This window comes from Salvelinus fontinalis, chromosome 32 (assembly GCF_029448725.1).
Source record: "Salvelinus fontinalis isolate EN_2023a chromosome 32, ASM2944872v1, whole genome shotgun sequence".
Lineage (NCBI taxonomy): Eukaryota > Metazoa > Chordata > Actinopteri > Salmoniformes > Salmonidae > Salvelinus > Salvelinus fontinalis.
Window position 1 is genome coordinate 44,819,358 of NC_074696.1, and position 144,179 is coordinate 44,963,536.

A 144,179-nucleotide genomic window follows, 5' to 3' on the forward strand; every position below is an offset into this window, starting at 1 on the left:
TGTTTTTTTGCTAAAGTGATTAATTGTACAGGTCAAACTAACAAAACAATCAAAGAAATTGGAAATCATTGTGAAAGCGGTAGAAAGGATCTTGGATCTCCAGGATTTCACAGGATGCAACATTGCAGGGAATGCTGTCTGAAGATGCTTCCCCCTCTCAGGGGCAGAGCCTGTGTAGAGATCTGAGTAAGCTACATTTGACTAACACCAGGCCCAAACCGGACACGTCGAGTGCGCTGCAAAAATAAACGTACACATACATGTTATTCAATCATTGCACCCACACTGCTCACGGACGCCAATGAGCATCTGCGTTGCCGGTGCTAAAATATAAGTTGATTCTATTTGTTTCGCAGAACGCACTGCAAGTCGTCTCTCCCATCTTCATTGGTTTTTAGAAGCATATACCCACTTGCCATCTTCTCATTGGTTTTTAGGAACTTATACTCATCTGGTTGATTGAAAGATGAACTGAGGTCGGTTGTGGTAATGCACCTTATTATGAAAGTTGCCAATCACCATATAAAGTCCAAAGAAGACTGGAAGAATGAGAGATGACTAGAAACGATTCGGTTGACCGTTTTGTGTGTGGATTAATTGTCAGAGTAGAGGACCTTGTGCATTTCAGGTAAAATAACTCAATTATTTATATACCAGGAGAAATTAGCTAGCAACAGCAAGCTACCTAACAACATGTTAATATGTTAAATTAAATCTTTAATGCTTTTCGACCTGTCCCCAAATTAATATAATTGGTTCAGTGTTTTGATATTTTAACCTGCGTGTCGTGTTCGTGCTTGGTGTGGGGGGACAAAATACATTTATGCACGATGGCGCATGCGCGCAGCCGGTTTGGGTTCCTTGTTGGCTCGATTTTCAGTAAACTAGTCTGTACATTGTAGGTATTTCCTTATTTTATCTTTTCAATACTGGTGCCATTCGCACGTGACATACACTAGCACAATATCGCAGAGCCTAACCGAACAGCTGATTGCGAGGAAACGTCACAGAGAACAATAAGACATTTCAGAGGATGTATAAATGTGAAGCATCTGAATAGTGTTTCCACTCACTACTAAATATGGTAGTGAGAGGAAGCCCACTGGCCAGCAGTGGGAGAAGATGGAACGAGATGGATTTTGGCCAACATTGCAAATTTGAAACATTTGATCTCAATACAGTTCTGTTCCCAAAACTAGAATCTGTAATGAACAGAGTGGACAAAGTTTTGTAAACTTTACCCTTTGCTAAAGTTTTTTTTTAAAGTGCATTATTTAGTAGGAGTGCAAAGGCAAATTGAGTTAAAGCACACACGCAATTCATTGAGTAGGCGTTTCCTAACAGAAATATGCAGATGATGCTACAACAAGCCAATTGGCTCACGCTAGCTCGTGCTTGGCTCTGCCCATCTTGCTTGTTCTACCCACTATGACTAATTTGTTCCATTGGACCACAGTCAGTCGTTTCCATCTCTTTTGTTTAGATAGCATGTTTCCAAATATTTGTTCTTCGGTCGACTACCTTCGTTCGGCTATTGTTGACATATTGTGCATCACGTGCAATGCGTGAAAGAGATTGAAAATACAAGACAGAATTTACCGGTGCCGTAAAAGTTGGGTAAACAACCATTTCCTGTGGATTCCCGATCTCCACCTAGCAACCAAAAGGTACAACCGGTAAAGAAATTGTAAATATCATTTTATTCAACATTCTGGCATCTTAAGGTTTTATTGGTGACTACATCCAAAAAGGTGTATTGCCGCCACCTACTGGGTGGGGTAAAAACTGAGATTTTTTTTGTTAAACTAACAAGATACAAATGAAACACTCATATTCGCACGCGTGTACCATCGTGAGCAAATTGATTTTGTCCCCCCACACCAAACGCGATCACGACACACAGGTTGCAATATCAAAACAAACTCTGAACCAATTATTACATTTTGGAACAGGTCGAAAAGCATGAAACATTTATGGCAATTTAGCTGGCTAGCTGGTTGCTAGCACATTTTAATATTTAGCTAGCTTGCAGTTGCTATTTAATTTGTCCTGGGATATAAACATTGAGTTATTTTACCTGAAATGCACATGGTCCTCTACTTTGACAATTAATCCACACATAAAACAGTCAACCGAATCATTTCTAGTCATCTCTCATTCTTCCAGGCTTCTTTTTCTTCTCTTGACTTCATATTGCGATTGGCAGCTTTCATAAATTAGGTGCATTACCGCCACTGATCTCGTTTGTCTTCAGTCACCCACGTGGGTAAACCAATGAGGAGATGGCACGTGGGTACCTGCTTCTATAAACCAATGAGGAGATGGGTGAGGCAGGACCCGCAGCGCGATCTGAATCAGAAATAGAACTGACTTCTATTTTAGCCCTTGGCAACGCAGGCGCTCGTTGGTGCAATAATTGAATATAGATTTCTACATTTATTTTGCAACGCGACTCAAGTCAGCCTGTAATAACACTTCCCTGTGGATATTTGGTCTCATATTACCTCCTACATAAAGACAATCTGCAGACAACAGGTAAAGTACATTCAAATTAAGTTTATTCAGTCTGATTTGTGAAGGGGCTCCTGAGTGGCGCAGCAGTCAAAGGCACTGCATCTCAACGCTAGAGGCATCACTACAGACACTGGTTCAATTCCAGGCTGTATCACAAACGGCCATGTTTAGGGTTAGGTCGGGGTAGGCCGTCATTGTAAATAATAATTTGTTCTTAACTGACTTGCCTAGTTATATATTTATATATTTTTTTATTGTTAGTTTTCAAAGTTTAGATAGGACTCTTATTCTGAAGGATTCCAAAAACCGTGACCCGGAAAGTACTTAATTATTCTTGTCTGCTTCACAGCGGTAGTACCGAGAACGTACCGGGGTGTGAAACACAAATTTGCCGGCAGAACAACACCAAAAGAGCGGCAAAGTGTTCACGTTTATCGTTCAAAGAACGTCAAGTATTTGTTATTATCCTGGCAACTGATGACGAGGGAAAACTTCGAACGACTGAGGTAGCATTAAAGCCGTTCAGGAATAATCGCCGTCTGTCGAGTCTCCATGAAATATTTTCAGAGACTTGTCTTTGAAAATAAATAGATTTGTCTGCTGGAAACAATTAATACTCCAACGAACATAATGGGATACGTCGTTTAACTTGTGCGGGTTGACAACAACTGGGGCAATTTGGGAGGACCTCTGGGTAAGTGGACACCGCAAGCGGCCCGTGTCCACATCAGCGACAGAAGCCGGGGTGTCGACTTGAGAGTCTTCGGGTGGAAAATCTCCAACACTAGAGCTACAGCGCTGACTAAATAGCGTCGTACGAACAGGAGCTGCGCCGATATTTGACCATTGGGAGCCGGGGGTTATCCGGACAGAGACCTCATGAATGGAAATCGGAACTTCAGGTATATTCTTACACCGTCTGTCAAACCCCATATTAAATTGTTACAGTTGGTGTTGAAGTTTTGTAGGCTGACTAACGTTATCAGTTTAATTCCTTAAAGGATAGCATACGATCAAGCCTACTATACCAATCAGATGAAATGAAATAACTCATTCAGTCCTTTCACTGTACTGTCTGGGTTAGAAAACTAATTTGGGTGACTAGATATACTGTCGTTGGTAAGAGTGTTTGCTGGTTGGTAGCCTCTGCCGGGTCCCCTTCAACCGAGGGGGTCCAGCTGCGACATCATCTCAGAGCAGTCATCTCACATGGCCTCTATGCTGCCACCTACTGATATGTAAATCTCTCAGGAAAAGTGGGGGATTCGAAAGGAACCATAGAGGGTTTGCAGTTGCGTCACAAATCACCTAGCAACCCCACATTTTGTGTTGGAAGACCAAACTCACATGCTGACCAGACAGCTCGCTCGCCATTGCACGCATGTCGTTTTTGTCCACGCACACCAGACACGATCAGGACACGCAGGTTGAAATATCAAAACGAACTTTGAACCAAATATATTAATTTGGGGACCGGTCAAAAATACATTTATGGTAATTTAGCTAGCTGTTGCTAATAACAACCCAATGTTTATATCCCAGGACAAATTAGCTAGCTAGAGTTTGCTAGCTAATGTGCGCTGGGATAAACATTGGGTTGTTATTTTACCTGAAATGCACAAGGTCCTCTACTCCAACATGTAATCCACAACAATTAATCTGCAGATAAAAGGGTAACTTAAACCAAGTTTGTTTCTAGTAATCTCTCGTCCTTCAAGCTGCTTCGTCGGACTTTATATTGTGGTTGGCAACCAACTTTAAGGTGCATTACCACCACCGACTGGACTGAAGTGTGAACCTCAATTCATCTTTAAAATCACCCACGTGGGTATATGCGCCTAAAAACCAATGAGGAGATGGGAGAGGCAGCACGTCAAGCTTTACAAACAAAACCAATATCTATTTTAGTGCAAGCACTCGTTGACATGCGCAAGCAGTGGGTGAAACGATTGAATGACATGTATGTGTATGCGACGTGGGCAGCATGTCAGTCTGTTGAAAGTCCTCCAATTATCCAAATGGCTGGCTGTGTTTTGCAACCACAATGAACTTTGGGAAGATTGCCCATTATTTTGTTTTTCAAGGACCCAGAAAACAGAGGCGTTGTAGAACATATTCAAGTAAGTAAACATTTTTAAAATGATCAATGTATTATTAGCTAGCTACAGAAACTTAGTGTGCAGGCTAACTTAAGAGCTGCTTACGTAGTGTTCGCTAGCTAACTAACTTTACACACTAAAGCTAGCTACGTAAATTAAATGTCACCAGTTTACGAACATCATTTTAGTTAGCTATCTTTACGCATTTGTTGTAATGCCAAATGCATTTGTAGCTAGGTACTGTAGATAGCTAACTAACAGCCATTGAAGAGGGTGACAGGATTAGCTACCACTTCCAGTTGTCATAGAAGGGAGAGTAGGCTACTCTGGATATGGCAGGTACCTTTGTGGGAGGACACTATGAAACTTCTCCAGTCCCTAGTGAGGAAAAACTGAGGACATAATTTTCAGGGATGTCTAACTTTAGTAAAATGCAGCCTGTTTCTTTTGTTTTCTGTCTTCAGATTGAGAGCTGTCAAACCCTTGTCTGTAGATGAAGAGGTCCCAAGAGAATAAGGGTACATCCTTGTATACCATGGATTGTATGTTAGCAAATTTTGTCAACAATAATAGTTTAAAAGCCACACAACGTATAAACCTATTACAACTGGAGCAGGCCAACCCTGCTGGGTGTGCAGGCTTCTGTTCCAGCCCAGCACTAATTCTCCTTATTCAATGTATCAAACCTAATTAGTTAATCAAGTGAGCTACTGCTGGACTGGAGCAGACCTCTGCACACCCAGTAGACAGGGATCGGTGGAGCGAGGTTGGTATTGACATTTCCACCCCCACAAAATTGTTTTAGTAATAATAGCCTACTTGTTGCTAAAATGTCTACACGTTTACATATGAATTAGCTTACTTGTACACTTATAAATTATAGGAAAGTGTTGATTCTTTGAAGTGAAGTGTTTAAACTTGTTTTAATTGTTAAGTTAACTATTATTCAGGATGAACTAGCACCAATGTTGATTTAATCACAGATCACAATCCAGCAATAAAGAGGGGAAGGGAATCTCATTTGTCTGTTCCTGTGTTGTATTTTCAAATTAACATCACCTTTGTTTAGTCAAATTCTCCAATGAGTTTTATTTGATTGCCACAATGTTCAGAATATCAGCCATGTGAACCCATTTTTTAAATTTCATGCAATGCCAATGCAGCCAAAGGCTTACAGCAGTGGTTCCCAACTCTAGTCCTTGAGTACCCCCAATAGCAAGCACTTATTTTGTAGCCCCTGACAACATACTGATCTAACTCTGAGGGCCTTATGATTAGTTGACAAGTTGAATCAAGTGTGTTTGCTGCTACAGTAAAACTGTACTGTTGTGGGGTACTCGAGGACCAGAGTTGGGAACCACTGGCCTACAGTATGATGGCATTAAAGCAAATTTATGCATGATCTGAAAATGTGGTCGGAAGCACTTTTTGGATGATATGACGCAATGTGTAGCCTCCGGAGGTACGCAAAGGCCAACTTGAGCTCCGTACCGCATCGCCGTGCACCTCTCAAATTTTGTAACAATGTGGAGGGCTCTGTATAACTCTGCATTGACATGATTGGTTGATGGTAGGTGGGGGCGGGCGGGAAGTCCTGTATAAACAAACTCACTTCCTTCACAACAGCTCTGCTCCACATACCGCAAGTATGAATGTACTGATTACATTTGCTTAAAATCCAACCCTTGTAATCTAGGTGGTGAAACGTCTGAAAGCAGGAGATAAGATCCTTAGCTTAAAACACACAATTACTACCACCAAGTTCAATGCCAGATACTTTTCTCCAAGAAGATCTGAGTGGCACTTAAATTGCCACTGATAACACAATTACATTGTCAATGCTAAATGTGTTTTATGGGGCTAGGCAAAGCAGCGATGAATATGATTTTCACCCGTACAATAATATTCGCTATAATTAAACTACAGTATGTTTACAATATCATAAATATAGCCTTTTACATGTTCCAAATTATATTTCAGATATTCATACGGTTTAAGGGGGCACTTTTGTCCTGACGACAAGGTAAAGGTGCTCTACTCAAATGGCACAACCGACTCGTTCAGATTGACCACAGCATATAACGACCATCTCATAATTGGAGGGATGTCTCCTTTCATATCTAGAAAAGGACTAAGTAGTAGAAGTCGAGTCTGCTGCTGCTGTAGCACTGCACATCTTCAGTGGGAATCCAGTCAACATGGGTGTCTTGATAAAGGTTAGCTGAACCTACAGTAGTACATAATCAAATGAAAATCACATGGTACAAATGAATCAACTAGTTTTAGGTTCTGTTATCATGCAGTTTGCGGTAGCCACTCGGCTGTTAATACGCTGCTCTTCCTACATGGGTGTCTGGAGGCGTCGTACATCAACTACAAGCCCTCTAAGGAGAAGTGGGGGTTTCAAAAGTTGCCACTCGACGTTATTTGGGTTATCGGACGTTAGTCTGCAGAAATGACAGTGTGGACAGTCAGTTCAGTTATGCAACAAATTATGTATTCACTAACTGTGAGCTGTGTCTTTGAATGTTACCTGCCGGTAGCCATGGATGTAACTTTGTTTTTTCATAAATGAAAATGCTAACTAACGTTAGCTACCTTTTTATAAAAAAAAATCTTACATTTTACAATTTATGAATCAATATTTGAAATAATAATTGAAATATCAAGTCATGGCTGTTCTAGTAGTTATGGAATTCCAGCACTTCTAGTGATAAGACTCCTTGAAAAACCCCACTTCTCCTTATATGGTTCCTTTCACACCCCCACCTTTCCTGAGAGATGCACTGCACTAAGAGATTACATTACATTTACATTTAAGTCATTTAGCAGACGCTCTTATCCAGAGCGACTTACAAATTGGTGCATTCACCTTATGATATCCAGTGGAACAACCACTTTACAATAGTGCATCTAACTCTTTTAAGGGGGGGGGGGGGGGTTAGAAGGATTACTTTATCCTATCCTAGGTATTCCTTAAAGAGGTGGGGTTTCAGGTGTCTCCGGAAGGTGGTGATTGACTCCGCTGACCTGGCGTCGTGAGGGAGTTTGTTCCACTATTGGGGTGCCAGAGCAGCGTACAGTTTTGACTGGGCTGAGCGGGAACTGTACTTCCTCAGAGGTAGGGAGGCGAGCAGGCCAGAGGTGGATGAACGCAGTGCCCTTGTTTGGGTGTAGGGCCTGATCAGAGCCTGAAGGTACGGAGGTGCCGTTCCCCTCACAGCTCCGTAGGCAAGCACCATGGTCTTGTAGCGGATGCGAGCTTCAACTGGAAGCCACTGGAGAGAGCGGAGGAGCGGGGTGACGTGAGAGAACTTGGGAAAGTACATATCAGTAGGTGGCAGCATAGAGACCTGAGGGATGACTGCTCTGAGAGATTATGTTGCAGCTGGACCCTATTGCATCAACCGGATGTTCAGGTTCAGGGGAAATGGAAAGAGAGCCTGTGATGTTATATGTCCAAAAGCGGAAGTCACAAGACACTCCATCTTAACTCCTTCTCCAAATTTACTCAATTGGTTGAACAGTGTAGTAGAAAACCTCCTAAAACAGATTTTTTTTTAATGTCTCTTCTCGTCAAGCCCAGTACACTGAACATGCCCTCCAAGGACCACCCATGGCTGCACCCCTGCTCAGCCATGTAAAATCCAGGAATTTATTTAAATTGACTGATTTCCTTATGAATTGTAACTCAGTAAATGTGAAATTGTTATGTTTATTTTTGTTTAGTATAGTTTCAGGGTTTTCTACGCCTGCTATGTTAGCCGGTTGGTAAACAACATGTGCACGCACACCAGTCTCACTTGTTTTGCAGATGTCTGTCATAGGCAGGTAGAATGCCCATCAGGTGTGCCTCATCTGGAGCCCATGAGAGACTGTCTGTGTGTGTGGTTGGCTGTTTGAGGTTGCCTGCCTGCCTTTCACACCATCTGGTGTCAGAAGTTATTGAATGGTGCGCACTGTAGCCTCGCTCAATAATCAGATTAGCCACAGTCAGTTAACTATAACCCATGGGAAGCTGCTTTGAGTGTAATGGTTGTTGGCATACTTTTGAGCCGTTAACATTGAAACCAACCATGATTGGAGATGGATATGATTTCTGCCGTCTGCTTTCTTAGCACTCATTCGACAGTCTGGTGGATCGGCATGTTTTCCGAAGAACAGGATGACTGCTTACAAGACTATGGGAATCAAGAGACCATGTCATTAGGTTAATAGGGTCCACCTTATTCTATCAGTTTAACATCAAATCTAAAAGCTGCAACATTTTGGGCGACCTGACCAAATTCTCATTGAAATGAGTTACAGCGCCGTCTTTCTCATCGAAAGCAAGTCTAAGAAGCGGTAGATCTGTTCTGTGCGCTTTTTATACTTCCCGTTCTTAAGTTTCATTTTTACATCTTTATTGACACCTTCAAACAGCTGAAAATACAGTATTTTTGGTTATGGAAAATATATTTCACATGTATTTCTCTACACTATAATTGCTTGTCACAACTGAATTAGGCTATTAGAATTTTAGCAACCACAAAATGGTGGAGCGATTTCTGCATAGATCACCTTTAATCTGTATTTGGTGTCTTAATGAGGCCTGGTAAATAAATGATGAATAGATAAATAAAATTGCCTACTTCCTCCAAAGGACACTGCTGTGTTTTTAGGGGGGAAAAGGATACATTTTGCACACACCAAATGACACGTGTTTTAATGTGACTTGAGAGAGGAGCCAAAGGTAGGATACAGCTGCAGATTGCGCTTGATCATGACTCAGTTCCATTACACGTAAGAGCCATTGGACAAAGGCGTCTTCTGTACAAGGGAGTTTTGTTAAGAGGCCCGACGCTCGGTCTGAACATTAACACGCATTGCTTGTGGTACGGTTTTGGATGCATAAGGACCTTTTTATATCAGCAAGAATAAAATGGCATAAAGGTTAACTTGATATACACCTTTCTAGGGTTAGTGTTCCCACAGGGCCATATCGCCATGTTACAGCAAGGGTGTACGGAAGAACGAGGGACCACCTGTGCTAATTAGCATGCTCTGAACACCTGTGGCCGCCAGAAGGTGTCACTGAAAAATACTGTTGGCTGCAACTGTGATAAAGCTGCTTAAAAATGTGAAATTATTTTGATGTGATATGAAAGTAAAGGGCTTTAAGTTTCTAGAATCGTATTGCAATTGAGAATCGATCCACATGTGGATGGAATATTTGGCTGTTTTGGCTGCCAGAGCCAGTCTACCAAAGTATTCACACCCCTTTATTTTGTTACAGCCTGAATTTAAATAGATTAAAAATTGTCACTGGCCTATGCACAATAATGTCAAAGTGGAATTGTTTGTAGACATTTTTTACAAATGTAAAAATTAAAAGCTAAAATGTCTTAAGTCAATAAATATTCATCCACTTTGTTATAGAAAACCTAAAGAAGTTTAGGAGTAAACATTTGATTAACGAGTCTGTTACGAATCCCTTTGGCCCGGCAGCCTAGGGGGGGGTGGGAACGAGACCCGTAACATAACTCATGCAAAGTAAAGTAAAAACGTAAGTGAGAACGAAAACCACAGACAACTAAATTACCGTCAAACACTCAATTTATTTTTAAACACACGGTAAAGGGGGTCGGGAAAAAAACTAACCAAAAATACAGCAGGTGGGCCGCCCAGTTCTAACTAGGGTATTTAGACAAAATATTCCTACGGGTAATGTATGCCCATGAGCGACTTGGTAACCCCTTTTCCCACCATCAAACAGTCAAACACCATAACCAAAACAATACTCACATGTTAACAGACAAAGTGACATGTAGTTGCTAAACCAAACAAGAACGCTACAGAGAGATTGAGCTCCAGAGAACAACTGAGTGGGTTTTTAAACCAAGGGAAAGGGGTTGTGATTGGGTAATGGAAACAGGAGGAGGTGTGTCTTCTGATTGATGACTGATTGGGGAATGATGATTGCCACCTGTGAGGGGAGAAGGAGAGAAAATAAATACACACACAGGATACACACACACAGGATACCTGTATCCGTAACAGAGTCACATAATAAGTTGCATGGACTCACGCCGTGTGCAATAATAGTGTTTAACATGAAAATTATCTATAAGGTCCCTCAGTCGAGCAGTGAATTTGAAACACAGATTCAACCACACAGACCAGGGAGGTTTTCCAATGCCTCGCAAAGAAGGGCACCTTGGTAGATGGGTAAACATTTTTTAAAGCATACGTTGACTATCCCTTTGAGAATGGTGAAGTAATAAAGTATGCTTTTGGATGGTGCTGCAATACACCCAGCCACTACAAAGATACAGGAGTCCTTCTTAACTCAGTTGCCAGAAAGGACGGAAACCGCTCAGGGATATCAACATGAGGCCAAATGGTGACTTTAAAACAGGAACAGAGTTTAATGGCTATGATAGGAGAACTGAGGATGGATCAACAACATTGTAGTTGTTCCACAATACTAACCTAAATGACAGTGAAAAGAAGGAAGCCTGTACAGAAAAATTATATTCCAAAATATGCAACCTGTTTGCAATAAGGCACTAAAGTAAAACTGCAAATCCAACACATCACTGAGTACCACTCTTCATATTTTCAAGCATGGTGGTGGCTGCATCATGTTATGGGTATGCTTGTCATCGGCAACGACTAGGGAGTGTTTTAGGATAAAAAAAAACAGAATAGAGCTAAGTACAGGCAAAATCCTAGAGGAAAACCTGGTTGTCTGCTTTCCAACAGACACTGGGTGACAAATTCACCTTTTCAGCAGGACAATAACCTAAAACACAAAGCCAAATATACACTGGAGTTACTTACCAAGATGACATTGAATGTTCCTGGGTGGCCTAGTTAGTTTAGTTTTGGCTTAAATCTTCTTAAATCTATGGCAAGACTTGAAAATGGTTGTCTAGCATTGATAAACAATCAGCTTGACAGAGCTTGAAGATAAAAAAAAAAAAGAAGAAATTGCAAATATTATACAATCCAGGTGTGCAAAGCTCTTAGACTTACCCAGAAAGACTCACACCTGTAATTGTGATTCTAACATGTATTGTTTGACTCAGGGGTGTGAATACTTAAGTACATTTGTGTATTTCATTTTCAATAAATTTGAACACATTTCTAAAAACACCATGTTTTCACTTGTCATTATAGGGTATTGTGTGTAGATGGGTGAGGAAAAAAGTATATTAAATCTAATTTGAATTCAAGCTGTAACACAAAGTGGAATAAGTCAAGGGGCATGAATACTTTCTGAAGGCATTGTAAGGTCCTTGAAGCTAAAGTATTAACGGTAGGCTCCTTCAGAGTACATCTTGGGCAAAGCTGCCGAGTGCCTGTACCTGGCTGAAAACAACTGGCTGACTCACTATGACGAAAGCCTACAGCTTTCACATGGTGTTTATTGTGTGGGTTTTGTATGTGTAAGCCAACAGAGCCCAGGCTCTGTGTGGGTAGACGTGTAGCCTAACTATGAAGGGAAGGGGAGAAGAAAGAAGAGGCAGTTAGCCATCCACACCTCCATTGCTGCCCACTCTTGTACACTTCGTTGTTTCTTGGTAGGTTTAGGTTCAGTAGTTGTGCAGTCGGTGTATAAGTTAAGGTTTGAGCGTATAGGCTATTTCTGTTCCTGGCTGACACTATTAATTTTCCAACACACCATTAGACCATCTTCCTTTGATTTTTCCACAGGTAAGCTAAGATAGACCCTTGATGAGATCGGTGTGTGTTTTTGTCTGTTTTTCCTCTTGTCAGCATTTTTAACAACTTGTTTTATGGGAACACTTAAACAACACAATGTAACTCCAAGTCAATCACACTTCTGTGAAATCAAACTGTCCACTTAGGAAGCAACACTGATTGACAATAAATTTCACATGCTGTTGTGCAAATGGAATAGACAAAAGGGGGAAATTATAGGCAATTAGTAAGACACCCCCAATAAAGGAATGGTTCTGCAGGTGCTGACCACAGACCACTTCTCTGTTCCTATGCTTCCTGGCTGATGTTTTGGTCACTTTTGAATGCTGGCGGTGCTTTCACTCTAGTGGTAGCATGAGACGGAGTCTACAACCCACACAAGTGGCTCAGGTAGTGCAGTTCATCCAGGATGGCACATCAATGCGAGCTGTGGCAAAAAGGTTTGCTGTGTCTGTCAGCGTAGTGTCCAGAGCATGGAGGCGCTACCAGGAGACAGGCCAGTACATCAGGAGACATGGAGGAGGCCGTAGGAGGGCAACAACCCAGCAGCAGGACCGTTACCTCCGCCTTTGTGCAAGGATGTGCACTGCCAGAGCCCTGCAAAATGGCCTCCAGCAGGCCACAAATGTGCATGTGTCAGCATATGGTCTCACAAGGGGTCTGAGGATCTCATCTCGGTACCTAATGGCAGTCAGGCTACCTCTGGCGAGCACATGGAGGGCTGTGCGGCCCCACAAAGAAATGCCACCCCACACCATGACTGACCCACCACCAAACCGGTCATGCTGGAGGATGTTGCAGGCAGCAGAATGTTCTCCACGGCGTCTCCAGACTCTGTCACGTCTGTCACATGTGCTCATGTGCTCAGTGTGAACCTGCTTTCATCTGTGAAGAGCACGTGGCGCCAGTGGCGAATTTGCCAATCTTGGTGTTCTCTGGCAAATGCCAAACGTCCTGCACGGTGTTGGGCTGTAAGCACAACCCCCACCTGTGGACGTCGGGCCCTCATACCACCCTCATGGAGTCTGTTTCTGACCGTTTGAGCAGACACATGCACATTTGTGGCCTGCTGGAGGTCATTTTGCAGGGCTCTGGCAGTGCACCTCTTTGCACAAAGGCGGAGGTAACGGTCCTGCTGCTGGGTTGTTGCCCTCCTACGGCCTCCTCCACGTCTCCTGATGTACTGGCCTGTCTCCTGGTAGCGCCTGCATGCTCTAGACACTACGCTGACAGACACAGCAAACCTTTTTGCCACAGCTCGCATTGATGTGCCATCCTGGATGAACTGCACTACCTGAGCCATTTGTGTGAGTTGTAGACTCCATCTCATGCTACCACTAGAGTGAAAGCACCGCCAGCATTCAAAATTGACCAAAACATCAGCCAGGAAGCATAGGAACTGAAAAGTGGTCTGTGGTCACCACCTGCTGCACCATTCCTTTATTGGGGGTGTCTTGCTAATTGCCTATAATTTCCAACTTTTGTCTATTCCATTTGCACAGCAGCATGTGAAATTTATTGTCAATCAGTGTTGCTTCCTAAGTGGACAGTTTGATTTCACAGAAGTGTGATTGACTTGGAGTTACATTGTGTTGTTTAAGTGTTCCCTTTATTTTTTTGAGCAGTGTATAACATTTCAAATTACAATACAAATATAAGACATCACTACATGTATATTTTTTCTGAATAAACATAAAACAGCATTAAAAGTAAAAAAATGAATTGATTTTCGAAAGTTAAATTCCTTAAAGAAATTAACAAAAAAAATATGAAAAAAGCCAGGGGTTACAGTTGTATAAACTTATGAGTTGTAAGAATAGTGTTTCTTTTGTTATTGACTAATTCTAGAGATTTTATTAGATATTGAATTTCAAGTCAAAATCTATTGCATTCAGGGACAGATTTCAAATATTTGTTTTTGTGTATATACAATTTACCAGCGAGAATTAAGAAATGAACAACTAATTCAGTGGTTTTGTTTTCATTTGAATAATAACATTTTACATCGTTCATTGTAAATACATGGGTCTTATTGATGAAATAAAAATAGTAAATACTTGCTCCAAAATAACTTCAGAGTCACACACATAAAATGGGTATAATAGTTTCTCCTTTATCACAGAAAAAAAGGCTTATGTCCTCTAAATCCATGAATTTAGACAAGTTTGTGCAGGATTTTAAAGTGAATTTCTTTTTACTTTATTTGACATACAAAATGGGTGAGGGAGCAACCAAGCTTTCTTCCATTCAATTTCAGTAATATGTGCGTTCCAGAATAATTTCCCTCCAGGAGACCTTCTTGGAGTGAAAAAGTTATCTTATGAATGTATTACATTTCTTATCCAGCAGGGGGAAACCTTGTAACATAAGTTGTGCATCTATCATGACATGTTTGCCAAAACACAAATGAGTTTTCATTAATTAAGTCCTGAAGATATTGCTTTGCATATAGAATTAAATTCTTTATAATGTATTGGGAAGTTATGCTTCTATGAACTTTCTATAAGAGTATATTTCCTTATCAAATAGTTGTTCCACACAAGAGGCTTGTGTGGGGAGAAGTTGTGGACATAACATAATTTCCAGGCTAAACGGGCTTGTTCATGAAATTTGGACAGTTTGATGGGCAATTTTGCTGGAGAATAATTGCACTTCCACAAAAATTGAAGACCACCCAATTTCATAAAAATATGGCAGGGAATGAAGTACCATATAGATTCCGATCTAAGCATACATATTTTTATCCAGTTTACTTTAAAGGTATTGTTGATGTCAATGAAATCTAGTACTTCAAGCCCACCATCAGCTCTTTGGTTTGATATTACAGACTTCTTAAGTTTGTGTTCATTTTTCCATATAAAGTCTAGGAAAGTTTTTTGTTGTTGTTGATATCCTTGCTGGTTTGATCAGCTACAAATCGGGATAGCAGGGTAGACAAAACGTGACAGACCCTCTGCTTTGGACAATAAAAACCTTCCAATAATAGAGGTCACATTGGAGCCAGTTGTTGAAGATGGATTTTTGATTTCTTTAATCTCTGAGAGAAATTGAGATGTTGACGGACAATATGGTTTTTCACCATGTACACCCCTAAATATTTCACATTATCTCTCACTGCAATATTCTCAACAGATTGGTCATTTGAGTCATGCAGGGACAATATTTCGCATTATTTAAGATCCAGATCAGAAGCAGAAAATGATTTCATAATATTAAGTGCAATAGCAACTTGATCCTTGTCTTTTTGAAACAGAGCTGTATCATTTATCATGTATTAATTTATTTGCCAAATATTGAAATACCTTTTAATTCAGGGTTGTTTAAAATGTTAATAGATATAGTAATTCTACAACTAAAATAAATAAGTGCTGAAATAGGGCAACCCTGGCGTTCCCTATGGTGAATTTTTAGATGTGTTATGATTAATCATAATGGAACTATTAATATCTTTATAAAACATTGATAACAGAGACAAAGTTAGTCCCGAAACCAAGTGTACAACGAATGTATTAGGAATTTGTGTTCAAGTGTATCAAACTTTATAAAAGTCGTGGAATAAAATAACAGCCTCTGAATCAACGTAATCAATCAAGTCTAAAACGAACCTAATGTTACAGCTGATGTGGCGACCTTACATGAAACCAGTTTGGGTTTCATTAATAAGGTGGTTTAGGCCCATTTAAGTCTATAAGCATATGCTAACGTTATCCATTTCTAATCTGTATTTAATAATGTAATGGGTCTCCGATTACCTATGAAAAGGGGATCTTTATCAGGATTTGGTATTCGGGAAATAACCCCTAGTTTCATGGCAGTAATCATCTCACCCTTAGCCCGGCATTCTCGGAACATGTTGAATACTGGTCCCTCTAAATGTTCCCAAAAGTGTTTCTAATCTCTAATCTCTACAATCGAAACTCCTCTTCACATATGGACTTATGAACTCATCAGAAATCATTGGAACATGACCATGGACGTGTTTTATAAAATGTTAACATTCAGTCCCATTAAATTTGATTTATACAGATTTTCATAGAAAGAATACACAAAGTTAGAGATGATCTTTGGATTTTTACACAAGGTATTGCCAATACTTAAGAGGCGGGATGTAGCCTAGTGGTAAGAGCGTTGGACTTGTAACCGGAAGGTTGCAAGATCGAATCACCGAGCTGACAAGGTGAAGATTTGTCGTTCTGCCCCTGGACAAGGCAGTTAACCCACTGTTCCTAGGCCATCATTGAAAATGAGAATTTGACCTTAACTGACTTGCCTAGTTAAATAAAGGTAAAATAAAAATCATGGCAGAAAGAGATTCTCTTTATAGTTCCTTTTTTTTTCAGAGCAAAAAATTGCTTGTGTTTTTCTCACCCTCCTCAACCCATTTTGCTCTCGATCTAATAAAGGCCCGTTTAGCTAAATACATTTACATTTGATCTAGTTCTAATCGAGATGTATTCAAATCTGTTTCTTCTGCTGAAAGGGTGTCCTTTTCTAAGAGAACATTACATTTATTCATAAGTTCGTCTTTAAAACATTTTTGCTTCTTTAGTTCCTTACTGCGTGTAATGGCGATTTTAGATCTTACCTTGAATTTAAATATTTCCCAGTTACTTCCATGCTTTGGTTCTAAATCATTTGAGTTAAACAAGTCTATGGTCAAGTTACTTATGCTCTTGTTAAAGACTGGATCATTTAGGAGTGAATTATTAAGTTTCCAGTATCCTCGAATGCCACTGGATTTTTCAGAACATTCTAACTTCAATAATATCATTTTATGATCAGTCAAAGGAGCATGTTTATGATTTACTTCTTGTACATACTGTAAAAGTGGGGGAGAAATGAAAAACAGATCAATTCTGGATCTGATTCGTCATTGACCTATTACACCAGGTGTATTATTTAAGTTCGTATTAAAGAAGCGCCATGTATTGATCACTGTCAGTTTACTGCAAAATTAGTTGTCACTATGCTGATATCTTTCAGCTATTCTAGGTGGAAATCTATCTAAAGAGTATCAGGTGTTTCATTAAAGTCTCCAGCTATTATAAGCCATACATTTGTATTCTTGTTTTGCTGCTCAGTAAGCTTGTCAGCAAGATCCAAAAAGAAAGTCTTATTTGAGGAGGCAGAGTTTTACCCATATACAGTTGAAGTAAGAAGAATACATACACCTTAGCCAAATACATTTCAACTCAGTTTTTCACAATTCCTGACATTTTAATCCTAGTAAACATTCCCTGTCTTAGGTCAGTTAGGATCACCACTTTATTTTAAGAATGTGAAATGTCAGAACAATAGTAGAGAGAGTGACTTATTTCAGCTTTTATTTCTTTCATCACATTCCCAGTGGGTCAGAAGTTTACATACACTCAATTAGTATTTGGTAGCATAGCCTTTAAATTGTTTCACTTGGGTCAAACGTTTCGGGTAGCCTTCCACAAGCTTCCCACAATAAGTTGGGTGAATTTTGTCCCATTCCTCCTGACAGAGCTGGTGTAACTGAGTCAGGTTGGCAGGCCTCCTTGCTGGCACACGCTTTTTCAGTCCTGCCCACACATTTTCTATAGGATTGAGGTCAGGGCTTTGTGATGGCCACTCCAATACCTTGACTTTGTTGTCCTTAAGCCATTTTGCCACAACTTTGGAAGTATGCTTGGGGTCATTTTCCATTTGGAAGACTCATTTGCGACCAACCTTCAACTTCCCGACTGATGTCTTGAGATGTTGCTTCAATATATCCACATAATTTTCCTTCCTCATGATGCCATTTATTTTGAGAAGTGCACCACTCCCTCCTGCAGCAAAGCAATAAAACAAGCATTATCTAGTTTTGAAATCAATATAACCCATCTCCCATCTTTGGACATACAAGACACTGAAATATCACCTCTAAACTTATGAAGCAGTATCATAGTACCAGCTGAGTGGTTAGACCCGTGACTATAATAAACAGTATTTCCCCATTGTGATTTCCAAAAACTAGAATCTGAATCACAATTCTCCTGGAGTAGAATGAAATCTGCATTAGTGTTTACAAAATAAAAAGTGATTTTCTTTTAGTTATGTTTCATAAACCCCTGGCATTTAGAGAGACAATATTTAGAGCATTGGATTCAAAACGTTGCATAACCTGACAAAAAATAAAATAAGACAAATACAGTTTAGTGAAAAGAACAACTGGTTAACTAGTTGAACTAGTAAGCTAGGTAGCTAATAAGGAAACCTGAGCTTAGAGAAAGAACTGGACTACCCTAAACCGAGGTAGTTATGATCAATATGGTGAACCCGTATTCATTTACGAACCTGGTGATATGAAACGGGGTGAATGTAAACATGTCAATTGTATCGTGCAAAAGGATCCGTGAAAGATGCTCTCTAACCTTCTTCTCTAGCCTTTTTTTTACCATTGGCCAAAGTTTTTCCATCGCGACAGCATCTCCTGGAGTGAGAGCCTCTTGATGCGTAGTTTATTCTCCACAAGAAACCTGGACTCCTTGGCTTCTTTCCATACGACATCTCTGTAGATTCTCATTGGTTTATTATATTTACCTTTATTTAACTAGGCAAGTCAGTTAAGAACAATTCTTTTAAATGACGGCCTAGGAACAGTGGGTTATCTGCCTTGTTCATAGGAAGAACGACAGATTTTTACCTTGTCAGCTCGGGGATTCGATCTTGCAACCTTCCGGTAACTAGTCCAACGCTCTATCCATTAGGCTACCTGCCGCCCCACATTGTGAACCACATGGTGGTTGTCCACGGAGATCCCGTCATCTCTTTGCTTTCCCAGGCGGCGCACCACGTCGCTGACATCAAATCAAATTTTATTTGTCACATACACATGGTTAGCAGATGTTAATGCGAGTGTAGCGAAATGCTTGTGCTTCTAGTTCCGACAATGCAGTAATAACCAACGAGTAATCTAACCTGACAATTCCACAACTACTACCTTATACACACAAGTGTAAAGGGATAAAGAATATGTACATAAAGATACATGAATGAGTTATGGTACAGAACGGCATAGGCAAGATGCAGTAGATGGTATCGAGTACAGTATATACATATGAGATGAGTAATGTAGGGTATGTAAACAAAAGTGCATAGTTTAAAGTGGCTAGTGATACATGTATTACATAAAGATGGCAAGATGCAGTAGATGATATAGAATACAGTATATACATATACATTATATTAAGTGGCATTGTTTAAAGTGGCTAGTGATACATTTTTGATCAATTTCCATCAATTCCATTATTAAAGTGAGCTGGAGTTGAGTCAGTATGTTGGCAGCAGCCACTCGATGTTAGTGGTGGCTGTTTAACAGTCTGATGGCCTTGAGATAGAAGCTGTTTTTCAGTCTCTCAGTCCCTGCTTTGATGCACCTGTACTGACCTCGCCTGCTGGATGATAGCGGGGTGAACAGGCAGTGGCTCGGGTGGTGGTTGTCCTTGATGATCTTTATGGCCTTCCTGTGACATCGGGTGGTGTAGGTGTCCTGGAGGGCAGGTAGTTTGCCCCCAGTGATGCATTGTGCAGACCTCACTACCCTCTGGAGAGCCTTACGGTTGTGGGCGGAGCAGTAGCCATACCAGGCGGTGATACAGCCCGACAGGATGCTCTCGATTGTGCATCTGTAGAGGTTTGTGAGTGCTTTTGGTGACAAGCCGAATTTCTTCAGCCTCCTGAGGTTGAAGAGGCGCTGCTGCGCCTTCTTCACAACGCTGTCTGTGTGGGTGGACCAATTCAGTTTGTCCGTGATGTGTACACCGAGGAACTTAAAACTTACTACCCTCTCCACTACTGTCCCGTCGATGTGGATAAGGGGGTGCTCCCTCTGCTGTTTCCTGAAGTCCACAATCATCTCCTTTGTTTTGTTGACGTTGAGTGTGAGGTTATTTTCCTGACACCACACTCCGAGGGCCCTCACCTCCTCCCTGTAGGCCGTCTCGTCGTTGTTGGTAATAAAAGCCTACCACTGTAGTGACGTCCGCAAAATTGATGATTGAGTTGGAGGCGTGCATGGCCACGCAGTCGTGGGTGAACAGGGAGTACAGGAGAGGGCTCAGAACGCACCCTTGTGGGGCCCCAGTGTTGAGGATCAGCGGGGTGGAGATGTTGTTACTTACCCTCACCACCTGGGGGCGGCCCGTCAGGAAGTCCAGTACCCAGTTGCACAGGGCGGGGTCGAGACCCAGGGTCTCGAGCTTGATGACGAGTTTGGAGGGTACTATGGTGTTAAATGCTGAGCTGTAGTCGATGAACAGCATTCTCACATAGGTATTCCTCTTGTCCAGATGGGTTAGGGCAGTGTGCAGTGTGGTTGCGATTGCGTCGTCTGTGGATCTATTGGGGCGTGGATCATCCGGGAGCTTGTCTCGAATCCTGGGTGCTACTTTCCCGAGGATGTCAATGGTAACGCTCCGTATGCTCTCCCAGTCCTCTTCTCGCATCCCATGCAGTTTCAGGTTCCATCTCCGGCTGTGGCGCTGGACTTCGATGATAGGATATTCTGTTGCATTTGGAGATTCACCTGTTGCAGTTTCTGTATTTCAGCTTCCATGGTCAATATTTTTTTCGCTTTGGGTTGACACCTGGTTGAGAAGTTGCTGCACAGTGGCTGAGAGAGACTATTGATTTGGATGTAGTCTCTGTTGTTTTTTTCAATGATGGCCAGTTTCTCAAAGATGGCTTTGAGAATGTCAGGGTTGGTAGAACCATTTTTGACTGCTCTGTATTTGGTTGGAGGGCTCTTACCCGGCGTAGGTGGCAGTAGTGAGAATAATGAGTATTTTGCCTTGAGTTCTGGAATGTCTTCACGTGGGCTGCTAGCATCTGAGGTGATAAGCATCTATTCAGCCATGCCTTGCCCTTTTCGGTTTCTTCTGCCCATGTAGTCGTGTGATCACCGTGTTTTCCAATCACCTCCTGTTACTTCATATAGGCAAGGGTCAGTTTACCCCCCCCCCCCCAAAATATTAAATCCTCGAGTATTGATCATAATCTTCCTGGTTTATCGAGGCGTACGTTCAAATACACCCGCTCTTGGACTCCCTCTTGTTAGCATGGTTACCATGGAGAAGTGGCAACAACATAGGTGATGTTGGCATGGAAACGACACATAGGAGGAGCGAGTGATAAGACACTGGGGGACGCGCCATCACAGACGAGCCCACTCTACTACACCGTGTTTCTGGGAGTAGGGTGAAGTTGCCCCTAAATGCTGATCTTGGGTCATTTCCCCCATGAGGCCTAATGGTTAAGTTTAGTATTGGGGAAAGGCAAGCTTATCCTAGATCTGTACCTAGGGGAAACTTTATCCCGGAGCACTTTATTGCAGGGTCATTCTCTGACCCTGACACAGTACTATGAACCAGGACAGCCTCACCTTTTTATTTTCCCCTTTAGACCTAGTCATCTTTTTTTTTCAATTTGAGGTCATAGAGATCCTACAATAAATGTTCTGCATTTAGTTCTATGTTTAAGGTCTACAATATGTGAAGAACACATCCTATTTAACTCATAGGCAAATAATACTGTTTATTATATTCTTCTTTACACATGATTTTGATTTGATGTTTTCTGAGAGATGACTCGTGACACTATATATGAGTGGATGTCATGTCTTTTGTGTGAGTGTCAGAGTAGGTCGTTTACGGCTCATCTGAGTGTGGGTAGTGTGTGGTTTTGTGACATCATGATTACCGGAGTAGTTTCCGACGAGGCTGTCATGAAAGTGCTTTGGTAGAATTGGCGTAGTGTGGCTGACACACCCCTGCTCTACTCTCATCCAAAGCTTGTGTTTGTCAGTTAGGATAATTCAATGCCTTAACATGGTAAATGTCACTGCACAAACTCTGTAGCCTTTAGTGTCAATAGCTCTGGGGAGGGAAAAAAACTAGGCTACTCATGACTCCTATTTCATCACCTCCTTATGTGGGATCCCACAATACCCTCACAGCCTTTTTATATCCCCCTTGAGCCCCCTGCCTTTTGCCACATCATCTACTACTTCCTATCTACAGTTTGATTTTGCTCTTGTTCTCACTCCGTCACACTCACTCTCTCTTGATCCCTTTCTTTCCTTCTCCTCCCCCACAACCTCTTTTCATAAGTGTTTTTATATTGAGTACTGGCACCCTCTCTCTCCCTCTAGGAGATGTTGGGGCCCAGGCCCTGTTCTCAGTGCCGCGGAGGCCTGGCTTTGGCACCATGGGGAAGCCTATCAAGCTACTGGCCAACTGCTTCCAGGTGGATATCCCCAAGATGGACGTCTACCTCTACGAAGTCGACATCAAGCCCGAGAAGTGCCCGCGTCGCGTCAACAGGTAAACAGCTGCCCGACGCACTGGATCAAACCCACAAACCTATCACGTGTCAGCATCAATATTCCCAAACCAACACAAACTGGCTGCAGATCTTTCATGTGATCTCATGAACTGTACTCTGCATCACTTTACCCACTTAAAAGACCATGGTTATGGAGCAGTGTTGGAGAGTTGATATATTTGTCTCTCTGGTGCCCCTATAGGGAGGTGGTGGACTCCATGGTGAAGCACTTCAAGGTGACCATCTTTGGGGACCGAAGGCCAGTCTACGATGGGAAAAGGAGCCTCTACACAGCCAACCCCCTACCAGTCGCCACAGCGGGGGTGAGTTGCAAGCGCACACAAGATACACATGATAGCATTTCTAGTATAATTTACAATTTTGAATGTTAAATGGGTGTGCTAGTGATACATTGAGTTGCCGTAGCTTGAGCTCCCATATATATTCTCCTCAGGTGGATCTGGATGTCACCCTGCCAGGGGAGGGGGGTAAGGATCGCCCCTTCAAAGTGTCCATCAAGTTTGTGTCGCTAGTCAGCTGGCACCTGCTGCACGAGGTCCTGATGGGGCGCACCATGCCTGAGCCCTTGGAGCTGGACAAGCCCATCAGCACCAACCCTGTACACGCTGTAGATGTGGTGCTGCGACACCTGCCTTCCATGAAGTGGGTGACTGCTGCCGCCCTAGTGGACAGCGCCGGCATACAGATTTATCTATGGTCTGAGGGCCTAGGCGTGTCCACGTACTGTAGAACTGCTATAAAAAGCTTTATGCTGTGTTTTTTTTTTAGATGTGGAACAAGCTATTCTGTTTGGTGTGCAGTTTAAGAGTATATATGTATTTATATACTAGTAGTCTACAATTGATATAAATATAGTATAGATTATTTCAAAGAAGATATATAACCCAATGAAGCTAGATCTTGAATAAAACATGAGTAGTAGAATAATTCAATTCATTTTCTGTCTGTGAAAGGTGACCCTCTTTCTACACCCCAGGTACACCCCAGTGGGGCGCTCCTTCTTCTCCTCCCCAGAGGGTTACGACCACCCCCTGGGCGGGGGTAGGGAGGTGTGGTTCGGCTTCCACCAGTCGGTGCGGCCCGCCATGTGGAAGATGATGCTCAACATTGACGGTGAGGGCCTTTTCCCTTGACTGATAAGGAACATGGACAATGATAACAAAAATATATTCTTCACTGTTGGCAGGGACATGTTTCCTTCCATGTTGTCTGGCTGATGATGTAGTAGCTGTGTAGCGTCTCAGTCAGTCTGTGATGTCTCAATCAATCAAATGTATTTCTAAAGCCCTTTTTACATCAGCAGTTGTCACAAAGTGCTTATACAGAAACCAAATCTAAAACCCCAGAGAGCAAGCATTGCAGATGTAGAAGCACGGTGGCTAGGAAAAATACCCTAAAAGGGCAGGAACCTAGGAAGAAACCTAGAGAGGAACCAGGCTGTGAGGGGTGGAGATTATAGGAGTACATGGCCATTAAGTCCAGGTCGTTCTTCAAGATGTTCATAGATGGCTAGCAGGGTTAAATAATAATCACAGTGGTTGTAGAGGGTGCAACAGGTCAGAACCGCAGGAGTAAATGTCAGTTGGCTTTTCATAGCTGAACATTCAGAGGTTGCGACAGCAGGACAACAGGTCAGGGTTCCATAGCCGCAGGCAGAACAGCAGAAACTATTAGCAGTACGACCAGGTGGACTGGGGACGGCAACAGCCAGGAGTCATCAGGCCAGGTACTCCTGAGGCATGGTCCTAGGGCTCAGATCCTCCAGGAGGGGAGAGACACAGACACTGTCTTGATGGGGAAAACTGAGCTGACTACAATGACTGTGCTATGGGCAGACTCCACTAAGCTGGCAATGACTAGGGTTTTAAATTTGTCAGAGCTAATGGTGGGAGGCTTCAGACCCCGTAACGGGTGGAGGACAGACCTGAGAATGCTCGGGCTCTGACTCGCTGCTTAGTGGGGAAAACCGGTTGAAAGTCGCTGTTGGCTGAATGAGCGACACCGGTTAAGCATGCCGGCAGCATTTCTTTCCAGAAGCTGTGAATTTTTTTCCCTGCTGCGGGAACTGTGGGGGGGGATTTCACACTACTACCAGTACTTACTGGTGGCACAGAATTGCCCTTGCCTAACGATTGCGTCTTGCAACTTGGCTATCCTCACCATAAGGCGATAGTTCTCCTGCATATTATGAGTAGGTCTATAGCGACTGCAATTCGAAGTCATCATTTTACTCGGCTTTTTCGGCTGGTGGAGGTCCTACAGATCCATGTCCAGAAAGTGATCGGGGCGGAAAACTTGGATGAAAAAAAGTTGAGTAAGGACAAAACTAAGATGTTGGTAAATTTGTTAAATACAAAGTTGGATTTAATAGTTATTAAAAGTAAAATGTTTGGCTCCTGCCAAGTAGCATCAAACAGCACGGAGGCCGCGTGGAAGTGTCTGAGTTGCATCGTGTTTACTCAGTCATGTCTTTGATTAGTCCAATTGGTATAGAATTCAGCCTATCCCTCACATTTTTTCTTTGGTTATAAGCTATCAGAATTGGGTTCCTTATCTACATTGAAGTCCCTGATTTTCGAATTGACCTAATCTAACTCTTACTATTTGGATTTGGTTGTAGACTATCATAACTTGGATCCTTCCGCATTGAAGTAACTTATTTTAACTTGACCACTTCTCATCTGTAGTATCAGCCACGGCGTTCTACAAGGCCCAGCCGGTGATCCAGTTCATGTGCGAGGTCCTGGACATCCACAACATAGATGAGCAGCCCCGGCCCCTCACTGACTCCCACAGGGTCAAGTTCACCAAAGAGATCAAAGGTATGCAGAGTGACGTCAACACCACCCCAGGCTCAGGAATGCTAACACTGCTAGACTCCTTGCATCACTGTTGAACTCCAGGGCTAATGTTTTTGTCATTCTAACTTTGTTTTGGTTGTAGGGATATTGGTATTGCAACTCACTGCTATTTCTGTATTGCTGAATTGTTTTACTACCTACCAAATTGTACACACCACATGAAAATGTGTTTGCATTGGGCATTAGAAGCCCCTCAAACTATATAATTATAGTTGGATAGTTCTTCTCACACATATTCCCCCTCCTTCCTTTGTTTTGTCCAGGTCTGAAGGTGGAAGTGACCCACTGTGGGACGATGCGGAGGAAGTACAGAGTGTGTAACGTGACTCGCCGTCCTGCCAGCCACCAGACGTGAGTACCTACACAGAGAGACGGTGATATGTGTAGTTTAACTCTGACACATTCTCCATTGAGATTTAAGTTTATTCCGGGAATAAAAAGCAATCTGTTCAGGAAGCCACCCCAAAGAGTTAAACATGAGAACTAGATGAGCACAAAGTCACAAAAACATCAACTCCATGTTTCTCCTCCTCGAACCCCCAGGTTCCCCCTGCAGCTGGAGAATGGTCAGACAGTGGAGCGCACGGTGGCCCAGTACTTCAGAGAGAAGTACAGCCTGCAGCTGAAGTACCCCCACCTCCCCTGCCTACAGGTGGGCCAGGAGCAGAAACACACCTACCTGCCCCTGGAGGTGAGTACTACTGGCTCTTTGTACTTTTGACCAATTATCAACCTCTCTTTGATTATGTGCGTTATTGCTTTGTTTATGGGAGATCGCGCTCAGGAGCCGTGATCTTAGTCAGCATAAGTAGAACCTGAGTTACTGTCTTTTATGTGGTCAGGATCAACTCAGGGCCCTAAGCATAAAACTGTACCAGTTTTGCTCTCTCTACTGTATTAAATTACTTTAACTCACATTCCTATGTGTCTCCTTGCAGGTGTGCAACATAGTAGCTGGCCAGCGCTGTATAAAAAAACTGACTGATAACCAGACGTCCACCATGATCAAAGCCACGGCCCGCTCTGCCCCGGACAGACAGGAGGAGATCAGCAGGCTGGTGAGTACTATCTATAGCGCCCTCGAATGACTGCGAGGTGTTACGACTACTGAGTGACATGTCTTTATAATTAATCTTACTAATTGATATAGCACTTTTCCAGATACTCAAAGCACTTACATACTGTAGTAAGGGGGAAACTCGTCTCATCCACCACCAATGTGATGCACCTGCTTAAGTTATCTCCTCCAAACTAATAATTTCCTGTTTTGCTACTACCTCTCCCTCTGTCCTACCCCTCTATCCTCTTCTCTCATTCACTCATTCACCAACTCTGTATCCAGGTGCGGAGTGCGAACTATGAGGCGGACCCGTTCGTCCAGGAGTTTCAGTTCCGCGTGCGTGACGAGATGGCTCAGGTGACGGGCCGTGTGCTGCCGGCCCCCGGGCTGCAGTACGGCGGCAGGGCAAGCTTGGAACACTTCATGGTACCTACCCTTTAAATCATCTTTCATCCGCGTGTCTCTGTGATTTAGCTTCCCCGTCTCTCTCTTTCTTGCCCCTGGCTCTTTCATTTAGTCACTTTTGGCATTTACGTCATTTAGCAGACGCTCTTATCCAGAGCAATTTACAGGAGCAATTAGGGTTAAGTGTCTTGCTCAAGAGGACATAGAAAGATTTTTCACCTAGTCAGCTCGGGGAATCGAACCAGCAACCTTTCGGTTACTGGTCCAACGCTCTTAACTGCTAGGCTACCTGTCGCCAATTGTCAATCTCTACCACCCTCTCTCTTTCACCCACCTCTGTTTTTTGTCTCTGAAAATAATGATTACTACTTGTGTAAAGGCTATGACGAATGGCATGACAATATTTTTTAGATTCATTAAATGACCATTTCAAAGAAAATACAAACATTTTCTCAATCTTTTAGAACCAATTGGTCTCTCCACCTTTCTGTCTATGTCTGTACTGTCTGTATGTATGTATGTGTGTGTGGGTGGCAGTCCCCGCAGATGAACCCTGCGGTGTCATTGCAGAACCGCACGGTGGCCACGCCCAGCCACGGCGTGTGGGACATGAGGGGCAAACAGTTCCACACCGGGGTGGAGATCAAGATGTGGGCCATCGCTTGCTTTGCCACACAGAGGCAGTGTCGTGAGGAGATCCTCAAGTGAGTGGTGTCTGTCTTATACATACGTACATCATAAACACACACACGGGTCTCTTTTTCAACAGATAAATACTCAACCCAATGCAATAACATTATAATCAACTAAAAAATAGCATTATTAGCATATCTATTATGTTATATCACATTTCTTAGTTTCTTTTGGTTGGTTTCTGCAACACTAACAGTACCAGTCAAACGTTTGGACACACCTTCTCATTCAAAGGTTTTTCTTTATTTTTACTATTTTCTACATTGTAGAATAATAGAGTGAAGACAAACTATGAAATAACACATATGGAATCATGTAGTAACCAAAAAAGTGTTAAATAAAAATATATTTTAGATTCTTCAATGTAGCCACCCGTTGCCTTGATAACAGCTTTGCACACTCTTGGCATTCTCTCATCCAGCGTTGTGAGGAATGCTTTTCCAAAAGTCTTGAAGGAGTTCCCACATATAGGGTGGCAGGTAGCCTAGTGGTTAGAGCGTTGGACTAGTAACCGGAAGGTTGCAAGATCGAATCCCCGAGCTGACAAGGTAAAAATCTGTCGTTCTGCCCCTGAACAAGGCAGATAACCCACTGTTCCTAGGCCGTCATCGAAAATAAGAATGTTCTTAACTGACTTGCCTAGTTAAATAAAGGTAAAATAAAAAATATGCCGAGCTTGTTGGCTGCTTATCCTGCAGTCCAACTCATCCCAACTATCTCAATTTGGTTGAGGTTGGGTGATTGTGAAGGCCAGGTCATCTGATGCAGCTCTCCTTGGTCAAATAGCCCTTACACAGCCTGGAGGTGTGTTTTGGGTCATTGTCCTGTTGAAAAGCAAATGATAGTCCCACTAAGCGCGAACCAGATGGGATGGCATATCGCTGTGGTAGCCATGCTGGTTAACCTCTCTCGGGTACGTGAGACGTTAGCGTCCCACCTCTTTAACAGCCAGTGAAACTGCTGGGCGACAAATTCAAATACAGAAATACTCAATATAAAAATTCAGAAAACAAAACATATTTTACATAGGTTTAAAGATTAACTTCTTGTGAATCCAACCACGGTGTCAGATTTAAAAATGTTTTGCGGCGAAAGCATACCTTACGATTATTTGAGAACATAGCCCAGCAGACAAATCATTACAAACAGTAACCAGCCAAGTAGAAGAGTTACACAAGTCAGAAATAGAGATAAAATTAATCCCTTACCTTTGATGATCTTCATATGGTTGCACTCAGCAGACAATCATTTACTCAATAAATGTTCCTTTTGTTCGATAAAGTCCCTTTATATCCAAAAACCTCTGTTTTGTTTGCGCGTTTTCTTCAGTAATCCACAGGCTCAAACGCAGTCAAAACAGGCAGACAAAAAAATCCAAATTGTATCCGTAAAGTTCATAGAAACATGTCAAACGATGTTTATATTCAACCCTCAGGTTGTTTTTAGTCTAAATAATCGATAATATTTCAACCGGACAATAACGTCGTCAGTATAAAAGATAAACAAGAAACGCACTCTCTCGGTCACGCTCATGAAATAGCTCTGTGACACTTTAGGGTCCACTCATTCCGACTGCTCTTACTTCCTCATTTTTCAGAATACAAGCCTGAAACAAATTCTAAAGACTGTTGACATCTAGTGGAAGGCATAGGAACTGCAATTTGAGTCCTAAGTCAATGGATACTGTAATGGCATTGAATAGAAAACTATAAAACCACAAAACAAATACTTCCCGAATGGATATTTCTCAGGTTTTTGCCTGCCAAATCAGTTCTGTTATACTCACAGACACTATTTTAACAGTTTGGGAAACTTTAGAGTGTTTTCTATCCAAATATACTAGTTATATGCAAATCATATATTATGGGCCCGAGAAGCAGGCAGTTTAATTTGGGCATGCTTTTCATCCAAAATTCCGAATGCTGCCCCCTACCCTAGGGGGCACCCTACCCCTACCTTAAGTGTGCCTTGAATTCTAAATAAATCACTGACAGTGTCACCAGCAAAGCACCATCACACCACCTCCTCCATACTTCACGGTGGGAACCACACATACAGAGATCATCCGTTCACCCACTCTACATCTCACAAATACACGGCAGTTGGAACCAAAAATCAAAAATTTGGACTCATCAGACCAAAGGACAGATTTCCACCAGTCTAATGTCCTTTGCTTGTGTTTCTTGGCCCAAGCAAGTCTCTTCTTATTGGTGTCCGTTAGTAGTGGTTTCTTGGCAGAAATTTGACCATGAATGCCTGATTCACTCAGTTTTCTCTGAACAGTTGATGTTGAGATGTGTCTGTTACTTGAACTCTGAAACATTTATTTGGGCTGAAATCTGAGGTGCAGTTAACTCTAATGAACTTATCGTCTGCAGCAGAGGTAACTCTGGGTCTTTCATGTGGCGGTCCTCATGAGAGCCAGATTCATCATAGCGCTTGATGGTTTTTGCAACTGCACTTGAAGAAACTTTCAAAGTTCTTGAAATGTAAAGTAATGGACTGTCGTTTCTCTTTGCTTATTTGAGCTGTTCCAGCCTTAATAATAATACTTGGTATTTTACCTAATAGGGCTATCTTCTGTATACCCCCTTACCTTGTCACAGCACAACTTATTGGCTCAAAGCATTAAGAAGGAAAGAAATTCCACAAATTAACTTAAGGCACACCTGTTAATTGAAATGCATTCCAGGTGACTACCTCGTGAAGCTGGTTGAGAGAATGCCAAGAGTGTGCAAAGCTCTCATCAAGGCAAAGGGTGGCTACTTTGGATAATCTAAAATATAAATAGGTTTGGTTACTGCATGATTCCATGTGTAATTTCATAGTTTTGATGTCTTCACTATTATTCTATGTCAGAAATAGTAAAAATAAAGAAAAACCCTTGAACTAGTAGGTGTCTAAACTTTTGACTGGTACTGTACGTCTCTGTAACTGTCAATAACGTCTCTTTGGGTCTCCTCATCCTCCCCCCCTTTCTCATCCTCTTGCTCTCCTTCCCTCCGTCTCTACAGGGGTTTTACTGACCAGCTGCGTAAGATCTCTAAGGATGCTGGGATGCCCATCCAGGGCCAGCCATGTTTCTGTAAGTACGCTCAGGGATCAGACAGCGTAGAGCCCATGTTCAGGCACCTGAAGAACACCTACGCTGGCCTGCAGCTCATCATCGTCATCCTACCTGGGAAGACCCCAGTCTATGGTACAGAATCGACACTGTTTCATTTTGTTTTACATTTGATGAATGTTTTTTAAACTTTTATTTTCTAAAAACTCTTAATATACTATTTATTTGTATGTTATTTCCATAGCCTGAGTATATACAGTACCAGTCAAAATTGTGTACACACCAGGGTGTTTCTTTATTTTGACTATTTTCTACATTGTCGAATAATAGTGAAGACATGAAAACTATTTAATTAACAAATTAAATCATGTAGTAACCAAAAACGTGTTAAATATTTAATATTTTAGATTCTTCACCCTTTGCCTTGATGACAGCTTTGCACACTCTTGACATTCTCTCAACCAGCATCATGAGGTAGTCACCTGGAGTGCATTTCAATTAACAGGTGTGCCTTAAGTTAATTTGTGGAATTTCTTTCCTTAATGCATTTTCGCCAATCAGTTGTGTTGTGAAAAGGTAGGGGTGGTATATAGAAGATAGCCCTATTTGGTAAAAGACCAAGTCCATATTATGTCAAGAATAGCTCAAATAAGCAAAGAGAAACGACAGTCCATCATTACTTTAAGACATGAAGGATAGTCAATCTGGAAAATTTCAAGAACTTTGAAAGTTTCTTCAAGTGCAGTTGCAAAAACCATCAAGCTCTATGATGAATCTGGCTCTCATGAAGACCGCCACATGAAAGACCCAGAGTTACCTCTGCCGCAGAGGATAAATTCATTAGAATTTGAATCTGCACCTCAGATTACAGCTCAAATAATTGCTTCACAGAGTTCAAGTAACAGACACATCTCAACATCAACTGTTCAGAGGAAACTGTGTGAATCAGGCGTTCATTGTCAAATTGCTGCAAAGAAACCACTACTAACCTACACCGGTAAGAAGAAGACACTTGTTTGGGCCAAGAAACACGAGCAAAGGACATTAGACTGGTGGAAATCTGTCCTTTGGTCTGATGAGTCCATATTTGAGATTTTTGGTTACAAACACTGTGTCTTTGTGAGACGCAGAGTAGGTGAACGGATGATCTCTGTATGTGTGGTTCCCACCGTGAAGCATGGAGGAGGAGGTGTGATAGTGTGGGGGTGCTTTACTGGTGACACTGTCCTTGATTTATGTAGAATTCAAGGCACACTTAATCAGCATAGCTATCACAGCATTCGGCAGTGATACGCCATCCCATCTGGTTTGCGCTTAGTGGGAATGTAATTTGTTTTTCAACAGGACAATGACCTTAAACACACCTTCAGGCTGTGTAAGGACTATTTGACCAAGAATGAGAATGATGGAGTTCTGCATCAGATGACCTGACCTCCACAATCACCCGACCTCAACCCAATTGAGATGGTTTGGGATGAGTTGGACCGCAGAGTGAAGGAAAAGCAGCCAACAAGTCCTCAGCCGATGTGGGAACTCCTTCAAGACTGTTGGAAAAGCTGGTTGAGTTATCAAGGCAAAGGGTGGCTACTTTGAAGAATCTCAAATAAAAAATATGTTGATTTGTTTAACACTGTTTTATTTTGGTTACTACATGATTCCATATGTGTTATTTCATAGTTTTGACGTCTGCACTAGTATTCTACAATGTAGAAAATAGTACAAATAAAGAAAAACCCTTGAATGAGTATGTGTTTTCAAACTTTTGACTGGTACTGTCTGTACCATGTACAAGATGGTATCAGGTGTAAAATTGTTACCTGTGTCCTACAACATGACAACAGCTGTAAAATGGTTCCCTCTTTCCCACAGCTGAGGTGAAGCGGGTTGGAGACACCCTCCTGGGCATGGCCACTCAGTGTGTCCAGGTGAAGAACGTGGTGAAGACATCTCCTCAGACCCTCTCCAACCTCTGCCTCAAGATCAACGTCAAACTGGGGGGCATCAACAACATCCTGGTGCCACACCAACGGTAACGCACAGAGTGAAAGAGTGGGTTTCCACAGGCAGAAAACCCCTATTTGGGTGACTGAAAACACGTATGTGCTATTTAGCAGAGATACATACACTGAGTATACAAAACATTAAGGACACCTTCCTAATATTGAGTTTCACCCCCCCCCCCCCCCCCCCCCCCCCATTTTCTTTCAGAACAGCCTCAATTTTGGGGGGCATGGACTCTGACACCTACGTTTTACCTTGTTAAAGCATTCCACAGGGATGCTGGCCCATGTTGACTCAATGCTTCCCACAGTTGTCAAGTTGGCTGGATGTCCTTTGGGTGGTGAACCATTCTTGATACAAATAAAATAAAATGTCACATGCGCCAGATACAGCAGGTGTAAGCCTTTCAGTGAAATGTTTACTTAAGCCCTAAGCCAAAAAGTGTTAAAGTATTTACTAAAATAAACTGAAATAATATATATTTTTTAATTAAGGAGCAACAATAAAATAACAGTAGCTAGGCTATATACAGGGGGTACCGGTACGGGGGCACAGGTTAGTCGAGGTAGTTAAGGTAATAGTTGAAGTCGGAAGTTTACATACACTTAGGTTGGAGTCATTAAAACTCATTTTTCAACCACTCCACAAATTTCTTGTTAACAAACTATAGTTTTGGCAAGTCGGTTAGCACATCTACTTCATGCATGACATAAGTAATTTTTCCAACCATTGTTTACAGACAGATTATTTCACTTATAATTCCCTGTATCACAATTCCAATGGGTCAGAAGTTTACATACGCTAAGTTGACTGTGCCTTTAAATAGCTTGGAAAATTCCAGAAAATGTCATGGCTTTAGATGTTTCTGATTGACATAAATTTAGTCAATTGGAGGTGTACCTGTGGATGTATTTCAAGGCCTACCTTCAAACTCAGTGCCTCCTTGCTTGGCATCACTGGAAAATTAAAAGAAATCAGCCAAGACTTCAGAAAAAAAATGTAGACCTCCACAAGTCTGTTTCATCCTTGGGAGCCATTTCCAAACACCTGAAGGTACCACATTCATCTGTACAAACAATAGTATGCAGGTATAAACACCATGGGATCACGCAGCCGCCATACCGCTCAGGAATTAGACTCGTTCTGTCTCCTAGAGATGAACGTACTTTGGTGCCAAAAGTGCAAATCAATCCCAGAACAACAGCAAAGGACCTTGTGAAGATGCTGGAGGAAACTGGTACAAACGTATCTATATCCACAGTAAAACAAGTCCTATATCGACATAACCTGAATGGCCACTCAGCAAGGAGGAAGCCACTGCTCCAAAACCGCCATTAAAAAAAAAGCCAGACTACGGTTTGCAACTGTACATGGGGACAAAGATTGTACTTTTTGGAGAAATATCCTCTGGTCTGATGAAGCAAAAATATAACTATTTGTCCATAATGACCATCGTTATGTTTGGAGGAAAAAGGGGGAGGCTTGCAAGCCAAAGAACACCATCCCAAACGTGAAGCACGGGGGTGGCAGCATCATGTTGTGGGGGTGCTTTGCTGCAGGAGGGACTGGTGCACTTCACAAAATAGATGGCACCACGAGGAAGGAAAACTGTGGATGTATTAAAGCAGCATCTCAAGACATCAGTCAGGAAGTTAAAGCTTGGTCGCAAATGGGTCTTCCAAATGGACAATGACCCCAAGCATACTTCCAAAGTTGTGGTAAAATGGCTTAATGACAACAAAGTCAAGGTATTGGAGTGGCCATCACAAAGCCCTGACCTCAATCCTATAGAAACTTTGTGGGCAGAACTGAAAAAGTGTGTGTGAGAAAGGAGGCCTACCAACCTGACTCAGTTACACCAGCTCTGTCAGGAGGAATGGGACCAAATTCACCCAACTTATTATGGGAAGCTTGTGGAACGCTACCTGTAACTTTTGACCCTAGTTAAACAATTTAAAAGCAACCAAATACTAATTGAGTATATGTAAACTTCTGACCTACTGGGAATGTGATGAAAGAAAATAAAAGCTGAAATAAATAATTCTCTGTACTATTATTCTGACATTTCCCATTCTTAAAATAAAGTGGCGATCCTAACTGACCTAAGACAGGGAATTTTTACTAGGATTAAATGTCAGGAACTGTTAAACTGAGTTTAAATGTATTTGGCTAAGGTGTATGTAAACTTCCGACTTCAACTGTACATGTAGATAGAGGTAAAGTGACCATGCATGGATAATAAACAGAGTAGCAGCAGCATAAGTGGGGAGGGACCATGCAAATAGTCCGGGTAGCCATTTGATTAGCTGTTCAGGAGTCTTATATGGCTTGGGGGTAGAAGCTGTTAAGAAGCCTTTTAGACTTAGACTTGGCGCTCCGGTACCGCTTGCTGTGCTGTAGCAGAGAGAACAGTGACTAGGGTGGCTGAAGTCTTTGGCAAGTTTTTGGGCCTTCCTCTGACATCACCTGCTATAGACGTCCTGGATGGCAGAAAGCTTGGCCCCAGTGATGTACTGGGCCGTACGCACTACCCTCTGTAGCGCCTTGCAGTCTGAGGCAGAGCAGTTGCCATTCCAGGCGGTGATGCAACCAGTCAGGATGCTGTCGATGGTGCAGCTGTAGAACTTTTAGAAGATCTGAGGACCCATGCCAAATCTTTTCAGTCTCCTGAGGGGGAATAGGCATTGTCGTGCCCTCCTCATGACTGTCTTGGTGTGTTTGGACCATGATAGTTTGTTGGTGATGTGGACACCAAGGAACTTGACGCTCTCAACCTGATCCACTACTGCCCCGTCGATGAGAATGGGGGCATGCTCGGTCCTCCTTTTCCTGTGGTCCACAATCATCTCCTTTGTCTTGATCACGTTGAGGGAGAGGTTGTTATCCTGGCACCACACTGCCAGGTCTCTGACCTCCTGTCTATAGGCTGTCTCATCGTTGTCGTGATCAGGCCTACCACTGTTGTCTTCGGCAAACTTAATGATGGTGATGGAGTCAGGATATACTGTATGTGCCTTGTGTTTGTCTCTCTCTCCACCCAGTCCCTCCGTGTTCCAGCAGCCTGTTATCTTCCTGGGGGCCGACGTCACTCATCCTCCAGCCGGAGACGGAAAGAAGCCATCCATCGCAGCGGTCAGTTTCCTTCTGTCATTCTAGTTTCCATTGCCACTTTCCTCACAAACAATGCCTTGTCTGTCTATCTACTTGTCATGGGGTCTGAGGCATCTAGTACATTGGTAATCTACTAGGTTGTTTTGTTACCCAGACCCCTACAATAGCATTCTGAAACATGGTGTCAGAAGTCATGTTTCTGACCATCTCCCTCTCTCTGGCCCTATCCAGGTGGTGGGCAGTATGGACGCCCACCCCAGCAGGTACTGTGCCACAGTGAGGGTCCAGAGACCCAGACAGGAGGTGATCCAGGACCTGGCCTCCATGGTGCGGGAGCTCCTCATCCAGTTCTACAAGTCTACCCGCTACAAACCAACCAGAATCATATTTTATAGGGATGGTGTGTCAGAGGGACAATTCAGACAGGTTAGTTAAAATACTTATGTCCCCCTTCAATCTCTCATTTAAAGTTTACAGCTAAGCCAAATGATGTCCCCATGTCGAAATGCATTTATTACAAATAGCAATGTTCTTCATAGTTTATTAACCTTAAACTTGAGTCTTAAGCTTAAATCTTTAGCTATTGGCCATCAACCCTTCTTCACCGCTCGCCACTCTTTGCTGATGTGTTGACTTCTCTCTGTGTGGCAGGTGCTGTACTATGAGCTGCTGGCCATCAGAGAAGCCTGTATCATGTTGGAAAAAGAGTACCAGCCGGGCATCACCTACATTGTGGTGCAGAAGCGCCATCACACACGCCTTTTCTGTGCCGACCGCAACGAGCGGGTAAGGGGCGCTATGGATCTCTCCTTGTACATTAACGGTTTACTTTGCTAGGTGTAGATTGGTTGTTGAACTGTTTTTAAATGGAGTGTTTATTTGGCAGGTTGGACGGAGTGGTAACATTCCTGCAGGCACCACTGTGGACACAGATATAACCCACCCCTATGAGTTTGACTTTTACCTCTGCAGCCATGCAGGAATACAGGTGTGTGTCAAGACTCATACCAGGGTTGTGTTCAATAGGCATAAGATGGTAACATTTAATAAAACTAAGTCAGCATTCTTATTGGACAAGTTCAGGTAGTATCTCCTGCTTATTTCTCCCTAATGTTGACTCTTGCCGTCATATTTTCTCAGAGGTTTATCGGCTTCTATTAATTTCCACTGAACTTCATTGTCAGTGTTGAATCAATATTCTCTCCATGGAACCGGCATTGTCCCTGTGCTATTACTGACTTAGCCTACTCCCTCCAGGGTACAAGCAGACCTTCCCACTACCATGTTCTGTGGGATGACAACTGCTTCACGGCTGACGAGTTCCAGCTGCTCACCTACCAGCTGTGCCACACCTACGTCCGCTGCACCCGCTCAGTCTCCATCCCCGCGCCAGCCTACTACGCCCACCTGGTGGCCTTCCGCGCCCGCTACCACCTGGTGGACAAAGAACATGACAGGTGAGGGGCGGGGGGGGATTCATTTCATTGTGATCAGTATACTTTTCTGTAGGGCTAAAATCAATGTCTCTTGCTGTTTATCAGGTAAAAAGAAACTGGAGGTCGATATCATGTATTGATTTTAAAATGTTCATTCAAGATAAAGGTTCTCTCCCTCCCTTTCTGTCCTTTTCCCTTTCTCGTTTCCTCACTTCCTTCTCTTGAACACACGCAGTGCGGAGGGCAGCCATGTCTCGGGGCAGAGTAATGGCCGAGACCCCACAGCCCTCGCCAAGGCTGTTCAGATTCATCACGACACACTGAGGACCATGTACTTCGCCTGAGGATGGGGTGTTGGGAGGGGTATTCTGTCAGCCTTGTTGGTCTCACATTGGACCCTGGGCTGGCACAGCTCTGGTCCTGACAAGGGGATGCCAAGCTGCTAAAGACAACAACTACAACAACAACAGCCAGAGGGGAGTACAGAAACGTTATGCAATACGAAACCAGCCAATCCTCTCCCGGCCTGTTCTCTTCTGCTGTGTTTTTAATTCATTATGGATTGTCTCTGATATTGCTCCTTGAACTGTGCAAGTCATGTCCTCGCCTTACAGGTTTGACAGCAGCTCAACTTTTGCTTTGTGTTACTTTTAAAAGGCCAGAGTGTAGAAGACAAGACAGGGGAATTGATAAGGATGGTTTCAGGGTGTGGGGATATAGCAGGTCCAGTGATGATCAGTCTTGTTCCTCAACACGGTGATGAATGATATGCTGACTTGTCTATCCATGGGGTTCAATTGTATAAGTTGTCCTCTTTACATGTCTCCGTCAGCTTGTCGTTGTATGTGCGTCTTCTTATGTTCTGTAGAAGTCTGATTGCCATGATGATGCCTGTTAATCAAGAACGCCCGTGAATCACAGCTATGCCATTTTTCATACGGCAAGCTGCTAGCCCAGTTACTCTACTCTCTCTAAGCCAATGGTGACTTACTTGTAGTCATTGCGCCAGTCAAAGTTTAACACTGCATTCTCTATCAATATCAACAGAGTTTTTATTTTATTTTTTACATACAGCCACAGGCATTGTTTTAGGGATTACCTGTTAGGTACTGTTAGAATATCAATCCTAGCCACATCATGGACCTACTCAGAACCTTTACAGAGTTCACTGTGGTAGCTACAGATTTCACTTTTATTCCTGCTATTTTATGAGATTAGTCTTATTTAACATTAATTTTCAGCAATAGAACACTGTTAGTTTGTCTGTCAATGACCGAAGAGGTTTTTCACATTTTTAACTAAGGAACTGATGATGTCATGCAATCCTTAAGTGCAATAAGTCGTTAATGCAGAAAACAGGTCCTATGGTTAACATACCAATTTGATATTTTTGGGCCATTATGATCGGACATGGGCAAGTTGTAACGGATAAAGAATGTAAACTGGGCCAAGAATTGATGCCATAAAATTGTTATGTGGGGGTGACAAATGACAAAGTTATTTTGTAAATTGGGTGAATGACAAAGTGCCTGTTTTGGGTGTAAAGAAGAATTTGAAAGACAAAGGGTGTATTTCTTTTCGTTAGAGCTCCTGTGAGATTAGTTAGTTGGTTTAGTTATACAGTCAAATTATTTCATCCAAGCATTACTGTAAGCATGATATGTTGCCCAGGACTGTCTGGGGTTAGAGAGCAGAGCGGGTGTGGCTGCATTGATTCAGTTTCATGATTTAGTTTTTAATGTGAATTATTATTGAGTATGTAGACTGACCAATTGAAGGTGGGGACAGTTAGCTAACGGATCTGTCTCATTCATTTTAACACTGGTGGTAGAATTCATTTTGCACTGTTAAAAGTAAGCATTCATATTTCAGAGTTTTATCAAGCCATTTTGTCACATTTGTATTTGAAGGGCATTGTCTCTCCATTTGCCTTGCTGTGAAGTATCCTCCAGGTGAGGCTTTTGAGTTTCGTCTCGTTCCACTTGGACCAAACCAACGTGCCTGGGGTCATCTGCTTGGGGAATGGATGGTATGGGCCTTGTCTGACTGGGATACAGTTGATCCCTGCTCTCACTGCCTTTGCAAAAGAAGCAGCCGCGTTGTAGCATGGCCAACGTTTTGCCGCACTCATTGTCCTATAGCCACGTGTTACCAGAACAAAACTAGCTGCTATACTACATTTTTTTATTTTGTTCATATATATTTGTACAAAGAGACTATAAGAATGACAATTTACTGCACTTAAAGATGCATGTGTTTCAGGTGAGACACATGCCCTGGTGCTGAGAGATGCAGTTTGTTGTGTGGGGGGGGGGGGGGGGGGGTTTAGTAGACAGACCGCCTCTGTTGTAGTCAGAGATTGAGATTCATTGGGTGTTTTTCAAGGATCAGGAGTAACAATAGAGTACTCTCTCACTCTGATACAGGGGACATACTTTAATTCCCAGAGGGTACGATTGTTTAGTAACATGGTTTACACCGGTTTGTGGACATCAATACAGCTCCGCCCCTGGGGTTTGTGCGAAATGTCACAGCTAAAATTGTTACTTTCTTGCAAGATGTCAGACATTACCAGCATTTGATTTTACTTGAACAGCATAGGTAGGATCTGATTAACTGCAACTGTGGGCTAATGTGTAACTGCCCTGCTTGTGTGAATAATTTAAGTCTGTACAGCAGTAGTACAGGAAGGAATTCGCTCTACACTCACGTTGCCACGGAATCGACCTCTAGAGCCAGTGGGTCGGGTTTTGCATCTAGGAGGCAGAGCATTTTGAGCTTGTGCTGCGTTCGGAACCAAGTGGGAGGTGGGAATTTACCAGTTGTGAAGTTATAAATACCATTTGGAAGCATTCACACACTTTGAACTCATTGAGAAATGCCGATTTTTGTCTAATGTCCAACAAGCTGCGTAAACCATAAACTGAAAGTACAGCTACACTACATGACCAAAATTATGTGGACACCAGATCGTCAAACATCTCTTTCCAAAATCATGGGCATTAATATGAAGTTTGGCCTCCCTTTGCTGCCATAACAGCCTCCACTCTTCTGGGAAGGCTTTCCACCTAATGTTGGAACATTGCTGAGGGGACTTGCTTCCATTCAGCCACAAGCATTAGTGAAGTCTGCATTAGTGAAGTCGGGCACTGATGTTGGGCGATTAGGCCGATCGCGAAAAAACATTTCAGTATGGACCTCGCTTTGTGCACGGGGTCATTGTCATGCTGAAACAAAAGGGCCTTCCCTAAACTATTTCCATGAAGTTGGAAGCATAGAATCGACTAAAATATCATTGTATGCTGTAGCATTAAGATTTCCCTTCACTGGAACTAAGGGGCCTGGCCCGAACCAAGAAAAACAGCCCCAGGCCATTATTCCTCCTCCACCAAACTTTACAGTTGGCACTATGCATTCAGGCAGGTAGCATTCTCCTGGCATACGCCAAACCCAGATTCGTCCGTTGGACTGCTAGGTGGTGAAGCGCGATTCATCACTCCAGAGAACACGTTTCCACTGCTCCAGAGTCCAATGGCAGCGAGCTTTACACCACTCCAGCTGACGCTTGGCATTGAGCATGGTGATCTTAGGTTTGTGTGCGGCTGCTCGGCCATGGAAACCCATTTAATGAAGCTCCTGACGAACAGTTCTTGTGCTGACGTTGCTTCCAGAGGCAGTTTGGAACTCGGTAGTGAGTGTTGCAATTGAGGACAGACTATTTTTACACGCTACGCACTTCAGCGCACGGTTGTCCCGTTCTGTGAGCTTGTGTGGCCTACCACTTCGTGGCTGAGTCGTTGTTGCTCCTAGGCATTTCTACTTCACAATAATAGCACTTATAGTTCACCAGAGCAGCTCTAGCAGTGAAGAAATATTATGAACTGACTTGTTGGAAAGGTGGCATCCTATGACGGTGCCACATTGAAAGTCACTGAGCTTTTCAGTAAGGCCATTCTACTGCCAATGTTTGTCTATGGAGATTCCATGGCGGTGTGCATGATTTTATACACCTGTCAGCAATGGGTGTGGCTGAAATATCCAAATCCACTCATTTGAAGGGGTGGCCACATACCTTTTGTGTATATATAATGGATCATGTTTGCAAACAAATTATAGTGTTCAAAAACCATATTAATTGATTTTTTTTAAATTATCTTTTGTTGCATTTATCTACCAAAAAATGCTGTAATGAAGGTAATTTCCTTAGTAGGTGATGTCAGAGGTCACCATGTCGGAGATCGGGATGATAGATGAGTTTCACACTAGTAATTACTAGTTGGAGGGCCATTCCAGTGGACTTTTCCCAGTCGTATGTAGTAAATTCCCATTTGGTTACGAACGCAGCATCATTGAGGCAGGGGGGTAATACAGGGCTTCCGTTTCAAATGACACTCTATTCCCTATATAATGCACTACTTTTGACCAGGACCCATAGGCCTCTTGGCAAAAATAGTGCACTATAGGGAGTAGGGTTGCAGTTGAGGTTGAACCAGGCTCCTTCATGTGATGCCCTCCCCCCTCTAAAAGCTGAACATCAGATGCCTTCTTTCGTTATTCTAATGCATTTTTAATTCTGAAATGGAGATATATTTGTATATTTAAAATATGTAATAATATAATGAGCCACTTATTTTTGCTAATCAATTCTAGAAAAATAGAACAATAATGATGATAATAATGAAATAAAGACCATAGTGATATAGTCACTAATAATAATCCAAATGTAATAATTCAATAGACTGTTGTTTATTTCCTGGTTGCTAAAATTCTAGTAGTTCCTCTAATTTCAGTTTGTGACAAAACAAGCAAGAGAATCATTGTACCATCTAAACTGCTGTGAAATATCTTTTTAATAACCAAAAATAAAAATATTGTATTTTTGGCTTTTTTAAGCTGGTGTACAAAACCGAAAGTAAACCTGAAACTTAAGAACAGGAAGCCTAGAAAAGCGCACATAGAATAGATCAAACGCTTCTTAGACTTGCTTTCAATGAGAGTGACAGATCTATAACTCACATTTCTATGTGCATTTGGTCGGGTCGCCAATGAAGTTACATATTGCAGCTTTTAAAGCAAAGTGTGTCATATTGAAGCTACATCTGCTGCATTTAAATGACCTGTGTGGGGGGGGCTTGTTTTTTTGTGGCAGCTGTTGTCGTGTGACTGATTGGATGAACCTCCTGCTATTTCCCATCACCCTCTTCTCTGTTTATTGAACTAACAATCTCTGGAGAGTAGCCTAGCTTCTATTCAGTAGGTTCCATTCATCTCATAGAGCCTGGTCTTCTAGAACCTGTAGTGAATGTGACCTACATTTTGATTGTTGATTTCCTCCAAAACATTTGACTGTGTGCATCCCTCAAAGTTTTTCATGTGGAAGGGAGTGAAGGTTTTATCCTTGGACAGAATAGTCTGTAGACTGTGCCTTTTCCTGATGGTGCTGAAAACAAGTAAATCAAAGAGATCTTACTTTCAAAACATTGAGGGCAATATGCCTAAGTCTACATTGATACATATATATTGATACATGACAATTTTGTGTGTGTGTGTGGGGGGGGGGGGGGGGGGTCTGTTTGTGACATTGACATACAGTATAAGAACACAATAATATGCAGAACCAACCAGTTTTGAGGTGTCAGGACCAAAAATGCTTATGGGGATGGTAAGGTAGGCAGGCACTCGCATGGTACAACCAAAAAAGTTGCATTTAATAACTGGGCATGACACTATAGTGGATATTTTAGACTGCCACCCTCCTGTGGAATACAGTTTACTGTAATGCATGGGATTTCCACCCCTGGTTCCCTTTGTTTAAACCTTCAGTAGATAGATGTTCAGTGATGGTGTTCTACCCAAAGTGAACAGCAATAAACAAAGTGATCTTTAGGCTCTGAGCAACTAGCTGTTGGGGTTACGCCAGGGGGTTCTTCCCAAATGGCACCATATTCCTTATATAGGGCACTACTTTTGAACAGAGTACCTCTTCTTTTGAATTACTATCCTGTGAGAGCCACTTGCATACCATTTGCAACATGTTGATGCTAAATTCTTTCAAACACCTATGGTTATGTCCCAAGTAGCACCCTAATTCTCTTTTATAGTGCACTATAAAGTCTCTGATCAAAAGTAGTGCACTAGATGGATGGATGGATGGATGGATGGAATAGTGCCATTTGGGAAGTAACTGGTGAACCCAACCATTTATTCCAGGCCTAAACAAAAATGCATTATATTTGTTTAGAACCACTGCTCTTGCATGTATACATTTTTTTCTCAAGATCTTACAGCTAGAGGTTTACAGACAGAACAACATGCAGTTGTGCCACAAGAATGCCTGCTTGCCTACGAAAGGATTCCTCCGAAAATCTCCAAACCCTGCACCTCTTATTGTGGTTGGCTGCATATCATACTTATTAATAAGATGCAAATGACAAATTGCTTTGGTAACAATATGCAAAAAAAAAATGCAAATACCTTTTTTTGTCTTTGTCTGATCCTGTTTAGCCTTTTTATTTGGTTGTCATATGTAATAGTTTTAATTAAAACAATGTATGAAATCTGTTGGTGTATTCATTGAGCGAATGGATAAGTGATGCATGTTGACTCTTGCAGTTTTTTTCTGCTTCATTCCTAGCCAGACTGAGATACTGTAGCTACGGTATTCAACTGTGATGGGGAGTTACACTTAAGTGTAGGATTCTATTATGTATTTTTTCATTTAAATTACTTAGTTGTACTTCTAGAACTAGAGTAAGACCATAGATGGCTTCACAGAAAAGAAAAGCATATAGGGGAGCACTAGTAGCCCAGGATACAGCAGAAACATGTATTTCTCCAAATCGGAGACTAATCTGCCGCCAACTATTCTATTTGGGTACCTTTTTGCATCATCTGACAGTCATAGAGCTCCACATTATGATGTAGGCTACAATGTTGCGTCATCTGACTGTCAAAGATTGTCATTCGCTAAAGCCCTTCATAGGGCTATTTGTTTAACGTTGCCATGGCATTTGAATTATTTAGTAGTTGTGTTTGACTCGTTGCGTCTGTGCGTTACCTGGAGACAGTCTACAAGAGTTGGTGAGGGACAGGTTATGAAACACCGGTGCAGACACTCCAGGATTTCCGCAAATTCGAGAACTTTGGGTAAGTAAATATAGTTCGAAAGTTCCATTATCTAACAATTTAGCTTGTGCCATAATGCCAAAGCTATGTTGAATAATGGATAAAGGTTGTCTACTTATAGGTTTAATATCAAATTAACACCAATTTATTAGGCTAACTATCAAAACAGCCGTTTTTTCCCCCATTATTCAAACACCTGATGTTAATGACAGGAGCCTACCACAAACAAGTAGCATAGTCTGTGTGCTGAATTAAGCATAGACTACGGAGAAAACGTATCTTGGCTAGTTTCAATTTGATTAGGCCTAGTCTTTTTTCTGAGGAAAAGTTGCAGACATTGGGTGTTTCTCAAAATGCATACTGCCGTGCCGAACATGTGTATAACTAAACCAAGATAGGCCACAAAATGGGAACAAATTAGTAATAGTTGGTAGAACAAGCAAGGACCTGGGCAGAGCCAAGCATAGCATATACACTGTAGCATACGTTGTAGCATATACACTGCTCAAAAAAGTAAAGGGAACACTAAAATAACGCATCCTAGATCCGAATGAATGAAATATTCTTATTAAATACTTTTTTCTTTACATAGTTGAATGTGCTGACAACAAAATAACACAACAATTATCAATGGAAATCAAATTTATCAACCCATGGAGGTCTGGATTTGGAGTCGCACTCAAAATTAAAGTGGAAAACCACACTACAGGCTGATCCAACTTTGATGTAATGTCCTTAAAACAAGTCAAAATGAGGCTCAGTAGTGTGTGTGGCCTCCACGTGCCTGCATGACCTCCCTACAACGCCTGGGCATGCTCCTGAGGAGGTGGCGGATGGTCTCCTGATGGATCTCCTCCCAGACCTGGACTAAAGCATCCGTCAACTCCTGGACAGTCTGTGGTGCAACGTGATGGTGTTGGTGGATGGAGCGAGACATGATGTCCCAGATGTGCTCAATTGGATTCAGGTCTGGGGAACGGGCGGGCCAGTCCATAGCATCAATGCCTTCCTCTTGCAGGAACTGCTGACACACTTCAGCCACATGAGGTCTAGCATTGTCTTGCATTAGGAGGAACCCAGGGCCAATCGCACCAGCATATGGTCTCACAAGGGGTCTGAGGATCTCATCTCGGTACCTAATGGCAGTCAGGCTACCTCTGGCGAGCACATGGAGGGCTGTGCGGCCCCCCAAAGAAATGCCACCCCACACCATGACTGACCCACCGCCTAACCGGTCATGCTGGAGGATGTTGCAGGCAGCAGAACGTTCTCCACGGCGTCTCCAGACTCTGTCACGTCTGTCACGTGCTCAGTGTGAACCTGCTTTCATCTGTGAAGAGCACAGGGCGCCAGTGGCGAATTTGCCAATCTTGGTGTTCTCTGGCAAATGTCAAACGTCCTGCACGGTGTTGGGCTGTAAGCACAACCCCCACCTGTGGACGTCAGGCCCTCATACCAGTCTCGTGGAGTCTGTTTCTGACCGTTTGAGCAGACACATGCACATTTGTGGCCTGCTGGAGGTCATTTTGCAGGGCTCTGGCAGTGCTCCTCCTTGCACAAAGGCGGAGGTAGCGGTCCTGCTCCACCACGTCTCCTGATGTACTGGCCTGTCTCCTGGTAGCGCCTCCATGCTCTGGACACTACGCTGACAGACACAGCAAACCTTCTTGCCACAGCTCGCATTGATGTGCCATCCTGGATGAGCTGCACTACCTGAGCCACTTGTGTGGGTTGTAGACTCCGTCTCATGCTACCACTAGATTGAAAGCACCGCCAGCATTCAAAAGTGACCAAAACATCAGCCAGGAAGCATAGGAACTGAGAAGTGGTCTGTGGTCACCACCTGCAGAACCACTCCTTTATTGGGGGTGTCTGCCTATAATTTCCACCTGTTGTCTATCCCATTTGCACATCAGCATGTGAAATTTATTGTCAATCAGTGTTGCTTCCTAAGTGGACAGTTTGATTTCACAGAAGTGTGATTGACTTGGAGTTACATTGTGTTGTTTAAGTGTTCCCTTTATTTTTTGGAGCAGTGTATTTTCATATTTCTGTTAGGGAAAGCCGACTCAAAAGTGGCTAAATTCGCCTTTGCACTCCTAAACAATGCACTTTTTTCTTACTTTACTAAGGGGTAAAGCCTACAAAACTTAGTCCACGCTGTTCGTAACAGGGGATAGTTTTGGGAATGGAAAACTGTTATTGAGATCAAATGTTCCATCGATGAGAAAATGTGCAGCCAAAATCCATCTCGTTCCTGCTTCTCCAACTGCGGGACACTTGGCTTCCTGACTACGAATATAAACGCCAAGTGGATGCTTCACATTTATATATCCGGTGAAATGTCTGTCTCATTGTTCTCTCTGACCATGCCCCGAGCATTGCAAATTGGAGCACGGGAGAAACGGAGTATGAGTCCAAATCAAAGTATGCGAAACGAGCTGCACTTCTCGAATGCCTACTCCTTTTGTACATATTTTGAAGCATGGCTCGATGCAAGCTTCAACAGAAAGTATGCAAAGAAATTATGTAAACTTTCTTGAAATAAATGGCGAACATTATTTGGCCAGACAAATACACTCCGAATTTGGATTGAAATGTTGCCTATTAACATCTCATATGTTGCCTGGATACAATATTTAAACGTCATACGTTAATAAATACGTGCGGAGTTAATTTTGGCATGTTTACCTGCCTACGTACTGTATATACCGATCACATAAGTCAATAGGGCTAACTGGCTAGCGACCAATATTGTTAGCTAGCCAGATAGCCACGAATAATCATTAGCTAGCTACCCACGAAGAATTGACATCTATCTTACATAATATTAGTTTTAGGTCATTTTTTCATGTCTAACTAGCTAGATTAGTACAATCCACACATCTAGCTGATAATTATGGGTATATTATTATGGGTATATCTTGTTTTTTGTTTATTATTGCCATTGTCCTGGCTGGAAGGTTCAGTGAATGGGGGGTAAAGCATGAGGTGCTACAGTAGAGGAAGTGTGAGTGCTTCTCAAATGTGTTGTTTTATCCATTCTCCACAGTCTTGTCCTCACAAGAATGTACTCAAGAGAACGTGGTCAGAGAATGCACTCAGAGCATGAGAGTGTAGAGCACGGTAGTGCCAAGCCTGGGCTCAGGTACAGTGTGTCCGACTGGGACACCAATAACAAGCAGATATCTGACACAGCAGAACACAGGCGACACATGTCACACATGACAAGGCAGGAAGGGAGGGCCTTACGCAATGAGACAACCAGCAAGGTAAGATTTTGTGACTATGTAATGAAACAACCAATTCAGTAAAGGCTTGCTTGACTTTGTGACTAACATTGGCCTACAGGCAGAGCCTTATAAATTAGTTAACACATTCATTGTCATGGACTATTATTTATCACACTTATTCATGCCATCTCTCTATCCTCTCACTCTTCCTATTTCTCCCCCTCAATCTCTCCCTACCTCATCTCCCACAGACTAACTGGGATAAGAGTGACAGCTCTCGCAGGCTGAGTGATAGGATCTGGGATATCTCCCGCTGGAGAGAGACTTTGGAATCATGCATACAGGAAGTGGAGAAAGAGATGGATGCCTTAACCCTGGTGAGATTTCAGATTAGTATTAATCTGGCATGTCATTGTTTCAACGTAAAAACAAAGTTGGAAGTACCTGGTAAAAAAACAAACATTCTGGCAGCTTTCTACATTTATCAGACTTATCAGACATTTATCAGCAATAAACCAGGTTGTAGGTTGATGCATTGATGTGCTAGTACAGTGTAGGTGAGTTTGGCTGCTCTGTCTCTGTGTCTCAGGGGAAGGAGGAGACTGAGCGGGCTCTGACGGCCACCGCAGTGCCTCTAGAGGTCACGGTGGAGTGCCTGACCCTGAGGGAGGGTCGCCGCGGCAACGAGCTGGTCAGCGACCCAGTGGAGGCCCAGCTGAAGAAGGAAGTGGAGATGATCGACAGAGCACAGCGGATGCTCCAGCAGCGCATCGACAAGGCGTTCGAGCAGCTGTGGTAAGAAACCGTTTGACCAATGTGTGTCTCAAATAGCACCCTATTCCCTTTATAGTGTACTTTTTTTGCCCAGAGTCTTATGTGCCCTGGTCAAAAGCAGGGGTTGGAACAGGTTTAGGGGACAGAATCGAAAACCAGAAAACAACTATGTTTGAGGAACAGAACCGAGAACAAAAGTGATCTATACTGAACCCGGTTAATAATGTTCTTTTACGTTCCGGGCAAGGTTCATAGATGAGCAGCATCGTCAAATAATGATCAAAGTGGTTGTAAAGGGTGCAACAGCTTAGCACCTAAGGACTAAATGTCAGTTGGCTTTTCATAGCTGACCATTCAGAGGTTGAGACAACAAGTGTGGTAGAGAGAGTGGGTCGAAAACAGCAGGTCCGGGCCAAGGTAGCACATCCGGTGGACAAGTCAGGGTTCCATAGCCGCAGGCAGAACAGCAGAAACTTGATCAGCAGCACGACCAGGTGGACTGGGGAGAGGGACAGCCAGGAGGGACAGCCAGAGGGACAGCCCAGGTAGTCCCGAGGCATGGGTCCTCCGGGAAATCGGAGAGATGGGAGAATTAGAGGGAGCATACTTAAGATAACACAGGACACCAGATAAGACAGGAGAATTACACCAGATAGGACAGACTGACCCTAGCCCCCCGTCACATAGACTAATGCAGCATAGATACTGGAGACTGAGATGGGGGGGCGGGGGACACTGTGGCCCAGTCTGACAATACCCCCAGACAGGGCCAACCAGGCAGGATATAACCACACCCACTTTGCCAAAGTACAGCCCCCACACCACTAGAGGGATATCAACAGACCACCAACTTACTACCCTGAGACAAGGCTGTGTATAACCCATAAAGATCTTCCCACCGCATAAGCCCAAGTGGGCTCAAAACCGGACAGGAAGAACACGTCAGTGACTCAACCCACTCAAGTAGAGTATAGCGTGGGAGAGCACTAGTAAGCCAGTGACTCAGGGTCAGAGGGTAATAGGGTCAGAGGCAGAGAATCCCAGTGGAGAGAGGGGAGCCAGCCAGGCAGAGAGAGCAAGGGTGCTTTGTCACTCCAGTGCCATGCCGTTCATTTTTGCACCCATTGGCCAGACTACACACAGTCATAGGACATAGTGAAGAGATGGATCTTCAGTAAAGACTTAAAGGTTGAGACAGAGTCTGCGTCTCTCACATGGATAGAGAGACCATTCCATAAAAATGGGGCTTTATAGGAGACAGCCCTGCCTCCAGCTGTTTGCTTAGGAACAATAAGGAGGCCTGCATTTTGTGATTGTAGCGCACGTGTAGGTATGTACGGCAGGACCAAATCGGAGAGATAGGTAGGAGCAAGTCCATGTAGTAAACCTTGAAATCAGCCCTAGCCTTAACAGGAACCCAGTTTAGAGAGGCTAGCACTGGAGTAACATTTTTTGGTTCTAGTCAAGATTCTAGCAGCTGTATTTAGCACTAACTGAAGTGCTTTATCTGGGTAGCCAGAGTAGAGCGTAGTCTAATCTAAAAGTAACCCTATTCCAACTAAACTACTGAAAGAGCTACTTCCTGTGCTTGGCCCTCCTATGTTGAACAATAATAAATGGCTCCCTACATTCCAGATGTGTGCCAAACTCACTAAAAGTGGCAGTAATAAAGTCTCTCCTGAAAAAGCCAAACCTTGATTCAAATGTTTTGTACAACTATCAGCCTATATCGAATCTCCCATTCCTCTCAAACATTTTTGAAAAAGCTATTGCGCAGCAAATCACTGCCTTCCTGAAGACAAATAATGTATACGAAATGCTCTAATCTGGTTTTAGACCCCATCATAGTACTGAGACCGCACGTGAAGGTGCTAAATGACCTTTTTTTAATTTTATTTTTTTAATCCCCTTTTCTCCCCAATTTTTGTGGTATCCAATCGCTAGTAATTACTATCTTGTCTCATCTCTACAACTCCCGTACGGGCTCGGGAGAGACGAAGGTCGAAAGCTATGCGTCCTCCGAAGCACAACCCAACCAAGCCGCACTGCTTCTTTAACACAGCGCGCCTCCAACCCGGAAGCCAGCCGCACCAATGTGTCGGAGGAAACACCGTGCACCTGGCCCCCCTTGGTTAGCGCGCACTGCGCCCAGCCCGCCACAGGAGTCGCTGGAGCGCGATGAGACAAGGAAATCCCTACCGGCCAAACCCTCCCTAACCCGGACGACGCTGGCCCAATTGTGCGTCGCCCCACGGACCTCCCGGTCGCGGCCGGCTGCGACAGAGCCTGGGGGCGAACCCAGAGACTCTGGTGGCGCAGTTAGCACTGCGATGCAGTGCCCTAGACCACTGCGCCACCCGGGAGGCCCCTGTAATTAGATTTCTAACTATCATTATGTTTTTGTCAAAGTGAAGGCCATCCTCACTTGTGGATTGCTGCTTTTTAGTTAGTTTTGCCAGAGTATAAAAAAAAAATTTTGGATTGTTTTTATTCTCCTCAATCTTTAGGCTGATTGAGCAGCAGTGAGGGCTTTTCGATATTGCATGTTACTTCTCTTTCAAGCTAGTCGGAAGACTTCAAATTTGATGGATTGCCATTTCCGTACCAATTTTCTGGAAGCTTGCTTCAGTGCTCTGGTATTTTCTGTATACCAGGGAGACAGTTTCTTTTGACATGGTTTTTGTTTTTAGAGGTGTGACTACATCAAGGGTATTACGCAAGGTTAAGTTTAGATCCTCGGTTAGTTGGTTAACTGATTTTTGTACTCCAACTTCCTTGAGTAGGTGGATGGAGTCTGGAAGGGCATCTAGGAATCTTTGGGTTGTCTGAGAATTTATTGCGCAGCTCTTGAAAATCTTTGTTTGGGGGTCTAAGCAGATTATTTATCGCAATTGCAAACTTAATAAATAGTCCAGGATTATGATGAAAAACATTTAGATCCCCAATATTTAATCCATGGGACAAAACTAGATGATTGTGGCAGTGCGTAGGGCCCTAGACATGTTGGACAAAACCCACTGATTCGATGATGGCTCCAAAAGCCTTTTGGAGTAGGTGTGTGGACTTATCCATGTGAATATTGAAGTCACCAAAAAATTTGAATATTATCTGCCATGACTACAAGGTCCAATAGGATTTCGGGGAACTCCATGAGGAACGCTGTAAATGGCACAGGAGGCATGTAAACAGTAGCTATGAAAAGTGATTCAGTAGGCTGCATAGATTTCATGACTAGAAGCTCAAAAGAAGAAAACGCAGTCATTTTCTTTCTTCGTAAATTGATATTAGCTGTCGTAAATGTTAGCAACACCTCCACCTTTGCGGGAAGCGCAGGGGATATGGTCACTAGTGTAACCGGGACGAAAGGCCTCATTTAACAGAGTAAATTAATCAGGCTTGGGACATGTTTCAGTCAGGTCAATCACAAAGTTTATGATCAGGGATCTAACATTAAGTACTCCTATTTTTAGATGTGAGGTATTATCACAATCTCTTTCAATAATGACAGGAATGGAGGAGGTCTTTATTCCAGTGAGATTGCTAAAGCGAACACCGCCATGTTTATTTTTGCCGAGACCTAGATTGAGGCACAGACACTGTCTCAATGGGGAAAACTGAGCGGACTACACTGACTGTGCTAGGGGCAGACACCACTAAGCTGGCAGGGTGGCTAACAGCCTGCTGCCTGGCTTGCACCCTATCTCATTGTAGAGTTAGAACTCTGTCTTTGTTGATAGATAAGATGAGAGCACCCCTCCAGCTAGGATGGAGTCCGTCACTCCTCAGCAGGCCAGGCTTGGTCGTGTTTGTGCGGGAGTCCCAGAAAGAGGGCCATTTATCTACAAATGATATATTTTGGGAGGGGGAGAAAACAGTTTTCAACCAGCGGTTGATTTGTGCGAGTCTGCTGTAGAGTTCATCACTCCCCCTAACTGGGAGGGGACCAGATAAAATGACTTGATGAAAACACATCTTTCTAGCTAAGTTACAAACTGAAGTTATGTTCCACTTGGTGACCCTCTGACTGTTTAATCCTAACATCGTTGGTGTCGACCTGGATAACAATATCCCTCTATCATCTACACTCACCAGTTTTAGCCTCAGCCAGCACCATCTTCAGATTAGCCTTTACGTCGGTAGTCCTGCCCCCTGGTAACAATGTATGATGTCTGGATGATTTTTTAAAAGTGTAATATTGCGGGTAATGGGGTCGGCTTCGGCGGCTCCGACCCTGTAACAGGTGGTTGGACTTGTGAAGACTGGCTCTGACTCAGACTTGTTGCTTAGTGGGGAAAACTGTTAGAAACTTTCAATCGGCTGAATGAGCGACACCGGTTGAGCACACTGACAGCATTCCTTTCCAGAAGCCATGAGAAAATTGTCCGGCTGCAGCGAGTGTAGAGGGGGATTAACACTACTAAACTCAGCAAAAAACAAATGTCCTTTCACTGTCAACTGCGTTTATTTTCAGCAAACTTAACATGTGTAAATATTTGTATGAACATAACAAGATTCAACAACTGAGACATACACTGAACAAGTTCCACAGACATGTGACTAACATAAATGGAATAATGTGTCCCTGAACAAAGGGGGGGGTCAAAATCAAAAGTAAGAGTCAGTATCTGGTGTGGCCACCAGCTGCATTAAGTACTGCAGTGCATCTCCTCCTCGTGGACTGCACCAGATTTGCCAATTCTTGCTGTGAGATGTTACCACACTCTTCCACCAAGGCACCTGCAAGTTCCTGGACATTTCTGGGGGGGAATGGCCCTTGCCCTCACCATCTGATCCAACAGGTCCTAGATGTGCTCAATGGGATTGAGATCCGGGCTCTTCGCTGGCCATAGCAGACCACTGTCTTGCAGGAAATCACCACAGAACGAGCAGTATGGCTGGTGGCATTGTCATGCTGGAGGGTCATGTCAGGATGAGCCTGCAGGAAGGGTACCACATGAGGGAGGAGGATATCTTCCCTGTAACACACAGCGCTGAGATTGCCTGCAATAACAACAAGCTCAGTCCGATGATGCTGTGACACACCGCCCAGGACCATGACGGACCCTCCACTTCCAAATCGATCCCGCTCCAGAGTACAGGCCTCGGTGTAACGCTCATTCCTTCGACGATAAACGCGAATCCGACCATCACCCCTGGTGAGACAAAACCGTGACTCGTCAATGAAGAGCACTTTTTGCCAGTCCTTTCTGGTCCAGCAACGGTGGGTTTGTGCCCATAGGCGATGTTGTTGCTGGTGAGGACTTGCCTTACAACAGGCCTACAAGCCCTCAGTCCAGCCTCTCTCAGCCTATTGCAGACAGTCTGAGCACTGATGGAGGGATTGTGCGTTCCTGGTGTAACTCTGGCAGTTGTTGCCATCCTGTAACTGTCCCACAGGTGTGATGTTTGGGTGTACCGATCCTGCGCAGGTGGTGTTACACATGGTCTGCCACTGCGAGGACGATCAGCTGTCCGTCCTCTCTCCCTGTAGCGCTGTCTTAACTTTTCACGCCTCTCAACCCCGGATCCGGGAGCACCCCCCACCCCCCCACACTGATTAGCATCGCTAGCATAGCGTCACAATTAAATAGTAGCATCTAAATATCATTAAATCACAAGTCCAAGACACCTAATGAAAGATACAGATCTTGTGAATAAAGCCACCATTTCAGATTTTTAAAATGTTTTACAGGGAAGACAAAATATGTAAATCTATTAGCTAACCACGTTAGCAAAAGACACCATTTTTCTTTGTCCACCATTTTTTCTCAACACCAGTAGCTATCACCAATTCGGCCAAATAAAGATATTGATAGCCACTAACCAAGAAAAAACCTCATCAGATGACAGTCTGATAACATATTTATGGTATAGGATAGGTTTTGTTAGAAAAATGTGCATATTTCAGGTATAAATCATAGTTTACAATTGCACCCACCATCACAACTCGACTAGAAAAAATACAGAGAGCAACGTGTATTACCTAATTACTAATCATAAAACATTTCGTAAAAATACACAGCATACACTAATTGAAAGACACAGATCCTGTGAATCCAGACAATATTTCAGATTTTCTAAGTGTCTTACAGCGAAAACACAATAAATCGTTATATTACCATAGCACATGTGCAAACATTACCCCAGCATTGATTCACGGCAAAAAGAGCGATGGCATTATCACCACCAAAATGTATTAATTTTTTCACTAACCTTCTCAGAATTCTTCAGATGACACTCCTGTAACATCATATTACAACATACATATAGAGTTTGTTCGAAAATGTGCATATTTAGCCACCAAAATCATGGTTAGACAATGAGAAAAGTAGCCCAGCTGGTCAGAAAATGTTGTGCGCCATATTAGACAGTGATCTAGTCTTATACATAAATACTCATAAACTTGACTAAAAAATACAGGGTGGACAGCGATTGATAGACAATTTAATTCTTAATACAATCGCTGAATTACATTTTTTAAATTATCCTTACTTTTCAATACAGGTTGCGCCAAGCGAAGCTATACCAAACAAAATGCCGGCATAAGCGTTTAACATTTTTCGACAGAAACACGATTTATCATCATAAATTGTTCTTACTATGAGCTGTTCTTCCATCAGAATCTTGGGCAATGTATCCTTTCTTGGGTCTAATCTTCTTTTGGTCGAAAGATGTCCTCTTGTCTGTCGAAATGCCCACTAACGTTCGACCGGGACCCCGAAACGTGCCCGGCGCTTCAAAGTGCACCACAAAGCAATGCCTCAAAATCGCACTAAACGGATATAAATTGCTATAAAACGGTTCAAATTAACTACCTTATGATGTTGTTAACACCTATAACGAGTAAAAACATGAACGGAGAAATATTACTGGCTAAACAACAGGTTGGAAGGAGGCGAGTCCGACGTCCTTCGTGCGTCAGGCGCAGGCAGCAAAAGGAAGCTACTTCCGGTATTTGGTGTTTTATACAGGCCCTGATTGCGCAATCGACTCCATTCAAAGCGTCACCATGTACTGACATCCAAAGGAAGACGTAGGCAGTGTCTGTTTCTCCATAGCATTTACAGGGACCTTTAAACCGACCCCAGATCAGGGGCCAAGATGTCTGAAATCTGACTCCCTGTCATGAAAAGTGCTGTAGAAGGAGTTCTGTTTCACTCAGAGACAAAATTCCAACGGCTATAGAAACTAGAGTGTTTTCTATCCAATAATAATAATAATATGCATATTGTACGAGCAAGAATTGAGTACTAGGCAGTTTAATCTGTAGAGCAAATTATGCTAATGCGAAACAGCACCCCCTATATTGACAAGAAGTTAATTAAGTGTCTCATAGTACGGACATTGCAATTTATTGCCCTGGCCACATCTGCTGTCCTCATGACTCCTTGCAGCATGCCTAAGGCACGTTCACGCAGATGAGCAGGGACCCTGGGCATCTTTCTTTTGGTGTTTTTCAGAGTCAATAGAAAGGCTTCTTTAGTGTCCTAAGTTTTCATAACTGTGACCTTAATTGCCTACTATCTGTAAGCTGTTAGTGTCTTAACGACAGTTCCACAGATGCATGTTCATTAATTGTTTATGGTTCATTGAACAAGCATGGGAAACAGTGTTTAAACCCTTTACAATGAAGATCTGTGAAGGTATTTGGATTTTTACTAATTATCTTTGAAAGACAGGGTCCTGAAAAAGGGACGCTTCTTTTTTAGCTGAGTTTACTGGTGGCATCGATGCTGTATCATTCTTTTCTACACTTAAATTGTCCTTGCCTAACGATTGCGTCTGAAGCCGAGCTTGCAACTTGCCTATTCTCACTATATAAGGCGATATATTATGACTACAGAGACTGCATAATGTTACTTAGCTTTTTTGGCCGGAGGAGGTCCTGCAGATCCATGTGCAGATAAAGCGTCCGGGGTGAAAAAGTTGAATTAAAAGTGTTATGTGAGGACAAAACTAAGACGTTTGTAAACTTGTTAAATACAGAGTTTGATTAAATGGTTATTAGGAGTAAAAAGTGAGTTCGGTAAGTAGCCAAGTAGCGACAAACTGCACAGCAGCACGGAGACAACGCGGAAGTACATTGCGTCACCATGTTAATCATACTATATATATCATGTTTCACATTGAATTTATTAACTACAAAAAGGAAATACATGTTTTTATTTAAACTCTGGTGCCGCTCTATCACATATTTTGCGGTCTCAGTACTTGTCAATGGCTGTTCTCTCCAGTCTTCTTCAGGTGTCCCGGCAGCAGCTGACCCATGACCTTCAGAACAAGATTGAGGCCCAGGACATTGACCTCTCCTGCTTGGCTATCACTGTGACTTCACCTAAGATCTCCCTGAAGCCCAACCCCCTGCGCATACCCATAGGGTAAGCTGGAATGAGGGTGTACAGTACAATACAAAGAAATACTAGGCCTTCTGAAATTCGGAGCAGGATATCTAGATCAAACCTACTTACCTTGTGTTGTCAATGAGCACCTCGTACAATTGCAATTCTTACATGCATATGCATGTCTAACTAGCTACAATATTAATTTACCAGGCACTCAACTCATCCAATGATTTTCTGCAATGCCACCACTTGCCTTTCAAATGAATTGAATGTACATGTAGAGTTTTTTTACTCCAAGAGAGAGAAAGACAATAGTTGAACAGTTTAACAAATTAATTTCCTAAAATTAAGGAGAAGCGAGAGGAAGAAAGACCTGGCTATATTTGGTTGTCATTTTTTAAACTTTCACTTAGCTAGTGGATGCAGCAAGCTAGTAAAGTCTACTCAAACACCCAGCTCAAACTTACTCACTTACTGCCTTTATTGTCACCATGGGGATTTTCTTTTGGGAGTGTCATGTACACGTTTAAAGTGGCGTTTAAATACAGTAGAAAAAACGAATTGACAATACAACATTCATAACAGTTACATACCAATAAAAAGAGACTAGCCTGGTGGCCTTACTGGGTCGATGGGAACATTAGCCTGAGCTGTTTAGGAGGGATATCACACCTGGCACAAATTATTGTCTAGTTGTTTTTCCTGCCGGGGGGTGCCCTTTACCCGCACCCAGAGGGGAGTAGTTCAAAGTCCGGGTACAGGGGGTTACTTGGGTCTAAAATACTTTTGTGACTCTTGCTAAGGGCCCCGACCTTAAAGATCTCATCCAAGCCTGTCTGTTTGATTCCAAGTACCTTGCTTGCTGTGGTGATAATCCTTCTCGGCATATTTTTCTGGCTGACAGTGGCATTGCCAAAACAACAAACAGAGAGGGATGCTATGTTAGCTAGCTGGTTATGGCTATCCGACACTGGAACTTCCAAGTCAAGATAAGCTTTTGGTTTTAATTTATTGCCACTGGGGCTCGCCGGTGTAACTGCTTTCTGGCTGTACACTGTACTACATGATTGTAGCGGGTCTACTAGAGCGTTAGTTCTAGTAGCTATGTTGAATCAGATGTGACAACGATGTAGGCTGTGTGTAGCTGTCATGATATGAAGGTTTGGCTTGGATAGGTTTTCACCTGGTCAAAGACATCTGATGTGTTGTGTGCTGAAGTCCACATGCAAAGGGAAAAGTTGAGGAGGAGAGCACGTAGATAGTTGCAAGGAATTATATACAGTACCAGTCAAGTTTGGACACACTTACTCATTCAAAGGATTTTCATTATTTTTAATATTTTCTATATTGTAGAATAATAGTGAAGACATCAACACTATGAAGTAACACATATGGAATCATGTAGTTACCAAAAAGTGTTAAACAAATCAAAATATATTTTATGAGATTCTTCAAAATAGTGTTGTGGAAATTCTAATCAATAATGAGGAGAGACGAGGTCAATCAGGATATTACTTTATTCAAAACGTATTAATAAAATATGGACCTTCATGTCTTAAAGTAATGATGGACTGTCATTTCTCTTTGCTTATTTGAGCTGTTCTTGACATAATATGGAATTGGTATTTTACTAAATAGGGCTATCTTCTGTATACCACCCCTACCTTGTCACAACACAACTGATTGGCTGAAACGCATTAGGAAGGAAAGAAATTCCACAAATTAACAAGACACACCTGTTAATTGAAATGCACTGCAGGTGACTACCTCATGAAGCTGGTTGAGAGAATGCCAAGAGTGCCTTGATGACAGCTTTGCACTTCATACAGTGAATAATAAGTGAAATAATCGGTTTGTAAACAATTGTTGGAAAAATTACTTGTGTCATGCACAAAGTAGATTTCCTAACCGACTTGCCAAAACTATAGTTTGTTAACAAGAAACTTGTGGAGTGGTTGAAAAATTTGTTTTAATGACTTCAATCTTAGTGTATGTAAACTTCCGACTTCAACTGTATATGTATGTGTATACATACATACATACAGTGGGGCAAAAAAGTATTTAGTCAGCCACCAATTGTGCAAGTTCTCCCACTTAAAAAGATGAGGCCTGTAATTTTCATCATAGGTACACTTCAGCTATGACAGACAAAATGAGGGAAAAAAAATCCAGAAAATCACATTGTAGGATTTTTAATGAATTTATTTGCAAATTATGGTGGAAAATAAGTATTTGGTCACCTGCAGACAAGCAAGATTTCTGGCTCTCACAGACCTGTAACTTCTTCTGTAAGAGGCTCCTCTGTCCTCCACTCGTTACCGGTTATAATGGCACCTGTTTGAACTTGTTATCAGTATAAAAGACACCTGTCCACAACCTCAAACAGTCACACTCCAAACTCCACTATGGCCAAGACCAAAGAGCTGTCAAAGGACACCAGAAACAAAATTGTAGACCTGCACCAGGCTGGGAAGACTGAATCTGCAATAGGTAAGCTGCTTGGTTTGAAGAAATCAACTGTGGGAGCAATTATTAGGAAATAGAAGACATACAAGACCACTGATAATCTCCCTCGATCTGGGGCTCCACACAAGATCTCACCCCGTGGGGTCAAAATGATCACAAGAACGGTGAGCAAAAATCCCAGAACCACACGGGGGGACCTTGTGAATGACCTGCAGAGAGCTGGGACCAAAGTAACAAAGCCTACCATCAGTATCACATTACGCCACCAGGGACTCAAATCCTGCAGTGCCAGACGTGTCCCCCTGCTTAAGCCAGTACATGTCCAGGCCCGTCTGAAGTTTGCTAGAGAGCATTTGGATGATCCAGAAGAAGATTGGGAGAATGTCATATGGTGAGATGAAACCAAAATAGAACTTTTTGGTAAAAACTCAACTCGTCGTGTTTGGAGGACAAAGAATGCTGAGTTGCATCCAAAGAACACCATACCTACTGTGAAGCATGGGGGTGGAAACATCATGCTTTGGGGCTGTTTTTCTGCAAAGGGACCAGGACGACTGATCCGTGTAAAGCAGGGGTGTCAAAGTCAAATGGACGGAGGGCCAAATAAAAAATTTAGCTACAAGCCGAGGGCCGGACTGTTCGAATGTTCATTGAAAAAATTTTAAATGACGCATATAGTCTAGTGAACCTAATTGAACCTACTGAAAACCTAACAAATATATTCCAATATGATCAGATAAATAAAGCAAAATTTTCTTATGGCTCTGTCAGTAATCTTTAATTTTCAACAGACACAAAAGACAAATTTCCTTTATATAAAAATCCCCATAACATGAACATTAAATGAAAGAAACCGGTATTCAAGGCACCATCAGTAGCCTATATTTTCTATTTTAGCAAAAGTGGGCTAAATTTACTTCAAAGAAAAAAACAATAATAGCAATTTTCTATCATCCACTCAACTGAAATATTTTTAAAATATAATTGGATTGAAATACAATAAAATAAAGTGCAAAAATCTATTAATCAAAAACAACACTTTGTTTAAGGAGAAGTAACATGCAGTGAAAACAAATATTAAACTTTAACTTTTAAACTTGAACTGAGTAAAAACTCTAAATATGTGATTGCACAGTAATGTTCACTTGTTTGAGGTTGAGGGTGATACTTGGTGGTGTCCCATCTTTTCCACAAGTTCATCAATGTTCGGGGTAAGGCTCTGAGCTGAGGAAATCCTCAGAATTGAGTGGAGGTGTTCAGCAGTAAGTCGACTTCTGTGTGATGTTTTGTTCAGGTTCATCAAAGAAAACAGTTGTTCACACAGGTATGTGCTGCCAAACATAGACAACGTTTGAGCAGCCTGGATGCGCAGCTGGGGCATTGTGTCGGGGAGGAAACGGGCGAACTCCGCAGCACCCACTGCCGCATATTTTGCCCTCAGTGCATCATTGCATTGGAGGTCAATCAACTCCATTTGGAGGTTTGGTGGTGAGCTTTCCACGTCAACAGCAAATGGGTTACCGAGCAGTTCCAACCTGCTTTTTTGTGCTTCAAAGTCAGCAAATCGGCGTCGAAAGTCAGCGGCAAGCATACCTATTTTATCAGCCAACTGTGCGCTCGGGAACACACTGGTAGAGAGCTTCTCTTTCATGGTCTGGCAGCTGGGAAAGTGGCTCAAATTTTCTTTCCGCATCTGCGTCTCCCACAGAGTCAGTTTGGTTTTAAATGCCTTCACTGTACTGTACATATCAGAGATGACATGATCCCGACCCTGCAGCTGCAAGTTCATTGCATTCAGATGACTCGTAATGTCACACAGAAAAGCCATTTCACACAGAAACATTTCGTCTCGGAGTTGTGTTGTGTCTTTCCCTTTGCTGTCCAAGAACAGACAAATCTCCTCACGAAGCTCGAAACATCTTTGAAGCACCTTTCCCTGGCTTAGCCATCGCACCTCTGTGTGATAAGGCAAATCACCATGCTCCTTTTCTAACTCCGTCAGAAATGCCTTGAACTGGCGGTGATTCAAACCTTTGGCTCTGATAAAGTTAACTGTGCGCGTGATGATGCTCATTACATGCTCCATTTTCAAGGCTTTACCGCACAACGCTTCCTGGTGTATGATACAATGATAAGCTGTCAGCTCACCTGTCGCGTTTTCCTCTTGCATCTTTTCCCGTATCTTCGCCACCAGTCCGCTCCTGTGTCCACACATCGCAGGTGCTCCGTCGGTTGTCAAACCCACGAGTTTTTCCCAAGGCAGCTCCATCTCATTTACACATCTTGACACCTCTTCATACAAATCATGCCCCGTAGTTGTGCCATGCATAGGACGTAAAGCCAAAAACTCCTCTGTCACGCTTAGGCTGGAGTCCACTCCGCGGATGAAAATTGACAACTGGGCAATGTCAGAAATGTCGGTGCTCTCATCCACAGCCAAGGAATATGCAATGAAATCTTTTCCCTTTTTCACAAGCTGCTCTTTTAGATTGATGGACAACTGGTCTACTCTCTCGGCAATGGTGTTTCTGCTCAGACTCACATTTAAAAAGAGTTGCCTTTTTTCTGGGCAAACTTCGTCACAAACTTTAATCATGCAGTTTTTGATGAAATCCCCCTCCGTAAATGGCCGGGCTGATTTAGCGATCTCTTCTGCCAAAATAAAACTGGCCTTGACAGCAGCCTGGCCTTGTGATTTGGCTTTTTTGAACAGAGCCTGTCGAGATTTGAGGCCTCGTTTTAATTCCTCTGCCTTTTGTAGCCTTTGTTCCATGTCCATATTCTTGTTTTTGTCCGCGTGTTTCGTTTCATAATGTCGTCTCAGATTATACTCTTTCAGTACCGCCACACTTTCTCCACACAGAAGACACAGGTTTTCCAGCTACCTCCGTGAACATATACTCCGACTCCCACCTTGTTTGAAACCCCCGGTTCTCAGTGTCCACCTTCCGTTTTGCCATTTTTGATGGGTATCTGAAAGTTAATTTTACTGTGATGCTGACGACTGCTGTGCCAATAAATATTGAAATGAAGCAGCCTACTGCTCGGTGCGTCACCGTTGCATTGTGGGAAATGTAGTATTGGTGCGTGTAAAAGATCTGCGGGCTGCCGGCTTGCTGCGGTCTGCGGGCCGGTTCTAATAATAAATCAAGATCATCCCAGGGGCCGTAAAAAACCTTCTCGCGGGCCGGATGTGGCCCGCGGGCCTTGACTCTGACATATGTGGTGTAAAGGAAAGAATTAATGGGGCCATGTATCGTGAGATTTTTAGTGAAAACCTCCTTCCATCAGCAAGGACATTGAAGGTGAAACGTGGCTGGGTCTTTCAGCATGACAATGATCCCAAACACACCGCCTGGGCAACGAAGGAGTGGCTTCGTAAGAAGTATTTCAAGGTCCTGGAGTGGCCAAGCCAGTCTCCAGATCTCGAGCCCATAGAAAATCTTTGGAGGGAGTTGAAAGTCCGTGTTGCCCAGCAACAGCCCCAAAACATCACTGCTCTAGAGGAGATCTGCATGGGGGAATGGGCCAAAATACCAGCAACAGCGTGTGAAAACCTTGTGAAGACTTACAGAAAACATTTGACCTCTGTTATATACCCTTTGTTGGCAATGACAAAGTATTGAGAGAAACTTTTGTTATTGACCAAATACTTATTTTTCACCATAATTTGCAAATAAATTCATAAAAAATCCTACAATGTGATTTTCTGGAAAAAAAATTCTTCTCATTTTGTCTGTCATAGTTGAAGTGTACCTATGATGAAAATTACAGGCCTCTCTCATCTTTTTAAGTGGGAGAACTTGCACAATTGGTGGCTGACTAAATACTTTTTTGCCCCACTGTGCAGGCATACATACATACAAACATACATACATACATACATACATACATACAATGAGCAAAGTGATCGTGCTGTCTATGTGGCTGCTATGAAAGTGAAATGTGTTTGCGTGTGATCAGAGGTGTATTCATCCCGCTGTTTGTTGAAAAAAAAATCTTAAATGGAAGTAAACAAAGCAAGGATAAACATACCTGTAAATACTCACATTTGCAATTGTTTGACTAATGATTACACCGTTAATCAGCTAGATGCAGGCAATAGTGTGCAAGGCGGTATTGAACGTGTCAATGTCTGTCACCTTGATTATTGAAAATTCTCTTACCCTGTGCACCTACTTTGTAAACTTTCATTCATAGTTTGTAGCAACCTTGTGATGGGTACAGGGAAAATTTGAGTATCATTGTCACGAACCGGCTCAGAGCCCGTAACAAAAAGGGAGACCACGTGGAGATAAGGAGTAACCAAAATATATTTATTTAACTAACGAAACTAAGTATAATATACCATGGGATGTGTAATCAGTAATCAGTAGTGTAATTGAATGTTTTGCATGCATGAAGGTGATAGTGCAGGGTGTTGAAAGATGCTAAAACAAACAAACAAAAAACACCATGAAACATAACCGAATCTAACAAGGTGTCTACAAGGAGAGAGTCTCCCTGATGAATGGGGAAGTGGTGATTTTATCTTGGGAGAGTGGGCCCAGGTGTTCCCCATATAGCTGACGACCCTCCCAACTCCGCCCACCGGCATCCTAATAGGGAAACAAGAGCAAGGAGAGAGAGAAAACGGTAGACAGAGTGGGAGGGTCGTCACAATCATACAGTAGCCTAAACCTATCAATGTTAAATTGAGCTTGGTTAACTTACGGGTGAGATCCCGTTAACGGGATCGATATGACAAGAGCCATTGAAAGTGCAGGGCGCCAAATTCAAACAATAGAAATCTCATAATTCAAATTCCTCAACCATACAAGTATTTTTCACCATTTTAAAGATAAACTTGTTAATCCCACCACAGTGTCCGATTTTCAAAAAGGCTTTACGGCGAAAGCATACCATGCGATTATGTTAGGTCAGCACCTAGTCACAGAAAAACACAGCCATTTTTCCAGCCAGAGAGGAGTCACAAAAAGCAGAAAGAGAGAAAATGAATCACTAACCTTTGATGATCTTCATCAGATGACACTCATAGGACTTCATGTTACACAATACATGTATGTTTTGTTCGATAAAGTTCATATTTATATCCAAAAAAGTTTACATTGGTGCGTAATGTTTTGCTTCCAAAACATCCGGTGATTTTGCAGAGAGCCACATCAATTTACAGAAATACTCATAATAAACATTGATAAAAGATACAAGTGTTATGCATGGAACTTTAGATAAACTTCTCCTTAATGCAACCGCTGTGTCAGATTTCAAAAAAGCTTTACGGAAAAAGCACACCATGCAATAATCTGAGAAAAGCGCTCAGAGACCAAAACAAGCCATACCGATACCCGCCATGTTGTGGAGTCAACAAAGTCAGAAATAGTATTATAAATATTCACTTACCTTTGATGATCGTCATCAGAATGCACTCCCAGGAATCCCAGTTCCACAATAAATGTTTGTTTTGTTCGATAAAGTCCATAATTTATGTTCAAATACCTCCTTTTTGTTCGCACGTTTAGTTCACAAATCCAAATTCACGAGCCGCAGGCCAGACAAAGTAAAAAAAAATTCCATTACAGTTCGTAGAAACATGTCAAACGATGTATAGAATCAATCTTTAGGATGTTTTTAACATAAATCTTCAATGTTTCAACCGGAGAATTCCTTTGTCTTTAGAAAGGAAAAGGAACGCAGCTACCTCGCACGGGCGCACGCCTGACTGAGCTCATGGCATTCAGCCAGACCTCTTACTCAATCAGCTCTTATTCTCTCCTCCTTCACAGTAGGAGCCTGAAACAAGGTTCTAAAGACTGTTGACATCTATTGGAAGCCTTAGGAAGTCCAATATGACACCATAGACACTGTATATTAGATAGGAAAATACTTAAACCTTCAAACCTCAGATTTCCCACTTCCTGGTTGGATTTTTTTCTCAGGTTTTTGCCTGCCATATGAGTTCCTCTATACTCACAGACATCATTCAAAAAGTTTTAGAAACTTCAGTGTCTTCTATCCAAATCTACTACTAATATGCATATCTTAGCTTCTGGGCTTGAGTAGCAGGCAGTTTTCTCTGGGCACATTATTCATCCAAGCTACTCAATACTGCCCCAAGCCATAAGAATGTATTAATGGAATATGAATGACAGTCATCCAATATGCTGTAATAGAAATAAGGCCATGCTCATAAAAAAAAGAATCATCCTCCCTCATCTTAGACGGTACTGACCGCCACTGCTGTAAAATACCTGTACCTGAATGTGTAAAATGTGCTGTTGCAGTTCCACCACCCCCCAGCAGTGGGAGCAGTTCAGCCAGTACAACGTGGCCCGAGCTCAGGAGGAGATGCAGGCGTCACTGCAGCTGAGGGAGGACATGAGTGTCACCAGGGTACAGGTGTGAAATGGGGCCTGGGGTAGGGAGAGAGGAGTGTAGCGTTACCATATGGCCAGCCCTATACCAATAGCACTTTTCTGTATTGGCTCCTATCAAACAGCACTGTCTCTGTCTGCGTCCCAAAAGTCACCTTATTGCCTTACTTTTGACCAGGGCCCAAAGGGTCAAAAGTAGTGCACTACATAGGGAATAGGGTGCCATTTGGGATGCACTCTCTCACTGCTTTTACAGGGCTCTCTGTTGTTGTGTGTGGTATCTGATTGGGTCTGCTTCATAGATATTGCTAGAATGTGTCCGTGTAAGACTAGTGAGAGTTAGATGAAGATGTCTGTTATATCTGCGTTGTCATCCCACAGTTGCAGAATGAGCTGGATGCTCAGCGAATCGCCACAGTGTTTGCCATCCGTAAACGCACTCACCACCTGGAGCAGGCCCGCGATGAGGCGCAGTGGCAGATGAAGAGCGTGAGTCGTCAACCTTTTCCCCCTCTTTTTCCTCTTCATTGCCAAACTGATTTTTATCAATGTTGAAGACATGCAAGGCGTGAACTTGCAGAATTAGGCACAAAGCTTTAGGCTGCAGGTCAAAATTAACTGTGGCTTGGCCTAACCTGGCTTGACAGTGGGGTCAAATGTTTAGAAGAGTGGCCAGGATTATGGCTGTTACAGTGACCATATTACCGCTACTCCGGCGGTCACGAGAAATAATGTCAGTTAAATTCCATGTGACCATTTAGTCACGGTAATTAGGCTTCTTCAAGCTCTGATGCTGTTCATGGTCATTAGTAGCCTACCAAACTTGTTAATTGCCTGTTACTCAGCACTCTATTGTCCCTCTAATCACTCTGACATCAATGCAAATGGAATCAAAAATGGAATCAAACACTTCATGAGAGCTCATGTTGCGCAACATTTCTATAGGCTATGCAATTGCATGAGAAAACAGAGTGTTGGCCTCTATTAAAAAGAAGATCCCATCAGCTTTCTATAGGCTATGCCTACTATATTTATTTCTCAACTGTCCTAATATTACACACATTGCTTCTCTTTACAACAGGCTGGCATGAAAATGAACCACGGGAAAAGCGTCCTCCATTTTCCCCTGCTCCTGTTTCGAGACATAATGGTCCATTCTAAATCAAAACAAATTTCACACATATATTGTTTACTAAAATGTAAATCAATAATTAATCAATCAATCAATAATAGTCTGATTTATAAACAGCCTGCAGCATGCCTTTTTTTTGCAGCTTTTAAATCATAGTCGCACACCTCATGTAGCCTAGCCCATAGGCCTATATGTTTTGATAAGGTTTGTATCGAAACAAAAGTGACCAAATAACTTCTTAAAATGAAGCACATTAATTAGGACGGGCCACCCCTCTTCTGGCTGTACCGGGTGGAGATTATAACAGTACGTGGCCAAGATGTTCAAACGTTCATAGACACTGTGGCCCTGTCCGACGATACCCCATGACAGGGCCAACCAGGCAGGATGTGCGCACTCCCTCAAATGGTTTGGAGAAAATATCCTTTCTATTTTATTCAGCTATTGAATTCTTCATAATATGAAATAATGCCACTGAATTCTTTTTTTATTTCACCTTTATTTAACCAGGAACAAGTTCTCATTTGCAACTGCGACCTGGCCAAGATAAAGCATAGCAATTTGACACGTACAACAACAGAGTTACACATGGAATAAACAAAACACAGTAGAAAAAATAAAAAAGTCTATACAGTGAGTGCAAATGAGGTAAGATAAGGGAGATAAGGCAATAAATAGGCCATGGTGGCAAAGTAATTACAATATAGCAATTAACACTGGAATGGTAGATGTGCAGAAGATGAATGTGCAAGTAGAGATACTGGGGTGCAAAGGAGCAAGATAAAATAAATACAGTATGGGGATGCGGTAGATAGATGGGCTGTTTATAGATGGGCTAGGTACAGGTGCAGTGATCTGTGAGCTGCTCTGACAGCTGGTGCTTAAAGCTAGTGAGGGAGATATGAGTCTCCAGCTTCAGTGATTTTTGCAGTTCGTTCCAGTCATTGGCAGCAGAGAACTGGAAGGAAAGGCGACCAAAGGAGGATTTGGCTTTGGGGGTGACCAGTGAGATATACCTGCTGGAGCGCGTGCTACGAGTGGGTGCTGCTATGGTGACCAGTGTGCTGAGATAAGGCAGGGCTTTACCTAGCAGAGACTTGTAGATAACTTGTAGCAAGTGGGTTTGGTGACGAGTTTGAAGCGAGGGCCAACCAACGAGAGTGTACAGGTCGCAGTGGTGGGTAGTGTATGGGGCTTTGGTGACAAAACGAATGACACTGTGATAGACTGCATCCAATTTGTTGAGTAGAGTGTTGGAGGCTATTTTATAGATGACATCGCAGAAGTCGAGGATCGGTAGGATGGTCAGTTTTACGAGGGTATGTTTGGCAGCATGAGTGAAGGATGCTTTGTTGTGATATAGGAAGCCGATTCTAGATTTAATTTTGGATTGGAGATGCTTAATGTGAGTCTGGAAGGAGAGTTTAAAGTCTAACCAGACACCTAGGTAGTTGTCCACGTATTCTAAATCAGAACAGTCCAAAATAGTGATGCTGGACGGGCGGGCAGTGATCGATTGAATAGCATGCATTTAGTTTTACTTGCATTTAAGAGCAGTTGGAGGCCACGGAAGGAGAGTTGCATGGCATTGAAGCTCGTCTGGAGTTTAGTTAACACAGTGTCCAAAGAGGGGCCAGAAGTATACAGAATGGTGTTGTCTGCGTAGAGCAACATCATTGATGTATACAGAGAAGAGAGTCGGCCCGAGAATTGAACCCTGTGGCACACCCATAGAGACTGCCAGAGGTCCGGACAACAGGCCCTCCGATTTGACACACTGAACTCTATCAGAGAAGTAGTTTGTAAACCAGGCGAAGCAATTATTTGAGAAACCAAGGCTGTCGAGTCTGCCAATAAGAATGTGGTGATTGACAGAGTCAAAAGCCTTGGCCAGGTCGATGAATACGGCTGCACAGTAATGTCTCTTATCGATGGCGGTTATGATGTCGTTTAGGACCTTGAGCGTGGTTGAGGTGCACCCATGAGCAGCTCTGAAACCAGATTCTAAGCAAATCTTGTACGCTAAATGAACGTGTGTATCCCACAGCCATATGGCTTAGCCAGATCAGGGCTTAATATATATACAACTCAGAGTATGCTATTCGGTTCTTCTCAAATAGACTACATTTTCTTCATATCATATTTCTTTAGACCGGTCTAAAATAAATAATGGATTTATTGGGATGGTGTAGGCTATATTACATGGCTTTTAAAATGTAGATGTTCCAAAGGTCTGCATCAGTGGCGTGTAGGCTATCCGTGGAAGCCAGGAGATGCTAAATGTGTTTATGTTAATTAACGGTCAATTACGTGAGACCGGCAGTTATTTGCTTGACAATCACCGGCTGACAAAATGTCATGACCGCCACAGCCCTAACCGGGATCATATGGATGTCTGTTTTGTTTGTTAGTCCCAGGATGAGATCTCAGATATGGAGAGGGACATCCGTAGTCTAGAGGACGATCTCCAGGCTAAGATGGCCCCACTAAAGCTCGTCCACACCCGGCTGGAGAACAGGACCAAGAGGCCTGGAGTGGATCTCTGTAGGGACGAGGTAGGCTACACCTGGACGGGCACTGGCTCATTTACTGTCATTTTCAATAGGTTTTGTGGTCGTGAATTTTTTCTTTTCCTACTGTACTGTAAAACAATTGTAAGAATTAACAGGAATGTTGTATTGGAGAGGTCAACAGATTAGAACTGGACTTTATCAGCTTGTTGTGTTTGAACCAGGTTCAGTATGGGCTTGTGGATGAAGCCAATCAGCTGGAGGCCACCATTCTGGCTCTGAAACAGAAACTGGCCCAGGCTCAGTGAGTAATGTCTTTCTGAATTACATCTAATGTAGACAACTATTGATTCTTATGAACAAAATGAGAATTAACCATCCCATGCCAATAACATGTCCCATGTCTATCTTCCTCCTTTCTCCTCCTCTTTCCCCCAGGTACGCCCTCCAGGCCCTCCAGCTGCACCAGGCCCATATGGGGGAGGATCTGTCCCGTAAGAAGGACGCCCTCTCTCTAGAGCAGCGCAGCCTTGAGACACGCGGACGCCTCGCCTCCGCTCCCTTCACTGACGTGTCCTCTGGCGCCGTGGTACCCCTCACCAACTCCAGCGGGAGACACAACCTGGAGCTGGCCTAGGCTCACCAAATCATCTCATACACAACCTTAGGGTTCTCTGACCGTAACCTTATTTCCCTCAATTTATTAACCATACCATAAATATCCACATTCGCATCTCAATTGTGTCTTTGTGTCTATGTTTATCTTTTAGGCCCCTGTGTTTTCTGTGCGTTTTACAGCGCTCATAGTCTTACACCTATCTTCTGTAAGTTCCGTTATGTGTTATCAATTGAACATTGTGTATCAAAAAAGATCGGCATCATATTAAAACTGCAATATGTAACTTTTTGGGCGACCTGACCAGTTTCACGTAGAAATATGAGTTATAGATATGTCATTTTCTTTGAAAGCAAGTCTAAGAAGCAGTAGGTCTGTTCTATGTGCCTTATTTCTATGCTTCCCGTTCTAAAGTTTTGTTTTTGTGTCTTTTGGTTTTGTTTCAAAACAGCTGAAAATATAATATTATTGGTTATTGAAAATATATTAAAGTGGTTTAGATGGTACAATGATTCTCTACACTATACTTGCTTGATTTGTCACAAACTGAAGTTAGGCACACTATTCGAAGTTTAGCAACCAGGAAATGGTGGAGCAATTTCTGCACAGTGCATCTTTAAGTAACCTTTTCAATGTAAGTAATTATCCTAGGAGTTCATTCAGTTCAAAAGTATCATCAACATTTGTAAAGATATTGATATCAATAGAATGGGATGCTATTGACGTAAATTACATGATCATTTTTCTGAATAATCTGAAAGTAATTTTCCAATTGACAGGTTGGCCTATCTAGTTTCTCAGGGAGGCAGATTATCTCTGAACGTGATTTCATTCAAGAAACATGACTAATTTGCACATGTATTAAGAAATCAGCGAGCTTGCCTACTGCTTCACTTGCTAATTCTAGAAGTCCTAGGCCTAGCTAAATAGTCTGTTACTGTCACGGTCCTGACCTGTTTTCTGTTAGTTTGTGTATGTGTTAGCTGGTCAGGACGTGAGTTTGGGTGGGCAGTCTATGTTTTCTGTTTCTATGTTGGTTTAAGGGTGACCTGATATGGCTCTCAATTAGAGGCAGGTGGTTTTCATTTCCTCTGATTGAGAGCCATATTAAGGTAGGTGTTTTCACAATGTTTGTTTGTGGGTGGTTGTCTTCCGTGTCTGTATGTTATTTCGTACCACACGGGACTGTTTCGGTGTGTATGTAGTCTGTTCCTGTTCATGCGTTCTTCGTGTCTATGTAAGTTCTCATGTTTAGGTCAGTCTACGTCGTTTGTTATTTTGTATCATTTCAAGTGTAGTTCGTGTTCGTTTTTCGTCTTGTAAATAAATTTATTATGGCATCATACCTCGCTGCACATTGGTCTTCAGATCCCTCTCTCCTCTCCTCGTCTGAGGAGGAGGAAGATTTAGAGTTTCGTTACAGTTACCTGATTTATTGTGTGCATTTATGTGAGATGTCAGAGTATGCAGACTATGTTGTATGCATGTGCCCCAAGAGATGGCAACCTTACCAGTGTCCAGGGCCAGCTCTGTCTTGACCTTTGGTCAGCCAGCCCCAAAGCATTATTGTGTGTTCAGTTTATGGCGACTAAAATAAATATATGCAAAAAGTAAACGAAATGGCCATCAAACTCCAGCAGGCTCATGGCTCTGCAAGCAACCACACCCTCTAATTGCCACGTGTGCACAATCAAGACTTCCTGGCAGAGTACAGCAACTGACCGATTGCTGCCGCCACCTAGTGATGGAGTGTGGAAGTGGTAGGGTCTAATTGTGCGCCTAAAAACTAAACTACCTAACCTATTCCATAACACATGTTTAATGTAATCTATGTTCATTGAGCATTAGCATTAATGACCCTGTTTATCCTCCATCTATCTACACATTGTTTGGCCAAGACTTGATCCCAAATGGCATCCTATATAGTGCAAAACTTTTGATCAGATAATGAGCTCTGGTCAAAATTTGGGAAGAGTGCATTCGGAAAGTATAAAGACCCATTCCCTTTTTCCACATTTTGTTACATTACAGCCTTATTCTAAAATGTACACTGCTCAAAAAAATAAAGGGAATACTTAAACAACACAATGTAACTCCAAGTCAATCACACTTCTGTGAAATCAAACTGTCCACTTAGGAAGCAACACTGATTGACAATAAATTTCACATGCTGTTGTGCAAATGGAATAGACAAAAGGTGGAAATTATAGGCAATTAGCAAGAGACCCCCAATAAAGGAGTGATTCTGCAGGTGGTGACCACAGACCACTTCTCAGTTCCTATGCTTCCTGGCTGATGTTTTGGTCACTTTTGAATGCTGGCGGTGCTCTCACTCTAGTGGTAGCATGAGACGGAGTCTACAACCCACACAAGTGGCTCAGGTAGTGCAGCTCATCCAGGATGGCACATCAATGCGAGCTGTGGCAAGAAGGTTTGCTGTGTCTGTCAGCGTAGTGTCCAGAGCATGGAGGCGCTACCAGGAGACAGGCCAGTACATCAGGAGACGTGGAGGAGGCCGTAGGAGGGCAACAACCCAGCAGCAGAACCGCTACCTCCGCCTTTGTGCAAGGAGGAGCACTACCAGAGCCCTGCAAAATTACCTCCAGCAGGCCACAAATGTGCATTCAAAAGAACCCAGTGTATTAAATTGTATTTTTACCTCATTGATCTACAAACAATACCCCAAAAGGACAAAGTGAAAACAGGTTTTCTAATGTTTAGAACAAAAAAACAGATATCTTATTTACATAAGTATTCAGACCCTTTGCTTTGAGACTCGAAATTGAGCTCAGATGCATCCTGTTTCCATTGATCATCCTTGAGATGTTTATACAACTTGATTGGAGTCCACCTGTGGTAAATTCAATTGATTGGACATGATTTGGAAAGGCCCACACCTGTCTATATAAGGTCCCACAGTTGACAGTGCATGTCAGAGCAAAAACCAGGCCATGAGATCGAAGGAATTGTCCATAGAGCTCTGAGACAGGATTGTGTCGAGGCACAGATCTGGGGAAGGGTAGCAAAAATATTTTGCTGCATTGAAGGTCCCCAAGAACAAAGTGTCCCCCATAATTCTTAAATGGAAGAAGTTTGGAACCACCAAGACTCTTCCTAGAGCTGTCCACCTGGCCAAACTGAGCATTCAGGGGAGAAGGGCCTTGGTCAGGTAGGTGACCAAGAACCCGATGGTCACTCTGACAGAGCAAGAGTTCCTCTGTGGAGATGGGAGAACCTTCCAGAAGGACAACCATCTCTGCAGCACTCCATCAATCAGTCCTTTATGGTAGAGTGGCCAGATGGAAGCCACTCCTCAGCGGCAGGGACTGGGAGACTACTCAAGACCGAAGGAAATATGAACGGAGCAAAGTACAGAGAGATCCTTGATGAAAACCTGCTCCAGAGCATTCAGGACCTCAGACAGGACAACGACCCTAAGCACACAGCCAACATAACGCAGGAGTTGCTTCGGGACAAGTCTCTGAATGTCTTTGAGGGGCCCAGCCAGAGCACAGACTTGAACCTGATCGAACATCTCTGGCGTGACCTGAAAATAGCTGTGCAGCGAAGCTCCCCATCCAACCTGACAGAGCTTGAGAGGATCTGTAGAGAAGAATGAGAGAAATTCCCCAAACACAGTTGTGCCAAGCTTGTAGAATCATATCCAAGAAGACTTGAGGCTGTAATCGCTGTCAAAGATGTTTCAACAAAGTACTGAGTAAAGGGTCTGAATACATATGTAAATGTATGTCTTAGTGTTTTATTTTTTATAAATTAGCAGAATTGTCTAAAAACCTGTTTTTGCTTTGTCATTATGAGGTATTGTGTGTAGATGGATGTGGGAAATAAATTATTTAATTTTAAAATAAGGCTGTAGCGTAATAAAATGTTGAAAAAGTCAAGGGGTCTGAATACTTTCCGAATGCACTATAGGTATATAGGGCATAGGGTGCCATTTGGGATGTAGCCCAAAAGAGGTTGTTTTGATGCAGAGTCCTGGGCTTGGTGGTTATTAGGCTGTGACCTTTGTCTCATACCAGGAGGTAGCTTGATAAAAACAAGGTAAACACGCACAGGAAAGAGAATCATTGATAATAAGCCTCCCGAACTACCTGTCGTAATTTCTCCAAATGTGCTCCTGTCAGATAGTATATTTTAAAGAGGAGGAAGAAGACAGATATTTCTAAGAATATTTCTTTCATAATGTTAGTTTTTTCATACAGTTGAAGTCAGAAGTTTACGTACACTTAGGTTGGAGTCATTAAAACTCGTTTTTCAACCACTCCACAATTTTCTTGTTAACAAACTATAGTTTTGGCAAGTCGGTTAGGACATTACTTTGTGCATGACACAAGTCATTTTTCAAACAACTGTTTACAGACAGATTATTTCTCATGACTTCCACCGAAGTCGGTCCCTCTCCTTGTTCGGGCGGCGTTCGGCGGTCAACGTCACCAGCCTTCTAGCCATCGCCAATCTACTTTTAATTTTCCATTTGTTTTGTCTTTGTCTTACACACCTGGTTTCAATTCCCCAATTACTTGTTCATAATTTAAACCTCTGTTCCCCCATGTTTGTTTGTGAGTAACTGTTTATTGTAAGACGGTACGTATTTGTGGGCTCGAATATTTTGTATTGTGTTTTGAGTAAAATACATTGATTACTCATATCTGCTGTCCTGCGCCTGACTCTCTACACCAGCTACACACAGGATCTCATTACATTATTTCACTTATAATTCACTGTATCACAATTCCAGTGGGTCTGTTGTTTACATACACTAAGTTGACTGTGCCTATAAACAGCTTGGAAAAATCCATAAAATTATGGCATGGCTTTAGAAGCTTCTGATAGGCTAATTGACATAATTTGAGTCAATTGTAGGTGTGCCTGTGGATGTATTTCAAGGCCTACCTTCAAACTCAGTGCCTCTTTGCTTGACATCATGGGAAAATCAAAAGAAATCAAACAAGTCCTCAGAAAAAAAATGGTAGACCTCCAGAAGTCTGGTTCATCCTTGGGAGCAATTTCCAAACACCTGAAGGTACCACGTTCATCTGTACAAACAATAGTACGCAAGTATAAACACCATGGGACCATGCAGCCATCATACCGCTCAGGAAGGAGACGCGTTCTGTCTCCTAGAGATGAACGTACTTTGGTACGAAAAGTGCAAATCAATCCCAGAACAACAGCAAAGGACCTTGTGAAGATGCTGGAGGAAACAGGTACAAAAGTATCTATATCCACAGTAAAACAAGACATAACCTGAAAGGACGCTCAGCAAGGAAGAAGCCACTGCTCCAAAACCACCATTAAAAAAGCCAGACTACGGTTTAAAACTGCACATGGGAACAAAGATCGTACTTTTTGGAGAAATATCCTCTGGTCTGATGAAACAAAAACAGAACTGTTTGGCCATAATGACCATTGTTACGTTTGGAGGAAAAGGGGGATGCTTGCAAGCCGAAGAACACCATTCCAACCGTGAAGCACGGGGGTGGCAGCATCATGTTGTGGGGGTGCTTTGCTGCAGGAGGGACTGGTGAACTTCACAAAATAGATGGCATCATGAGAAGGGAAAATTATGTGGATATATTGAAGCAACATCTCAAGACATCAGTCAGGAAGTTAAAGATTGGTCACATATGGGTCTTCCAAATGAACAATGACCCCAAGCATACTTCCAAAGTTGTGGTAAAATGGCTTTAAGGACAACAAAGTCAAGGTATTGGAGTGGCCATGACAAAGCCCTGACCTCAATCCTATGGAAAATGAGTGGGCAGAACTGAAAAGCATGTGCAAGCAAGGAGGCCTACAAACCTGAGTCAGTTAGACCAGCTTTGTCAGGAGGAATGGGCCAAAATTCACCCAACTTATTGTGCGAAGCTTGTGGAAGGCTACCCAAAACGTTTGACCCAAGTGAAACAATGTAAAGGCAATGCTACCAAATACTAATTGAGTGTATGTAAACTTCTAACCCACTGGGAATGTGTTCCACAGATTCTCAATTGGATTGAGGTCTGGGCTTTGACTAGGCCATTCAAAGACATTTAAATGTTTCCCCTTAAATCACTCGAGTGTTGCTCTAGAAGTATGCGTAGGGTCATTGTCCTGCTGGAAGGTGAACCTCCGTGCCTGTCTCAAATCTCTGGAAGACTGAAACAGGTTTCCCTCAAGAATTTCCCTATATTTAGTGCCATCCATCATTCTTTAAATTCTGACCGTTTCCCAGTCCCTGCCGATGAAAAACATCACCACAGCATGATGCTGCTACTACCATACGTCACTGTGTTCTCAGGGTGATGAGAGGTGTTGGATTTGCGCCAGACATATTGTTTTCCTTGATGGCCAAAAAGCTAAATTTTAGTCTCATCTGACCAGAGTACCTTCTTCTATATGTTTGGGGAGTCTCTTGGCTAACACCAAACGTGTTTGCTTATTTTTTTCTTTAAGCAATGTTTTTTTTCTGGACACTCTTCCGTAAAGCCCAGCTCTGTGGAGTGTACGGCCTAAAGTGGTCCTATGGACAGATACTCCAATCTCAAACTTTTGCAAGACACTGTATGTAAAATGGCCCCGGAGCAGAAAATGGCGGCGGAGCATTTTTTTGTTTGTTTATCTGCATTGTTTGTAACTTCTTTTTTTTACTATTTTTGTACATAATGTTGCCGCTACCATCTCTTATGACCGAAAATAACTTCTCGACATCGGGACTGCGATTACTCACCACGGACTAGCAGAATCCTTTTTCTTCTTTCACGACTCTGACCAGCCTGAGGTGGAGGATATATGGCTCCCTCGGGAACAGGCTGCCTTCTGAGGAGTAGGAGGCGATCGAATAAACCCCCATACCCCTCAATTCTGCTTGCAAACATGCAATCTTTGGACAATAAAATGGACAAGTTATTGGGAAGATTAAACTACCAACGGGACATGTGTGGAGCAAAACTCATGACTATGATTACATTTCCATTATTAGCAGCATCTAGGCTTTCCACTTTGAAGAGCTGAGACAGAATGGCTATATAAGGAATGGAACATATAGGACCAGGGCCCCGCTACCAATATAACCTATACAGCTGTCAGATGTGGGCGTTAACATGCAAGCTCTGAGATGAAAAGAAAATAATGGAGAAAGGTCAAGGGAAGCTATTTTCATATAGAGGGAGGGGACTCTATACGTTATGCAAAGACAGAATTCTATAAAGGCAGGACTCTGTAATATAAGAATTGAGTCTCTTTCCATGGAGGAGCTCGGCTTTGTTACGTTTGTGATAGAGACCTTCCATGGAAGGGCTCAGCTTTGCTACTTTGTATTAAAGTCTATATTGAATTCACAAGTTCTTGTAAGAGTGTTATATTTCTGAGACAATTTTCCACAACAGACATTAAAAACTGTAACATCTGGGCCTCCCGGGTGGCGCAGTGGTCTAGGGCACTGCATCGCAGTGCTAACTGCGCCACCAGAGTCTCTGGGTTCGCGCCCAGGCTCTGTCGCAGCCGGCCGCGACCGGGAGGTCCGTGGGGCGACGCACAATTGGCATAGCGTCGTCCGGGTTAGGGAGGGTTTGGCCGGTAGGGATATCCTTGTCTCATCGCGCTCCAGCGACTCCTGTGGCGGGCCGGGCGCAGTGCGCGCTAACCAAGGGGGCCAGGTACACGGTGTTTCCTCCGACACATTGGTGCGGCTGGCTTCCGGGTTGGAAGCGCGCTGTGTTAAGAAGCAGTGCGGCTTGGTTGGGTTGTGCTTCGGAGGACGCATGGCTTTCGACCTTCGTCTCTCCCGAAGCCCGTACGGGAGTTGTAACGATGAGACATGATAGTAATTACTAGCGATTGGATACCACGAAAATTGGGGGGAAAATGGGATAAAATTTATTAAAAAAATAATAATAATAATTTTAAAAAAAATGTAACATCTTATGCTTCTTATCGTGGATGAACGACAACAATATCAATGTACAGGCAGGATAGAACAGCGGTGTCTGGTAAGACAAGTGGCGGCGGTCTATGTATTTTTGTCAACAACAGCTGGTGCACGATATCTAAGGAAGTTTCGAGCCATTGCTCGCCTGAGGTAGAGTTTCTCATGATAAGCTGCAGACCACATTACCTACCGAGAGAGATCTCATCTATATTCTTTGTAGCTGTTTACATACCACCACAGTCAGAGGCTGGCACCAAGATAGCATTGAATGAGCTGTATTCCACCATAAGCAAACAAGAAAACGCTCACCCAGAGGCGACACTCCTAGTGGCCGGGGACTTTAATGCAAGGAAACTTAAATCAGTTTTACCTCATTTGTATCAACATGTTAAATGTGCAAACAGAGGGAAAATAACTCTAGACCACCTATACTTCACACACAGAGATGCATACAAATCTCTCCCTCGCCCTCCATTTGGCAAATCTGACCATAATTCTATCCTCTTGATTCCTGCTTACAAGCAAAAATTAAAGCAGGAAGCACCAGTGACAAGATCAATAAAAAAAGTGGTCAGATGAAGCAGATGCTAAGCTACAGAACTGTTTTGCTAGCACAGACTGGAATATGTTCCGCGATTCCTCCAATGGCATTGAGGAGTACACCACATCTGTCATTGGGTTCATCAATAAGTGCATGGATGACGTCGTCCCCACAGTGACCTTAAGTACATACCCCAACCAGAAACCATGGATTACAGGCAGCATCCGCACTGAGGTAAAGACAAGAGCTGCCGTTTTCAAGGAGCGGGACTCTAACCCGGAAGCTTATAAGAAATCCCGCTATGCCTTCCGATGAACCATCAAACAGGCAAAGCATCAATACAGGACTAAGTTTGAGTCGTACTACACCAGCTTTGACGCTCGTCGGATGAGGCAGGGCCTGCAAACCATTACAGACTACAAAGGGAAGCACAGCCGAGAGCTGCCCAGTGACACGAGCCTACCGGACGAGCTAAACTACTTCTATGCCCGCTTCGAGGTAAATAACACTGAAACATGCATGAGAGCACCAGCTGTACCAGAAAACTGTGTGATTAAGCTCTCCACAGCCGATGTGAGTAAGACCTTTAGACAGGTCAACATTCACAAAGCCGCAGGGCCAGACGGATTACCAGGACGTGTACTGCGAGCATGCGCTGAACAACTAGCAAGTGTCTTCACTGACATTTTCAACCTCTCCCTGACGGAGTCTGTAGTACCAACATGTTTTAAGCAGACCACCATAGTGGCTGTGCCCAAGAACACTAAGGTAACCTGCCTAAATGACTACCGACCCGTAGCACTCACGTCTGTAGCCATGACGTGCTTTGAAAGGCTGTTCATGGCTCACATCAACATCCTCATCCCAGAAACCCTAGACCCACTCCAATTTGCATACCGCACCAACAGATCCACAGATGATGCATCTCTATTGCACTCCACACTGCCCGTCCCATCTGGACAAAAGGAACACCTATGTGAGAATGCTATTCATTGACTACAGCTCAGCGTTCAACACCATAGTGCCCTCAAAGCTCAACACTAAGCTAAGGACCCTGGGACTAAACACCTCACTCTTCAACTGGATCCTGGACTTCCTGATGGGCCGCCCCCAGGTGGTAAGGGTAGGTAACAACACATCCGCCACGCTGATCCTCAACACGGGGATCCCTCAGGGATGCGTGCTCAGCCCCCTCCTGTACTCCCTGTTCACTCATGACTGCATGGCCAGGCACAACTCCAACAACATCATTACATTTGCCGATGACAACAGTGGTAGGCCTGATCACCGACAACAACGAGACAGCCTATAGGGAGGAGGACAGAGACCTGGCTGTGTGGTGCCAGGACAACATCCTCTCCCTCAACGTGATAAAGACAAAGGAGATGATTGTGGACTACAGGAAAAAGGGGACCGAGCATGCCCACATTCTCATCGACGGGGCTGCAGTGGAGCAGGTTGAGAGCTTCACGTTCCTTGGTGTCCACACCACCAACAAACTAATATGGTTCAAGCACACCGTGACAGTTGTGAAGCGGGCACAACAAAACCTACAACCTTCCCCCTCGGGAGACTGAAAAGATTTGGCATGGGTCCTCAGATCCTCAAAGGTTATACAGCTGCACCAATGAGAGCATCCTGACTGGTTGCATCACTGCCTGGTATGGCAACTGCTCGGCCTCCGACCACAAGACACTACAGAGGGTAGTGCGAACGACCCAGTACATCACTGGGGCCAAGCTTCCTGCCATCCAGGACCTCTATACCAGGCAGTGTCAGAGGAAGGCCCTGAAAATTGTCATAGACTCCAGCCACCCTAGTCATAGACTATTCTTTCTGCTACGACACGGCAAGTGGTACTGGAGTGCCAAGTCTAGGTCCAAGAGGCTTCTCAACAGCTTCTACTCCCAAGCCATAAGACTCCTGAACATTTAGTCAAATGGCTACCCAGACTATTCACATTGTCCCCCCCCCCCCTCCCCTCTCCACACCACTGCCACTCTCTGTTGTCATCTACGCATAGTCACTTTAATTTACTCTACCTACATGTACATACAACCTCACTTAACCGGTGCCCCCGCACATTGACTCTGTACCGGCACCCCCCTGTATATATTGTTATTTTTTTACTGCTCCTCTTTAATTACTTGTTACCTTCATCACTTATTCTTATCTGTATTTTTTTTAACTGCACTGTTAGGGGCTCGTAACTAAGTATTTCACTGTAAGGTGAAGCAGGTCTCTGGAGCAGGATTTCATCAAGGATCTCTTTACTTTGCTCCGTTCATCTTTCCCTCGATCCTGACTAGTCTCCCAGTCCCTGCCACTGAAAAACAGCATGATTCTGCCACCACCATGCTTAACCGTAGGGATGGTGCCAGGTTTCATCCAGACGTGACATTTGGCATTCAAGCCAAAGAGTTTAATCTTGGTTTCATCAGACCAGAGAATGATGTTTCTCATGGTCTGAGAGTCTTTAGGTTCCTTTTGGAAAACTCCAAGAAGGTTGTCATGTGCCTTTTACTGAGGACTGACTTCCGTCTGGCCTCTCTACAATAAAGGCCTGATTGGTGAAGTGCTTCAGAGATGGTTGTCCTTCTGGAAGTTTCTCCCATCTCAACAGAGGAACTCTGGAGCTCTGTCAGAGTGACCATTGTGTTGTTGGTCACCTCCCTGACCAAGGCCTTGCTCAGTTTGGCAAGGCCGACAGCTCTAGGAAGAGTCTTGGTGGTTCCAAACTTCTTTCATTTAAGAATGATGGAGGCCACTATGTTCTTGGGGACCTTCAATGGTGCAGACCTTTTTTGGTATCCTTCCCCAGATCTGTGCCTCGACACAATCCTGTCTTGGAGCTCTACGGATAATTATTTCGACCTCATGGCCTGGTTTTTGCTCTGACATGCACCGTCAACTGTGGGACCTTGTATAGACTGGTGTGTGCCTTTCCAAATCATGTCAAATCCATTGAATTTACCACAGGTGGACTCCAATCAAGTTGCAGAAACATCTCAAGGATGCTTAATGGAAACCGGATGCATCTAAGCTCAATTTCGACAGTCATAGCAAAGGGTCTGAATACTTATTTAAATAAGGTATTTCTAAAAACCTGTTTGTCTTTGTATCAGTAAAAAATAGGGGTTATTCATAAAACTTCACCACAACAGACAATACACTGCTCTTTCCATGACATGGACTGACCAGGTGAATCCAGATGAAAGCTTTGATACTGATGTCACTTGTTAAATCCACTTCAATCACTGTAGATGAAGGGGAAGAGACAGGTTAAATAAGGATTTTTAAGCCTTGAGACAATTGAGACATGGATTGTGTGGGTAAGACAAAAGATGTAAGTGCCTTTGAACGGGTTATGGTAGTAGGTGCCAGGCAGACCGGTTTTAGTTTCTCAAGAACTACAACGCTGCTGGGTTTTTCATGCTCAACAGTTTCCTGTGTGTCTCAAGAATGGTCCACCACCCAATGGACATCCAGCCAACTTGACACAACTGTGGGAAGCACCGGAGTCAACATAGGCCAGCATCCCTGTGGAATACATTTGACACCTTGTAGAGTCCATGCCCCGACAAATTGAGGCTGTTCTGAGAGTAAAAGGGGTGCAACTCAATATTAGGTAGGTGTTCATAATGTTTTGTGCACTCAGTTTATTTATTTTATTTTGTATACTGTTAAAATTGAGTTAATTCTGAATTTATGCATCAATCCAATCTCTATTAATGATGTTACTTATTCAGAACACAGGTAATACATTTACATGAACTAAAATGTTATAAAAAGTCAAGTTGAGGCTTATATTTTTATACAGGTGAACAATCAAACACAAAATCAGACTAAAATATGGCTGACGAGTAGTGTTTCCTACTGAAATGCAGACAGATAATGTCTAAAAATTAGTATCTCATGGGACATCACATGGGATATTGTTATGGGACATCTTTTTGGTAACACATTGCTGCAACAGTCCCAAAAGAGATATTACACATTCCAACACACCCTTTTCTCTTTCCAGCTGTGTTGAGTCTCCAAGTGTCTATAACTGATGGAGTAGGCTAATTGCCATGCCAATCATTCATCTGTTGCTGTCTGTTTACATTGTCACCTTCCTGATTGGGGTACCTGCCAACATCCTGCCATTTTGCAACTTTTGCCAAAATGTGCACCGCAAACCTGCCCACATTGACATCCTGCTACACAACTTGACCATCTTTGACCTCATCTTCCTCAACTTCCTGCCCTTCAAGATGAAGGAAGCTGCTGATGATATGAACTGGAACCTCCCCTTCATCCTGTGTCGTCACTAGTTTCCTGTTCTACTCCACCATCTACAACAGCACCCTCCTCCAGACCGCGGTGAGTGTGGAGCGCTAGCTTGATGTGCCCTTCCCTATCAGATACGCATCGTATGTTGGGTGGTGTCTTCACTGAACCTCAGCATCATGGACATTGTGCTATGCTCCCAGTGGATATGCAATAATGGGACCGTAATGGATAATCCCCAGACAACGTGCTACCTGAACTTCACCCAAGACCAGCTCAGCATCCTTCTCCCAGTGCGTCTGGAGCTATTCCTGGTTCCTTTCCTGGTCTGCCTCTTCTGCTGTCAACTTCATCTGCATTTTGTCTCCGCTGCTCAACATCGAGCTGTTGGTGTTTGCCCTCTGGTTTGGGTCCTACAACATTCCCCATGTGGTGGGGTTCGTTCGGAAAGAGAGCGAGAGTTGGAGTGATGTAGCGTTGCTCTCCAGTACCATCAACGCCTGCCTGGACCTCATCATCTTCTACTTCTCTGCGTCTGTCAGAAGCATGCTCAGTCACAGCTGCAGGAGCTTCACTGCTGCCCCCCATTGGTAGCCTCCAAGACTGATAAATACAGAGAAACATGACCCCCTTGTTTTTCGTGCAATTATGTATTCTGTATTTTATATGTATTAGGTGTATTCTGTTATGTTATGTAACTGTTGGAAAAGTTTGCGAAGTTAATTCATGTTATCAAAGTTCCTACCTATGATTGATTACGTTCCCAAAAGGAGTGCCACAATTATGGTACAACCATTACTCACGCATCAACAAACCACTGTATGTACAGTTCGAATAAATCGATCACCCTTATTACTTAAATTGTGCTCTAACCAGTAGGCTACATCCAATAAAAAATATACTTGCTTTATGGGGCTTGGAACAAAAAATTTAACCAGAAGCTGTAAGAGCCCAGAAGTGGGTGTGAAAGATGTCTAATATTGAGTTAATTTCATATAACAAGCGTGTAAAGCAGGATGTGCAAACATGGGGAGATTATACAGCGGTGTCACAGTGTACCAGGCTCCTCTATCCGGTGATAGGAACTGTAAACAAGACAGGGGTTCAGTGATGCAGAAGAACTGATAAGGACCGTTTGACATCCATTCAGCAATCATGAGCTCCCTCTCCAAGCTGTAATCCAAGCAAATAGACACCTGCACTCCTATGTGCTGGTCTAGATAAATACAGATAAACGCTCTTTATGAGTCCTCTATATTCAGTGAACGATGTATGTTGGTTATTAGTTTACCAGTTGTACACTCTAACATTATAGATACAATGGGATTGAATTCAGTTGGTAGAGAAATTAGTGCCTTGTTTGACGCAGCAGATTGGCAATTAGGGCTGACCCCATTTAATCAGTCAACTGGTCAATTGTTTAGTCAATAGACTGTTGGTTGGCAGATCATTTTTCGGTTGAGCTGTCGCATATTAATATTTTCTTCACGGCACACAAGACACCTGTCTGATTCGTGCCTGTCTCAGTGGACCAATCCAGTGACGGAGTGTGCCATCTTAGTGTGATCTCAAAGTCCATACAGTGCCTTCAGAAAGTATTTACACCCCTTGACTTTTTCCACATGTTGTGACTGGCCTACATACAATACCCTATAATGTGAAAGTGAATGATGTTTTTCAAAATGTTTACATTAAAAGCTGAAATGCCTTGAGCCAATAAGTATTCAACCCCTTTTGTTATGGTAAACCTAAATAAGTTCAGGAGTAAAGATGTGTTTAACAAGTCACATAATAACTTGCAAGGATTCACTCTGTGCAATAGTGTTTAACATGATTTTTGAATGACGACCTGTGGATGGAATTTATAGGTTTAAATGAATGATTAGAATACTCCACCCTGAAACCATATAATTGTATGAAATTGATTAGAATCATAATTAATTAATGATGGTTTTAGTCAGCAGAATTATATATCCGTGAGTGTAGTTTTTAGTCAGAATTAGGGTATGACAATTTATCTGTACAATATGTCTATTATAGTATCTTAAAAACAGACTGTCTGAGCAAGGCTCGGTGCCGACCTTGGCTGGGGGCCACAGAGTACTTCCCAGGGTCTCCCTATCTTGAGGGAGGACGGGGAGTGATTCTCACGGTATCCCCTAATCTTTGTCGGTTGGGTAGCAGGACAGTGTGTGCGTAGGATACCTAATGTTTGTGTGCAAATGTATGTGCGTATGAATTCTGATTGTGTGCAAGAGTAGGTGCGTAAGGAGCTAGTATAAAATGAATGGGTTTGTACAACTAACCAGCGCTCTCGTAAAAAAACTTTCTGACTATCGTAGCTGGGCTTCCGTCTGTTTCATTTCAACCAGTATCTTACAAATTCTGGGTCGCAGACTGAGTAGTTAATTGAATGGGGTTTATGAACATTGAGAACATAATTCTCGTGACACTACCTCATCTCTGTACCCCACACATACAATTATCTGTAAGGTCCCTCAGTCGAGCAGTGAATTTCAAACACAAAAGGGAGGTTTCCAATGCGTCGCAAAGAAGGGCACTTATTGGTAGATGGGTAAAAATAATAAAAGCAGACATTGAATATCCCTTTGAGCATGGTGAAGTTATTAATTACACTTTAGATGGTGTATGAATACACCCAGTCACTACAAAGATATAGGCGTCCTTCCTAATTCAGTTGCCGGAGAGGAAGGAAACCACTCAGGGTTTTCACCATGAGGCCAATGGTGACTTTAAAACAGTTAGAGTTTAATGGCTGTAATAGGAGAAAACTGAGGATGGATCAACAACATTGTAGTAACTACACAATACTAACCTAATTGACAGAATGAAAAGAAGGAAGCCTGTACATAATACACATATTCCAAAATATGCATCCTGTTTGCAACAAGGCACTACAGTAATACTGCAAAAAATGTGGCAAAGTAATTCACTTTTTGTCAAGAATACAAAGCGTTATGCTTGGGGCAAATCCAATACAATACATTACTGAGTACCACTCTCCATATTTTCAAAAATAGTGGTGGCGAAATCATGTTATGTGCATGCTTGTAATCGTTAAGGACTGGTGAGTTTTTCAGGATAAAAAAAGAAACGGGGTGGAGCTAAGCACAGGACAAATTCTAGAGGAAAACCTGGTTCAGTCTGTTTTCCACCAGACGCTGGGAGATGTATTCATCTCTCAGCAGGACAATAACCTAAAACACAAGGCCAGATCTACACTGGAGATGCTTATCAAGAAGACAGTGAATGTTCCTGAGTGGACGAATTACAGTTGACTTAAATCTCCTTGAAAATCTATGGCAAATCCTGAAAATGGCAATGATCAAGAACCAATTTGACAAAGTATGAAGACATTTGAAAATATTTTGAAAAATTTTCACAATCCAGTTGTGGAAAGCACTTAGAGACTTACCCAGAAAGACACACAGCTGTAATCTCTGCCATAGGTGCTTCTACAAAGTATTGATATAGGGGTGTGAATACTTATGTCAATTAGATATTTCTGTATTTAATTGAATACATTTGCAAACATTTCTAAAATCATATTTTCACTTTTTCATTATGGGGTAGTGTGTAGATTGGTGAAAAAAAAGTAATACATTTTGAATTCAGTCTTTAACACCACAAAATGTATAATAAGTCAAGGGTTATGAATACTTCCTGAAGGCACTAATTGTGCTACTGAAATTGTATATGGTTAAGTTAAGAACAATGGTGTAACACTAATAAAAATATTTTATAACAAATGTGTTTTCCTGAATTGTATGGTGTATTACTAAATAACATATATGCCAAACATCCCCTTTCATTCAACTGTGTATCCGGCAGATTCTTTCCAGACGGCACACGCAAATGAGCCTAATCATAGCCTAAGATGTACCTATCGGTACATACAGTGGCTACTTGATACTCTAATTAGGCCTACTTAAGACCAACAAAAAGTAGAATGCAAACTGTGCAAACAGCGGTTTGCTCATAGTTCAACAACGAATATGACATACCACTTGAAAACAGTAAGTTAGCCTACTCCGTAGTTGAATTCTAAAACATTGACAGGTTTTATATGCTTGACAGCGGCCGCTGCAGTGGCACTCCCCAAGGTGCTTAACTGAATCTTCAGTGAGAGCTTTCTCCCGCGTTTTACTTGGCCTTCTCAAATATAGTTACAAGGCCTATTGTGTAGCCTATTACCGGCAACTTCAGGAGCGTAAAGGCAGAATCTGTAAAGGCCAGCAGCAGCGGGAGGAGAATCAGAACAATTTTTTCCCTTTTGGTTATCTTTATCTCTGGCTCCCTCTTGAGTCATTTGTGTCTTAAAGCATCAGACAAGCTCACTGTATATAGTATATTTTATTAAAACACATTGGGTGTGTCTATATATGGAAAAATACACGTTTAAAAATGTTTGACCAATCGATTGGTCGAAAGAACAGTGGACTCTTGGTGGACCAAGAGTTTTTTTTCAGTCGGGGACAGCTCTATTGGCAATACAAGACTAATTGACCTACAAGTTCAAAATTACATGGAAACTATATTCTCCCTGCTAGCTCATGCTAATGAAACTAAAGTCTGTTGTCCATATTTGTTTCAGTTATATAGTATATTGTTGTCCCTATCCGTCTCAAAGGACCACTCTTTTTCATGGTCCTTCGAGCCAGAAAGGGATAATTATAGCGAGTAGTAAACATTAGGTTAGCCACTCCCCTGGATAAGGTGTTTTAAACAGACAAGATGCCCCCACATTTTTTACAAGGGGGTAAAGGATTGCTTCACCATTTCTGAACAAATCTTTTTTTAATGTAAATAGTATGTTATATAAGTGTCCACTTTTTTAACGATTTCATTTGGTTCTGAGAAACTTAGACCACCCGCAATAGACTTTCTCATTGCTCGTTCTGCAGTATAGGAGCTACGGAAAAATACATCCTTTCAGAAATGGCCACACTCTCATTGTAGTGATGCAGGTCTTTAGATGTTGTACACTTCAGAATAACACAATTTCAACATTATATTCCATTTTATTAGACTCAAGCCATTTCCCCTACCAGCTGTGCTGAGCGGGCTACATGGAGAAGCAGCATACTGCAGAACGAGCAAGTCTATTGCGGGTGGTCCAAGTTTCTCAAAACCAAGTGAAATTGCTAGCGTGTCTGGACCCCTCTACAACATGCCCTTTACATCAAAACAGATTTGGTAAAGAAATTCTGAACCGATCCTTTAACACTGTAGCTCAATTTTCCAAACCCACCTCTATCTCCAGAACCAATCCAATGATTGTGTTAATGCTATAGTATGAACATTGAAATGTTATTGTACAATTGGAATAAATCTTGCCAGTGGTTAGAATGCCATGCTGTGATTGCTTTCAGTGGAGATAAAAACAAGAATGCTGACAACCTTCACTCACAAAGAATTCCTTTAAAGCACTGCTGACCTGGGATGTGCTACAATTATCCTTCATAGCACTGGTTCCCAAACTTTTAAATTACTGGAGGACATGGTGAAAATCCATAATATACAACTCTCCCTCAGATCCTCAATATTGAGTTGAGTTACCCAGTGTCCCAAATTTGAATTGAATGCCTGTAAAATGAGCATCCCCTGTCATAGAGACTCAGGGACAGTTATCATCTTATACATGGCAACGCTGACACATGCTCCAATTAATGTATTGAATACCGGTAAGTGACCTATCACAAGCAGATACATACCATGATTTAATGCCAAATATGCATGATTACCATATAGTGAAAATGATATTCAGGTTAAATGATTTATTGTGCACCAGATGGGACTACACAAGAGATAAGAGAAATTAAGCAAGGAAGAGGGGACTGAAATTAATTTGGGAACCAATATTATATATTGTCCTAATGACCTGAGCTATGCTATCACCTACTGCCCTGATAGTCTGCAATGTCAGGCCTAGTGTCAATACAACGACCATACCTTTACATCGCAGGCCTTTAAAACAGCTTAACCAGTATTCTCTTATCTACCTCCACTTGACAATGAAACAACCCTTTGAAATGGTGTGCATCAAAGGATGAAGGTGCCTGATTTGTCTACCATGGTTTGTAATCGCTAAGGGAAAATGGAACAGCAAAGTTCAGCCCTATATTTGCACTATGATCCCTACCGCCACTGTCTTTTCATTCTGTATACACATTCATTGTAAACTAATACATTAAATGACAAACAAAAGGATTCATTCATGTCAGACATGGTAGTATTACTCACTACAAATGCCCCAAAAAAGCCATGGAAAACTGCAGCAGGTTAAAACAGAATAAATGTGAATTGTCATTGTCCATAACAAAAACAGTTAGGTGAATGCACAACATTTGAAAAGTTGGCTATTCTTTGAGCAGAGGAGGGGAACTAATTTAGTTACAGAGTCATGAATTTCAGCTTTCAGCCTTGGAAGAGAGTGTGTGTGGGGGTTGGAGGGGGCTTGATCAGTCAGCAGTCCACTTCTTCCTCTCAAGCCCTCTGTTCTGTGTATGCGTGGCAATTTCTGATGATGCATGCACGTGAGCATGTGTACTTTCATGTATTCTATAAGTATTTGTATTTTACCAGTGTTCCAGTGAGTAAGTAAGAGTGTGTGTGTGTGTGTCCAGTAGATCACTGTGGTGTCGTATCTCCATTGATCTCTATGCCGTGCTGTTGTAGCTGAGCTCGAAGCAGTGCATTGTCATTCTTCATCTCCTCAATCTATAACATGATAGAACGTCGCAATTAAACAATGTTAACAACCAACTAAGACCTTCATACATAGGCATAAAACATTTCCAAACAAATGCAAACAGGCTGAAACAGGGAGGGACTAAAATAAACTTGTCCAATAAGCAATGATCTTTTTCGTTGCAAAATTGTTCTGTTGTAAAATGTTTTGCTACAATGTGAACCAATGAATACACCCGACGTGTTGTTGACACAGACAGCATAGTGGAATGTGCGAGTTACACATAAGTGTGTACCTGTTGTTTGAGTAGCTCGTTGTCTGCCTGAACTCTCAACACCTCTTTGAAGCTGTCCTGCAATCGTTGGTTATTCTGTCTCAGCTCCCGGATGTAGTCACACGCTTTCGACAGGATCCCTCCTTTACTCTGGAGAGAAGAGGTTGCACATTACTTCTATTATAAGAAATCGTGATTTCGAACAATCTGCCAGATTCTCAGACACAGATTAAGCCTAGTTTTGGACTAAAAACCTATTTCAATAGAGAGTTTCCATTGAGCATGTTTTCTAGTCCGGGACTAGGCTTAATCGGTGTCCTGATAAAGTTGGTTCTATGGGACTTAATCTCTATAGGCAAATTGACCACACTCACTGCTCCAGTCTTAGTACTGTCTATGTTGCAGTCTGGGATGATCTTTGAGAGGGTGACAATCCAGTTGTTGATCTTGTCTCTTCTCCGTCTTTCTACTGCAAACACAATAATCCCATATTTTAGTTGTCAAAGCTACAGCATGAGCCATACTCCTGTGGTGGTAGAATTTGGGGTGAGCTGTTGTAACTTCAAGGGATACAGTGCATTCGGAAAGTACTCAGACCCCTTGACTTTTTCCATATTTTGTCATGTTACAGGCTTATTCTAGACTCTTCCTAGAGCTGGCTGCCTGGCCAAACTGTGCAATCGGGGGAGAATGGCCTTGGTCAGGGAGGTGACCAAGAACTCGATGGTCATTCTGACAGAGCTCCAGAGTTCCTCTGTGGAGATGGGAGAACCTTCCGGAAGGACAACCATTTCTGCAGCACTCCACCATTCAGGCCTTTATGGTAGAGTGGACAGATGGAATCCACTCCTCAGTAAAAGGCACATGACAGCCTGCTCGGAGTTTGACAAAAGACACCTAAAGGACTCTCAGACCATGAGAAACAGTATTCTCGGGTCTGATGAAACCCACATTTAATTCTTTGGCCTGAATGCCAAGCGTCACGTCTGGAGGAAAAATGGCACTATCCCTGCGGTGAAGCATGGTGGTGGCAGCATCATGCTGTCGGGATGTTTTTCAGTGGCTAGGAGACTAGATGGACCTGCTCCAGAGCGCTCAGGACTTCAGACTGGGGCGAAGGTTCACCTTCCTACAGGACAACGGCCCTAAAGCACACAGCCAAGACAACGCAGGAGTGGCTTCGGGACAAGTCTCTGAATGTCCTTGAGTGGCCCAGCCAGAGCCTGGACACGATCAAATATTTCCGGAGAGATCTGAAAATAACTGTGCAGCAACACTCCCCACCCAACCTGACAGAGCTTGAAAGGATTTGCAGAGAAGAATGTGAGAAACTCCCCAAATACAGGTGTGCCAAGCTTGTACCCAAGAAGACTCGAGGCTGTAATCGCTGTCAAAAGGTGCTTCAAGAAAGTACTGAGTAAAGGGTCTGAAAACTTATGTAAAATGTGATATTTCCATTTTTGTATGGAAGACTGACGAGGGGGAAAATACTAATGTAATCCATTTAAGAAAGTGGCTGTAACATAACATAATTTGGAAAAAGTCAAGGGGTCTGAATAGTTCCCGAATGCACTGTAAGTCAGAAGGTTGAAGGCAATTACAGGAAGTTAACTAATTGTTTGATTGGTAATAAAGGGAAAAGTTAGTTGTGATACTGTATGTATTAGTAGGAATCGGATATACATAGTTTAGACTACTTTACAGCAGGAATCGGTTGGACTGCATTGAAGGTACGGTTAATGAAGGTTGGTAGAATTGTGTCGGTTGAGAGACGTAGTTGGATAAAGAGAGATGAAATTGTATGCGTGTATAATGCGGTTACTAGAGATTTTATAAAGTTTAAAAAAACAACAACAACAATATACACTTGTGACGTACGTAGGTGGTGTAAAAAGTATTCGGAGAAATGTTCAGTGGCCCCTTTACGGATCATTTGATAATGATAAGGTTAAAGCACTGCATGACAGTCTAAAGGGTCTGGGAAATAAAGTCTTCGACAAAGGTTGGCACATGTTCTATGCTTTTTAAACAGCTTCCAATGAAAAATATCATTGCCAAGTTAATCAGAGCCTTCGTAAAGAATGAAAGAAATACCACCCAATACATTCTGAAACAAAATCCATGCCCTGTTCAATAGGACCATTGAATGTTGAACATGATTTTCTGTATTCACCCACGCAACCTTTTAACTTGATAGGTAGACTTGTTAACTTATGGCTACAATTTATTGTACTCCCGATGGAGTTTTCGTTGATATCCCCAGCAATGAAGTTCTAAACCAATTTGTGAGTAGGCTAAATTGAACCACTCCACAAGACGGAGTGGGAAACTGGCTCTGTCTCTCAGTCGATTCTGTCTCACGTACCAGAAACCTTATGGACAGAGCACTTCTTTGACAGTGGACTGTTAGGCAGTGCTAGCCCAGTTATAATAAATGTTGATCCCAGAAAGAAACTCAAGTCTCAAGGGCTACCTTAAAAAATGTCTCTCCATTTCTGAATTGGCCGATGTATTTTATAATTTCGGTGATATTAAATCTCAAAATAATAGACATTTAATGAGTGTGAGGCAGAAACTGAATATCCAACGGAAATTGGTAATAAATATATATAGAGTAACATTGCTAAGGTAGACTAAAATGTAAAAGATGACATTGGCATCCCCCATCCATTAAACCTTACAATAGGGGTAAAAGCAAAACATTGTTTGAGAGTGATCCGTGTGTATTATCAGTAGTGATTGAGAGGGTTTTCCTATCGGGAAGAGTATAAGGATCCTAGTTGAAGGAAATAGATATGGAAACTCCCGAAACTAACAAAGACAGTGATAAAATGGAAAGATTTATGGTACTCATGGTTTATCAGTTGATGCTAAATGTAATGAGTGTTGACAGTATGTGAATGATATGTTATTAGTGGCTTTCAGATAGCACTCTAATAATGCCATATCTTAATAATTTGAAGGAGCTAAGGTTTCAATACAAGATCACATAAAGAAACAGAGGGATTAAGCCTCGGGTCAACACCATTTACACAATATACTCAACTGAACAAAAATATAAAAACACAACATGCAACAATTTCAAAGATTTTACTGAGTTACAGTTCATATAAGGAAATCAGTCAATTCAAATACATTCATTAGGCCCTAATATATGGATTTCACATGACTGGGAATACAGATATGCATCTGTTGGTCACAGATTCCCCCCCCCCCCCCAAAAGGAGGGGCATGGATCAGAAAACCAGTAAGAATCTGGTTTGACCACCATTGGCCTCATTCAGCGTGACATCTTCTTCACATAGAGTTGATCAGCCTGTTGATTGTGGCTTGTAAAATGTTGCCCCACTCCTTTTCAATGGCTGTGCGAAGTTGCTGGACATTAGCCGGAACTGGAACACGCCATTGTACAGGTCAATCCAGAGCATGCCAAACATGCTCAATGGGTGACATGTCTGGTGATTATGCAGGCCATGAAACAACTGGGACATTTTCAGCTTCCAGGAATTGTGTACAGATTCTTGTGACATGGGGCTGTGCATTATAATGCTGAAACATGAGGTGATGGCGGCATATGAATGGCACAACAATTGTCCTCAGGATCTCATCATGGTATCTCTCTGTGTATTAAAATTGCAATCGATAACATGCAATTGTGTTTGTTGTCCGTAGCTTATGCCTGCCCATACCATAACCGCACAGCCACCATGGGGCACTCTGTTCACAACGTTGATATCAGAAAACCGCTTGCCCACACGACGCCATACACGGGGTCTGCCATCTGCCCAGTACAGTTGAAACCCGGGATTAATCCGTGAAGAGCACACTTCTCTAGCTTGCCAGTGGCCATCGAAGGAGAGCATTTGCCCACTGAAGTCTGTTATGACGCTGAACTGCAGTCAGGTCAAGACCTTGGTGAAGATGACGAGCACGCAGATGAACTTTCCCGAGGCGGTTTCTGACAGTTTGTGCATAAATTCTTCAGAAACCCTCAGTTTCACCAGCTGTCCAGGTGGCTGGTCTCAGACAATCCTGCAGGTTAAGAAGCTGGCTGTAGAGGTCCTGAGTTGGCGTGGTTACACGTGGTCTACGGTTGTGAGGCCGGTTGAATGTAGTGATAAATTCTCTAAAATGATGTTGGAGGCGGCTTATTGTAGAAATTAACAATACATTTTCTGGCAACAGCTTTGGTGGACATTCCTGCAGGCATGCCAATTGCAAGCGCCCTCAAAACTTGAGCCATCTGTGGCATTTTTTTGTGAGAAAGCTGCACATTTTAGAGTGGCCTTTTATTGTACCCAGCACAAAGCGCACCTGTGTAATGATCATGCTGTTTAATCCGTTTCTTGATTAGCCACACAGGGATGTAAACGAATTTGTGCACATTTGAGAGAAATACGCTTTTTGTGCGCACGGAACATTTCTAGGGCCTTTTATTTCAGCTCGTGAAACATGGGACCAACACTTTACATGTTGCATTTATAATTTTGTTCAGTGTCATTTTTTTTTTATTATACAAAAAACATTTCTTAAGGCTCCTCCTTTTTCTCTCTATGCCCATGGTAAATCTGAACTTTTACTTTCAAGTTTCCATTTGCCAGATAAATACTTTCTATAATCAGTTTACCTTCATTGTGTTGTGCTCTCCTTCTCTCATCCCTAGGTGCCCGTGGACCATCCATCTTCCTGCAAAGAGAGACAAAGACAAATAAATGATCACATTTTATGTCACCGTTAAGCACTGTCAAACCCACACTCATAAAAACAAACAAATTGACTGTGTATTCATATACATTGCGCAAATGTAATAATTTAGTCAGTCATTTAGCAGACGCTCTTATCCAGAGTGCATACATTTTCATACTTTTTTGTACTGGCCCCCCATGGGAATTGAACCAACAACTCTGGCATTGCACGTGCCAGGCTCTAGCAACTGAGCCACATGGGACCTGCATGAATCCACCATACTATCAACAAATTATCTATTGATAAGCAACTGCTTGCTAATGTTTGGGCTATGGTTAAAGTAAGGCTTAAGCTAAGGGTTAGGATAAGGGATAGGGCTAGGGTTAGTAGATTGTCAGCTGAAATGTTACTGACTGTAGAGTATCTATGGATGGACTATCCAAATAAAGTATTCCCGATTTGTTTCCTCGCCCCCATTGAAGAGGACTCCTTCGGTGAACTTATAACCCAAAGCTATATACACACACACTATACATCACGTTCACCTGACAGGTACACTAAGACATATGATTCATCACGACTAGTGGATTCACCACACATCTGCCAAGGATGGGAGGAGAGGGGGTTAGTTTTAGAGGATGCGAGCGAAAGTAGTCCTCACCAGTTTGAACTGCCATGCTGTAGTATCTCATTTTCACCGTGGTCTCTGGGGATGGCAGGTAAGTGGGACAGTTTTTTGTTTTCTCACGTTTTGATTTCTTTTGAATGTTTTATCATGATACACACAATCACAAACCAAATCATGCCAAAATTGGCGGGTAAATACAAAGAGGTGATCATTTCCTGAAGGTTTAGCTAGGGAAAGTCCATTCCAATGTGGAGTTGGGAGGGAGAAGTGAGATGAACCACGTAGATGGGGGAGCATTGGGGTGTGATGAATGTGTATGGAACACTAAACTGTGTGGCAGGTGAAGCCGTACTCACGTGGTGTAGGTGTGTGTGCGAGGGGCAATGGTCCTTGGCGTGCCAGCTTGCAACCCATCAGGTGGGCTCATCATCACATAGAACTGACCTAGTGTCAGAGGTAGTACAAATTAGGGATTTATATGATTCCCAAGAAAGACTATTGTGACTTAACGTCTCTGGCCCTATTGAGATAAAGGCAATAGTCAAAACTATATTCAGTCAAATATATGTATTTTTACAGACAATTATTTACTGTGTTGCATGTGGGACATATTTTGGAGATGGACCATTGCAAGGCAACAGTTAGACACGCGAGAGAGTGAAGGGAGGACCACCCTGTGAACTCCGTGAGCTAGCAAGACTGCTATTTTATTGTTTTAGCTATTGCTTTAAAAAGCTGTTGTAATGCGGTCTGAGTAAACCAAAGTGATGAACTCTTAGCTAGTCCCGCATCCCAGACTACCGTGAGGACAGCATTGGATTTGTTTTTGGTTCAACTATCATTGGATGATTTCTGCTTTTTCTCTCTCCGCTCAGATGCTCGACAGACAGATGCTGTGAGAGACTGAGCTCTGGGTGATTTTAGTAACGTTAGCTACTGGTTGTGGTAAAACAAGCGATGAACTGTAGCTATATAATTAGCTACATTGGGACCAGTCTTGATTATTCGAAGAGTACTGTGTTTTTATCCTTCTCAGAAGAGGGACTTTTTTTCAACCGTGTTTGAATGGGACAGCCACTGGCCCGTTCGCTTCTCATCAGTCACGATCTGGATTTAGGTCCTTACCAATTAAGTATACATAGATGTAATTGAAATTATGTTGATAACTTTTGGTTAATAACTTGATTCAAGCTTGAGTTTTGGATTGAAACTGAATTGATACTGAATTAATTGTCTTGACTTTAATAATAAAGAATGACTGTACATCTTGTTTGTTGCGATCATTCTTTATCATAGTTCAAGGGGATATCTATTTGTGCCTTTTCTCCCTGTAAATACACTGCTCAAAAAAATAAAAGGAACACTTAAACAACACAATGTAACTCCAAGTCAATCACACTTCTGTGAAATCAAACTGTCCAATTAGGAAGCAACACTGATTGACAATAAATTTCACATGCTGTTGTGCAAATGGGATAGACAAAAGGTGGAAATTATAGGCAATTAGCAAGACAACCCCAATAAATGAGTGATTCTGCAGGTGGTGACCACAGACCACTTCTCAGTTCCTATGCTTCCTGGCTGATGTTTTGGTCACTTTTGAATGCTGGCGGTGCTCTCACTCTAGTGGTAGCATGAGACGGAGTCTACAACCCACACAAGTGGCTCAGGTAGTGCAGTTCATCCAGGATGGCACATCAATGCGAGCTGTGGCAAAAAGGTTTGCTGTGTCTGTCAGCGTAGTGTCCAGAGCATGGAGGCGCTACCAGGAGACAGGCCAGTACATCAGGAGACGTGGAGGAGGCCGTAGGAGGGCAACAACCCAGCAGCAGGACCGCTACCTCCGCCTTTGTGCAAGGCCTGCTGGAGGCCATTTTGCATGGCTCTGGCAGTGCACCTCCTTGCACAAAGGCGGAGGTAGCGGTCCTGCTGCTGGGTTGTTGCCCTCCTACGGCCTCCTCCACATCTCCTGATGTACTGGCCTGTCTCCTGGTAGCGCCTCCATGCTCTGGACACTACACTGACAGACACAGCAAACCTTTTTGCCACAGCTCGCATTGATGTGCCGTCCTGGATGAACTGCACTACCTGAGCCACTTGTGTGGGTTGTAGACTCCGTCTCATGCTACCACTAGAGTGAGAGCACCGCTAGCATTCAAAAGTGACCAAAACATCAGCCAGGAAGCATAGGAACTGAGAAGTGGTCTGTGGTCACCACCTGCAGAATCACTCCTTTTTTGGGGGTGTCTTGCTAATTGCCTATAATTTCCACCTTTTGTCTATTCCATTTGCACAACAGCATGTGAAATTTATTGTCAATCAGTGTTGCTTCCTAAGTGGACAGTTTGATTTCATAGAAGTGTGATTGACTTGGAGTTACATTGTGTTGTTTAAGTGTTCCCTTTATTTTTTTGAGCAGTGTATATATATATTTAGGGGTACATTACTTATTAGGTGGAGGCACTGCACTACATTATTTATGGTTACACACACATTAACCTTCACATTCTGACTACAGACCACATACTCCAACACCAAGATACTAGGTTAAAACTGATTGGAACTCAGAAGAGGGTTACAAATGAATTTGTAAAAAATATATATATATTTATACAGTATATCTTTGATCATAACATAATGCTATGTATGAGCTGCACTAGTGAATGGTTACACTATATGTGGGTTTCATACTAGGATTGGTGGCTACTCACCTCCGGCCTGTGTGAGTGTTGGGTCAGCCTGCACCGACACTGCTGTGGCTGCCCCATCACTGACACTGACTGTGGCAGCAGGGAAATAGGCAAAACGCGTTTCCCCTCCCACCGTCTCCCCCGCTGGACTACCCCCATTACTGAAGGGGTTCTGAATAACAGCCTAGCGAGAGAGAGAGAGAGAGAGAGAGAAAAGGCAAATTAGACAGCACTACTCCCCTAAGATGATAGGGTATGCCATGCCCACACACACCACACACCACACACACCACACACACCTGTGCCACTGCTTGCTGTACTCCAGTAAATGCAGCAGTGGAAACCACACTGACTGCCCCAGTCCCGTCGCCTGCTACCTCTAGCTGGTCATCTGTCACTTGGACCACACGATAGGTCACCTGGAGTGAAGAAAGTCAAGGGGAGAGGTCAGGACAGGAGTATGCCAAACATTTCAGATATAAAGTTTATTCTGATTCTTCGCCAAGTACATTTGACATATACCAGGAATTTGACCTGGAGAAATGGTGCCGACAACAATAAACAGAATATACAGACAAAATTATTTACACATAATCTACAGATTCTTCTTGTTATTTGTTCAGCCAGACAAGGGGGGTTTTGTGTTACTGTGGTAGTAAGAACTGTGTGTGTTCAAAATTGGCTAGGTCATTGATTGAGCTCACCTGTCCTCCACTGTTCTCTGTGCGGAACTGGTATTGAACATTATGATCCGCAAAAGCTGCAGCCTGCTGTACACTCTCTATGGTAACTGCAGTCTGCTCCTCTGTCCCCACACCTTTTGAGAAAAAAACACTAGCATGTTAGAACCCACACTTAAGCGCTCTCTCTCACACACACACACACACACATTCCATAATTACCCGTTTGAACTGAGTAAATTTCACACACCCCGATACCTACCTTCCAGTTGTAGAATCTCCTCTGTTTCCTGTTTCTCGTGACTGATGGAAAGAGAAGGGATTTTTTTTGTTATAAACACTCATATTCAATTGATCAGCTGTGTGCTATAGGCTAATTAATAATAGTCCAGCAGATAAGAACGTAATATACCAAGATCGTTCCACTTTATGATACAAGTATCGAACTTGATACACTAATACTAAATACCTTAAGGAACATTTTAAAGATTGGAGGCAGTCTGGGAAGCATGTCAGTCAACCAGGGCGGCCATTTTAATAAATGGCTGCCAATCGGATTTCCTGTTAAAAGAAAATAGGGTAAAATCACTCCAAACAATGTTTTTATCTGCCCACTATATAAACCCCACAGATAAGAAAGACAATAATTCTGATCATAAAATAGCTTTAAGACCTTCATAGGGGTCATATTGAGGTTATTTTGATCATAGTCCAATGTCGACGGGAAAAATTGTGGACTTTGTGATACAGCCACCAAATTTCACACACAGCTGGGGCATGTCTAAAGAAGTATTTTTGGCTAGAGTCATCATATATTTTGTCCATTACCCCCTGGCGACCAAAGGCCACCAGGACATAATACATTCCCATGGGATTTTACATAAAAAGTGAAGTGTACAGGGAAGGTTTGCTGTAATTTTTCTTAACATTTACACAAAACAGAATATTACATTACAGTGCCTTCAGAAAGTATTCATACCCCTTGACTTATTACAGATTTTATTGTTGCTCAACTCCATTCTGTTTATTTTTTATCCTGAAAAACTCCCCAGTCCTTAACGAATCCAAGCATACAAATTATGATTATAAATATGGAGTGGTAGTCACTAATGTGTTGTAGCCCTGACACAAACCTAATGCTTTCAATTGATGACAGAAAGTGAATGCTTTGCCACATTTTTTACAGTATTACTTTAGTGCCTTTTTGCAAACATGATGTATGTTTTGGAATATTTATTTTATTACTACACCACCGGTCAAAAGTTTTAGAACACCTACTCATTCAAAGGTTTTCTTTATTTTTACTATTTTCTACATTGTAGAATAATAGTGAAGACATCACAATTATGAAATAACACATATGGAATCATGTAGTAACCAAAAAAGTGTTAAACACATCAAAATATATTTTATATTTGAGATTCTTCAAAATAGCCACCCTTTGCCTCGATCAGCGAACACCCATATTACTTTTTAAAGTGTTTACATGTCAACTACTAGAACTAGCCATTTTTTTGCCCACATTTTCACCACTTTTCTACAAAAACATTTAAGGTTATGTATATATGGCATCTTATTTTGTTATCCAGGCCCCCCTCAAACATTTTCAACTATCATTGGGCTGTATGTACCAATTATTTAAGGAGATATGGCCATGTGAATCGTGCCCACAACGGCGCCCCCCCCGCCCCCCACAAAAAAAAATATGTTAGGAGCTTAAGTCATAACATTATGATGTCATGTAATTTCCTTGAGATACGGTGAATACGGAAAGTATTCAGACCCCTTGATTTTGTCAGGTTGGATGGGGAGCGTCGCTGCACAGCTATTTTCAGGTCTCTCCAGAGATGTTTGATCAGTTTCAAGTCCGGACTCTGGCTGGGACACTCAAGGACATTCAGAGACTTGTTCCAAAGCCACTCTACGTTGTCTTGGCTGTGTGCTTAGTGCATTGTCCTGCTGGAAGGTGAACCTTCACCCCCAGTCGGAGGTCCTGAGCGCTCTGGAGCAGGTTTTCATCAAGGATCTCTCTGTGTGCCTTTCCAAATCATGTCCAATCAATTGCATTTGGTCTTCATTATGGGGTATTGTGTGTAGATTGATGACGGAATTAAAAAAATATATATTTTTTCCGAATAAGGCTGTAACGTAACAAAATGTGAAAAAGTCAAGGCATGGTACCTTTGGTTTAATAGATTCATCCTTATCACCTTTACATTATGTTATGCAACCTGCTTATAATATCTCTCCTTTGTTGCAGAACCACAAACAAATCTGACTTCACCATGTCCAACCACATGTCCTTTATACATGTTGGAACATTGGCGTCTGCTTGCTCTCTGACTATAGCAGAGTATCCCTGGTGAAATCTATCCAACAAGTTCCCCCATCGGGTTTCTTTGCCTATTTTTCAGCGGCCATATTAGAAATGACCGCCAGGGGGGTAAAGGACAAAATCTGTGATGGCACTATAGCCTAAAATACTTATTTAGACATGCCCTAAGTCTGTGTGAAATTTGGTGGCTCTATCAAAGTCCAATTTTTTCCCCTATAACCGCTGGTCTATGGTCAAAATGACCTTGATGTGACCTCCATGAAGGTCTTAAGAGTACTTTATGATGATAATTATTGTCTATATTATCTGTGCGGTTTATTTAGTGGGTAGATAACATTACAAAGTCATTTTTATATTGTTTGGAATGACTTTACCCTATTTTACTTTGAACATGACATCCAGATTAACTGACAAGCTTCCCATACTGCCTCCAATCTTTAAAATGTTCCTTAATGTATCTAGTATTAATGTACCAAGTCTGATACTTTTATCATAAAATGGAACATTTATTTCACCTATTCGCTGGACTATAAGTGACTGTGTGTACTAGCGGTGCATGAGTCAGCCATTTTTTCACCTGCCCGCAATTGCTAATAAGCCATCCACATATGTGAAAAAGTGAAAAAAAAAAAAAAAAAAAAAGGAAAAATAAATAAATAAATCGGCAGCCCGCACCCGACCCTAACCCGTTAATATAGAAAATGCGCTGAAGGCTACAGTCAGAGACGGCATAACTATTTTTTGACGGGGGTGTAGGAATTTGTTGTGACTGATTTTGATGTTTTTGCATATCATTTCAACCAATTTAGTAGGCTATTTGTTTCATTAACCTCTCTTCTGTCATTATATATAAAAAAAATTTACACCCCTTTTTTCTATTTAGATCTTGTCCAACGGGCTCGGGAGGCAAACGTTTCGTCATGCGTCCTCCGAAACATGACCCGCCCAAACAGCGCTTCTTAACACCCGCCCGCTTAACCCGGAAGCCAGCCGTACCAATGTGTCAGAGGAAACACAGTTCAACTGACAACCGAGGTCAGGCTCCAGGCGCCCAGCCCGCCAGAAGAACTCGCTAGAGCACAATGAACCAAGTAAAGCCCCCTGGCCAAACCCTCCCCTAACCCGGACGATGCTGGGCGTCGTTGTGCGCCGCCCTATGGGACTCCCTATCACGGCCGGTTGTGATACAGCCCGGGATCGAACCCAGGTCTGTAGACACCTCTAGCACTGCGATGCAGTGCCTTAGATCACTGCGCCACTCGGGAGGCCCCTTTTCTGTCATTATGATGCCCTAGATTACTAAATAAACCCTTGCTCACCAGAATAACGTCATAAATGATTGAAGCATTCATTCTCTCTAGTTGACGTCGGTAAAGTTACGTCATTTCTGGTTCTTTCATGGAGCAAAGATGCTTAGGGACTGGGGTGAAAATTTGAGCTATGACGGTCTTGGAATATGAGGTTACATAATTGGCCAGGCCAATGTACACGGTCACCGACATAACTGTTCGGGGATGGGGAAAGAGAAAAAAAATCTTTACATAGATATGCTTCTTAATAAAACCTATTTGAAACAAGCCAATACACTTTGTATTATCATGGCGTTACATTATTATTCAGGTTATTATTTATTAAATCAACAAATTAAGAAATGCCAGGTTGGAGAGAATCTGTCCCATTTTCGTATTGACAACATTAACAGAGTCCAAACAAAGACATATGACTACCATGTCCTTGTCTGTTGGCTTTTCTGCATATAAAATAAATAAATAAATACAGATCCTATTTCGACGCACAAAACCATTCAAACAAAGTCTGATATGTATAGGTGCGGAGCTATTGTGAAATAGCACAGTTACAAGTGGAAATCAAACTGGATGGACAACAGAAATAGAGGAAGGACTAAGAACAAACAAGAGAGAACTATTATAAAGTAGACTGTGTCTGTAAAATGTGTATAAGATGTATAAATTGAAGGTAAAAACAGAAATGTTTATCAGTTTACTCCAATTGGGGGATCGGTGGTAGGGTTTGCGGGGAATAATAATAAAGGTATACTCTTTAAAAAAGTATGTATGTCTATGTAGGTATGTGTATGTATATATGTGTATATGTATGCATACGTGAATGGATATATATATTTACCCCAAAAAATATGGGGGATTGGAAATGATGCAGACAATTACATTGGAAGCAACATTCTTTCCGCAATATTAAGCTGATCCACCCCCCCCCCCCCCCAAAAAATAAAAAATAAATAAAAACAAATAATAAAAAAATAAAAAGTCTGATATGTGAATATTTCAGGAAAAGTGGGAGAACCTAACGTCACAAACCCTGTTTGCTGTCATTCGATGGCATTGGCATATGTTCTTCAAAGAGAGGACACCGTAATCTGAGAGATAACGCAGCCTAAGCTACTGAAAATTGGTATTTAACAATATTAAAATCAGGACAAGAGCGTTTGCTTTTTAATGAAGAGATGGTGTCCAGACAAGATACTTTAGGAAACTTTCTAAATGGACATAATAGGCCTATAGAGAATCAGCAAACTCACACACCCCTGTAAAAGCACACATCAATCAAAGCCACCAACGCATGTCAGACTCAAGAGCAAATGTTTTGCCTTTCCTTAAAATGTATTCAAAAACCTAGGTCTACCTTAGGCTTTCCAAAAGTAGGCTAGAAGATAATGAATTGATTGACAAGTATGAAAGGGACAGCTATGCTATAGTATGAAGATGACATTGACAATCATTAAAAGAAACAAATACACGCAACAGCATATTTATCAGCGATACTGATTATCAAAGGGGAGAGTGTTGGAAAGAATGCATGTCAAATATTAATATTATTATAATACTTCTACGGATTTCATTGTCTTACTGTGTGAGGTGAAGAAAATTTTAAAAATGACTGAGAAGCCCAAATGGGCACTTTCCTACATTTGACATTTACAAAAAGCAGGCCAGATACTTTTATGTGTGCTCAGGTACTTGCGTGCCATCAACACTAACAGGATAGAGAAACCAGACACATGCTCATTGCTCTCACATGGAGTGGGTAAATTATGGTATGAAATAAACCAAAACTTGTTTCTCACAAGTGGAGCAGCTTGTGAGCTCTGCAAACAACGTTTCCACTCCGATAATGAGATGGGTATATTACTGTAATTAATACATGCATTAACAGAAATGTATGTAACCAAATGACAGGGATTAACGGTATTCTACTTTGTGGGGATAGGAGGGTGTCAATTTTTGTTGGGCTCACCTAGGGTGGTATATCGGCCAGTCTATCAATTAAGAAAAGATTCTGTATGAAATAACACCATGCCAGGTTGGAGAGGAAATGTGCGCATTATAGGCCACAGAGCCAGAACAACCTTGTCGACTGCTGTTGAATAATTAATGAAGTCAGACAAACTTTTTTTTATTTAAAGACCGATTTATTTACTAGCAAGCAATGGAAATGTGCATTGAATAAAATAAAGTCCACACATACATTTCTTTTTGCATAGTACTCTACACCCCGCGCATCTAGGGATGAGCTGCTCAAGCATCAAAGGAAAGTTGGAAAGAGGACACATAGTACATTTACATTTAAGTCATTTAGCAGACGCTCTTATCCAGAGCGACTTACAAGTACTTACATTCATACTTTTTTTTTTTTTGTACTGGCCCCCCGTGGGAATCGAACCCACAACCCTGGCGTTGCAAGCGCCATGCTCTACCAACTGAGCCACACGGGACCTAGTACGTTTAATAGCCAGACTAAGTTGCTTTTTTCATTAGTAAACACTTCCGCTATTAGGACATGTTGATCTACATGAAAATGAAGTTAACATTACATTTTTAAAAATCCTCAAATGCATGTAGGCCTATTTAAACGGTTTTGACGGTTATTTTATTTTCATGGCGGGCTTCATCCATAACCATCAGTTATTCAATTACCGTCACAGCCCTAATGAAAATGAACCCCCCCCCCCCCCAAAAAAATAACAGGAAAGATTTTCTTTGCAAAATGTCCATATGACATCAGTTTCCCCGGTTGTAAGGAAAGAGAAATCTGTGAAAATTACCCAAAATGTTTATGATAAGATTTCTGTTCAGCTTGGTTGAATAGGCCTATTTTATGTGGTTGGAATACTATCAGCTTTTATGATGCTGATAAACATAGCACCTTTACAGACGGTATAACTGTGCATTCACATTCTGTCAAGATGCTAAAATAAATACGGTTGAAGTTGGAAGTTTACATAAACTTTAGCCAAATACATTTAAACTCAGTTTTTCACAATTCCTGACATTTAATTCTAGTAAAAATTCCCTATCTTAGGTCAGTTAGGATCACCACTTTATTTTAAGAATGTGAAATGTCAGAATAATAGTAGAGAGAATGATTTATTTCAGCTTTTATTTAATTCATTACATTCCCAGTGGATCAGAAGTTTACATACATTTAATAATTAGTATTTGGTAGCATTGCCTTTAAATTGTTTAACTTGGGTCAAACGTTACAGGTAGCCTTCCACAAGCTTCCCACAATAAGTTGGGTGAATTTTGGCCCATTCCTCCTGACAGAGCTGGTGTAACTGAGTCAGTTTTGTAGGCCTCCTTGCTCGCACACACTTTTTCAGTTCTTCCCACAAATGTTCTATAGGATTGAGGTCAGGGCTTTTTGATGGCCACTCCAATACCTTGACTTTGTTGTCCTTAAGCCATTTTGCCACAACTTTGAAAGTATGCTTGGGGTCATTGTCCATTTGGAATACCCGTTTGCGACCAAGCTTTAAACTTCCTGACTGATGTCTTGAGATGTTGCTTCAATATATCCACATAATTTTCCTTCCTCACGAAGCCATCTATTTTGTGAAGTGCACCAGTCCCTTCTGCAGCAAAGCACACCCACAACATGATGCTGCCACCCCCGTGCTTCACGGTTGGGATGGTGTTCTTCGGCTTGCAAGCTTCTTCCTTTTTCCTCCAAAAATAACAATGGTCATTATGACCAAACAGTTCTATTTTTGTTTCATCAGACCAGTGGACATTTCTCCAAAAAGTACAATCTTTGTCCCCATGTGCAGTAGCAAACTGTAGTCTGGATTTTTTATGGCAGTTTTGGAGCAGTGGCTTCTTACTTGCTGAGCAGCCTTTCAGGTTATGTCAATATAGGACTTGTTTTATTGTGGATATAGATACTTTTGTACCTGTTTCCTCCAGCATCTTCACAAGGTCCTTTGCTGTTGTTCTGGGATTGACTTGCACTTTCCACACTAAAGTACGTTCATCTCTAGGAGCGGTATGACGGCTACGTGGTCCCATGGTGTTTATACTTGTGTACTATTGTTTGTACAGATGAACGTGGTACCTTCAGGCGTTTGGAAATTGCTCCCAAGGATGAATCAGACTTGTGGAGGTCTACAATTTTTTTTCTAAGGTCTTGGCTGATTTCTTTTAATTTTCCCATGATGTCAAGCGAAGAGGCACTGAGTTTGAAGGTAGGCCTTGAAATACATCCACAGGTACACCTCCAATTGACTTAAATTATGCCAATTAGCCTATCAGAAGCTTCTAAAGCCATGACATAATTTTGTGGAATTTTCCAAGCTGTTTAAAGGCAGTCAACTTAGTGTATGTAAACTTCTGACCCACTGGAATTGTGATACAGTGAATTATAAGTGAAATAAACTGTCTGTAAACAATTGTTGGAAAAATGACTTGTGTCATGCACAAAGTAGATGTCCTAACCGACTTGCTAGAACTATAGTTTGTTAACAAGAAATTTGTGGAGTGGTTGAAAAGTTTTAATGACTTCAACCTAAGTGTATGTAAACTTCCGACGTCAACTGTACATTAATTATTCATTTTGGTTGCCTATCCTGACGTGAAGTTTGTTCTATAGATAGTATCTGACTCTGATGTGTGCCACAGAAAGTATCTGACTCTAGCCACAAAATTAAGGAAATTATTAGGGGGGGGATTTCGGCAGGCAAGAAAATGGCCTTTCTAATTTCCTTAATTTTATGGCTAGAGTCAAATACTTTCTGTTGCACAAATCATAGTCAAATATTTTCTATAGAACAAACTTCACGTCAGGATAGGCAACTGAAATGTATAATTTATATATGTGTCTTATATTAAACAGAGGGAGTAAAATGTAGGCAAGCAATAAACAGAACAACTACTAGTTGAATAAGACATGGGAGAGATGACAAATTTTGTCAAAGTGATTTATTTATAGACTCATACACTTGAAACAAATAGCCAAACCAAAAACTGCAGACATTACTAGGATCAAACTGACATAAAAAATTCAATGAAACGCAGCCTACTGTGATCAGAAATCTCAACTAGCAAGGAAGTCCCAGCAATGAAGAATTGAGTGTGTGCGCGTTCACGCAAAGGGGGGGGGGGGTTGGGGGTGTTCTGGCAGGGGAGAGATTTCCGGCACAACACTGCCAATGGTATCAACCCCCTTTACCACGTCAACAAATATTTCCCAAACATGACTTTTCTTTTCCTCCTTCTCTTTATTTTCAACTCTCCATTTCACAGCTTTTCTAATATTGAATTAAACTCAGACATGTTTGCCTACAAAAATCAATATTACCTTTTTCTGCCCGTCCCCAAAAGCATTTGGGGATTGGCGTGTTTGGTATTTGCCGTGCGTAGTTAGGCCCTAAAGTTTAGGCTTACGCACCAATGCCAGATAGCCAAACATAATTAAAGAAAAACCTCAAGGTAGCCTATAGATATAAATGGCACAATATTATGCCTTTATGGACTTATTTATGTATTGTTTTCTCTTTATTCAACCCACCTGCCCCTCATCCACACAATATTTAGCCTAATGACCCTAAAACAGTCAGCCCTGCGAATATAACAGGAGACTGCGGGTTAGGAGTCAATCCGTGCATTACTGTGTACTTCTTATACCCTGACTACACCACTCGCGTTGCAAAGTAAATTTAGGAATATATGTTTATTCAACATACATATTATTCAATTATTGCACCCAAACTGCTTGTGCCGTCAACAAGCGTCTGCTTTGCCAAGGGCTAAAATAGAAGTCATTCCTATTTCTGACCTGCAAGTCCTGCCTCGCCCATCTCATTGGTTTATAAAAGCAGGTACCCACGTGCCATCTCCTCATTGGTTATACCCACGTGGGTGATTGAAAGATGAACTGTTTTGCCTGTTGTGGTAATACTATGAAAGTGTAGATGCCAATCACCATATAAATTCAAAGGTTAAAATGCCTGGAAGGAGGAGAGAACTAGAAACGACTCGGTTGACCGTTTTATGTGTGGATAATTTTCGGAGTAGAAGACCTTGTGCATTTCAGGTAAAATAGCAACTCAATGTTTATATCCCAGGTCAAATTAGCTAGCAACAGCAAGCTAGCTAAATAGGACAACTTAGCTAGCAAGTGCAAGCTAACTAGCCATACATGTTTAATGCTTTTCGACCTGTCCCCAAATTAATGTAATTGTTTCAGAGTTTGTTTTAATCTTTTAACCTGCGTGTCGTGATCGCGTTTGGTGTACGGGACAAAATAAATGTATGCACTATAGCGCACGCGCGCAGCCGGTTTGTGTTCAGTGTTACTGTACACTGATATCAGAGCAAGAGTGCCCCTGGCGTTGTGTTAGCGGAAAAAAGATGACATTCGAAATGTGGACTCATCACCATACTAGACTGCTAAAGTTGAATTAGTAAAATTTACCCATATTGGCCGACGTTTTTTTTTTTGGTAATAAGAATACAATTTGCATGCATCAGCAGGTCAACACTAGACGTTCAACTTTCCCTCCACTTCGAAAACGTTGACAAATTGGTAACGCCCACTCAATCCTTCGAACCGAGGCTAAAACATTATGACTGCAGTCTCAGTCTAAAGGCAAAGCTCAAGACCGTGCTGTTCAGAAAAACTTTCAAGGCGGGTGTGAGAACGCGCTTTACAAATTAGATAAATTATTATTAAACCAATAGTGGAATATTGCAAAATTATATAATGGAATCATTGAAGCAAATGCATTATTCAAAATGTAGCCAGTTTCATGTAACCAATAAATGATATTATAATTGCTGTTCATTATGGGCTGCAAACAAACAAATCACAGGAGGATAATGTATTTTTTTTTACTGGCGTAACACTGAGAAGTATAGAAGTTGTGTATATACATCGTGCATTATTATGAATCTTATTGATGCATTTCTCAACAAAAAAAGCGGCATCATACCCTTTCTAATCACATCACTGACATTAAAACCGTTGTAATAATTTGACAGTTACAGCTACATAGTTGACCTACAAGACTGTCGCTGGTCTCGCTTGACTGAGTCGAGTAAATAAACCATAGCAATAATAACTGAATGCAATGCACGACATATTAAACAAACACCTTAAAAGATATTGGTCTTTCCATTGGATTTACAAAACTAAATCTATTACAGGAAATAAAACATTTGTTCATATAGCTAGCGCTAATGTGTTGCAAAGATGGTGCCTAGGCCTGTGAAGCTATTGTGAGCGTAGAATGCGTTTTCTTACCCTGTAGAGCTGTCCAAACTCTGTTCATGCATATCCATGAAGGTTACAGTTTAAAATGTGATATTCAGCGACACTGAAATACGGAGTTGGAAGTACTGATCACGGGGACAAACAAGGGTCATGTGAGAAAGACCGTCCAGAACACGTGAGGTACCGACCGGGCAAACAGTTAAAATGGAGACCGCTGCAGAGCTGGAAGGTGGTTTCGTTCTGTGTGTTTTTTTGACTCTATCACGTCCCCCTCTTCTTGGTAAATCCGAGATTCGGTTGTCAGAATTGGCTACTGTAAAAGCTTCTAACGAAATTTACCGTAGGATTTATAGATGGGAATTGGGCAGATATTTCCGTGACTAACTGGTTTATTTTGTACCTTCTATAAATTTTTTATTTATTGTTCCCTGGTTGGGCTATTTGCACTCATAGTGGTGTTAAATGTATCCATCCGCAAGGCTGCGTCTAAAGTTGCCTTGTCGTTGTCGATAATAAAGTATGGAGTGGAATATATTACAAACACGGGTTGACTCTTGATTCTGCTGAACTTGTGGAATTAAAGTATTGTATCCAAATCATTCTTGCTCAGCCTTGAACAAAAGTTTGTGTAGTCATTGCTGGACTGACTGGAATAGGTGCCGGTATTCATGTTGGGTCTATGTACTGTTTGTATTTTGGTGCAGGAGCTCCACAATACTTTTGAGCTAATATTCCATAAGAGGAACAGAAGCTCAAGGAGTATAACATTTGGGGGGCCGGTACTCAGCTCCTGCGAGCTCCTGCCATAGTCAAGCACAGTGTCTAGTGCAATTGAAATCATTAGGTCAACATACCATTGATACAGCAACGAAAGTGACCACGGGACACTTTTTGGCTGGGGGCCATTATTTGGCAGGCATGACAGGCCCACAACCTCCAGGGGACCCACAACCCCCCAAAACAATGTCTGTTGGCCCTTACAAAAAATATAGCATTTTTAAAACTACAATAAAAGTGCAGTAACTGCAGTCGACTGTGGTATTTTGGACGCAGTAATTGTGAAATAACTGCAGCGTTCTGTATTTATACTGCACTCTGACTGCAGTTACACAGCAAAATTGCTGCAGTAAAAAAACGTATTTTAGACGCAGTATTTCTTTGACAGCAAACTTTTTGAGTAATGGGGGGCTGTGGAGCTCAGGGCATGTGCACAACATGCTCATTGGGTAATCAAGTTAGCCTGATGATTTGAATTTTGGAGATCATTACAGCCTAAATTATGTTATTATCTTCCCTGCTATGCAAATAAGGCTGATTTCCCCAACAATTTAGCTGTTGCAGTTGTGTTTAGCTAATAAAATGAAAACATTACTTCTAACTACTTTTGGGCATCTTGTTAACATTACAACAACATGACATCCATGTCTTAAACGTTGCAACATTTCGGAAATAGCAAAGAAAAAGAATTACCTTTATTTAACTAGGCAAGTCAGTTAAGAACAAATTCTTATTTTCAGTGATGGCATAGGAACAGTGGGTTAACTGCCTTGTTCAGGGGCAGAATAACCGATTTTTACCTTGTCAGCTTGGGGATTTGCTCTTGCAACCTTTCGGTTGCTAGTCCAACACTCTAACCACTAGGTTGCTGGAACTAATAAATACCATCAAAGAATACTTTACAACAATGAACACCTTGTGAAACAGCTGTGAAAAATACTGCCAGGTTAGTTAAGATTGTTATATATTTTTTGGGTACAGTTGTGTCATTTTTTTTTACATTAACATGGCAATCATAGACTAAAATACTACATTCTGGTGTGTGGAATATAGAGGAGGTGGTTGCTGTGTGGGTGGGAGGTTATGACTGTCATTTGTTCTCAACAGGCAGCCAGTCTGAAGGGGGACTTGAAGAGGGAGACTGAAAAGTCCAGGGCCTGCTTCTCTCTTTGTTCTGAGTGTTTGTAGTACTAGTGTTATCTCACATATTATGTGCCCAGTATGATAGAGCAAGAAAACTTTCTTGGCAGATAATAACATGACAATAACAGTAGCTGTAGATGATGCAATGAAAAGTTGGAGGGTGGTTGGTAATGGAGGACATCAGGTGGATCCACGTCTGGGTGTTGGGCAGAACCCCTAGCTCCTAGAAAAACCAGTCCAGATTTAAAGGGAACAGGGTAGGAAACAGAGACGTAAACAAGCAAACACACAGGTTACATTTTACTGTGAGAAAATTTGATGGATTAGTGCAGTGTTGTAAATGGGAGATTTGCACTTTTCAACCGTTTTGGAAGGTATAGCCTACCGTAAGCTGGTCCCCAAGTCTTGCCTTCCTTTCTTCCTTCTTCCAAACCAAGTAATTTGCCCGGATGTCAAAGCACTTGGTGTCCTTGATTCTCCACCGGTAGCTCTCCTTCTGTTTCTCCTGTGCCTTGTCGATTCAGTGTCACATTGATTGATAACAGGAATATATGCAATTATATTTCATATTACAAAAACATTTCTTACATATCTCTTGGAGGGCCAGAAAATATATTAACAGCGGACAATCATTTTTACCTGGTCAAAAACCTCCACATCCTTCTCAGTCCGTGCCAGAATGTTGTCCTCGAAGGTGTTCTGATCTGGTTTAACAACAGTGATCTGAAAGTACATTATAGTCAATCACAAATTTGAAAGACTACAGTATATGCAATACTTGTATGTACAATTGCATTGTTTACCTCAGTCAACAGCTGCGGCTCCCGTCCGTACTCGGTGGAGGCCTGGATGCTGCTATGCAAAGAGAATTACCTTCAGGTTGTTCTCCCACCCTTCCTGGTACCAATCAAGGGACTTGCCCATGGCAGTCTTGAGGGTCTGGTTGTCCCATTCACCAAACCTGGAGGAGGGGGTACGAAAGCGAGATCTAGTGAAAATGCAAGATACTGAAATATGTATGATTATGTACCATAGAAAAACAAAAACAAATTGTAAAAAACCATTGGTGTCAGAATATAACCTATTACATCTTTAACTTGTTCCAGCGTTCATGACCTCGGTCACTCAAGATGACCTCAGGAAAACCGTGGATGTTGAAGATGTCCATCATCGGCTTGAAGGTGGCCTCGCCAGTCTCGTCCTTGATAGGTATCATACAAAACAGAAATACATTTTTGGTTCCAAGCACCCTTTTTAATGGGTTACAGAAGGGGATTTAGAGTTAAGCACGTTCTCTTCCTTTACTGACCTCAATGGTGTTGCCTCCACGCACTTGGTAAAGTGATGATTTGCCATCAGACACTAGCTGTTGCCATTGCTGGATTTCGTGAAGGGTCCGATGAGGTCCATCCCTAACATTTAAAGAGTTAGAGAGAAGATTACTTTATTCTTACCCATATCTGTGTCATACAGTATGCAGATTTTCATATTTGTAAGGACACACACACACACACACACACACACACACACACATTCTATAATATTGAACTCTGCTGTGGTCAACCATTACAAAACAATTTATCAGGGCAAAATTTGAATTGGGACACTTCCCGATCATGTGTCATGGTGAAACAACTTTGATGGGCTTCAACTCCGGCACCACAGTCTTCACCCTCTCAAACTTCTGGCAGGCTTGACAATAGAATGTGTTTGATAAACAAAAGGTTGTTTCACTTGCCGCTGTCCACCTCCTTGACAATTCCATGTCAGAAGAAGCTTGGGTTGATTTTGGCAATCATGCCCTTCACTCCGAAATGGCCAGCATGCATCTTGGTCAGTACAGCCTTCTCCTCCTACTTAGTAAAAATCCCTGTCCTGTGTGGCTGGCCATCCTTCCCCCATAGGTACATGTGATTGCCTAAAAAGTTGGAAGAGACGAGTTGTTGAAATACTGAAGCCTAAGTAAATTTGCACTGCTGTCTCTCTCTCTCTCCATCTTCCACTCTCTTCCCACCTCTCTCAATTTCATCCTTTCTTTCTCACTTTTTTCCTCTCTCTCCCCCCGCTCTCTCTGTCTGTGTTCGTTTAGAGTAGACACCTAGTTAAGGGCATTTGGAATTACCATAAGTGCTTACACCTATCCATTTGATTGATCAGGTTTAACTTATAGCTAGATACCTCAATATGACAGAGATATAACTATATGTATAGCAAGCATTTTGTTACGTAACAGTTTCTTCCACCCTCATCAATCTACACACAATACCCCATAATGAAAAAGGAAAAACATGTTTTTAAAAATGTTTGCAAATTTATTTTTAAAAACAACCCAGAAAGATCACATTTACATAACTATTCAGAACCTTTACTCAATACTTTGCTGAAGCCCCTTTGGCAGCAATTACAGCCTAGAGTCTTCTTGGGTATGACGCTACAAGCTTGGCACACATGTATTTGGGGAGTTTCTCCCATTCTTCTCTGCAGATCCTCTCAAGCTCTGTCAGATTGGATGGGGAGCGTAGCTGCACAGCTATTTTCAGGTCTCTCCAGAGATGTTCGATCAGGTTTAAGTCCGGGCTCTGGCTGGGCCACTGTTAGGAATTTTATGAATAATGACTAAACAATTTCTACATTTAGATAAAATTATAACTAATTTAAACTCTACCCTGTATTATTATATCTGATTAATAATGTTAATTCATAAGGAAGGGATTATGTAGTATGAACAAGGAGTAATTAAAACATAATAAACACCATTCCAACTTAGTTAGAGAGGTTTGTGCTGTGGGTTATAAAGTAAACAAAAAGGATCGTTAAACTATGGTTGAACCGACCCAACTTAGCCCTGAGATGTTTAGATAAGGCAGTGAGTAACTTCTTAGGTCTTCCATTATCTTTATCTTGAGTTGTCTGCTAAAGTGGTAATAAATATAGTGAGCCTTCAGGAGAATAAATGATATTGTGTGTCATGTGTGTGCGCTGGTGAGTTGGAATGAACTTTCGAACCTGTTTTATCTTGGTCAAGAGGAGGAGCTTTATTCTGTAACCAATGACGTCATATTTTGTATATAAACTGTTGTTTATGGTTAAATGGGAGCGTGCTCCGAGAATAAATACTATTATCTATTTTTAATAAGACTGTTCCCTGTCTATTTTATGTTAATAAGGATCTTACAAATTCTTAGAAACAGACAGAGTGATTTTAATTAATGAGCACATAAAGGAATTATGAAATTCCTCTAACAGCCACTCAAGGACATTCAGAGACTTGTTCGGAAGACACTCCTGCGTTGTCTTGGCTGTGTACTTAGGGTCGTTGTCCTGTTGGAAGGTGAACTTTCACCCCAGTCTGAGGTCTTGGGCGCTCTGGAGCAGGTTTTCATCAAGGATCTCTCTGTACTTTGCTACGTTTATTTTTCCCTTGGTCCTGACTAGCCTCCAAGTCCCTGCCGCTGAAAAACATCCCCACAGCATGATACTGCCACCACCATGCTTCACCTTCAGGATGGTGACAGGTTTCCTCCAGACGTGACACTTGGCATTCAGGCCAAAGAGTTATGGGTTATTGTGTGTAGATTGATGAGGAAAAAAACTAATCTAATCAATTTTAGAATAAGGCTGTAACGTAACAAAATGTGGAAAAAGTCAAGGGGTCTGAATACTTTCCGAATGCCCTGTAGATGACCAATTAGCTAGATCGAAAATAGTTGTTGAAAAAGAGTTGTACATAGCTAAATCGATCCAGTTATCTAAAAAAAGTTAACTGCTTAACGCTACGGTGAATTGTGAATTTCTCTGAATGCTGCGCCTCTTGTCGAGATCAGTGGTGCCTTCATAGTACTTTGCCAGGAAAGTACTATGGTGACAGAAAGCAACAATAACAGTTACAGTAGCTAGCTAGCTAACGTTAGCAAAATAAAACTGTCTGCCTAGCTAGCTGGCTGAGTAAGAACAGTAGCTAGCAACACCAATCTAAAAACAGCTTAAATTATTTATTCCTATTTAACAATATAAAGACAAATATATGGTAAAGAAAGAGTTCCCTTTCCAGTTTTTTTGGTCCTCTGAAGCAATAGGTAGTCAGCAGGTAGTCACTGTCAAAAACACCGTCCAGATCTTTTTTTATAACAAGTACCTGTTAAAAGTTTTAGAACACCTACTCATTCAAGGATTTTTCTTAATATTTTGTATTTTCTACGTTGTAGAATAATAATGAAGACCTCAAAACTATGAAATAACACATATGGAATCATGTAGTTACCAAAAAAGTGTTAAACAAATCAAAATATGTTATATTTGAGATTCTTTAAAGTAGCCACCCTTTGCCTTGATGACAGTTTTGCACACTCTTGGCATTCTCTCAACCAGCTTCACCTGGAATGATTTTCCAACAGTCTTGAATAACTTCCCACATATGCTGAGCACTTGTTGGCTGCTTTTCCTTCACTCTGCAGTCCAACTCATCCCAAACCATCTTCATTTGGTTGAGGTAGGGGGATTGTGGAGGCCAGGTCATCTGATGCAGCACTCCATCACTCTCCTTATTTGTAAAATAGCCCTTACACAGCCTGAAGGTGTGTTGGGTCATTGTCCTCTTGAAAAACAAATGATAGTCCCACTAAGCCCAAACCAGATGGGATGGCATATCCCTGCAGAATGCTGTGGTAACCATGCTGGTTAAGTGTGCCTTGAATTCTAAATAAATCAGACAGTGTCACCAGAAAAGCACCCCCACACCATAACACCTCCTCCTCCATTCTTTACTGTGGGAAATACACTAGGGTCTTCCATTCCTGTGGCAACCTTCATGAGAGACAGTTTCATCATAGTGCTTGATGGTTTTTGCAACTGCACTTGAAGAAACTTTCAAACTTCTTGACATTTTCCGTATTGACTGACCTTCTTGTCTTAAAGTAATGATGGACTGTCATTTCTCTTTGCTTATTTGAGCTCTTCTTGCCATAAAATGTTTACCAAATAGGGCTATCTTCTGTATACCCACACATACCTTGTCACAACACAACTGATTGGCTCAAATGCATTAAGAAGGAAGGAAATTCCATAAATGATCTTTTAAGAAGGCGCACCTGTTAATTGAAATGCATTCCATGTGACTATCTCATGAAGCTTGTTGAGAGAATGCCAAGAGTGTGCAAAGCTGTAATCAAGGCAAAGGGTGGCTATTTGAAGAATCTCAAATATAAAATGTATTTTGATGTATTATTATTACAATCTTATCATTATTGTTGGAGTGGACACGTTGTTTGCAGAGCACACAACCTACGCTACACTTGTGAGAAAAAAGTTTTGCTTGCTTTATGTTATTCCATTTACGAGTTGTCAATTTATTCATTGTCTTTTGTTTGGAGCGCTCCTGTCAATCTTGAGTAAGGACACGCACCTGATTACGCATAGAAGTATGCCTAAACTACCTGGCCTGTGTGAAATCCATTTGAGGATCTGAAACTATTTCTGATTGTCTTAACTCACCATCACTGTGGAGCTTCTCAAACAGCAATTGAGAAAGGCTAAGTTGAGGAACTATTGTCAATTTGAAAAATCTTTCCAGCTCTCTCCCTTTCGATAACCATTTGGCATGAAAGGGGAAAAGAATGTAATGCTCTGATCCGGTGTAAACGTCGTTAAATAAGCCTGCCTGATTACTTCTTACTTCTGAGGACCCAGAATATTTTATACAATGTTGCAAGTTTGCTAGCACCAGCTGCTTCAGACCATGTTAATAGTTTCTAATACATTTTGAGATATGAAGATTTTATTATAAATTAAATTCAACTGTTCCACAAAGATGAGCATATGAAAATTATAACTGGCATGCAGATCAGTAGAAATGTTATGAGAACTTGGCACTCCAACTGGAATAGGTTGCCGACAGCTGGTGTGGTCTATTACCGGCAACTTCAGGAGAATAAAGGCTGCAAAGGCCTGCAACAGCGGGAGGAGGAGGGTAGAGAACAGGCCGTTTTCTTCTGGTTAGGCTATATTGATCTGTTTGGCTATATTGATATCTGGCTCCCTCTTTAGTAATTTGTGTGTGTTCATTTTTAATTGCAGTGCTTAAAGCATCAGACAAGCTCAGTAGCCTACATGTAGTTGATTTTATTCCAACATTTTTATTATTATTTTTTATTTAACCTTTATTTAACTTGGCAAGTCAGTTAAGAACAAATTCTTATTTACAATGACAGCCAAACCCAGACAACGCTGGGCCAATTGTGCGCTGCCCTATGAGACTCCCAATCACGGCCGGATGTGATGCAGCCTGGATTAGAACCAGGGACTGCAGTGCCCTTTATCGACTAGAAATGACTTGGAGATCACGATCGACAGGTTGGTGACCACTCCTCTAGAAAATTGACTGAAATTCAATCTCGTGTGGCTGATTTTTTTATTTTTTTTTCTAAACAAATATCAACAAACAAAAGAGCAATCGTCACATGCATACAAACTATTTATATTGCCAGGAATCCTAAACAAACAAATCGTATTCATTAATAATACACGTTTTAATTGCCTTTTTGGTTTTCATTTTAATTAAAGTAGTGCCATATTGTTGAAATTCATTTATAAAGTGAAAGTTGCATTTGTGAATATGAAATTTACCTAGTATTATTAGCAATTAAATATATAGAATTTCTGAAATCAGTTTATCAAAACCATTAAATAGTACAAACAGTCCTATTGTTTCTGTTACAAAATTCTGTATGTCAATCCAAAAAATTCTACTATAAATACAGGAAAAAAACAAATGCAAAATGGTCTCTTCCATTCCACAGAAATCACATTTATAGTCAATATTCAACTTGAATCTTTCCAAAACATATTTCACAGGATAAATTCTATGTAACATTTTAAATGAAACTTCCTTTACCTTGTTACTGATACAATATTTGTTAGCAATTTTCCATGCTTTCCCCCATTGTATATCATCATAGATATTTGACCAAAATAATCTTGCTGAAGGAGTTGTAGTATCACAAACAATATTCTTAATCTGTTTATTACTACATTTATCTTTGATGTTAATATTGCTAATTAATATATTTCCATATAAATCTGTGTTACTTACATCAACCACAGAGGAATATAAAAGAGATACAACCCCCCTTGGAATCGCATCAAAAACAATTGCATATTCTTTCAGGGTTATTGGAATTTTAAACTTATCAAGAAATTCCCCATATGAGAGTAGATATCCATCCTCATTCAGTAACTGACCAATCAAAGGAATTTTATTCTCAAAAAAGTTACGAAAAAAAAGAGACTTTTTAAATCGTATATCTTTGTTGTTCCATATAAAGTATCTGTGAGGGGAAAAATTGTGTTTATACGCTAACATCCAAGCTAAAATTGCCCGCTTATGGAATTTGGCCAACTTTACTGGGATTTTATCAACATCAAAATTACATCGAAGCAAAAATTCTAAACCACCAATAGAGTCAAATAAATACTTAGGGAAGACATTCCAAATACTGTTCTGGTTCTTAACATACTTCAGAATCCAATTTATTTTAAAAGTATTATTTAGAGTATTGAAATCTAAAACCTCAAGACCTCCTTGTTCTTGGGTATTAGTGAGAATATATTTTCGTAGATAGTGAGGCTTGTTCCTTCAAATAAAATGATAAAGAATCTTATCTAAGTCCTTTACAATTTTAAGGGGTAAGTCAAGTGATAACGAGACATAAACCGATCTGGATAACCCTTCAGCTTTGGACAATAAAACCAGACCGTATAACAAAATATCTCTCAGTAACCAGAAGTTCAATTTCTTCTTTGTTTTCTCAATAATGGGGTTAAAGTTTAATTCACTCCTTTGTTTTTCATCCTTGCATATAACAATTCCAAGATAAGTAACCTTATCTTTAATTGGGATACCATATACTTCCCGTAAAACACAATCCTCGAGTGGAAATAAGACTGACTTATTGATATAAATTTTCAAACCCGAAACTAAGAAAAAGTCTTCAATACAGGAAACTGCTTTAGAAACCTCATTCCCGTCTCTTAAAAATATGGTGGTATCATCAGCCAGTTGACATAGTTTAAATGCATTGCCAAGTGCTGAAACACCTTGAAAATTCCCTTTCTTGATATGAAGAGCCATAATTTGAGTAACCAATAAAAATGGACTAATTGTGCAGCCCTGCCTAATGCCACGGCCAATATCAAATCTTTGGGATGTCCCGTGAGCTAATCTTACAGAGCTAGTACAACCACTATATAAAGTTTGGACTGCTTTCAAAAAAAGTCACCAAACCCCAAAAAACATATTGCTTTGAACATAAACTCATGTTCTACAGTGTCAAAAGCTTTAGAAAAATCAACAAACATAAGATAACTACCATCAAGGATGAGGTCATTATAGTCAATCATATCTAAGATCAACCTGATGTTATTACTAATGTGTCGACCATGCATAAAACCAGATTGTTCTTAATCAATTATATGATGCAAGCCTTGTTTCAAACTCTTAGCAAATACAGGGGCAAATAATTTCCCATCATTATTCAACAGTCTAATGGGTCTCCAGTTGTCTATATAAAGATGATCCTTATTAGGTTTGGGGATCAAAGTAATTACACCTTGCTTTAAGGAAGCCGGTAACGCCCCTTTTTCTATTGATTCTTGAAACATAGCAAGAATGATAGGAATCAATTTATCATTGATTTATAACTCACTTATTAAACTATCATTTCCATGGGACCTATTGTCCTTAAGGCTTTTAATACAGTCTTATCTCAATTTCAGATAACTAATCATCACAAAAATCCCTGAAATCATGATCTATCTTCTTAGCTATGTTTGCTACATTGTCTAAGACAAGATCCATATTGGAAGTTGATTGGGATGATGTATACAGATTCTGATAAAACTGGACAACATGCTGAGAGATTTCTTTTGGATTTTCATTGGGAGTATTATTAATCATTAATTTACATATGGAAGTCTTTTTGCCTGCCCTTTTTTCTAAATTAAAGAAACATTTTTTATTTTTCTCTCCCTCTTCCATCCATTTTCGTCTTGATCTTACAAACGCTCCCCGGGCCTTTTCCTCGTAGATACAGTCTAACTGCATTTGCAATGATGATAACTCCAGTAATTCCTGATTAGTTTCCTGATCTTTTTTTTTTTTAGTATAATCCATTATTCATTTTATGATGTCATATTCTTTCTCTCTCTTGGCACGAGCAATTTCTTTCCCCATTGAAATAGCCAAAAGCCTTATATCAAATTTCATTAGCTCCCAGTAACTGCCAAACGTATTCATAACACAGGCACAATTACAGTATTTATCAATAATTCCTGCTACTTCCTTCTTAAATACTTAATTCTCTAGGTAAGTCGTGTTCATTTTCCAGTAACCTTTACTAACTTTTTTTGTTGACAAACCATGCATATTTATCTTTATTGAGATCCCTTTGTGGTCTGTTAAAATCGATGGTTCAATCGACTGTATCAACCTTGTCAGCCATATCTTCAGATATCAGCCAGAAATCAATACGGGATTGTATAGATAAATATTTTGAACTCCATGTAAACATAATCTTATCTGGGTTCTTATGTCTCTAAATATCTAGAACACCTAACCTTAGACATATATTCCTTATCTCACAAACAGAATTGCTATCCTTAGAAGGCCATCTATCTAGATTATCATGTAATACTGTATTAAAATCTCCACCCCATATTATTTTGGCCAATGGAAATGTAGACATAATTTAACTTATTTTCCTCTCAATTTCTCTAAATAAAATACAGTTACTTGACTTGTTATTGGAAGCATAAGTATTTACAACAATGAATTGAATGTGGTTGACATCTACCAATAGTATAATCCATCTCCCTGTATTATCTGCTTCATGACTCAATATATGACCCTTAAAGTTGCCTTTTAAAATAGCGACACCTGCTGACCGATTACCAAATGAAAACCAAATATCATTCCCCCATTGACACTTCCAATACGCAGTATCTGTGGAACAGGCATGAGTTTCTTGAATGAAATAAAAGTCGACACTCTTACCCTTACAATACAAAAATAAAGATTTCCTTTTCAAAATATTACGGATTCCCCTGGCATTAATAATATAAAAAACAGAAATGGACATTTATCACAGTGACTATATGAAGATTTTTTTTATTTTCTTTTTCTTTCACCTTTATTTAACCAGGTAGGCTAGTTGAGAACAAGTTCTCATTTGCAACTGCTACCTGGCCAAGATAAATTATAGCAATTCGACACATACAACAACACAGAGTTACACATGGAAGAAACAAAACATAGGCAATAATAAGGTAGAACAAAAGAAAACAAAAACTATATATACAGTGAGTACTAATGAGGTAAGATAAGGGAGTTACGGCAATAAATAGGCCATGGTGGCGAAGTAATTACAATATAGCAATTAAACACTGGAATGGTAGATGTGCAGAAGATGAAGGTGCAAGTAGAACTTATATAGTGTAACGACCCTGGGTTTATAAGCGCGGATATCGTCGCTGGAGCATGCTTTTGCGACACAGTCGATAGCGCGCTGGACTTCTGGCTAGAAGGTCGAGAGTTCGAGCCCAGCTCTCTGCTGTTTCATTACAATATTAAAGTTGTATAAGTTCACATGAATCTGTTTCTCACAAAAAGAAAAGTTCTTACTAGTTGCAAATAACAACAGTCATTTGTGGTTGACCTAAATTTTATACATATATTTTTTTAATACAATCGCAAATAACATTGTACCATAGATTGGTAAAAACGAATAGCCACCCAGTTAACATTAAGTGTCAGTGCGAATTTCCCTGCCATAAAAAAAAAAATATATAAAAAGTTTGGCTCACACAAACAATGCTCTTTCCTCAAGGAATATAAAGTTTTATCAGATGCAAATAAAGCTCAGTCCTGCACAACTCACTTGATAAGTCCAGCAGTCAACAAGCTAGGCGTCAGCGCGAATTTCCCTTCCATTAACAAAAGCCTTAGCTCCCGCAAAGTATCCCCTTTTCCCTTCCTTCCTTGCTCTCTCAATCATCGGCCACGGACGATTCCGAGCTTCTTTGTCAAATGCTGTCAGATCCTCCTAAAACCTCAGGTTGTTCTTCTTTATAAAGTCATTTTTCTTTGCACTTTTCCATGTCATATCCCTCGCTGTCCTGCAGATGAATCTCATGATCACTGGTCGTGGTGGCTGGTTGTTTTTCCCCATCTCTCAGCCTACCCAGGCGGTGCACTACATCCAGAGAACCTGCAACAACATTTCCCTCCTCCTCCGGGACTATTGCCCTGCAAATGTCCTTCACTCTTGCTTTGATGTTCTCGTCAGACTTTTCTGCTATTCCATAAATTCGAAAATTCCATCTCCGACCATAACGGTTTACCTTTGACTCCATTTCAGTGAGTTTCTTCTCCTGCTTTGCTACCTGAATTTTCAATGTTGCGTTCTGCTGCTTCAGAGTTTTTACTTCGTCAGCATTGAAATCAATCGATTTCTTCAGGTTAAAGATACTGACAGTGTTCTTTTTCAACAAATCCATGATGTCATCTGCGCTCTCTTTGATTTTAGCCGTGAGGACGAGAACGATGTCCTTCCTGTAGCTGGCTCATTGATGGTTCACTTCTCAACTTCTTTGGAAGTTGCTCCTTGGTTGGGGTATTTGGGTATGAATCACATTCACACCCCTTTTTTACACTGCAAGCATATGAGTGAGTTTCAACAATGCCTATTTTCTCCTTGGAAGTTTCAACATCCATCATCTCAGCAACAGTTTGGTCATGTCCTGATTCCATGCTACTAGCTATGAAGACGTTAGCAGAATAAACTTAACTACACACACTGAAACTTTTCGATAGCTAAGTTGTTCGTTGGAAATCGTCAAATATATTTCAATGGTTTGATTAATTACAAAATTATTCAAAATAGCTACATTGTATGGTTAGATATCATTTTTTGTAAAAAACAAACAAATTGCAACTGCAGTCTAAAACTGTAAACTTTGAGAACCTTAAAATTGTTCCTCAGCTAGAAATGTTACACTCTCTCATGCCCCCATTATATTCCAACATAGGGTGTGTATATATGGAAAAATACACGTTTCAAAATGTTGACCAATCGATTGGTCAACCGAGATTATTAATATTTATTTTTTAATCGGGGACAGCCGTACAATGGATGCGTTCATTTCGCATGGTCTGGTGCCCCAGTTAGGTGGAGATTTTACTTAAGGACCAATGGAATAGTCCGCCCAACCAATGTAGCCATTTATTTAACAAACTAACCAATATTAAAACTCAACATTTGTTGGATTAAACTAAAATTTATCCAACACCTCAACAAATGAAGCACGACCAACAGGCAATTGCCTTAGCAACTAAATTTGAAATGTTTCTTACAGAAGAAATATGAAAAGCATATGCATACCCATTGTAGCAATTGAAAGGGAACAGTTTGGAGATTGAGAACATTCTTAGACCAAAGGTGAGGAAACAAAAATAGAAGGAGCAGAAATTAACAAAAGTGTCTCCAAGTGGCCACACCTCTACCAAGTGTGCACAGTTCCTAAGTAATTTCAATACACTTTGACTCAAAGAAGCGTCTTCAACTAATCAGAATTCTAGCCAAATCTAATTGAAATAGATACAAACCTAAAGTATTGCAATTGCCAACTATGTAAAAATAGCCTACATAATGTAAACAAAAAAAACATTGCAGCCTGATAAATAAATATCCTGTAAATCACATTGGCTACACATGGCCTGTGTGCAAAGAACTTGAAAGTTAACTTGGGTCTGGCCTGAAGCTTGCTCGAGCAAACTTGCAACTTTGTATAAAATATTCTGGGCCCTGGGGCAGACACAGCTGTAGGCTATTTGCGCAAGGGACAAGAAGCAGTGCTTGATTTGGGCAGGAGGTCACCGGAGCTGAGTTCCGGCACCTTAAAGGATTTACTGCTTGAGTTCCTGTTTCTCTTATAGAATATTAGCTCAAAAGTATTGTGGAGCTCCTGCACCTAAATATAAAAAGTACCAGCACCCAAAATGAGTATTGGAACCTTTTTCAGTCCAAGTCAAGCACTGATAAGAAGTAATCAGGTAGGCCTATTTTTTGACATTTCCATTGGATCAGAGCATTACATTTTTCCCTTTCACACTGAGTGGTTATCGAAAGGTAGGGAGAGCTGGAAATATTTTTCTAATACAGTAAGGAACTATTGTAATTCTCAATGGATGTAAAACCTGACTTTGTTTGCTTGCTGTTTTGAGGTGAAGAAAATATTACTTTGAGAAGCATTAGTGGTGGTGCGTTAAGCCAATCAGAAATACTATCAGGTCCCCAAATGGGCACATTTATATGCCTACATTTGTGTGCAGGCCAGGTAGTCTATAGGCCTACTTCTATGTGTGCCTGTCCTTACTCAACATTGACAGGAGAGCTCCAAACAAAATACAATGACTAAATTGACAAAACTCTTATACCAAACTCGAAGACCAAACAATCGACTAGTCGACTAATTAGTGTCAGCCCTGTTTACACAATCAAATAAAATAAAATTTTATTTGTCACATACACATGGTTAGCAGATGTTAATGGGAGTGTAGCGAAATGCTTGTGCTTCTAGTTCCGACAATGAAGTAATATCTAACAAGTAATCTAACCTAACAATTTCACAACTACCTTATACACACAAGTGTAAAGGACTGAATAAGAATATGTACATAACAAATATATGAATGAGCGATGGCCGAACGGCATAGGCAAGATGCAGTAGATGGAATAGTACAGTATATACATATGAGATGAGTAATGTAGTGTATGTAAACAATGTATAAAGTGGCATTGTTTAAAGTGACTAGTGATACATTTATTACATCAATTTTTCATTATTAAAGTGGCTAGAGATGAGTCAGTATGTTGGCAGCAGCCACTCAATGTTAGTGATGGCTATCTGATGATAGAAGCTGTTTTTCAGTCTCTCGGTCCCCGCTTTGATGCACCTGTACTGACCTCGCCTTCTGGATGATAGCGGTGAACAGGCAGTGGCTCGGGTGGTTGTTGTCCTTGATGATCTTTTTGTCCTTCCTGAGACATCGGGTGGTGTAGGTGTCCCGGAGGGCAGATAGTTTGCCCCCGGTGATGCGTTGTTCAGACCTCACTACACTCTGGAGAGCCTTACGGTTGTGGGCAGAGCATTTGCCGTACCAGGCCGTGATACAGCCCGACAGGATGCTCTCGATTGTGCATCTGTAAAGGTGTGAGTGTTTTTGGTGACAAGCCGAATTTCTTCAGCCTCCTGAGGTTGAAGAGGTGCTGCTGCGCCTTCTTCACCACACTGTCTGTGTGGGTGGACCATTTCAGTTTGTCTGTGATGTGTACGCTGAGGAACTTCCACCTTCTCCACTACTGTCCCGTCAATGTGGATAGGGGCCTGCTCCCTCTGCTGTTTCCTGAAGTCCACGATCATCTCCTTTGTTTTGTTGACATTGAGCGTGAGGTTATTTTCTTGACACCACACTCCGAGGGCCCTCACCTCCTCCCTGTAGGTTGTCTCGTCGTTGTTGGTTATCAAGCCTACCACTGTAGTTTCGTCTGCAAACTTGATGATTGAGTTGGAGGAGTGCATGGCCACGCAGTAATGGGTGAACAGGGAGTACAGGAGGGGGCTGAGAACGCACCCTTGTGGGGCCCCAGTGTTGAGGATCAGCGGGGTGGAGATGTTGTTACCTACTCTCACCACCTGGGGCGGCCTGTCAGGAAGTCCAGGACCCAGTTGCACAGGGCGGGGTCAAGACCCAGGGTCTCGTGCTTATTGACGAGTTTGGAGGGTAGTATTGTGTTAAATGCTGAGCTGTAGTCGAACAGCATTCTTACATTGGTATTCCTCTTGTCCAGATGGGTTAGGGCAGTGTGATTGCGATTGCGTCGTCTCTGGACCTATTGGGGCGGTAAGCAAATTGGAGTGGGTCTAGGGTGTCAGGTAGGGTGGAGGTGATATGGTCCTTGACTAGTCTCTCAAAGCACTTCATGATGATGGAAGTGAGTGCTACGGGGCGATGGTCATTTAGCTCAGTTACCTTCGCTTTCTTGGGAACAGGAACAATGGTGGCCCTCTTGAAGCATGTGGGAACAGCAGACTGGGATAAGGATTGATTGAATATGTCCGTAAACACACCAGCCAGCTGGTCTGCACATGCTCTAACTTCCGGCGCCGACAGAGATGGCCGCCTCGCTTCGCGATCCTAGGAAACTATGCATTATTTTGTTTTTTAATGTGTTATTTCTTACATTGTCACCCCAGGAAATATTGGGTTTTATTACATACAGTCGGGAGGAATTATTGGATATAAGAGCAACGTCAACTCACCAACATTACGACCAGAAATTGGATTGCTCCAGCAGCGCCTACAGTGCCACGGTACTGTTGGCTTTGGGTAATGTGAGAGGCAGTGGATAAAGTTAGAAGCTAGCTAGTTGTGGACACAAGCTAGTTGTGCTAGTGCAGCCTATCATGTAATGCCTGGACTGGCAGATAGCTAGCTCAATACATTTGTTTATCAAAAGTATCTAGAGGATTTGTGAAACGGATTTGTTTATACTTTCGCTAAAACCTAGCTTTTACAGTGCCTTCGGAAAGTATTCAGACCTCTTGATTTTTTTCAAAATGTTGTTAGGTTACAGCCTTATTCTAAAATTGATTAAATAGTTCCCCCCCCTCATCAGTCTACAAACAAAACCACATAATGACAAAGAAAAACAGGGTTTTAGAATTTTTTGCAAATTTCCTGTTGGAAGGTGAACCTTCACCCCAGTCTGAGGTCCTGAGCGCTATGGAGCAGGTTTTCATCAAGGATCTCTGCACTTTACTCTGTTCATCGATCCTGACAAGTCTCCCAGTCCCTGCCTCTGAAAAACCTCCCCACAGAATGATGCTGGCACCACCATGCTTCACAGTAGGGATGGTGCCAGGTTTCCTCCAGATGTGATGCTTGGGATTCAGGCTAAAGAGTTCAATCTTGGTTTCATCAGACCAGAGAATCTTTTTTCTCATGGTCTGAGAGTCTTTACGTGCCTTTTGGCAAACTCCAATTGGGCCGCAATGTGCCTTTTACTGAGGAGTGGCTCCGTCTGGCCACTATCGTAAAGGCCTGATTGGTGGAGTGCTGCATGAGATTGCATCTGACTCAGTTTCCCTACTAGAAAACATTCAATACCGTAAAGTGTTGTCTATTCGCGTATGCAAATTCAGGTGGAAACTGAAGAGCTGATGGCTTGACAGCATTTTGCAAGTGTCGGCTGACTTGACCGCAGTTTATGACTGCACTAGGTTATGGAGAAAACCACATGAGTACAGGCATCCATCAAGCCACATGTCAACATTGTATTCTGGTTGTGGTGGTGTGATGATGTGTTGTGTTTAAAAGGCACACAATGGCCCCCTCGATAAAAGTGGAGCAATGTTTGAATGCAACAGGATATCTGAACATCATTGCCAATCAGGTGCATCCCTTCATGGCAGCAGTGTACACAGTGTACATCTGCAAATAGATTTTTGCCACAAGGCTAGGATTGTCCAGGAATGGTTCCAGGAACATGACAGTGAATTCAGTTTACTGTAGTGGCCTGTAGGGATTAATATCTTCCCGACCATGTGAAGGGAACCTTGGGAGAGGTGAGTGCTGAGAGGGGTAAGCCAGGACGCTGTAACCATGGATGAAGCGATGGTAGAAGAAAACCCCAGGAAACGTTGCAGCTGCACTCTGGATGTGGGTTGAGGCCAATCTACCACCGCTCTCACCTTGTCTGGATCCATCTGTATATATGCTGCAGCGATGACGTATCCAAGGAAGGAGATAGTGGAGTGATGGAACTTACACTTCTCCGCTTTAATGAGAAGGACTTGTCTGACGTGGAGGAAATGTTTGTGAGCCGACCGGGAAAAGACCAGGATGTCGTTGAGGTACACAACACGAACCGGTTCAGCATGTCCCGGAGCACATCGCTGACCTGGGCCTGGAACACCGCGGGTACGATGGTCAGCCCGAATGGCATAACTACGTACTCATAGTGCTGAAGGTCCAACTTAGAGAAGATGGTCGCTCCCTGAAGAGGTTTGAAAGCCGAGGAGCTGTGGTAGAGGGGCATTCTTTTTACCGTGATGTCATTATGGCCCTTGTAGTCAATACATGGGCGCAGGGTTTTGTCCTTCTCCACATAGAAGAACCCTGCGCCGGCGGGGGAGGCCGATGGGCGAATACTCCCTACAACGAGTACGTTTTCAATGTACTCTTCCATAGCCTTGGACTCCGGACCCGACAGAGAGTAAAGCCGCCACCGAGGGGGTGTACTGCCTGAGAGAAGGTCAATGGCACAGTCGTAGGGTCAATGCGGAGGGAGAGCGGTAGCATGGGCCTTGTTGAAGACCTCCCGGAGGTCCAGATACTCCGCGGGAATGGGGGAGAGGTCCAAGGCTTCTTTCAAGCCTGCAGGGTGACGTCCCGGGGCAGGCTGGGCCAACTTGCGACAATGAGCATTGCAGAACGGGCTCCAACCCACGATAGCGCCAGTAGCCCAGTCGATCAGGGGATTATGCTTCTGGAGCCATGAATATCCCAAAACCATGGGTACATGGGGAGATTCGATGAGCAGGAACTGCATACACTCTGCATACTGTGATTCCCTGATCCTCGTAGATTGATAGGAATCGTATTGCGGGTGACTCGGCCAATATATCGCCCCACGTCCATGGGAATGGAGAGGGGCTGAGTGGTGACACCAAGGTAGCATTGATAAAGCTTTCATCAGCCCCAGAGTCAACGAGCACCCGGAGTGATTTGGCCTGCTCACCCCATAACAGGGTAGCATGGAGAAGGGAGTATTGGGAGATAGTATTGGGAAATATAATGTTCTGTATTCCCATAATACTGACAGCTCCTGGTGTTCAGTCTGCGTAAACGTTCATCGAGCCCTCCCCAGTAGCTTGGGCTCTGAAGGAGGTGAGTTGACCGCCCTTGGTGGTTCCCGTGAGCACTTGGGTGACATCGGAGTTTCTCGGAACTGCCTTCCGGGTTTTCCGGGATTCCGGGAATTGAGGTGGGAATCGAGGGCGAGCGAAGGCGACGGGACAGATTTCCTCTCCCTCCTACGTTTTCGTAGCCGCCCATCGATCCAGATGGTCAAGGCTGTGAGGGAGTCTAGGTCCATGGGCAACTCCCAGGCTGCGAGCTCATCTTTGATCACCTCCGATAATCTGTGAAGGAACATGTCGAACAATGCTTCCGGGTTCCAGGCACTCTCAGCCGCCAACGTGCGAAAATCCACCACGTAGTCTGCCACACTATGGGAGTCTTGTGCTGGAGCAGTTTATGAGCAGCCTCTCTCCCGTACAACGGAGACTTGGAACACCTTCCATACTTCCGCCACGAACTCCTCCAGACTGAGGCAGACGGCAGACTGTTGCTCCCACACCACCGTAGCCCAGATAAGTGCCCTCCCGGACATCAGCGTCATGATGCATGCTATCCTCGAGCGGTCCGAGGGGAACAAAGAAGGCTGCAGCTCGAAGACAAGGGAGCACTGGGAGAGAAAGGCCCGGCAGATTCCAGAATCTCCAGCATAATGCTCCGGAGGATGTAAGCAGGAATCTTGGGACACTGGAGTAGACTGGGAATAAGCACTGCTGGTGGCGGGCCTGCTGAAAGTCTGGAGAATGAATAGTGTGGCTTGCTGCTTTGTAGAGAATCCGCTGAATTTCTCCAGCAATGTATCGAACGCCTGGTCATGGCATTCCGCCAGGGTAAGGAGTCCCTCCATAAGGCATTGCAGTAACTCCTCATGTCTTCCGATGATGGCTGCTTTCTAGGAGACAACATTGTGGAGCTGGTCTGCCTGCTGGGTCAGTCATGGCCAGTTCGTACTATCAGATAAGACCCAGATGCAGACAGGTAGAATCACCGATGTTTATTGACCCAAACAGGGGGCAGGCAAAAGACAGGTCAAGGTCAGGAATAGGTCAGAGTCCAGGGCAGAGTCGATAAGGTACAGAGCAGCAGGCAGGCTCGGGGTCATGGCAGGCAGAGGTTCGTAATTGGGTCAGAGTCAGGCAGGTACAGAACAGCAGGCAGACTCGAGGGCAGGCAAAATGATCAGAACCGGGGAAACTAGGAAACATAAACTTGAGAAAGCAGGAAGATGGGAAACACACCGTTGACCTCTTAAGACAAGATGAACTGGCAGCAGACAAACATAACACAAGTATAAATGCACAGGCTATAATGGGGGAGATGGGCGACACCTGGATGGGGGTGGAGACGAGCACAAAGAAGGGGAAACCGATCAGGGTATGACAGTTTGGATAATGTACTATTCATTTTTTTGCTAATCTGCTGCTGTGCATGTGTATTTTGTGGAGTTGCATTAGTGCGACATTGGGGACATTTTTGTCATTTCCCAGTTCTTGGCATTCGTTTTTTTCAGGAAATGTTAAATTTTCCCAGGATAGTCCCAGGATCCTAGTTATCCATGTTAATCCCTAGTGTCCTGCCCAGTCACCAGATCTCAATCCAATTGAGCATCTGTGTGAGGAAATAGAACAAACAATTTGAAGTAGAGATCCACTACCAGACAACTTGGAGTCAACATGGGCCAGCATACCTGTGGAACCTTTGAAGGAAAAAGGGGGTTCAACTCAATATTAGGAGGGTGTTAGAAGGTGTTCCTAATGTTTTGTACACTCAGCGTATGCCTTTGATTCTGTAAGATCCTAGTACACCAAGCCTACCTCCATTTATAAGAACACAAATTAGTCTACAGTATAGGCCTAGAATTCTGAAACAATCTGAAACAAAAATGGTTCAAAGATGGCGTAGCAGTCGGATGTGTTTGTTTTGTCTTGTCCCGTCCTGTCCCATGGAAATATAGTTTTCCTAATTTTTTTTCTCGTATATATTTCAATCTCACTTTCCATCTACGGACTGAATATACTCTCCTGCAACCCGCCTCACCCAATGTGGTATGGATCTGCTATTTTTATACTTTAGAACCGGAACCCCGATCAGAAGCTAGCCAGCTAACTAGCTACTAGCTAGTAGTCAGTTAGCCACTGCTAGCGGTCTTCACCGTTAACTCAGACACCAGCCAGTCTCAGCTCGGTCAATACCTGCCAGTCTGCACAGTGCGATATCAACCCAGAGGATATCGGACTGCTTTTTCTCTACCACATCTCCGGATTCCTAACGCAAGCTCTGAACCTTTACACAGGATCATCGCAGCTAGCTAGCTACAATCCGAGTGGCTACTCCTGGCTAACGTCTCTGTCCCGAAGCAAGCACCAGTTAGCCTTGATCTAGCCTCAAGCTAAGCCCATCTCCCAGCTAGCCGAAGAGGTCCGCCAGCCAATTCTTGGGCTACAATACCTCTTTTGCCAATTGGCCTGGACCCTTTACTGCCGACACGGAGCCCCGCCGATCCATTACGACTGGTCTGCCGACGTAATCGTCTGAGGTGGTCTCAACAGGCTCTTCCGTTGCGATGTCGCCGAAGGCCCATCTGCTAGGACCGGCCCGCTAGTTGTCTGAATCGCCGTGTCTCCAGCATGCCTAGCGTAGTAGCGACTACTGAATCGGCTCCTTGACTCACCTGTTGCTACTCATTGGACCCTATGATCACTCGGCTTCACATGCCTCTCCCTAATGGCAATCTGCCATGGCTATTGCTGTTTTGGTTAGGGATTATGGTCTTCTTTCACTGTGGAGCCCCCAAACCTGCTCAAAATGCCTTAGATAGCCCTTTTGTCCCAACCCCCACACATCTTGTGAGCTCACTTGGCTTAACTGGTGCCTCTAGAGACAAAACCTCTCATCGTCACTCAATGCCTAGATTTACCTCCACTGTACTCACATGCTACCATAGTCTTGTTTGTACATTATGCCTTGAATCTATTCTTCCACGCAAAGGAATCTGCTCCTTTTACTCTCTGTTCCGAACGCACTAGACAACCAGTTTTTATAGCCTTTAGCCGTACCCTTATCCTACTCGTCCTCTGTTCCTCTGGTGATGTAGAGGTTAACCCAGGCCCTGCAGCCCCCAGCACCACTCCCATTCCCCAGGCACTCTCATTTGTTGACTTCTGTAACTGTAAAAGCCTTGGTTTCATGCATGTTAACATCAGAAGCCTCCTCCCTAAATTTGTTTTATTCACTGCTTTAGCACACTCCGCCAACCCTGATGTCCTAGCCGTGTCTGAATCCTGGCTTAGGAAGGCCACCAAAAATCCTGACATTTCCATCCCCAACTACAACATTTTCCAACAAGATAGAACTGCCAAAGGCGGTGGAGTTGCAATCTATTGCAGAGAGAGCCTGCAGAGTTATGTCATACTATCCAGGTCTGTGCCCAAACAATTCGAGATACTACATTTGAAAATCCAACTTTCCAGAAACAAGTCTCTCACCATTGCCGCTTGTTATAGACCCCCCTCAGCCCCCAGCTGTGCCCTGGACACCATAAGTGATTTGATTTCCCTCCATCTATCTTCCGAGTTCGTACTGTTATGGGACCTAAACTGGGACATGCTTAACACTCCGGCCATCTTACAATATAAGCTTGATGCCCTCAATCTCAAAAATTATCAAGGAACCTACCAGGTACAACCCTAAATCCGTAACCATGGATTTAAATACACCTCTGCTGTCTTCAACCAGGATCTCAGCGATCACTGCCTCATTGCCTGCTCCGTAATTGGTCCGCGGTCAAACGACCACCCCTCATCACTGTCAAACGCTCCCTAAAACACTTCAGCGAGCAGGCCTTTCTAATCGACCTGGCCCAGGTATTGACCTCATCCCGTCAGTAAAGGATGCCTGGTTGCTCTTTAAAAGTGCTTTCCTCACCATCTTAAATGCGCATGCACCATTCAAAAAATGTAGAACTAAGAACAGATATAGCCCTTGGTTCAACCCAGACTTGACTGCCCTTGACCAGCACAAAAACATCCTGTGGCCTTCTGCATTAGCATCGAACAGCCCCCACGATATGCAACTTTTCATACAAGTCATGAACTAATATACACAGTCAGTTAGGAAAGCTAAGGTTAGCTTTTTCAAACAGAAATAAGCATCATGTAGCACTAATTCCAAAAAGTTTTGGGACACTGTAAAGTCCATGGAGAATAAGAGCACCTCCTCCCAGCTGCCCACTGCACTGAGGCTAGGAAACACTGTCACCACCGATAAATCTACGATAATCGATAATTTCAATAAGCATTTTTCTACGGATGGCCATGCTTTCCACCTGGCTACCCCAACCCCGGCCAACAGCTCTGCACCCCCTTCAGCTACTTGCCCAAGCGCCCACCCCCGCCCGCTTCTCCTTCACCCAAATCCAGACAGCTGATGTTCTGAAAAAGCTGCAAAATCTGGATCTCTACAAATCAGCTGGGCTCACAACAATCTGGACCATCTCTTCCTAAAATTATCTGCCAAAATTGTTGCAACCCCTATTACTAGCCTGTTCAACCTCTCTTTCGTATCATCTGAGATTCCCAAAGATTGGAAAGCTGCCGCGGTAATCCCCCTCTTCAAAGGGTGAGACACTCTAGACCCAAACTGTTAGAGACCTATATCCACCCTGCCCTTCTAAAATCTTCGAAAGCCAAGTTAACAAACAGATCACCAACCATTTCAAATTCCACTGTACCTTCTCCACTATGCAATCTGGTTTCTGAGCTGGTCATGGGTGCACCTCAGCCACGCTCAAGGTCCTAAACGATATCATAACCGCCATCGATAAAAAACAGTACTGTGCAGCCATCTTCATCGACCTGGCCAAGGCGTTCAAACTCTGTCAATCACCTCATTCTTATTGGCAGACTCAATAGCCTCAATAGACTGCTTCGCCTGGTTCACCAACTACTTCTCAGATAGAGTTCAGTGTGTCAAATCGGAGGGCCTGTTGTCCGGACCTCTGCCAATCTCTATGGAGGTGCCACAGGGTTCAATTCTCGGGCTGACTCCTTACTCTGTATATATCAATGATGTCGCTCTTGCTGCTGGTGATTCTCTGATCCACCTCTACACCGACGTCACCATTCTGTATACATCTGGCCCTTCTTTGGACACTGTGTTAACAAACCTCCAAACAATCTTCAATGCCATACACCACTCCTTCCGTGGCCTCCAACTGCTTTTAAATACTAGTAAAACTAAATGCATGCTCTTCAACCGATTGCTGCCCGCACCCGCCCGCCCAACTACCATCACTACTCTGGACAGTTCTGACTTAGAATATGTGGACAACTACAAATACCTAGGTGTCTGGTTAGACTGTAAACTCTCCTTCCAGACTCACATTAAGCATCTCCAATCAAAAATTAAATCAAAAATCGGCTTCCTTTTTTGCAACAAAGCCTCCTTCACTCATGCTGCCAAACATACCCTCGTAAAACTGACTATCCTACCGATCCTTGACTTCGGCGATGTCATTTACAAAATAGCCTCCAACATGTATTCTATCACAGTGCCATCCGTTTTGTCACCAAAGCCCCATATATTACCCACCATTGCGACCTGTATGCTCTCGTTGGCTGGCCCTCGTTACATATTCGTTGCCAAACCCACTGGCTCCAGGTCATCTATAAGTTTTTGCTAGGTAAAGTCCCGCCTTATCTCAGCTCACTGGTCACCATAGCAACACCCACCCGTAGCATGCGCTCCAGCAGGTATATTTCACTGGTCATCCACAAAGCCAACACTTCTTTTGGCTGCCTTTCTTTCCAGTTCTCTGCTGCCAATGACTGGAAAGAATTGCAAAAATCACTGAAGCTGGAGACTTATATCTCCCTCTCTAACTTTAAGCATCAGCTGTCAGAGCAGTTTACCGATCACTGTACCTGTACACAACCAATCTGTAAATAGCACACCCAACTACCTCATCCCCATATTGTTATTTATATTCTTGCTCTTTTGCACCCCAGTATCTCTACTTGCACATCATCATCTGCACATCTATCACCCAGTGTTATTGCTAAATTGTAATTATTTCTCCTCTATGGCCTATTTATTGCCTTACCTTCCTACTCTTCTACATTTGCACACACTGTACATATATTTTTCTATTGTGTTATTGACTGTACATTTGTTTATGTGTAACTCTGTTGTTTTTGTCGCACTTCTTTACTTTATCTTGGCCAGGTTGCAGTTGTAAATGAGAACTTGCTCTGAACTGGCCTACCTGGTTAAATGAAGGTGAAATAAAATAAACATTCAGTGTGCAATCTTTCTCACAATTTGATTACATACACTAGTTTATTAAAACACATATCTTTATTGGTTTCCAAGGGATTGCTTTGCTTTCCTTGCTTGTAGCACTAGGGAGGACTTGGCTAGTTCTTTCCTCATGTCTATGAGTCATAGCTACAGTGGCTCTCCACCACAGTCTGCAGAATTCCATTGCCTAGTTATTATGGCTTTACTGGAACTAAATATTGCCTTGAAATAATCATCAATGTAACTACCCATTTGTGTTTTTAATCACATTGTTTGTGAGGGAGCACAGTTTTGGTAGTTTTGGGTTATATTGAAGTGTTCAGCTGCCACGAATAGGGATGACTTCTGACTGCATAGCCTACGATCAAATATGACATGTTTTCTATAACCTCGTAGTTGATATACTCATGTAGAGGCAAAAGCTGTACACCAATGAAATAAAAGAAGGATGGAATTTAATACTGACAAACCATGTTTACATTAGCACTTTTAGTGTTGAGCAATTGTTTTGCAATTTAAATGTAGCATCATGAATTTACTTGGGCAATTCACCATTCATCCTTAAAAGTCACACACACCCAGTGAATGAAGGGAGGGGAAGATAGGCGGAGCATTGAGGAAATCTCTCTCTCTCTCTCTGTGGTCAAATATATGGGCACTAACAGACGGATTCTCAGACAGTGTTCCTAGGCTGGTAATTCATTTACAGAACATACACTGACAACTGGAGCTATTTTCACAGTCAGAAAGACAAGTTGACCATCAGACGCTGACTTACACTTTCCCGCTTCTACAACACCTTTCAAGGTAAGTCTCATGGAAAATTATCCTATGAAATAGATACACAACTTATGTTTTTGGTTGAGTTGATTATCCAATTACATATCAAAGACTAGCCAACAGATAATATTTTTTTCAATTACAAGTTCAATTATGAATAGCCTTTCTAAGGCCAAAGTTTTGAATGTTGTTTTCAAATTCAGTTGTTTTCAAATTCCAGCAGCAGGACTTTCTTTTGGAATGTAAGATAACATTTTTCAATTTTTGCATGTTGATGTCTAGCCAGCAGATTCCGACCTTACCGTTTGTTAACACTGAGCTGCACTGGGGTCGGAACAATCATGGTTAGATTAAGAGACTGCAGAGCAGGCACGAGAGATGGGCTGGAAAAAGTGACAAAAAAAAAAGTTGCCACAACCGCAGCTCAGTGTAAAGAAGTATAACGGTAGGGCTGGAATCTAATGTCTAGAAAGGCCTATGGCAACAGTGCTGAGATTTATGATTATTTGAAGTTCATGATTATTTGAGTGTTTGTGATATTCATATGCAAATGACAAGTTCGTTGACTTTGATATAGGCCTAGGCCTTGTTCTGAAATTCTGACAGAAAGATCTTTATCTCCCTGTACAGACTAGGCTACCTTCACCTACCATGACGATGCCTAACCAGAATCGAACCCCCCGCGGCGTGAGCACGCCGCTCTCCCCCAACCGCATCACGCGGCTGCAGGAGAAGGATGACCTGTGCAACCTCAATGACCGCCTGGCCGTCTACATCGACAAGGTACGCTCGCTGGAATCCGAGAATGCGGGGCTGCGGCTGCGCATTACTGAATCGGAGACCGAGATTAGCCGGGAGATGAAGGGCATGAAGGCTGCTTATGAGGCCGAGCTTGCTGACGCCAGGCAGACTCTGGACTCGGTGGCCAAAGAGCGTGCCCGACTGCAGCTGGAACTAGGCAAGGTGCGGGAGGACTACAAGGAGCTCAAGGCCAGGTACCTACAGCATCGGTGTATATTCCAATATAAAAACCACGTTTGTATCCTATAACCCCCAACATGCAATTGATAAAGCCCTCAATTAAGAAAGATAATCTGCCATGTAGCTATTGCGCACTTCCCTGTGAAGACCGCAACACATTCATACTGTAATGTCCTGGTGTGTGTCTGTGTGTCATTAGAGTGCAGGGAGAGCGGTGGAGCGTTGATGTGCCATTCAGTTGAACTGAGTTTAGTATTATTAGACTATTAGTTAGAGTAAGAATGTCTGATTACATCATTCTGTGACAGCCAGAAAAGCACATTTTGCACATGTTTACTGAGCCAGTTGAACCTATGAAAGTGTGTGTGGTGGTTAAGCATTGTGGGATGGTTGAGCGTCGGATTCAAACTTTCCATGCCTACTGTTTCCATTCTGGAGTAGTTTGGGTTCTCTGACTCACCCAAATAGGTTTAAGATGTAAAAGTTATACTGCCACCATGTCTCCCGTGGTTATATAACAACCCTTTGCCTACTGGGGAGCCGACTCAAGAGCATGCATTGACCACGTGAACGACTAGGTTTCAACGGACATTTTGTCTCTCTGATTTAGAAATGTCATCAAATATACAGTTTCCTAAGATCTGAACAGATCCAGATGTTTTATATTGCATCTCTATTCTTGTGGGCACTGGGATGCTTGAATGCCTTTTGGAGGAAGATGTTGTTCTGATTCTGATTTAAAGGCTTGTTTGTCTTTGACCTCAAATACAATTGAATCAGGCCTTGAGGTCATTTGTATTAGCCTATAATGTATCACTTATCATGCATGAAAGGATTTGAAATGAAGAATTACGCTGTTTCTGTGCTTATCAGTAGCATATACACTCACCGGACAGTTTGGTAGGTACTAGTCTAGTACCGGGTCATTCGTCTCACGCTGTTGGCGGTAGCCGCACTCTATTCAGCTTCCCTGCACGCCAGGTAGGCGACGTGTTCCCATTTTGAACAATTTCATATATCTGAAGGTACGAACTACCATCCCTAGTACCGGGTCGGTGCCCCCTTTGCCTCCAGAACAGGCCTGGGAGGAGCAAATCAAATGCACTATAGGCCTACCAATGGCCAATCAGATGGCTCAGATTATCGTGTGTGCAGTAATGTAGCAGTCGTAAAAGATTGCTACAGCAAAGTTGATACTGTGAGATTTCTACACTTAAAACCATGACTAGAGACAGACTGTCAATGAATACAGCAAAGAGCTGCTATTTTTATGAGTGAGTTCATGTCAAAGTTTTTACTCAGCACTGTCAACACTTTCTATTTAACACTTTTATAAGTCATAAAATGTGCGTTCTCCCTACTTCCACTCGCGCTACAACCATCACTGCAGGAGGACCGAGCACGCCCCCATTCTCATCGACGGGGCTGAAGTGGAGTAGGTTGAGAGCTTCAAGTTCCTTGGCGTCAACAACACCAACAAACTAACATGGTCCAAGCACACCAAGACAGTCGTGAAGAGGGCACGACAAAACCTATTCCCCCTCAGGAGACTGAAAAGGTTTGGCATGGGTACTCAGATCCTCAAAAGGTTTTACAGCTGCACCATCGACAGCATCCTGACGGTTTGCATCACTGCTTGGTATGGCAACTGCTCGGCCTCTGACCGCAGAGGGTAGTGCGTACGGCCCAGTACATCCCCGGGGCCAAGCTTCCTGTCATCCAGGACCTCTATACCAGGCGGTGTCAGAGGAAGGCCCTAAAAATTGTGACTCCAGAAGACTCCAGCCACCCTAGTCATAGACTGTTCTTTCTGCTACCGCACGGCAAGCGATACCGAAGCACCAAGTCTAGGTTCAAGAGGCTTCTAAACAGCTCTAACCCCAAGCCATAAGACTCCTGAACCGCTAATCAAATGGCTACCCAGACTATTTGCACTGCCCCCCCCCCCTTCTACTCAGCTGCTACTCTCTGTTATTATCTATATATAGTCACTTTAATAACTCTACCTACATGTTATATTACCTTAACACCAGTGCCCCCACACATTGACTTTGCACCGGTACCCCCTGTTTATTGCGCCGCTATTGTTATTTACTTGTTTATTATATGTTATTCTTATATCTCTTATTTTCTTAAAACTGCATTGTTGGTTAAGGGCTTGTAAGTAAGCATTTCACTGTAAGGTGCTGTATTCGGTGCATGTGACAAATACAATTTGATTTGATTTGCTGCTATAATGAATGTTTTGGAAAGTGTATCAATAGTTTTGCTTTGTTGTTGTTATTAGCGGCTTGGGAAATGTTTAATACCGAGGAATCTTTCACTTTCTCTGGTCATTGGAGTAACAACATTAATTGCATAAGGCAGAAAAAAATGCGGTGCGACTCAAGTTTCACCATCGGATGGATGATGGTGTCCATTTTGGTTATTGTCAGCGGAGGAAAGGGAGAGTGGAGGGACATTGAGAGGTGGACCCTCTGCTGCCCTCCTCTGCTGAGCTCAGACTGACTATCAGCTCCATCAGCCCACTAAAATTTTAAAAAGCTAATTATTCAAATTTATGCTCACTCAGCTGTGCCTCATAAGTAATACAACAACTGATCTATTACTTGTGTGATCATATAGCCTACCTCCAAAAAATTGTCTGAGAAGAACAACAATGCATTTGCAGGGGAATTGAAAGCAAAGCCAATAGGCGGTGATAATATTTTGGGCCTGAAGGCTACTTCACAAACCTCATTACTACAGTACTGTTTTGTGCATAGGGTGGCCGTTTCTGAGATACTGGATCCAGCGTGCCTGGCACTGATGATTGTACCACACTCAAAGTCGCTTAGGTCAATAGTTTTTCCCATTCTAATGTTCAATCGAACAGTAACTGAATGCCCTTGATGCCTGTCTGCCTGCTTTACATAACAAGCTATGACCGTGACTGTAGGAGCAATCCATTTTCGTGACCGGGTGGTGCACCTAATGAAACTGTCCGGTGACTATAGTTTGCCTACACACACCCACTTCCTACGCCTTCTGCATGTGTCGAATGATTCCGGTTTTATTTTGCAAATACCTTCATTTTCCTCATTGCTCAATGCAGTTTGACTGCAACCATCATCCAGCCAAACAGCTCCCATCCCATCCTACTATACAGCATCCAAGCCCAGTGACTAACACTTTCCCGTTTGTGCTTTCCAGTCATCATATCTGTGTCCCAAATGGCACCCTATTTCTTACAAAGTACACAACTGTTGACCATGGCCCATAGGGCTCTGGTCAACAGTAGTGCATTGTGATGGGAATAGAGTGCCATTTGGGACACAACCTAAATGTACAATACGTGGCAGTGTTTGGAGTGTTCCACTCCCCGCTTCCATTATATTTTCATAAATATTGAGATGGTGGCAGCCTTGTGTTTGGCAAAGGCAGGCCGGGTTGCCATGGCAGCCTCTCAGCCAAACAAAGACGGTTGTGGCTTGTGGCTACCATATGCGTCACAGTGGATGGATACAGATATAACTATGACTCATAGCACAGGGCTGGAAACACCCCGACCCATTCCCAGGCTTTCCCACCTTTCTCCTCCAGGCTTTCATCTCCCTAAAATAGCCCAAGGATTTATTTGTTGAAGGGATAATCAGTGTCGGTAATCAAGTCAGTGTAGGTATTCTCTTGTCACTGACATTCTCTCTTTCTGTAGCAATTGAGATTGGGGACGAGGTTAGTGTACGGATAAAATTATATATTTTTAATTGTATTTATATAAAAATCTACTCAACACTCCAAGAGACTGCTCATCATAATTATGTTCATACAAACCAGTGATTCCAGTGAATGCATGTCTCCTCAGGAACACAAAGAAGGAGTCCGACCTGGCGGGTGCGCTCCTCCGGCTGAAGGACCTGGAGGCTTTGTTGAACTCTAAGGATGCATCCCTGACCACTGCCCTGGGAGAGAAACGCAACCTTGAGGCAGAGGTCAGGAACCTAAAGGCCCAGCTAGCCAAGGTGAACTCACTCACAATTTGTCTGGTTCTCCAAGACACTATCAATCCCATTCACACAGCTATTGTCCAACACTATTGTCCCAATATTGCTTTTGTGAGTCACTGACTTTTTTCACTCCAGTTCATTCTGACTCAATCTCTCCATCTTGACACTGTTATCTCTTCTCATTGTGTGCATGCTTGTGTGTGCTTGCCTACATGTGTGTGAATGCCATACCCTAACATCTTATTTCTCTTTCTGACTCGGATCAGCTGGAGACCAGTCTGAGCGATGCTAAGAAGCAGCTGCAGGATGAGATGCTAAGGAGAGTGGATGGAGAGAACCGCATCCAGACAGTAAAAGAAGAGCTGGAGTTCCAGAAGAACCTCTACAAAGAGGTCAGACTGTCTGACATTGTCACTACTGTTACCATGATGATGATGATCATAATTTTAAGACTTTTTAAGACCTCCATGACTAGTTTACAGTGAAACTAGTAGTAATCATTATGGGTCAGTAATGTTTCTCGATTAAGATTTAGATTAAACAGCTACTGCCCCTAAAAAGCTACTTCTTTTGTTTTGAAAACAGCCGATGTTGCATCGATATGAGACAAACATTTGTTATAGTGTTAAAATTGATTACAAAGTGTAAATAGAATCATTTTTGTCATAAAGTCAGTCTCGTACAAAACTCAGATTTGCGAGACGATAGGAAAAAAATGGTATGTCACGTAATGAAGGGTTCCATAACAGTTTTCCTTGGGTTAGGTTTATGTCAATCCTGCCCACAGCTGGCAGCACCAAAGTCATCATCAATTAGGAGCGCAGTTGCACATGACCCCATCATAATGCCCAAGGTTAATTTGGTTTGACATTCAATATCCTTATGGGGCTAGTTATTAAGGGCCATCAATAAATTACGCGGTGTACATGGGATAATATTTGAAAAGGTTAATAGCTCCAAATTTCAATGTCTTAAAAACTTCAAACCAACTATAAATTGTAGAAATACATATTGAAAGCATTTAATGAGGCAACTACAGCTAATTCGCCAGCTAAATGTAATTGGCTAAATTAAAAGCTTACCATATGCTTCCCATTCGAAACAAGTCGCACATACACTACCGTTAAAAAGTTTGGGGTCACTTGGAAATGTCCTTGTTTTTGAAAGAAAATCATTTTTTTTGTCCATTAAAATAACATCAAATTGATCAAAAATACAGTGTAGACATTGTTGATGTTGTAAATGACTATTGTAGATGGAAACGGCAGATTTTTAATGGAATATCTACATAGGCGTACAGAGGCCCAGTATCAGCAACCATCACTCCTGTGTTCCAATGGCACGTTGTGTTAGCTAATCCAAGTTTATCATTTTAAAAGGCTAATTGATCATTAGAAAACCCTTTTGCAATTATGTTAGCACAGCTGAAAACTGTTGTTCTGATTAAAGAAGCAATAAAACTGGCCTTCTTTAGACTAGTTGAGTATCTGGAGCATTTGTGGGTTCGAGTCGCCTCTTCCCTCTTCACTTCACTCAACGAGAGATGACTAGTTTTCGTTTTTCACTTGAGAAATACTTTACCAAACATTTTAGCTATATGTTATTTTTCTATTCTGCCATCAATGCTCCTTATAGGACACATCACTGCACTCTATACTTCTCTGTAAACTAGTCATCTCCGTATACCCGTTGCAAGAACCACTGGTTGATGCTGATGTACAAAACCCTCTATCTGAGATACCTACTGCAGCCCTCATCCTCCACATACAACACCCGTTCTGCCAGTCACGTTCTGTTAAAGGTCCCCAAAGCACACACATCCCTGGGTCGCTCCTCTTATCAGTTTGCTGCAGCTAGCGACTGGAACGAGCTGCAAAAACCACTCAAACTTGACAGTTTTATCTCCATCTCTTCATTCGAAGACTCAATCATGGACACTCTTACTGACACTTGTGGCTGTTCGCGTGATGTATTGTCGTCTCTACCTTCTTGCCCTTTGTGCTGTTGTCTGTGCCCAATGTTTGTACCATGTTTTGTGCTGCTGCCATGTTGTGTTGCTACCGGGTTTTTGTCATGTGTTGCTACCAAGCTGTGTTTTCATGTGTTGCTGCCATACTGTGTTGTTGTCTTAGGTCTCTCTTCATGTAGTGTTGTGGTGTCTCTCTTGTTGTGACGTGTGTTTTGTCATATATTTACATTTTTAATCCCAGCCCCTTTTGCCAGGCCATCATTGTAAATAAGAATTTGTTCTTAACTGACTTGCCTAGCTAAATAAAGGTCAAATAAAATAAATAAAAAGACTAGACTGGGCGCGTGCGTCCTCATGTGCCATCGCACGCATGTTGCTTTTGTCCATCCACACCAGACGTGATCAGGACACGTAGGTTCAAATATCAAAACAAACTCTGAACCAACTATATTAGTTTGGGGACAGGCCGAAACAAACGAAATATTCATTGACATTTAGCTAGCTAGCTTGCTGTTGCTAGCTAATTTGTCCTGGAATATAAACATTGGGTTGTTATTTAACCTGAAATGCAACGCGGGCTGTATGGTCAGCATGTTAGCCCTCAAAATAAATGTCTGATTTCTTTTCTGAATAGTTTGTGGAAGTGTTTCTGGCTATGTTGTTGCTACAGTGGCTCAAGAGGGACAAACAACAGTAATGTTGTCGCTTTATTTCTCGTTATTCAAGCGAAGGACTTTAGGGAATGTGTGAGCACAGGTGTTCGTTTCGCCTAGCCGAGTTCTACTAGAAGCAAACCAAACCTATGTATGCGGAACGCCTTTACTTTGTACTGTTTTGGCAGAGTGAATGTACAAACGCTTGCCATTGAGAATGATTTTGAATCCAGGAACAGGCTTAATCTGAGTCGGGGAAACCGGTCCTTAAGATTTAGTTTTGTTGGTAAATCTCCTACAGGAGCTGAGAGAAACGAAGCGACGCCACGAGTCTTGCATGGTGGAGCTGGGTAACGGAAAACAGGAGGACCTTGAGAGCAGGCTGGCCGAGGCCCTGATGGAGATGCGCTCCCAGCACGAGCTACAGATCAAGATGTACAAGGATGACATAGAGAAAACCTATACATCTAAGGTAGCC

The 144,179-nt window shown here is 42.3% G+C and overlaps 4 protein-coding genes and 1 pseudogene across 9 annotated transcripts in view; 4 read left to right on the plus strand and 1 right to left on the minus strand.

Moving 5' to 3' along the window:
* The first annotated feature begins 2,833 nt into the window (after nucleotides 1-2,833).
* On the plus strand, nucleotides 2,834-43,858 carry LOC129831453 (protein argonaute-3-like). Of its 2 annotated transcripts, none has more exons than XM_055894852.1 (19): nucleotides 2,834-3,416; nucleotides 22,477-22,648; nucleotides 22,852-22,972; nucleotides 23,104-23,312; nucleotides 23,647-23,783; nucleotides 25,358-25,492; nucleotides 25,795-25,882; nucleotides 26,075-26,222; nucleotides 26,470-26,589; nucleotides 26,874-27,017; nucleotides 27,534-27,700; nucleotides 30,704-30,888; nucleotides 32,623-32,782; nucleotides 35,796-35,886; nucleotides 36,097-36,291; nucleotides 36,517-36,651; nucleotides 36,752-36,853; nucleotides 37,123-37,322; nucleotides 37,537-43,858. In XM_055894852.1, the coding sequence occupies exons 1-19, from the start codon at nucleotides 3,398-3,400 to the stop codon at nucleotides 37,643-37,645; spliced, it is 2,637 nt and encodes an 878-aa protein (XP_055750827.1). In that variant the 5' UTR covers nucleotides 2,834-3,397; the 3' UTR covers nucleotides 37,646-43,858. The 2 variants fall into 2 exon arrangements, with proteins under 2 accessions (XP_055750827.1, XP_055750828.1); XM_055894853.1 differs by having other exon boundaries at nucleotides 27,567-27,700.
* Nucleotides 43,859-43,940: 82 nt separating this feature from the next.
* Nucleotides 43,941-71,215, plus strand: tekt2 (tektin 2 (testicular)). Its single transcript, XM_055894854.1, has 10 exons — nucleotides 43,941-44,447; nucleotides 47,479-47,698; nucleotides 47,911-48,036; nucleotides 48,249-48,454; nucleotides 56,668-56,811; nucleotides 65,523-65,637; nucleotides 65,994-66,101; nucleotides 69,156-69,299; nucleotides 69,479-69,558; nucleotides 69,693-71,215. The coding sequence occupies exons 2-10, from the start codon at nucleotides 47,495-47,497 to the stop codon at nucleotides 69,889-69,891; spliced, it is 1,326 nt and encodes a 441-aa protein (XP_055750829.1). The 5' UTR covers nucleotides 43,941-44,447; nucleotides 47,479-47,494; the 3' UTR covers nucleotides 69,892-71,215.
* An 11,199-nt stretch (nucleotides 71,216-82,414) lies between these two features.
* LOC129831456 (free fatty acid receptor 3-like) lies at nucleotides 82,415-85,026 on the plus strand (annotated as a pseudogene).
* A 335-nt stretch (nucleotides 85,027-85,361) lies between these two features.
* On the minus strand, nucleotides 85,362-109,608 carry LOC129831455 (upstream stimulatory factor 2-like). Of its 4 annotated transcripts, none has more exons than XM_055894855.1 (11): nucleotides 109,175-109,608; nucleotides 98,534-98,586; nucleotides 98,308-98,420; nucleotides 97,903-98,022; nucleotides 97,625-97,787; nucleotides 95,270-95,357; nucleotides 94,947-94,991; nucleotides 94,227-94,285; nucleotides 89,974-90,068; nucleotides 89,621-89,749; nucleotides 85,362-89,354 (listed from the first exon to the last, which is right to left on the minus strand). In XM_055894855.1, the coding sequence occupies exons 1-11, from the start codon at nucleotides 109,210-109,212 to the stop codon at nucleotides 89,265-89,267; spliced, it is 993 nt and encodes a 330-aa protein (XP_055750830.1). In that variant the 5' UTR covers nucleotides 109,213-109,608; the 3' UTR covers nucleotides 85,362-89,264. The 4 variants fall into 4 exon arrangements, with proteins under 4 accessions (XP_055750830.1, XP_055750832.1, XP_055750833.1 ...); XM_055894857.1 differs by having other exon boundaries at nucleotides 98,546-98,586; nucleotides 109,175-109,606; XM_055894858.1 differs by lacking the exon at nucleotides 94,947-94,991.
* Nucleotides 109,609-127,405: 17,797 nt separating this feature from the next.
* The window catches only part of LOC129831458 (lamin-A-like), a 26,208-nt gene continuing 9,434 nt past the window's right edge, over nucleotides 127,406-144,179 (plus strand). Inside the window, exons 1-5 of one of the 2 annotated variants that reach the window (XM_055894860.1) lie at nucleotides 127,406-136,354; nucleotides 136,743-137,107; nucleotides 140,938-141,094; nucleotides 141,346-141,471; nucleotides 144,003-144,173. In XM_055894860.1, the coding sequence (XP_055750835.1) occupies nucleotides 136,764-137,107; nucleotides 140,938-141,094; nucleotides 141,346-141,471; nucleotides 144,003-144,173 (798 nt within the window). In that variant the 5' untranslated portion in view covers nucleotides 127,406-136,354; nucleotides 136,743-136,763. The remainder of the gene's footprint in view (nucleotides 136,355-136,742; nucleotides 137,108-140,937; nucleotides 141,095-141,345; nucleotides 141,472-144,002; nucleotides 144,174-144,179) is intronic. The other variant, XM_055894861.1, reaches the window with a different exon arrangement.

Bases quoted from the DNA above. Each gene is read 5' to 3' on its own strand.
- LOC129831453 (XM_055894852.1), top strand. The intron at 26,223-26,469 runs GTGAGTACTACT...GTCTCCTTGCAG, and splicing joins ACACCTACCTGCCCCTGGAG to GTGTGCAACATAGTAGCTGG. The intron at 36,854-37,122 runs GTGTGTGTCAAG...TACTCCCTCCAG, and splicing joins GCAGCCATGCAGGAATACAG to GGTACAAGCAGACCTTCCCA.
- tekt2 (XM_055894854.1), top strand. From the start codon at position 47,495: ATGTACTCAAGAGAACGTGGTCAGAGAATGCACTCAGAGCATGAGAGT. The intron at 65,638-65,993 runs GTGTGAAATGGG...GTCATCCCACAG, and splicing joins TGAGTGTCACCAGGGTACAG to TTGCAGAATGAGCTGGATGC. The intron at 69,300-69,478 runs GTAGGCTACACC...TGTTTGAACCAG, and splicing joins TGGATCTCTGTAGGGACGAG to GTTCAGTATGGGCTTGTGGA.
- LOC129831455 (XM_055894855.1), bottom strand. From the start codon at position 109,212: ATGGATATGCATGAACAGAGTTTGGACAGCTCTACAGG. The intron at 94,992-95,269 runs GTGAGTACGGCT...TGCCATCCCCAG, and splicing joins CGCACACACACCTACACCAC to AGACCACGGTGAAAATGAGA. The intron at 90,069-94,226 runs GTAAACTGATTA...TTGTGTTTGCAG, and splicing joins GAGAGCACAACACAATGAAG to TAGAAAGACGGAGAAGAGAC.